This window comes from Arvicola amphibius, chromosome 7, assembly GCF_903992535.2.
Source record: "Arvicola amphibius chromosome 7, mArvAmp1.2, whole genome shotgun sequence".
NCBI classification, from domain to species: domain Eukaryota; kingdom Metazoa; phylum Chordata; class Mammalia; order Rodentia; family Cricetidae; genus Arvicola; species Arvicola amphibius.
In genome coordinates this window covers 98,266,045-98,409,453 of record NC_052053.1, presented here as the reverse complement: position 1 = coordinate 98,409,453, position 143,409 = coordinate 98,266,045, and the positions used below count along the sequence as shown (strand labels likewise).

The following is a 143,409-nucleotide window of genomic DNA, read 5'->3' as shown; positions in this document are numbered from 1 at the left end:
CATGTGATCAAAGAACAATACAAATACTCAGTAAAGACAGATCTAGTTGGAAACAAACTCCAAACGCATTACAGTGTGTTTAAAATATGCATAGACTTTGAAAAAAAGCAACATGATACATACAGTCATAGATTTTTAAAATTTAAAAATAATAAAGTCCAAAGGTCAGAGAGTTGGAACTTACCTCTATTCCTTCAAAGTTACTGTGTTTCTACCTCAAACAAAGGTCCCACCTTGATTTGGATCAGAGAGTTCTGGTCTCTCAAGGTTATTGTCAACAGGTGTGGCTAATAGCCAGACCTTGTATTTCTGGAATAGAGAAGTAGATTTTGTTTCTACCTCAAACGGAAGTCTAAGGATCCAACTAAGGTCCCAGTTCCCTTAAAGAGATAACTTTGAATTACATCCAGGGAGTGGTTTGCCTACAAAATGTTTTGGTCTAGGGTGTGAACATGACTTGTTTTGTTCTAGCAACAGAATGTTTAACTATGGATGTAGCCCGCGACCTTAAGTTGGTATGTTAATGAAGTTTTTTGTCTTACTCTTCTACCTTTTGGGGCCAGGGATATTTTAAGCAATTGGAAATTAAATGGGGGGCGATTTTCAGTATTCACTGGAATTCTAACCCAATACTCTTCTATGTTTTTCTGTCTTATTATTTTCATGTCTTTGTACTCTTTACCACATTTCTAAATCCCAAAGTCCCTACCCTGGCAAGAGGTTTTTTTTTTTTGTCAAGGCTGGTCCATGGCATAATAGAGTGCAATTCAAACTATAGCGTTTTGACTGAGCAATCTGAGAGTTAGCGTTCTGTCATTGTGAGAAAATTCCTTATATAATAGTCCATAAGGGAGAAAAGACTACTTAGCTCTGGGCATGCTAACTCATACCTATAATCCCAGTACATTGGAAACTGAGGCAGGATGATTGCTGTGAGTCTGGGGCCAGTGTGGGTTACAGAGTGAGTTCCTTGCAAGACTGGGCTAGAGTGAGATACTATCTCAAAACTGAAACCAACCATCACCATCTGCTGCAAATTTTGTGGTTTCGTTTTTCTTTCTTTTCTTCATCCTCTTCCTTCTCCTCCTCCTCTTCCTTTTTTAAGAAAAGGTTTCTCTGTGTAGCCCTGACTATCCTGGAACTCTCTCTGTAGACTATGCTGGCCTCAAACTCACAGAGATCTGCCTGCCTCTGCCTCCAAAGCACAGGTATTAGATTTCATTTTTCTTTAGAGTTGAATATTCCATTTTACACATGCACCAGGTTTTCATTATTCTTTCATCTACTGATGGGCATCTGGGCCCCTGCCCTAGTAAATAGAGCAGCAATAAACAAGCTATCTCAACAAAAGGATATAGTTTCTCTAGGTTTGTGTAGGAGAGGAATAGCTAGGTCATATGGTAGTTCTATTTTACATTGAGGAACCTCCAGACCGGTTTCCATAATGGCTGCATTTATTTGCACTCTCACTGATGATGAATAAGGATTTCTCTTTCTCCACATCCTTAACACTAGTCAGACTGATTTCAATTCATACTTCCCTGACGACTAAGGATTTTAAATATTTTTAAAAATAGATTGATTATTCATCAGGCTGGAGATATATAGTTCATTAGAAGGTACTTTCCTAGTATACACAAGGCCCTGGGTTCAATTCCCAGCACTGTAAAAATATTTAAAAATCACTCGTCAACTTGTGAGGGTTTTGTTTGTTTTAATTTATTTTTGTTTTTTTTTTGGCAGAGGGGTTTCTCTATGTAGCTCTGGCTGTCCTGGAACTCACTGTATAGACCAGACTGGCCTTGTACTCAGAGATTTGCCTGGCTCTACCTCATAAATGCTGAGACTGAAAGCTTGTACTGTAATGGTCTGTCCTGTCTCTTTAAGAGATAAGCCACACCCACTCCCTCCCCCATCTGCTGAGGCAGGCAGATCTTCCTTCCTGCTTGCAGCCTGAATCTCTTCCTTTTCTATCTCCCTCTTGAAGAGGCAGCTCTGTCTCTCCCTTCTCTCCCTCTGTCCCTCCCTCTCTCTCTCCCTCCCTCTCTCTCTCTCTCCCCCCTCCCCTTCTTCTTTTCTCCTCCATAACCCACTGAATAAATATCCGACCTCACTCTGCATGGTATGCCCATGTCTCTGTCTCTCACCTGCCACTGCATGTCTCCCTACCCAGGACCAGCTGCCTTGGGAGACCTGCAGTGTGGTCTCATGGCATGCCCATCTGTCTGTTTCTTCTCATGGCCTGCTGTAACCACTCATGGCTGCTCTTAGGACCTGCTCTCTGCCACCACGTGGCCTGCTGGCACCGCTAGGGGACCTGCAGTGTTGCCGCTGCAGCCACTCGGAGAGCTGCAGCATTTTTAATTAATCCATTACATTGGTGCTATGAAACTCGGGAGGTTCTCCCTCCCCAAACCCCTCTCCTGGGTCATGATCCGGAACCGGGTATTTTTCCACAATAGCCATGTGTTCCATATGCCTGAGTGTGATTTCTACAGCATGATTTCTACGAATGCCACTGGCTTCAGTTGGTGAGTTTCCCCCATTCTGGTCAGCTTAACCATTTCTCCGAATTCGAGGAACTGACTAGTGAGCTCTGGCAATCTTCTCGTGTTCCTAGAAACAGGGGGACAGCCCTCAACCATGGATGGTTGAGCCCTTCACTGACGTTCATCTCTGGATTGCTTCCCTTACCTAAAATCATTACCAGACTGACCCAGGGTTAGTCCTCCCGTGTATTTGACTGGGGGCCCAGGGTCCCTCATTTTTCCTTTCTCTTTTTTCTTTCTCTTTTCTTTTTCCCCCTGCCGTGAAAGGACACTCAGAGTGGCCTCTGGGCTTTCTGGTTTTCAAATCGCTCCAACTGAATACAGTCAGGCTGTAGCACCCGACCTGGGGGCGGAGGATGCTCTCCCATGAGTCCTGTGATGTTCGTGCTTATTCACACCCTGCCTATGGTGGAGAGACATCTCACTGTGGGCCTTATGGTGTCGCCTTTTCATGAGCTTTCATGGTTTCAGCTATGGGTAGCAAGCCATCCTTGTCCATGCCCCCTGGGATGGATGCCTTTTAGAGGCCCTAAAACCCCAGGCCTTAATGCCGTACATCTTCAGCTCCTACCACTCTGCCAATGCTCTGCCAGCTTCACTTTTTTTTAAAAAAATATTTATTTATTTGTTATGCATACAATAGTCTGTCTACATGTATGCCTGCAGGCCAGAAGAGGGCACCAGACCTCATTACAGATGCTTGTGAGCCACCATGTGGTTGCTGGGAATTGAACTCAAGACCTTTGGAAGAGCAGGCAATGCTCTTAACCTCTGAGCCATCTCTCCAGCCCTGCCAGCTCCACTTTCTATGGCAGCTTTCTGACTACTGTCAGAGCACAGGCAAATGGAAGGAGTTTCCTCAAACTGTCCCTGCCACTGCTACTGCTGCCAACAAGAATGGTTGGATCCATGAGGCAGCTGTTTTCAATTCCAGCCTCTTGCTTCCTACAGCGGCTTGTGGCCTGGCAGCTCAGTGACAGGGTGGATCACCCCTCTATGTCTCTTTTATTATTAACCTTAAATTCCCTGCAGCTCAAAATTGTGGCTTTTCCATATATCATGTGACTGCTGCCATTTTGACTGAGCTCAGGTGACCCTACCATCATCTTAACTGAGGTCGAGTGACTTCACTGCCATCTTAACTGAGTGACTTTTCCATACAACATGTGACCACTGCCATTTTGACTTAGGTCAGGTGACCTTACCGCCATCTTAACTGAGGTCAGGTGACTTCACCACCATCTTAACTAATAGCCAGGTCAGGTGACCAAGTCCTGCCATCTTTACTGAAGTATACCCTGCCTGGTCCACTGGTTTACTTAGGTTTTTGTCTCTACATTCCTCTTGCTGACTCTATTGCATGTGTGTTTTGTGCCGTGGCATGCCTTTAGTAGGGCCCACCAAGACATCCACTTCACCCAATTTCTGTTCACTTTGTGTGTATGTTCATACATGTAACTTAAATGCACCTATTTACTGTTTCATGTTATAATTGTCTGTTCATTGCATCTCATTTCAGACTACAAAAACAATAAGTCTCTTGTTTTAAACTGGTATGTACTTTTAAGTCTCTTACAAAAATACTTTATATTTAATCCAACCCTCATTTAAAATATATTAAGATGTTCTCTACTATTGTCAGTTCTGCTGTTAACTTTCTATAGCAAGCAGTTTTTTCTTCTTTCTGTCTTTTTACAAATGTAAATCTTACCTGTTAAGTTGAGAGCCAGTACAGTCAAGCTCAGACCCAGCTCTCCAGGCAGATTCTATACTGTAGTTTTACCTGCCCTCAACTGTTCAGAGATCTGGGGAATATGGCATTTAAATATTTAATTATTAAAAAACTTTTCATAACAAAAAGAGACAGGTTGGCTCCTAGCAGCAGCACTCTATTTCCTCCAAAGAAGACAGAAGACAAATGGGCACAGAACAACATCCATCGGCAATTTGCTTCAACTGCCAAGCACTGACCACTGGGCAAAACTCCTTTCATATAAACTGAAGATCTCCAGACGTGGACAGAATCACTGGACTCTACAGACTAGCTGCTCAGGTCAAAGTAGGCTTGTCTTCCTATAGATGTTTTAGCCCACAGGATCTTCTGGAGCCTGGCAGACCCTGCACTAAATAACAAAAGGCAAATACAATCTTCAGTGACCATGGAGGACCTTGAAGAGTAGCCCTAGGTGCCAACCAAATAAGTTCTCTGTTGTTTTTAAATCCGTAACTCAAGTAAAAATTTATCCTTCTCAAAGATCTCTGATGCAGTTTGACATCTGAGAGGTTTTTGTCAGTTTAAAAGAACAACCTCGCCAAACAAATTTCAGTAAGATACAAATACAAGACCTGCAAGTTATAAAGGTATGAGGACAAATACAAGTTATCAAATTTCTCATGCTGCCTTCCATAGTCTCAAAAATACTTTTTATTGTACAAAAATGTCACAGTCATTCTGACATAATTATGCTGTTGTTTATACAATGCATATGTCTAAAACTTCTGTTTTCACAAACCCAAAGAATTCTTGTGAGTTTCAGTGAGCCAAATTGAAGGATCCTCCTTAAACAGTTCAGATACACCCCTCTCAATTCCCTGGTCCTATGTGTACTATTAAGTAAGGTACCTCAACCCCAGGAAGACTGGCGTGCTATGAAAGTGCTGGCTGGGTTTGATATTACAAATACTGAAGAAAAAGAAAAAGAACAAAACACTAATCCCAAAGATGAAAAACACCAAAATTCTATCTGGTGGCTTCAGAGATTGTGTGTTTGGGGTAAACCTTCCGGAGGTACGGAACAGTGAAGTTGCATTTAGAAAATTCAAGCTGGACCTGGAGAGATGGTTCAGCAATTAAGGGCACTGGCTGCTCTACCAAAAGTTCAATTCCCCGCACCCACATAGTGGCTCACAACTGTTGGATGCCCTCTTTTGGTGCGCAGATATAAATGCAGAAAAAAAAAACACCCATATACATAAACAACTCTTTTTTTTGTTTGTTTGTTTTTCTCAAGACAAGGTTTCTCTGTGTAACCCTGGCCATCCTGGAACTCTCTCTTGTAGACTGGCCTGGAACTCGGAGATTCACCTGCCTCTGCCTCATGAATGCTGGGACTAAAGATGTGTGCCATTACTGCCTAGCCAAATAAAACTCTTTTTTTGAAATAGAAAAAGAAAATTAGAGCTAATTCCTGAGCATGTTCAGGACACAAACCATCTGATTGGCTTCCGTGGCATGACTCTTAAATGTGCTGCCTAGGTAAAATGTATTCCATGATCAGAAATTAGCAGCCCAAAAATTGACTCTCTTGTGGATGTCAAGACAATTGACGTTTTTTACTTCATCTGTTCTGTGTTGGTTTTTACTTAAAACAAACAACACCGTATACTTGAGACCCCCTCCAGCAACAGCAGATCTGCCAGATACGGAAGATGATGGAAATCATAACCCCAGGGGTGCAAACGACTTCAGAGAAGTAGCTAATAAACTGCCTGCGGACAGCACTGGGGAAGACAGAGAGGTTTGCCAGATGTGCCCTCACTGTTTTTACTAGACAAGTAATCACGAAAGATGCCCAGGTTTGAATGGAGTAAACTCCAGGTAGTTCAGGAAAAGCTGCTAGTGATGGGATGGTGCCAGAGCTTCAGGTATTTCTAATGTTTATTTATTTTCATCTTACGTGTTTGAGTGTTCTGTCTGCAAGCACATATGCGCATGCATGCTGTACCAGCAGGGGGCAGAAGAGAGTGTTGGAATCCCAGAAGCTGGAGTTAGGAGACCTGAGAGGCAGCGTGGGTGCTGGGCAGTGAATCTGGACCATCTGCAGAACAGCCAGTGCTCTCAACCACTGAGTTAGCTCTTCAGTCCCAGGTGCTAAAGTTAAATGAGCTGTAACATTAGTCCAAGAATCTGTTTAAAATTCAGATTTTGATATTTATTATTTTTAAAAGATTTAAGTTATATATATGTGTGTGTGGGTATGTGCACATGAGTGTGGGTGCTGGAGGAGCAACCACTGAGTCATCTCTCCAGCCCTAAAATACAGATTTTTAGAGTGATAAATAAAAAGTCCTACTTGTGGTTAGAAAATAAATAAATTCTACCAAAAGTGAATATTTAAATTGTACCTATTAAAGAGAAAAGAAATTTTAAAGGGTAAAATCATGACTCTCATGTACACATGGAATGAATATGGCTCAACAATTTTTATTTAACTCACTAATGAATGAGAGAACCTGGAGATAATGTTACAATGAGTTCAAAGGAACATGCATAGGCCAGACAAATATATAAACCATTCAGCAATGCTGAAATAAAATTTCCTCGTCTTCCCTTTCCCTTTCCCGTCCCCTCCCCTATCCATCCCCCACTTCACTTTGGCACCATGGGGATTCCAGCTAGGGCATCATCTGAGGGAAGCAAGGATTCTACTGGGCCACTACAATCCCAGATAGGAAGTCAGTTTCCTTTGTTGGTACAAAACTTAGTCTATTGCACAGTGGGGAGAGGGGTGTCATTGGAAACTCACCAAATGGAACTTATTTGACTGTCTGAAAATAACTATTTGTATTTATCTCAGTTTTCCAGTAATTCGTAAGGCTTCAGAATTTTTCAACAGCACAAAGAAAAGTATAGTTCCCATAGAAGCCGATAAATGGGAGGAGGGGAAGCGGAGTTTTCTACTTTTAAGTACTCCTTTGGCTGCAGCTTCCCCTAGACAATGACTCTGGGCTGAAGAAGTGGCTCAGGGGGTAAAGAGTACTTGATGTGAAAACACGAAGACTTGAATTCAAATATCCATCACTGGCCTACACTGGGTGTGGCTTCGCCTGTGACTCCAACACTGTGGGAGTCTGAGACAAGAAAATCACCCGGGTGGAGCTTGCTGGCCAGAAAAGAGTGTTGGAACTAGAGTTTCATGTTTATGAACTCCCATGTGGGTGCTAAAAATTGAGCCAGGATCCTCTGTAAGAGTAACAAATGCTTATAACTACTGAATCATCGCTCCAGTCCCCTACCTTGAAGCTTTATGTGTTTAATGCACTTCGCGGGGCATGATTGGGATAGGGTCTTGCTTATGTCATACTGGCTGGTCTGGAACTTGATATATAAACCAGAGTAGCTCTTTTAAAATTCCTGCTTCAGCCTCCCCAGGGCTGGGATTATGGGTATGTACCACACTTGTCCTTTAAGGAGCATTAACAAGGGCTGGAGAGATGGCTTAGTGGTTAAGAGCATTGTCTGCTCTTCCAAAGGTCCTCAGTTCAATTTCCTGGCAACCACATGGTGGCTCACAATCATCTGTAATGAGGTCTGGTGCCCTCTTCTGGTCTGCAGACATACACACAGACAGAATATTGTATACATAATGAATAAATACATACATACATACATACATACATACATAAACACATAAATAAATAAATAAATGTTTTTTTAAAAAAGGAGCATTAACAACACTTGTTTCAGAAAGAAATATATTGTGTGTGGTTTTCCCTCTTCTCCCTTCCTTCTTCCCTCCCTCCTCTTCCTTATCCTCCCTCTCTCTGTGTGTGTGTGTGTGTGTGTGTGTGTGTGTGTGCGCGCGCGCGTGCGCGCGCGCTCGCGCACGTGCTTTAGACAGGGTCTCTCGTATATGCCTGAGGATGGCTGAACTCCTGGTCTTCCAGCCTCCATCTCCCAAGAGCGTTTATAACAGGCAGCTGACCTGTAACCTGACACCCAGCTTCAATCAAGCACCTTCATCTGAGTCCCTTGCTGTGTGTTTCTTCTGTGACTTACCTGTCACCTGTCTACTCTTCACCCTCTAGCTCCAGCAGATCTAGAAATGGCCTTGTGTTGTTTTTTTTGTTTGTTTTTTGTTTTTGCAAAGCTGGATTCAGAATTCTGTATTTAAATTCCTCCAAAGAATCCGCTGGGACAAAATTAGTACAGAATGACTGAGACTTTACTGAACTTTGTCTCTGGCAGACCAAACACCTTAAACTTTTCTCTTTTCCTTAATATCTCTCTTCTATAGATTGACTCTCCTCCCAAGAAGTTTAGATTTGCTGATTCTTCTCTGAGTCTGTCTTCCTTCCTTTCTTACCTCTCTTTCTCCCTCCTTCCCTTTTTTCAAAAAATATTTTCCTTTTATTACATTATGCATATGGTTGTTTGTCTTTATGTAAGTCTGTGTACCATATACAGTATGTCTGGTGCTCAAGGAGGTCAGAGAGGCCATGGGATCCTCTGGAACTGGAGTTACAGACAGTTGTGAGCTGTCATGTGGGTACTAGGAATTGAACCAGGTCCTTTGGAAGAACAGTCAGCGTTCTTAATGGCTGAGCCATCTTTCTAGCCCCACTACTTACCTTTTTAAAACAAAGTCTGTCATGTAGGCCAAACTGGTCTCAAATTCACTATTAGTACAGCAAATGGCCTTGAACTTCTGATCTTCAGGTGTCGTCTTTGTAGGGTAAAAGGGCCAGTTAAAGACATATCATCATCACACACACCCCCAAAACCAGAGCCAGTGAAAGAAACCCACCCTGTCTCTGAGACTCAAGTCAGTGAAAGAAATACTTTAGGCCTGAACCCAGAACGAAAGAAACGCACCCTGACCCTGAAACCAGTGCCAAAGAAACACACTTTGGCCCTAAAATCAGAGCCAGTGAAAGAAATATGCCTTGGCCCTGAAATTAAAGTCAAAAGGCTAAAAAGGGCCAATGAAAGAAACATTTTGGTCTGGAAACCAGAGCCAAATCTGCCCTGACCAGCTAAGCAAAAAACCAAGCAACCCCTGAGCTTTTTAGAAAAGCTACCAGTCCCTGAGCGCAAGATCTAAACTATCTGAGCTCAAGGAACTGAAATCTGACCAATTCCCACCCTAAAAATCTTCTCCCTGGAAAAACTCCACCCCTAAGAGCCCTTATAAGCCCCGCACTTGTTCAGTTTGTTGCTGCCTTTTCCACCCTGCCAGAGGCAGACACTTTCCTGGATTCTTCTCTCCCAATAAAACTCTTGAATAAAGTTTGGTGAGACCTTCCTTCCCTGGAATGGAGCAGGAGCTACAGAGGAGAGAAGTAATGACTTTTGCCAGAGCAGAGCAGGCACCATTTCACTGGCAGAGTTGTTACACTCCAGGACCCAAGAAGAACTTCGCTGGGGAAACCCGCCCCTGCTGGAGTAGAGCTGTTACATTAAGGAAACTGTTCCCTGGAGCAGGGCTCTAAGCTGCTATGCTTACAGTGACCTGTGGTATTCCTTGGCTCCCAACTGCCAACTGCATTGCTTACACCTACTCCTCCCAAGTGCTGGGATTATAGACAGGTGTCACATCACCTTACGCAGAGCCTTGGATAGTCTAGTCTCTTTCCTTATTCACACATCTTCAGCTCCAACCCTGAGTGATTCCCTCAAGAACAAGAGGGTTGATTTAGCCCATGGTTGTTCAGTGAGTTGTGCCTTTGTGTGGTGGGTGAGAGTATCACCATCAGTCTAAGAACTTTGTGAAGTCTAAGATTATTATAGACATTTTCCCCAAATTCCCCTCTTCAAAAGAAGATATTCTTTCTCACTTCTAACATTTTGTGTGTGCGTGTGCATGTTTCCAATTAGCTCCACAGCTTATTTAGTGGACAGAAAACATTAAAGTTTATAGAAGCAACTCTTCCTCCTTTCTTGAGATATGGTCTCCTATAAAACTCAGGCTGGCCTCAAATTCACCACCGTTGCCTGGGTTTCATCCCCACCACTGCATAAACAGGGTGCAGTGGCACATGCCTGCCTGGACTAGCACTTGGGACGTGGAAGCTGAAGGATCAAGAATTCAAGGTTACATATTGAGAATTGGAGACCAGAGTATGGTACACAACCCCCCCCCCCAAAAAAAAACCCCCATCAATCCTAAATGAATGGCTTCATATACAGACAATATTGTGGTTGTTCTAAACAAGGATATAAGGGACAGGAGAGATGGCTTAGCAGTTATGAGCACTGGCTGCTCTTCTAGATGACCCAGGTTAGGTTACCAGCCCCCATACAGTGGCTTATAACCTTCTATAACTCCAGTTCCGGGGGGAGGGAGGAATAGATCCAACGCCCTCTTCTGGCCTCTTCAGGTACACATGTGGTGGACAGGTATACATGGAGGCAAACCACATTAAAGAAAAAAAAATGGTATAAATTATTAATGGCCATAATATATAATTTTAATGAAGAGCATATTCTTTAAACAGCTTTCTTATTTCCCAGCCCGAATATAAGAAAATTAATGTAGTAGAAAAACAGTACCCAAGGTAAAAGAGAAAAATTACGTCTTATATTGAATTTGTGAAAATTCAGTAGGCTTCTTCCTTCAAAACCAAAAGACAAAAGCGCCATCTCAGAAAGCACCACTTTTCTAAAGAAATTAAATCTTTGCAACTGTAACCTGTCCTCTAACAGAGAACCTGGGGCGGAAACGGCGGCCCTACAGGCTTCCGTACAAAATGGCGCGGCCCATAGGCACACGCCATGGTGGGGGATTACATCCTCCTGGCCGGCCACTCGGCCGGAAGTGGCTACGGCATTTATGCATCCGGGTGGGTGCGGCCAGGCCGCCTCGGGGGTTCCAGGCTGTCAGCGTGAGGTGCCGCAGGTGTTCGGGCGAGGCTGGAGGCCGCAGGTAAGCGAGACTCGGGTTGGCCAAGTCTCCTCTGGGACCGTGTGCCCGGAGAGGGGTTTCCAGTGTGGCGCGAGAGTCTCGTGATGCTGGAGGCAGCACTTTGCGCGTGGGCGACTGTTGGGCTCCGCAGGTCCCCGGCCGTTGTTGGTCCTGCCCCTCTCCCCGCCCTGAGGCGCGGCCTCCTGCTCCTTCACTCGGTGTGGGCGGTTGAGCCCTCGGGTTCGGGGAGGACTCACCCCGCCATTGGTCCCTAAGCCTTCCCGGGCCGCCCCTTTCCATCCGCCCGGCTTCTCGTCAGGAGCTTCCACCCTCCCTTCGAGGCTTCCTGACCCAGTCAGTTAAAAAGCAGCCCCCACCGCCGTTCCTCCCGGCTTCGGGGACGCTCCCCACCCGGGCACCTACCGGCGCACACTGCAGCCGGGCCGTTAGCCGGCATTCCGCGGGGTAAAGCAAACTAGAACTTTAAACCTTATTTATTCAAAATTGACATCTGTTCATTAAAATTCAGACAGCCCAAGCTTTTATAAGCTTTTGCTATATGATTGGACGCAAATTCCCTTATATAACTCCTCCTTGGAAACACAAAAACTGTTCTTGTTTTTATTAACTTTTTGGAGTGGGCGGTGGGTGGTGGTGACAGGGTCTCGCTGTGTAGCCCTGGCTAGCCTGGAACTCATATCTGTTGGCCTCTGCCTTCCATGTGCTAGGATTAAAAGCTTGTTCTACCACGCCTGTCAAGATTTATTTTTGTTTATATGTATCCGTGTGAGTGCATTCTGTCTTAAGCGTTGATCTTCTGGAGCTGAAGTTTCAGACGGTTTGAGCTGCCTGAAGGGAGTGCTAGGAGCCAAATTTAGGTTCTCTGGAGAAGCAACTAGTGCTATTTTCTTATTTAATTAAAAATAGATTTTCTTTTCCTCACATAATATATCCTGATTATGGTTTCAACTCCCTCTACCCCTCCCAATTTCTCCCCACCTCCATTACCATCCCGATCCACTCCTTTGCTGTCGCTCATTGAAAAACAAACAGGCTTCTAAGGGATAATAATAAAATATAACAAGATAAAATAAGATAAAAACGAAACCATCAAAACGAAGTTGGACAAGACAAACAGAAGAAAAAGACCAAGAGAAGACACAAGAGTCAGCGACCTACTTATTTGCATACTCAGGAAACCCATAAAAACACTGGGTGTGTGTGCGTGTGCGTGCGTGTGTGTGTGTGTGTGTGTATTGTATGCACATGCCTACAAAACCAGAAGAGGGTATTGGATCCTCTGGAGTTGGATTTATGGGGGTAAACCACCTGATATGGATGCTGGAAGTCATCATCATCTCAGATCATCTGAAAGAACAAGTGCACTTAACCACAGAGCATCTCTCTATCCCTAAGACGGCAGTAGCAGAGCACACAAACTGGATGCCTTAAAATAATGGAAATCAGTTCTGCAGTTCAGGAGATGAGAGGTCCATAATTAAGGATGAAGGAGGATTATACTGTCTCCACGGTGGGGAGCTGGGGATGAGAATCCCTCGTTGCTTTTTAGCTACTAGTGCTGAAGATCCTTGACTTTGATTTGCGTGACTTAGTGTCCACCTCCATCTTCTGGCCTCTTTCCCATGTGTCTCTCACATTTGCGTCTCCCTCTGTCTTTTTTTTCCTTTTTCCTGTAGGATACCAGTCACACTGGATTAAGGCCCACTGTACATCAGTATGACCTCATTTTATCTTTTTGAGACAGGGTTTCTTCAGCTTTGGCTGTCCTGGAGCTCACAGAAATCTATCTGCTTTTGCCTCCCAAGTGCTGGGATTAAAGGCATGCACCACACCTGCTGTGACTTCATCTTGATAATGTTGGAAGGCCCCATTTCCTAACAAGGGTATAGGCATAGGTTCTGAGGGTAGAACTTCAACATACTTTTTTGGTAGACACAGCTCAACTCAACCTGTAGTAAGATGTTTTATGTGTCTGTCAGTTAAGAGGCTTTTGACTTATTTCCACTTTGGGCTTGTTACAGACAGTGCTGGTCTGCACTTTCTATGGATGTGTTCACTTCCCTTCTGTGTGGTTGTAGTGGAAATGTGAGGCCTGTGGTGTCTTTATGCTTAACTGTCGAGGACCTGCCAGGCTGTTTTCCAAAGCAGCCGCACCATTTGGCATTCCCACTGACAGTGTGAGAGTTTCTCATTTCTCCACAATATTGCCAGTTTTTATTATCTGCCTTTTTGAGAGCCATTAGGCCATTGTGGTTTTGATTTGCATTTTTCCTGATGGCTAATGATATTGAGGAGCTTTTCATGTGCTATTTGGCCATTGCTCAATTGTCTTTCATATCTCTATTCATAGTCTTAATCATGTTTTTAATTAGTTAATTTGTCTTTTTATTATTGAGTTGTAAGAGTTTATATTCTAAATGCATGCCTTTAGCAGATATGTGGCTTGCATATATTTTCTCCAGTTCTTAGGGTCTTTTGGGGATGTCTTGGTAGCCAATTTATTTTCAAAAAAGGTTTTAAAAAGTTAGGTTTACATTGAATTCATGTTTTTAGAAAACAGCTACTGTTGTTTGGATGTGGCCTCTTCCAAAGGTTCATGTGGTGAAGGAGTAGACCCCAGTGTAGCACTATTGGGGTGTGCCTTGTGGAAGATGGGGTTTTAAAGGAGTCCTTAGGTCATTTGGGATATGGAAAAGTAATCTGGGGACCCCGGCTCTATTATGTAGTTGGTATTTTTACTTTTTGCTCTTAACACTTTTGGGGAGACCATACCCAGATCCCAAATAAATACACAGAGGCTTATTCTTTCTTATGAATGCCCAGCCTTAGCTTGGTTTATTTCTAGCTAGATTTTCTTAACTTAAATTATCCCATCTAGCCAGGCGTTGGTGGTGCATGCCTTTAATTTTCGCACTCAGGAGGCAGAGGTAGGCGGATCTCTTAGGCAGATCTCTGTGAACTGAAGGCCAGCCTGGTCTACAAGAGCTAGTTCCAGGACAGCTAGGGCTGTTACACAAAGAAACCCTGTCTCAAAATAAAAACCAAACCAAACAAACAAACAACAAAACAAAACAAAAATCCCATCTATCTTTTGCATCTGGGCTTTTATCTTTCTTTATTCTATATACCTTTCTTTACTTCTTACTGTGTGGCTTGCTGTGTAGCTGGGTGGCTGGCCCCTGATGTCTTCCTCTCCATTTTCTCACTTCTCACCGATCCTCTCTTCCTAGATTTCTCCTTTTATTTATTCTCTCTGCTTGCCAGCCCTGCCTATCCTTTCTCGTGCCTAGATATTGGCCGTTCAGCTCTTTATTAGACCAGCCAGGTATTTTAGGCAGGCTAAGTAACACAGCTTCACAGAGTTAAACAAATGCAGCATAAAAGAAGACAACACATCTTTGCATCATTAAACAAATGTTTCACAACATAAACAAATGTAACACATCTTAAAATAATATTCCACAACACCCTTAGCAACTATGTGTGTGTGTGTGTGTGTGTATGTATTGAGACAGGATCTCTCTCTATAAATCAAGCTGGTCTGGAATTTGGTAGGTAACTCAGGGTAGCTTCAAACTTGCTGTTCTGTCTTAGTCTTAATAGTTCTGGGATAACAGGTGTGTGCTGTCATGCCCAGCTCCTATTTTTACTGTCCTTCGTTCGAGTTTTGTTTTGATTCCAGCCACTGGTCTTCCCCAGAAGTTCTACATGTTTTCTGTGTTAGAAGCACATGGACTCTGTATATCGCTTCCATGGCGATGCTACATTAACAGAGTTCCCCAGTTCTGAACTAGTCTTAATTTAGGTCCTTGGCTCTGGATTTTCTTTTTAATGAGAATGTTATGAACTTGGGCCCTGCAAGTTTGTCTTAAGTACAAACTTGAGTATCTGTCCTCTCCTTAGGGACTTCTCTCCCCCCACTCTTTCTTTTTTTGTTTTCCAAGACGGTTTCACTGTAGCTTTGGAGCCTGTCCTGGAACTAGCTCTTGTAGACCAGGCTGACCTCGAACTCACAGAGATCCACCTGCCTCTGCCTCCCAAGTGCTGAGATTAAAGGCGTGCGCCACCACCACCTGGCTTTTTAATAACCTCAGCCTGGCATGGGCCAGAGTGTGAACACTTTTAGGTCTGGTCATAGTCAGGGGCACCCCACCTCGTGTCCCATTGTGTCCATGGCTGATGACTTTGACTGTCCTTCCTCAGTAGGTAAGACAGCCTGGTTCTGGGCCTGGTATGCCTTCTGGTCACTGACTGAATTTTACTCCCTTTCTAGTGAGTTTTGTGTGTTTCTGATGCCTGGTGATGGGCTTTGTGTGTTTCTACTAATACCTGGTGATCCATCCCTTCTTGCTGTCTGTGAATTAAATTTTCTTAAATGTTTACAGTTAAACACTGGGCAACCATCTACTGAGTACCCATCTTAAAAGTTTTTATTATTATTATTATTATTATTATTACTTTTTTCTGCCAGTAGTGGGGATTGAACCTAGGACCTTGCAGATTTGAGGCAAGTGTTATACTACTGATCTGTAGCCCAGTTCTTTTGTATTTTAAATGTCTGTTTGCTTACTTACTTTTTTAATCAAATATTTTTTAGATTTATTTGTATAAATCCGAGCTGTGTGATGTTTCCTTGTTCTTATTTTCTATCCCCTGTAGCCATTGCTTTATCAGGGATGGGGCAACACTTTAACAGTACAGCTTGAGAGGAAATCATTTTAATAATAGTCCACGGGTAAAAACGCGCACTAGTGTAACATGAGGTCCTGCTTGTTGGGGTTTCTGTCCTGCCCAGTTCCCACAGTCGGTAAGCCCCCAAAGAAAATCACACAGAGATCTCCATAAGATTATAAACTGATTGGCCCATTAGCTCAGGCTTCTTATTAGCTCTTGCAGCTTATATTAACCCATTATTCTTATCTATGTTAGCCACATGTCTCAGTACCTTTTTCAGATGGGTAAGTCACATCCTGCTTCTTCGGTGATCTGGGCAGGACTGAGGAGGAATGGCCTTCCTCCTTCCCAGCATTCTCCTGTTCTCATTTCCCCACCTTTACTTCCTTGTCTGGTTGTCCCACCTATACTTCCTGCCTGGCCAATCAGGGTTTATTTAAAACATGATTGACAGAATACAGACAATTATCCCGCACCACACTAGATTGGGTATTTCCATGAGATAATCACACTACATTACAGGCAGTGAGGACCTCCCCACACCCATGCACACCATGCCAGATACCAGAGAGATGACAAGCAGCAAACATGTAAAGGCACAGCAGTAGCAAGAGACCTTCTGGAGCTGAAACCTTTGGGGCCTTGTCTATCTGAGATTCACCCATCAGTGCAGTGCATTCTGGTGGACAGATCTCCTTAAGTCACTTGCCTCCTGCTGCTCCTCTGACATCCCACAGGCATGCCTGGTGAAAGCCTGTGATAAAGCAGCGGAGAGGACTGTTTTGTGTCTTGCCTTGTTTGTTTGTATTAAGTTTCCTGCTGTGTGGACATGTCAGTTTGAAAGCTTTTTATGGATATCTTGAGTATCTAAGGGCCATCTGATTCTTTTTCTTTTATAATCCCCTTTTCTTTTGTACTTTACCCTCTAGTAACTAAATCAATTCCTTATGGAGAACTACTGAGGCTTCTGGAGCAAACAGAAACAGAAATGGGTTTACTTGAGCCCTGGCTCCTCCACTCCATCCGCTACCCACACTTCTCAAAGGATAAAACAGTTTTCCTGCCAACCAACTTAGGTTGAGCCTTTAAAAATTATGTAAAACTTATTTAATTATTTTTTGTATATATACATGTGGGTTTGTACACATATGTACAGGTGCAGGTACCTAGAATCAGATCCTCCTGGAGATGGAGTTACAGGAATCTGAGAGCCTCCTAGCATGGGTACTGGGAACTGAACTCAAGTCTTCTGCAGGAAGAGCAGTAGGCACTCTTAACCATTGAGCCATTTCTCCAGCCTCATTTTTTTCTATATGATGCTTCATTCTTAGAGCAAGTATTCTACCTTTTGTTGGTTTGGTTTTTGAGACACTGTTTCTCTGAGTAGCCTTGGCTATTCTGGAACTCACTTTGTAGACTAGGCTGGCCTTGAATTCAGAGATCTGCCTGCCTCTGCCTCCCAAGTGCTGGGATTAAAGGTGTGTGCCCTGCCACTGCCTAGCTGGTGTTCTACCATTTTTAAAATGATCTAATTTCAGTTTTTATGTTCATGTGTGTGTGAGTGCCTATGAAGACCAGAAGAAGGTGTCCGATTCCTGAGAGCTATTACAGGTGGTTATGAGTCACCAGTATGGGTGCTGGGAATTAAACTCTGGTCTCCTACCAGAGTAATACTCTTAACCACTGAGCTATTTCTCCAGTCTTGTGCTCTCCCAATTTTTAGAGACAGTGCCTAATCCTTTTTTCTCTGCCTCCCAAATGCTTGGATTATAGGTGTATGCCACCATAGGTTTTTTCCTTCTTCAGTACTGGAGACTAAACCTAGGATTTTGAATATGTTGGGCAAACCATCTACCACTGAGCTATAACCCAGTCCATAGTTTTTTAAATTAAATTTATTCAATGCATGCGTGTGTGTGTGTGTGTGTCAGAGACAGAGAGGGGAGACTTTTGGAAGTCAGTTCCCCTTTCACTATGTAGGTCTGAGGAATTGAACTTAGGTCATTAGTTTTGCCAACAAGTGCCTTTATCCAGTGAGCAGTCTTGCCAGCCTTTACTCTTGATTCCATTTTGTATTATTAAGAGAGTCTTAAGCAATTGGCAGAGTGCAGGTGAATTTGTGGAAGCAAGGGTGGAAATAGAAATGGGATAAACAAGTATAAAGATGAACCAGCTCTGATGGTACACACCCATAATTTCAGCGCTTAGAGGAGGATCTGGATTTCAAGATCACCCCTAGTTATATAAGTTTAAGTAAGTCTGGGCTACATGAGACCCTATCTCAAAAAATAAAACTATAAAAATGGAAAAATCACAATACTAACTGGTCTGTATCAAAATTTATATCAGTTTTTTCAGTTTGTGGGTACAGAGATTTAAACTTTAGGAGAAAACTTGTTTGTACTTAAGTTTGTATTTTATATGTAAGCATATTTTTGACATTTGTTTTGCAGGTTGTGGGATTAGTGAAAGGTTGAAGATGTCTAGACAGAATTTAATGGCTTTGACAGTGACCGCCCTTCTGGGTGTGGCCATGGGAGGATTTGTGCTGTGGAAAGGCATCCAGCGCAGATGGAGAAAGACAAGCAGAGTGGAGCAGCAGCAGCAGCAACCACAGCAACAACAGCAGCAGCAACAGCAAGCGCCTGGTAGGAGGGAGTGGCCCCCTCCAGAAGCTGCCCAGCTACCCTTTGGTGCCCTGAGAGTGCCCAGAACTTCATGGGAAGAGAGGATACTCCAGGCAGAGGTGGTGACAGTATCTCAGGAGGCAGAGTGGAATCAAATCCAGCCCTTCCTTCGAAGAGAGTTGGCAGATTTTCCGGTACTTGGAATCGACTGTGAGTGGGTAAGTTAAAAGGCAGTGACTGAAAAAGAATCTCATTAGCTTTCCCAGTCAGGACATGAGTGGTCAGAATAGAATAAGCTGAGAGGAGAAGCACTTTGTTCTTGACTTCTTGTAAGTATACTTAGCAGATGATGCTGATGCTCTCAAGATAGGGTGATCTTAAAATTGTTATTCTGGAGTCAGGTGGGCCTGCATGAGTTTCACTTTTACTGATTATTCTCCAAACTGGACAAGATAATTAGCATTTCCAAATCTGTTTGTTTTTTTGTAATAGGAATGTATGGGCACCTACTTCCAGTGACTTCTAAGTAATCAAGTAGATAATCCCTATAAAGGCTTCAGTGCAGTTTAATATACAAGTGCTCATCCAGTACCAGCTGCTAGGTAGGTGTGCTTGTGCACACCTGTAACCTCAGCACCCTGGGAGACCAAGGGAAGGGGGCCACAGCAAGTTCGAGGCTATCCTGGGCTGTATTGTGAATTTGAGGTCATCCTGGGTTATAAATTAAGACCCTGTCTTCAAACATACAAACAAACAAACAAACAAACAAAACCTGCCATCTCAACTACCTACCTATTTTAGTTTTTGTTTTCAGTTTGTTTTTTGAGGCAGGTTCTAGGCTGACTTTGAACTTGATATATGTAACTGAGAATAACCTTGAGCTTTTGCTTCTCCTACCGTTACCTCCTAAGAACTAGAATCAAAGATGTACACTACCCCACTGGCTTGTTAATACTTTTAAGAAAAGATTATTTATGTGTGTGTGTGTGCTACTATGTCCTCTGTGTGCCGTGCTGGGTTGGACCAGGACTTTACATACTAGATGATTGTTCTGCCAACTGAGCTCTAGCCCTAGCTCCTCAGACATTTCTTTGAGATTGTTTTTCTTGAGTTTGTGTTTTTGTTGTTTGCATATGCATATGTGTATGTGTGTGAATGCATATGTGCCATGGAATACATGTGAAGGTTAGAGTAAAACTTTGGGGATATGGAAGGCTTGGCCCTGGCCTAAAAGACTTAGAATCTTGGCAGGAAGAGAGGGCATACAAACCAAGCTCATATACATAGAAAATGACATGGAAAATATCAAAGGTATTTATCAAACACAATGTTACAAGTACTGGGAGGAGGAATATTTCATACTTGAGGCCAAGATTATAAAGAGAAAATAGTCAATATAACAAAAGAATTGCACTAAGAATTTCCAGGTGATTCTCCCATCTCTGCCTCTCACCTCTCTATGGGAGTGCTGGGATTGCAGATGTGTAGCGCTGCATTAGCTTTTTACATGGGTTCCAGAGATTAAACTCAGGTTGTTAAGATTGCATGTGTAATTGGACTTTCTCGTTGAATTTCTTTGGACTGCCAGCCCCCAAATAATGACATGTGTAGTAGGAGCTCGGGGCCCCTTTGTTCCGTCTTGCCTGGCTAGCCTAACCCCCGAAATAATCACACAGAAATTGTATTAATTAAATTACTGCCTGGCCCATTATCTCTGGCCTTTTATTGGCTAACTCTCACATCTTGATTTAACCCATTTCTAATAATCTGTGTAGTACCATGAGGTCGTGGCTTACTTGGAAAGATTTTAACCAGCCTCAGTCTTGGGCAGGAGCTTCATGGCATCTGCCACACTGCCCTTCTTCCCAGCATCCAGTTCAGGCTACTCCACCTATATAAGTTCTGCCCTATCAAAAGGCCAAGGCAGTTTCTTTATTCAACCAATGAAAGCAACACAAATACAGGAGGACCTCCTACACCAGACATGGAGACTTATTATGAAAGCTTGGCCTTTACCTTAGACTTGTTCCCAATTAGCTCTTATAATTTAAATTAACCTGTTTCTATTAATGTATGCTCTGCTACCTGGTTCTTTATCTCTCCTCAATTCTATATGTCCAACTCCCTCTGTGTCTTGCTGGCATCTCTTGTGTACCTAGATTCTAATCCTGAGTTCTTCTGTCTACCCAGAAATCCCGCCTGTTCTCTCCTGCCTGGCTATTGGCCATTCAGATCTTTTATTAAACCAGTCAGAAGGTGCCTTGCCTTCATTGTGTACAAAAAGATTATCTCACATTTCCCTCTTTTTTTCTTAATAAAAAAGAAGGGTATTAACCCTAACGCAGTAAAGCTATATACAGTAGAACAATTATCAGGTAAGAATTACATTCACAATGTCCAGTCCATTTGTATTTGGCAAATTTGAAGAAACTATTGTCTATCCTATCTTGGTGAGTCCAAAGTTTTATACCTAAACCACTTTCTATCATAGCTTGTATCACCAACCTAAAAAAAATCATTTTAGACCTTAAAACATTTTCTTAGATAAACAACTTAATCTATTATATCTCGCAACCTTATATATTTTATACCTCTTTTGTAAGTTTCTTTTCTGAATTTGGTAACAAAAAAAGTATAACTATCTAGTCTTTGATTACATCAGAGACCTGAGAAAGATAAAATATTACCTGAGCAAACAGGAAATGCAGAGCAGACAACTTCCAAAACTATAGAAATGACAGGGAAAGCTGGCTATCTGGATTGTCACCCAAGGTTTTTCTGCAACACTGGGACATCCATCTTTGACTTATAGGCCTAGAATATCTGACAGACTTTTTGTGAAGCAGGAATTTTGAAGAACTGTCCTATCTTGTCTTGGCAAAATTTGGTCTTTTGTGTCCTGCTTGTCCAATTTGCAGAGCATATTGTCAGCAGTCAAGGAAAGCAAGGACAGTTCCCCAATGGCTGGCTTCATATGGAGGTTCTTTGATGCCCATCATCTTCTCTAAAGTAGATTGGTGCTGCCAGGAGCAGACATATCTCACTGTCATAAAATGCCTTATGCTATTAAAACATCTTAAATGCCTTATTCAGTAGATCTCTAAAGTGTTTGAAGACCGCCTTCCTATCTAAAATATATCTCTATTTGACCTTGAAAACATACCTAACATGACTACAAGTATGGTTGTTATAGATAACTACTAACCTGTATTTATTAATTATTCTAAATAGTTTATAGTAATAGCTTTCAAAGACTAGAACTTTACATTACAATTTTAAATTAACTATATAGGTTCACAATATTTTATAGCATGTTATAACAAAAATAACTTTAAATTTGTATCAATATACATAAATGCCTTAAACAAGCATAGAGACATAAGGTATAACAAAAACAACCTTAAATTTGTATCAATATAAGAAAATCCATACCAATGCAAAATATTTGAGATTAATAGTTGGTTTTTAGTTTAAAAGTAGATTCAATAATCTACCCTTTTATTCTGTCATTCCTATATCCCCCTATTTTCTTTTTGAAAAGAGATCCCTGAATCTAACCTCCTCTCCTTAGTTTTTTCCATGAATATGACCAGTAAAAACTTGCAACCAACCCCCCTAAATGATGACAAGCATATATAACCCACTGAATGACCAAAATCCATCCACCCCAAGTCTTGGGAATGTGGGCATCATGTTCCTTTTGTTGTTGTTGTTTGTTGCTCGGTCCTAAAGGCTCACTCAGGGAGAGGGTGAGAAGACATGGTGTCAAAAGCATAGACACTGGGAGTCAGGTAAAAGGCAAACAGCAGACTCCTTTATTCAGCAGTGGGGAGAGCCTTTTATACCTTTCTCTCAGCATCCAGGCTGCATTCTGATCCATCGACATCGTGTGGTCACCCTTCATTGGCTAGGCACGATCAGAACCTCTGACAGCACCTGTTGCTAGGCTGAAAGTTTCTTTTCCTAAAAAGCGAGAAGGAATTTATTGGGTGTTTTGTCTGTTTTGTAGATTGCTTTTGGAATCCTTTCTAAACCCTTGAAAACAGGAACAAGTGTTGTCTGTATGTATTTTTAGAGACAACATTTTCTCAGACTTACCTTTGGGGGGGTCATACCCCTAAAAGATTAAACATTGTTCTAAGTATATAGATAATATGCATAGTTATTTTCTTCTCTTAAGATATAGCAGTCCTTCCTTATGTTCAGTATGTGTGCTTTGTTTCTTTCTTTGATAAAACTCTGTTTGTGACTTTGTCCCACCAGGATCTTTATGCTGGCAGAGCTGTGCTCCACATTATTTTATGTTTTTGAAAAAGGTTCTCAATATATAGCTTTGGGTGGTTTAGCTCAATATGCAGATCAGGCTGGCCTCAAACCCCATATCCCATGCTGGGATTAAAAGCAAGCACCCCTTGCCTGGCCTCTACTTCCTTTTGAAACTTGTCTTTTAAGACAGTGCTGATAAGGCAAACAAGGGCATGTGCAACAGAGCACTCAGGTGTGGTGCCGTTTAGTACTCTGCCCTTAGCCTCTTTTCTTAGCCTTTGGAGCCCAGCATGTTTCCTCTGACTGACAGTGTGGGCCCCAGAGCTCCTGAGTAAGCTGTCACTATTTATGGACTGATCAGATTTCAGGGCCTGGAGTTGGCCCTGTGATGCTTATTCAGACTGCTGAATAAGGCCTCATTTCTGTTAGAACAGGTTCTCCTTGCATTTAACCTCAAATCCATTCTGCCGCTTCCTTTGGGAAGCTAAGGACGTATTTCTTAGTTTGTTTTTTAGTCAGCCTCCTTTGTCGTGCTGCTGTGCAAGGATGTGAACTGTGCTGTTTTGTTCTTTCCCAGGTGAATTTGGAAGGCAAAGCCAGTCCTTTGTCACTCCTACAGATGGCTTCCCCGAGTGGCTTCTGTGCATTGGTTCGTTTGCCCAGGCTGATCTGTGGAGGCAAAACACTACCAAGAACGCTCTTGGACATCCTGGCAGATGGCACCATCCTGAAAGTAGGAGTGGGATGCTCAGAAGATGCCAACAAGCTTCTACAGGATTATGGCCTCATTGTAAGGGGGTGTCTGGACCTCCGCTACCTAGCCATGAAGCAGGGGTATGGTTTGTATGCATGTCAGGATGCCTGTAGTAGTGGGGCAAAAATTGTACATGCTGTAGTTACTGGAGACCGATACTTTGAAAATGCCTATTGAACTCGTGAGGAGACGTACCAATCTCTGAGAAAAGTTCGGTTGGCTAAAATTTCTTTTTTGATAAACCTCTAATCACTTGTGAAGAAGTGGTTATGAACCAGTAGCCCACTGGCTAAATTGGAGCTATAGGGTTTATTTTTTTCCCATGTGAAATCTGTTTTATATCCAGAAGACTAAGCATAAGAGTCTGTATTTGTGGCTTTTCTTCAGAAATGACCTGACCTCAGAGTTCTGAGTTGTAGGGGGCTTTCCCTTTTTGATTTATGTACTCAGTTTAACTTCCCAAGTCTTCACCACTCCTGTGGTAAACCTGACTTGTGGTCAGCACTTGCATTTGCAAACCAGCCTTAGGCCCACATAATGGTCAGTCATGCCTTTGACTTGGAGAGAGAGGCTTCTTTTCTTAGCCTTTTCTTCTGTGGAAACTGTTTCATTCCATCTTTTGGGGGTCACACTTAATTCCTCAGGTACATGCACAGTCCTCATCCATTATTTACTTACTTAAATTTTATTTCTTTATTTATATTTTTATATGTATGAGTATTTTTCCTGCCTATATGTTTGTGTCTATGGAGGCCCGAAGAAGGCATCAGATCGCCTGGAAGTGGAGTTACAGAGGGGTGTGAGCCACTATGCGGGAGCTGGGAACTGAACCTGGGTCCTCTGCAAGAGCATCAAATGCTCTTAACTGTTGAACCATCTCTCCAGAAACCACAGCCCTCATTTATACTCTCTGTGCCCTTGGAGACACTTAAAATGAATGTATGTAAATTGAAAGTGCATTGAATTCTCTGAGACTGAGGCAGGAGAGTATGAGTTTGAGGCCAGCATGGGTTAGATCATGAGCTCCTGTCTCAAAAACACCCCAAAAGAGAATTAGGCCAAAGGTGAATATTATCATGAAATGATAATATACAAGTTGTGGTTAGAAATAAGAATGTGTGTTTGGATGCACGTGCATGTGTGGAGGTTGGAGGTCACTGTAGAGTATTTTCTTCAATTGTTTTTCATCATGTTTTGTTGTTGAGACAAGGTCTCACCATGTAGCCATGACTAGGTAGAACTCAGAGTCCTACATGCCTATCTTTTGCCTCCTGAGTGCTGAGATTAAAGGTGTGTACCACCACTGCCCAGCCTTCACTTTATTTTTTGAGACGGAGTCTCTTCCTCAGTCTGGAGATGACAGATTTGACTAGAGGGACTGGCCAACAAGCCTCTCTCTCTGCCTCCTGGCACCAGGATTACAGCTGCATTCTGCCACACCCACCCTTACATGGAGTCTGGGAGGTCAAAGTCAGGTCCTTATGTTATATGGTAAGCATTTTACTTATTGAGTATTTTCTTCAGAACAAGAATGAAACTTTTTAAAAATATTTATTTATTATGTATACAATATTCTGTCTGTGTGTATGTCTGCAGGCCAGAAGAGGGCACCAGACCCCATTACAGATGGTTGTGAGCCACCATGTGGTTGCCGGGAATTGAACTCAGGACCTTTCTTTGGAAGAGCAGGCAATGCTCTTAACCACTGAGCCATCTCTCCAGCCCAAAAGCTGTTTATTTTACTCAAGTGTGCCTGGCCTTTTTGTGTTTTCAGTCTCGGGCAATGAGATGTAACTGTTGACTGACTGCTTGTTTGGTAAGGGATGGCTTCCTGTTCTTTCTCATCACAGTGGTGAGAGAACTATACTGTTACACTGGCAGGGGCCTTTGCCTGCCAGCCTGCTGCTCTGTGACTTCCACTCTGGACCATTGTCACATGCTGTCTGTTTTCATGTACTGATTTTCCTTGTTACCATTTTGTTATCAGGGATTGAATCCAGGGCCTTGTGCATGCTAGGCAAGTGCTCCTTCACGTTGTTGTTGTTTTTAGTGCTGATGGGGCTTGATCCCAGGGCTCCATGCATGCTAGGAAAGTGCTGTATAAACTAACCTGAAACTATATCTCTTGCCAACTTTTTACTTTTTTTAAAAAAAGGTGTGTCCATTAGGACTTTTTTTTTTTTTTGACAGGTTCTCAACTATGTGCCCTTACTATTGTATAGTATAGAACTTATTGTATAGACCAGCCTGGCCTCAAACTCACAGAGATCCTCTTGTCTCTGCTTTCCATATGTTGGATTAAAAATATGTATTTAAAAAAAAAAGACATGGTCTCATGGTCTGGGAAGATGACTTAGTGGGTAAAAGAGCCACATAAAGTCCGTGAGGTAGTGCATATCTAAATCCCAAGGCCCCTGTATAATGTGAGAGGTGGAGACAGAATCCCAGGAAGCTCCTGCATCAACTAGCCTGGCAGATGCAGTTGTGAACAGCAGAGAGACCCTGTCTCAAGCAAGGTAGAAGATAAGGACAGGTATTCAAGGTTACCTCTGACCTCCAAATGCATGCTATGGCACATGTACACCTGCGTTTACATGAATGTGCACAAACATGTACATACATATACATGCCCAAAGATTTAAACTTTTAAATGAAGTAATAAATAAGGTCTCAGGCAGTCCTGCTGGTCAGGACCTCCATGGAGCTGAAGATGGTCTTGAACCCCTGATCTTTTGCCTCCACTTCTCAAGTCCTAGAATTACAAACATGTCCACTGTCCACCACACTTGCTCTCTTGGTGTTTTCTGTGTATGTGAATTTCATTCTATTTACTTAAAATTGTATTTATTTGTGTGTGGGTTGGGGGGGGGGGAGTCTCCCCCTTCCAAGGTACACATGTGGAGGTTAGAAGACAGCTTACCCGAGTCCATTATTTCCTTATACCTTGTGGATTGGTGATTAAACTCAATTTGTCAGGTTTGGTGGGAGGTGCCTTTACCCCTGCGCCGTCTTACTGCCCCACTGTGTTTTCCTAATTCTACATGTATTTCTTGGTTAGTCTCTGATTTTAGAAGATCAACAATGGAATCCTTTTTGTTAGCCCACACCAATTTTTACAAATGATTTATTTGTTTGTGTTCAAGTGTTTCCCTTGCATGCATATAATACTCCACATGCGTGCAGTTCCTGAGGAAGCCAGAGAAGGTATTAAATTCCCTGGAACTGAAGTTACAGATGGTTGTGAGTTGCTACATAGGTGCTGGGAACCAAATCTGGGTTTTGCAAGACCAGCAAGTGCTCTTAACCTCTGAGCCATTTCTCCAGCCCCCTGTAGCAGTCTTAATCTGAAAGTTTAGAAGAGCAGAAACAATTATTGGTTTTTATACCCTTACCTCCTAGATGACAATAGCTTTGTCATTTTTATTCATATATAAAAAGTAAGGCATGAGTACCACTGAAGGACTCTTAGTCTGTTTACAATTCTTGCCACAAATAGGGCTGCAGTGAGTATCCATCCACTTAAGAATCTTTGTCCTTTGGCTAAACTACCAGAAAAGGAAATGCTAGATCAGAGAATTTTTGTATTTGAGATTTTGATAGTTATTTCTTATTAAACTGTTTTCATAATGATCATAAAGATGTTCAGTTCACAAATTTTATGTGAGCCTAATTGATTTTTATGCTTCATTGATACTAGATGTACTTGTTTTTTTTAAAAAAAAAACATTGTAAATCTGATAGCAAATCACCACTTTCTTTGATTTCTTTTGTTTATTTGTCCTCTGTTTATTGACCATTTAAAAAATTTTTCTATTCATGCCATTTGCTCATTTTGATATATGCTTTTATTTATTTCTTGTAGAAACAATATACTCTGTAATGGGCTTAGCCTGAAATCACTTGCTGAGACTATTTTGAACTTTCCACTTGACAAGTCCCTTCTACTTCGTTGCAGCAACTGGGATGCTGAGAATCTTACTGAAGACCAGGTACTTTTTATTGGAGTAGTTGATTCTAACCTTCAATGTGAGCATTGGGTAGAGAGGCCTTAAAGTAGACTTACTGTCAGATGATCCTCAAGGTAGTAACATTCATGCTGCTTAAATAAAACACTCAAGAGTCCTATTGTATTTTAGTTTTGAGTGTGCTGGGCACTTCAGAAAATACATTTTTTTCCCTAAAAATACAAATGCATAAATTCTAAAGTGCTATACCTCTCACCATAAGAAACAGTAAACAGTTCTCTGCCTTTCTCACCCCATTTCTTCTTTTGCTTTTCCTTCTTAGAGGGAACCACTTTAATTTTTTTTGGTAGTTACCATTATACTTCTAGATTACATGCATGTGTCATTCTTTCTTCTTTTTTTTTTGGTTTTTTCGAGACAGGGTTTCCCTGTAGTTTCTAGAGCCCGTCCTGGAACTAGCTCTTGTAGACCAGGCTGGCCTCAAACTCAGAGATCCTGCCTCCCGAGTGCTGGGATTAAAGGCGTGCGCCACCACCGCCCGGCTTGTGTCATTCTTTCTTATTTGTGCATAGTATGTTTTGACTTTGTTTTAGTTAAGGTTTCATTGTTGTGAAGAGACACAATGACCATGACAACTCTTATAAAGGAAAACATTTAGTCAGGGTGACTCACTTACAGTTTCAGAGGTTCAGTCCATTATTATCATGATGGGGAGCATGGCAGCATGCAGGCAGACACAGTGCTGGAGTAGTAGCTGAGAGTCCTACTTCTTGCATGTAGCAGGAAGTTGACTGAGACATTGGGCAGTACCCCGAACATAGGAAACCTCAAAATCCACCCCTACTGTGACACACTTCCTCCAACAAAGCCATACCTCCTAATAGTGCCTCTCTCTATAAGATTATGGGGGCCAGTTTACATTCAAATTACCACAGACAACTTCTTTTTTCCTCTTCTTTTCCTCTCTCTCTCTCTCTCTCTCTCTCTCTCTCTCTCTCTCTCTCTCTCTCTCTCTCTCTCTCTCTCTCTCTCTCTCTTTTTGAGACAGGGTTTCTCTGTAGCTTTGGAGCCTGTCCTGGAACTAGCTCTTGTAGACCAGATTGGTCTTGAACTCACAGAGACCTGCCTGCTTCTGCCTCCTGAGTGCTGGAATTAAAGGCTTGTGCCACCACCGCCCCGGCTTTTTCTTGAATTTTCAAAACAGGGTTTCTCTGCATAGCTTTGGCTATCCTGGAACTCACTCTGTAGACCAGCCTGGCCTTGAACTCTCAGAGATCCACCTGCCTCTGCCTCCTGAGTGCTGGGATTAAAGACGTACACCACCACTGCCTGACCATGTTTTGACTTCTTATACAGAAGTTATTACTTAGGGCTCTTTCAGTTCCTGGGTTCCAAACAATAATTTATTCCATACCCAGTATCCCCAATATAGATAGATAGTCTTTTCACCAGGGACAATACTTTGTTTTCCCAAGATATAATATTTGTATTTTTGTTTGTTTAGTGTTCTTTACACTATTGAATTAACCCCAGCCTGTTTAGCAGAATTGTGGCTCTCTTGGCTGTCCCAGATTGAGTAACTATAAACACTTGTCCTGTTTTTTGTGGTTCTGTCCCTACATCCATCTGTTGTGCCCTCTGTTGTGGCCCTTTGCTGTCCTCCTACAATCCTCTGCTGCCCTGTTGTGGTCAGGAATGTTGGCTCTTCAGACACACTGCCCACCACAGGCTAAGCTTGTGGCTTCTCTACTTCACTTCTATAGTAGATTTTGCGGTGTTTAAATTCCATGTCTTTTCCTTTTCTTACCCTGCATGTCTGAAAGAGTAAGTGATTTCCCTCTCTTAGCCAGTGGTTTAGCTATTAGCAATTTAGGGCAGAAGCCATTTTCTTCAGACTCCTTGTGTTCTCGCTTCTAACATTCGAATGTTTGACTACTCTTTCTGAAAGCTCTTCTTTGTCATGTCTTGTTTGAAATCCTTGATGACTCACTCATGGTAGGAGTTAGTGGACCCTTTCTGTCTGCATTTTCCTGTCTTCCAGTTCAGGAAAGAATACTCAGATTATTTTCTTTGAATATTTCCTACTTTCCTTTTTTGTTTTTAGAACTTTTTTTTTTTTGATGATGATGATGATTGGATCCCCCAAATTGATCCTCTTGAGACAGAGTCTTGTGCTGTCTTGTCTGTCTCCATCTTGGGGTAGGTGTGCTAGATTCATGCTACTGCATCTGGTTCTGAGGTTGGAGCTCAGGTAGCCAGGCTGGCACAGCTAACACTTTTACCTATAGCCTACCTCTTCAGCCCTGAGTATACACTGTTAAAATAGCTTTTTGTTTCTATTTAATGGATGCAATATCTTTGTATTGGGGCAAATGTATTGGGTTTTTCTTTGGATCACCAGCTCCCAGATAATGACACGGAGACTTCTTATTAATTATGAAAGCTTGGCCTTAGTTTAGTTTTATTCTAAGTAGATTCATTTATATTAATTAACCCATTTACATTAATCTACATTTTGCCATGTGGCTTGTTACCTCTCCTTAGTACCGTATGTCCAGCTTTTTCTGAGTCTGGCTGATGAATCTCTTCCGCCTCTAATTTTTTTCCCCAGAAGTCCCACTTCTCCTGCCTAGCTATTGGCTGTTCAGTTTTTTATTAAACCAATCAGAAGGTGCCTTAGGAAGGTGAGGTAAGACAGAGACATATCTTCACACAAAGGCTATCCTGACATATCTTTACATAGAGTAGTGAGGATTTCTTCCATTTCCTGCATCACCTCCTTTTCCTCAGAATTCTTTCTCATAAATGCTTGTTGGTCCAGATGTGTAGAGCCTTGGTTGTCCATGCATATTAAAGAGTAAGTCATAAGAGTAAGGATGTAGATTCATGCCATGCTCTGGGCCTGGGCTTAGCTTCCAGTACCACCCAAAACCAAACAAAAAGACATAAAAGCTGATTTAAAAAAAGGAAAGCTATGTGTGGTGGTGTGCTCCTTTGATCCTAGCAGAGGCAGGCTGGTTTCTGAGTTCAAGACCAGCCTTGTCTACAGAATGAGCTCTGGGACAGCAAGGGCTGTCTCAAAACAAAACAAAAAATCTGATGAGATAGATCCATCAGCTGATGAGTGAATAAATGTGGTATAGGTGCCAGTAGCATACTATTCAACAGATTAAAGGATGAATGCTATAAACTTGTGATCCGCTTGCTTTGGTCTCCCAAGTGCTGGCATTTCAGACATGTGCCAACTTCCCAGCTTTAACATGGATAAATATTGACAGTATCATGTCACGTTGAAGCTGGGCGTTGTGGCTCATAACTGGAACTGTTGGAAATTTTTCTTTCCTGTCTGCTTCTTGTCTCCAGGTCAAGAAGATTGAGCTACATAGACAATTAGGGATGAACAAAAGATAGGGGATTTATTTAATGAAAGCGAAAGAAACCCTTGGTAGTGATGTAGTGGGGTGTAAAAAGGGAATTGCTGTTCTGAACTGAAAGCAAAGAAGGTAATTTCAGTTGGCTTGTAAATTGGGAGGAAAAGTGGGGACCAGTTAGGGCAAACTTTCTGAGTATGAAGACCTAACTTGCAGTGTTCAGGGAACAAGTCTGGTTTTGGAGGTCTGTCAGGGAATGATCTTGACCCTTGGATTGTTTTGAGTTGTGCACCCATGACATGGTAGCCGAGAAGCTTTCTCATCTGGAGGTTCCTTGTCTATGTCTGACTCATTTAGGGGTTTGTCTGTCTCCTGTCTCTATCAAGATGCTGAGGCAGGAGGCTCACTGCAATTTGAGGCCAAGCTGGTCTACAAAGAGACCTGTCTCAGGAAACAGAGAGGAATGAATGTAAATGAATATGAGACTGAATTATGCTAAGTGAGAAAAGCAAGCCACAGAAATTATAAAGTATGTGTCTCCATTTCCATGAAACATCCAAAATAGGTTGCTTCAGTGGGGAATAAAGTTTCTTTGTATACTGAAATTGATTCTTGTTTGTAATTGCTTAGCTCTGTCAGGATGCTAAAATAATTGAACTAGATACCTGAGTAAATTCTGTGGCTCATGGCTTAGAACTCATTAAAACTATCATGAAAAAATTGTTTATTGGTTGTGGTGTCAACATGTGTGATTCTACTATAATTTTTTTCTGGTACAGAGAATTGAATCCAGGGCCTTCTGTGTACTAGGCAAGCAGTCTACTAAGCTATAGCCTCAGCTCTATTTATGCTGGTTGATTAGATACTGAATCAGGAATCCTAATTTGTAAAAGACTAATATCATTAGGACCATTGGAGACAGTAGAGCTAAATACCACTAATATTATTGTGTTATTCTTAGTATTAGGATTATGCAGGAGAATTCCCTGGTCTTAGGCAATATACATGCTCACATATTTAGAGGTGATATATCTTTTTTTAAAAATTACATTTGTATTTATTGTGTGTGTTCCTGGATAGCACAGTGTGCTTGTGGAGGTCAGAGGACAACTTGAGCGAGTCAGTTCTCTTCTTCCGTGTGGGTCCTTGGGTTTGAATTTGGGTGGTTAGGCTGGGCAGAAGCACTTGTACCCACTGATCCCCTCTCAGTGGCCCAGGATGAAGTATCTTCATAAGTATAACTTTAACAGGCATCTAGCAAAAAAAGTGTGTTATTTATATTGTAAAGAATAAAAGCCAGCTGTGGTAGTGCATACCTTTAATTCTAGAACTCAGGAGACAGAGGTAAATTGGTCTTTGTGAGTTTGAGGCCACACTGGTTTACATAGCAAGTTACAAGGCAGCCAGGGCTACATAATGAGACCCTGCCTCAAAATAAATAAAAATGAGCATTAAAGCACTTACTAACAGTTATGAATAGCAATTCTCATATTCTCTTGGCCTTCCTATGGCTTGAAAACTTTGAAAATTAAAAGTTAGTGGGAAAAGTTAATTATTACCATAGATGAGGCCAAATTTATGATTCTCTTTGCTATGGAAACTTTTTTAAAGTTATTGTTAATAATTCTTCTTTTTTGAGAGTTAATAATTCTTAGCTGGGGGCTGGAGAGATGGCTCAGAGGTTAAGAGCACTGACTGTTCCTCCAGAGGTCCTGAGTTCAATTCCCAGCAACCACATGGTGGCTCACAGCCATCTATAATGAGATCTGGTGCCCTCTTCTGGCATGCAAGCATACATGGAAGGAATGTTGTATATAATAAATAAATCTTTAAAAAAAAAATAATAATAATTCTTAGCTGGGGCCGGCAAGATGGCTCAGTGGATAACAGTACTTGCTAGGCCTGAAAACCTTAGTTCAACCCCTGGGATCCATTGAATAGAAGGAGAGAATTGACTCCAGCAAGTTGTCCTCTGACCTCTACACACATACACACACACATACACATACACACACACACTGTGGCACATGTTGTACATACATATAAACAAATGTAGCAAAATATTTAACAATGCTGTTTTTTCTAACTGTAAGCATAATGGTTAAGATTTCAGAGAATGGGGACTGGAGAGACAGCTCAGCAGTTAAGAGCACTGCTGCTCTTCCAGAGGACCCGGGTTCTATTCCCAGCTCCAAACGTAGTGACTCACAACCACCTGTAACTCTATTCTAGGCTGCAGTAACTCCACAGACACCAGTCACACATACACACATTCGGGCAAAATACTCATAAGATAAAATAAAATAAAAATAAGTAAATAAAGCTGGATAGCTTTAATCCCAGCACTTGGGAGGCAGAAGCAGGTGGATCTTTGTGAGTCAGAGGCCAATCTGGTCTAGAGAACAAGTTCCAAGATAGCCAAGACTACACAGAGAAATCCTGTCTCAAAAATAAATAAGTAAATAAATAAAAAAAATCAATAAATTGCATATCAACTTATTTTTACAACAGGGCCAAGAAACTACCTCTTCCTGCCTCAAAATAATAAGTTTAAATAATAGTTTAAATCATGAGGACTGGAGAGATACTCTGGCTGATATTCCAGACAGGGTCTTACTGTGTAGTTCTAGCTGACCTGGAAATGTGTGTAGACCAGGCTAGTCCCAAACTGACAGAGATCTGCTTGTCTCTGCTGGGATTAAAGGTATGTGTCACCAAACTTGCCTTTTTTTTCTTTTAGTGGTGGCACGTGAAAAATGGTTTTATTAAGATCAATTTCTGTATAGTAAAATTCACCTGTTTAAAATGCCAGACATGATAACACATATCTCGAATATTCTTTTTGGGAACTCAAGTCAGGAGTGTCTCTAACTTCAGGCCATTCCAACCTATATAGCTAGATTCTGTCTCTGAAAGGACAAATTTGGGCATACCACTAATCCTAGACAGGTTTAGGAGATCCAGGAATTTGTCCATCTCTGTTTTTCCAATTCTGGGATTACAGGCAAATGTCACCATACCAAGCTTTTACGTGATTTCTGGGAATCATACTCATATCTTCATGTAAAGGCAAGCACTTTACCTATTGAACTATCTATTCAACTGCCATAGTAGACTTTTAGTTTTGCTTGGTTCTGTATTAGAGATAGAGCCTCACATTGTAGCTCACACAGCCTTAACCTTGAGATAGTCCTCCTGACTCAGTTTCCCCAAGTCCTGGGATTAAAGGCAAAATACCTGAGAGAAAATGGGGGTTGAATCGAGGGGTTTATACTAAGCAAGTGCTACCCTGATTGGTGTTTCCAAGGCACTTGTGACTGACTGTGAGGGTACTCTCTCCACTTGTCTTCCGCATCCTGCTGACCTCTGACTTTTCTCTTTAGGTAACTTATGCTGCCAGGGATGCACAGATTTCAGTGGCTCTCTTTCTCCATCTTCTTGGATACCCTTTCTCTAGAAATCCCTATGAGGAGGAAGACAGTGATCATATCAGCTGGCGGAAAGTCTTGGAAAAATGCAGGGCTATGGTAGACATCCCATTCCGAAGCAAGGGACTTGGACGACTGTGTGAAGAGATTAATGCGGAAGCACTGGAATCTCAACAGAAGCCAAGAAATAGGAAGGCTAAGCCTGATGGAATGGTATCAGGCAACAACCAAGGGAGAGACCCCAGGAAACACAAAAGAAAGCCCCTGGGGGTGGGCTATTCTGCCAGGTAAGGTATATGTTCCCTGCTGATGAAGAGCTTTACCCTGAGTCTGACAGCAGAGGCTCTCCAGGGTTACTGGACCTTCCCCTGATTTTAGTGACATTTGGACAATACTTCTCTTCATTTATGTATTTTTTCTTTCCCCTTCTTTCACTTTTCTTTTACTTTGTCAATTGGAATAGAAGTGAAGAAACTTTACCTCAGCTTTGTCACTGGCCTTGGTGCAACCTTAGGCCTGCAACTTTTCCTATAAAAGAGGTGTAGAGCTATAGAGATGGCTGCCAGGCATAGGCACTTGCTGCCGACCCTAATGGCCTGAGTTCAGTCTTTAGGACCCACATGTGGAAGGAGAGAACTGACTCCTACAGTTGTCCTCTAATCTCCTATGCACAATGTGTGCACCTCTCCCCAATATAAATAATGATAATGAAATAGTTGAAGGGGATATAATTTTTATCTGTTGTTTAAGAATGCTATGAACATGAATAGTATAAAGTCCTCATCCTTACCAGGAGGAATGCTTCAGGTTTCTTGTCATTTAGCGTGTTTCCAGCCCCTGCCAACTGTATTGTGTAGCTAGTGAGAATCTCCTGTGTGACTGACCCTCTTGAGGAGGATGAGTTGTGAGTGATTTTGAGCGGAAGTGCATCCCTAGAGCATGACACCTTTAGGAATTAGAAGATTAAATTGAAGGAAGCATTGCATGTGAGCCAGAAATCAACCCACATGGCCCTCATTACTTTATCTTGAACTTTTACAGTTTTAATTTACTATTTAATTCAGTGATTTGGCAGTTTATTGGTGCTCTGTTCCTGTTTTCATTCACAGCAGAGCTCTGTGAACAACTCCCAAATCACTTCCTAGTGTTTCAGTCCATAAGTATAAAAACCAGAGGCATTGAGAGTTCCTTTGTAGCTCTGCTCCTTAGCCATTGCCTATTGAGGATTGACTGTGGCTTCCTGCCTGTTTGTTTTCCTGTATGTGGTGTATATTATTATGGTGTTGAGAATAGTTTGAGTCACCCAGAAGTGAGTGTGGGAAGGTCTTGGGTAACTTGACCAACAGCTTTCAGTGTGAGATTTCTTTTCCCTGCAGAAAATCCCCTCTCTATGATAACTGCTTTCTCCAAGCCCCTGATGGACAGCCCCTTTGCACCTGTGACCGGAGAAAAGCTCAGTGGTACCTGGACAAAGGGATTGGAGGTATGAGACTCATCTGCCATATTTATTTATAACTAGGGTCTTGATGTGAGTGGGGTGCGGAAGAGAGTGAATGGAGGTGTGTGGGACTAGGGAGTCACAACCCGGATTCTCCACTAGCACATGACAATAACAGTTCAAGACAGCCCAGCACTGATGTGTTTTCTTTTTCCTAAGAGCTGGTGAGTAAAGAACCTTTTGTGGTCAGGCTACAGTTTGAACCTGCAGGAAGACCTGAATCCCCAGCGGATTATTACTTGTTGATTAAAGAGAACCTGTGTGTTGTATGTGGCAAGACAGATACCTACATCCGGTGAGTATAGTGTTAAACTAAGTAACCCGTGGAAATTGCCTGGGGAATCACATGCTAAGCCCTAAGATGCCTTAGTTAAGCTTTCCCACATGGCAGTATCTTAGAGTTTCTTTTGCTGTGAAGAGACACCATGACCATGGCAACTCTTATAAAGAAAAACATTTAATTGGGGTGGCTTACATTTTCAGAGGTTTAGTACATTATTTTCATTGTTGCTATTTGGTGGTGCTCAGGCAGGCATGGTGCTGGAGAAGTAGCCTAACCTCCTAAATCTTGCCTTGTAGACACCAGGAAGTGAACTGTCTCACTGGGTGTAGCCTGAGCATGGGATAACTCAAAGCCCACCTGCACAGTGACATACTTCCTCCAACAGGGCCACACCTTCTCATAGGGACAGTACCTATTTGTAGTATCCCTTTGGGGGCCATTTTCTTTCAAACCACCACACAGAGAGACTTAGCTCTACAAATGTCCCAGCATTCCTAACAGCTTCAGCATTCTGCCTGGCCATTTCTAATGACCTCTATCCCTTTAAGGGAGACCTTGAAGTTTCCCTGTATCCCTGCCTGAAGCTCTTAAGTTTCTGAGCCTTAGTTTTGTTTATAGAGTTTCCCAAGACTGTTCTTTCACATGAGCACGAAGCTGACCTCTGGGCTCAAGGACCTATGCTTGGGCTTTCTCCGTGGCCCCTGTACAGTAATTCTCTTCTTTTTCTTCCCTCCCAACTTCCCTCCTTCCTTGCTCCCCCATTCTCTCTCTTCTTCTCACCATTCCTGGTATGTTTTGTTGTTCTTTTCTTTTTTTCACCTTAATTTATTTCAGTCATCACTTTTTCCTCGTTTTGAAACAAAATATTTCACTCTCTTTTTCTTTCTCCCCCCCTCCCCGCCCTCTTTCTCTCTCTCAAGACAGGACTTCTCTGTGTAGCCCTGGCTGTCCCAGAATTCCTTCTGTAGATAAGGCTGGCCTTGAACTCAAAGATCCACCTGCCTCTGCCTCCTGAGTGCCACCACCACCTGACTGAGACAGAATATTTATATATATAGCCTTGAATGTGGTTATCCTCCTGACTTAGCCTTCCACGTGCTGGAATTAAAGGCATGAGCCATCATGCTATCCTTTAGTAATTCACTTTCCTCATTCCTTTCTCTGCAAAGTGGGACAACTGTTGCCACTGAGAGTTTTTCCTGAGAACTTTATTCTACTTAGAAAATGAGGGCAGGGCTGGAGACATGGCTCAGTGGTTAAGAGCACTGCCTGCTCTTCCAAAGGTCCTGAGTTCAATTCCCGGCAACCACATGGTGGCTCACAACCATGTGTAAATGAGGTCTGCTGCCCTCTTCTGGCCTGCAGGCATATACACAGACAGAATATTGTATACATAATTAATAAATAAATAAATAAATAAAATAAGTTTAAAAAAAAAAAAAAGAAAATGAGGGCAGACCTTGGTGAGCCAGGAAGTATGTCAGAGTGAGGGAGTCTTCAGATAAAGGAAGTTGGTTTGCCCAGCCCACCAGACTTTTTGAGAGTTATTGTAAGTTATCAAAAGTTATGATATTTCATTTCTCTTAGACTCTCCTTTCTAAGACCACAGTGGTTGTTACTAGCCTCTGCCATTGAAGCCTGACAGCAGGGAGAGAGGACTCTGAAAGCAGAGATAGATAAGGCAAACAGGTGGGCCTGAGAGTGACATAGGTAGTACTGCCTTCCCCGTCATATGTAGGCCCAGGTTAGGCTCTGAGTGGCTCACCCGCTGGCTCCTTATGTGCTCTGTAGCAAAAGCTAATGAGCACTGCTCTGGGGTGGGCCTGTTCCAGGAAGAATATCATCCCACATGAGTACCGCAAGCATTTCCCCATCGAGATGAAGGACCACAACTCCCATGATGTGCTGTTACTCTGCACCTCCTGCCATGCCATCTCCAACTACTATGACAACCATCTGAAGCAACAGCTGGCCAAGGAGTTCCAGGCTCCCATTGGCTCAGAGGATGGCTTACGCCTGCTGGAAGATATAGAGCTTAGGCAGGTCCGTTCTGGAGCCAGAGCCCTGCTTAATGCCGAGAGCCTGCCGGCGCATCGGAAAGAAGAGCTGCTGCACACACTCAGGGAGTTTTATAACACAGATATTGTTACAGAGGAGATGCTTCAACAGGCTGCCAGCCTGGAGACCAGGTACAGCTTACTGTTCACCTTATTGTTCTGTTCAGAGAAAGGATAAGGGATGACCCAGTGACAGCAGCCTTCATGAAAGTGCTTGTCACAGTTCCAGTGTTAGCCACATGCTTAGTCATCTAGTATCCATTCGTTCAAGACACCATGGGGTAGAATCAAACAGTCTGAGAATTTCCTTTTCATAAGAGATGCTGATACAGCTTAGAAGGTTAAGGTGCTTGCTGCCATCCCTGACAGCGTTACTCAGATCCTAGGACTTGTATGTGGATTGAGGAAACCAATTCCCAAAAGTTGTCCTCTGACCTCCACACGTTTCATGGTGCACATGGGTGCACACACATACATTTAAATAAGATGTGACTTTTTTTTTGAGAGAGATTGCCAATTGTGAGGTATCTGTTGTTGACTCTATAAGGTCAAGTGTAGTTGGGTCTCACACATTCTTCTGTAGAGGCAAATCTAAAGTCAGCACAGAAGAAGAAAGTAATAGTCAGTGAATACCCTGAGATCTCTGAATTGCCATGAAGTAGAGTATATGTGATTTTGTGATTTTGTGTCTCTCACTTCATACCTAGATCGGGAGATTCTCAAATAGTGCATTCATTCATATTTCTTGTCTTACTACATGTAGTGTCTGGACCCACTAGGTGGAATTTTGAGCAAACTGCTGTCCTGTTTAATCTTTTTTTCTTCCTTTTTTTCTCTTTTCCTCTCCTTCCCTATGAATACATAGTTGAATTAGCACAACATAACTTAGTGTCTCTAAATAAGAAGCTTTTAATCCCAAGGCATAAACGTGTACATGGCGTCAACAATAAGCATTGTGGGTTACTATGCAGTTATCATTTTCTACAGGATTAGAGCTCTATAAAACTGATGAGGCTGATTGCCTACAGTATTTTGTTTTCAATAATAAAAAAATGTAAAAACTTTATATTAGCAAATATTTATTTATTTATTCAAAAAGTGTTTATTTTACTTATACTACTGATCTCCCACAGCTCAGAGATACTGCAAAGATTTCCTGAACAAATATTAGGGATACACTGAAGCCTGCTGCACTACACTCAGAAACTACATCAGTTGCCTTTTATTCCTAATACATACTTAATGACTTCTTACTTATACCATATATAACACATACATACACACACACACACACACACACACACATTTGATTTTGGTTTTTCAAAACAGGGTTTCTCTGTGTAACAGTCCTGGTTGTCCTGGAGATCTGACTACCTCTGCCTCCCAAGTGCTGGAATTAAAGGTGTATGTCCCCGCTGCCCGGTTTTATTTTTTTATTGTTCAGAGGTTTTGTTTTGTTTTTTTGTTCCCCCGTCCCCCTCAGAACAGGGTTTCTTTGGGTAGCTCTGGCTGTCCTGGTGTCCTGGAACTCACTCTGGCCTTAAACTCAAAGAGATATTCCTGCCTTTGCCTCCCAAGTCCTGGGATTCAAGACGTGCACCACCATGCCTTTTCTTGGAAGACTCTTATTAGACTTTTCTAATAAGCAGGTCATTGAGTCAGATGATGGATTGAGACTGAGAACAGGCTGTTTGAAGACAGATTGAAAATGTATGGGGCTGGGCATGGTAGTACTCAGAGGCAGAGGCAGGGGGATCTGTGTGAGTTCAAGACCAGCCTGGTTTACATATTGAGCTCCAGGGCATCCAGGACTACCCAGAGACACACCGTCTCAAACAACAAACAAACAAGTAAACAAGAAAAATAGAAAAAAGAAGTGGGAAGCTGATGAGGCAAATAATAAAACACCTGCAAACATTGGGAGAGTCCAAAGTTGCTAAACTGGTGGGGGCTTGGATGAAGGACTGGAAATACAGATATTGATAGGAAAGAGGGTTTGGAGCAAGGTGCTTTTCTGAGAAAGGTGTTTTTACCCCCTTGACGGAGATAGAGGGAAGCTCTGTTCACATATTTTCAGCAGTTTTTCTGATTTCCTGTCTAGCTGGGAACTAGGCAGGGGGTTCATCTTGTGCAGCACACCGTTGGCACAGCTGAGCAGCCAGAGGAACACCTCCCTGTGACTGGACACTCGTGCCAGTGTGGTCTGTGTTTTTGACGAGGAAGGAAGCACTAAAGAAGTAGACCACCTTGAATTTCACATCCAGGTTTGGAAGTGTTCTGAGAAGCCAGGTTATGTAGACTGATTTAACACCTTACTTTAATACTGAGTATGGCTTAGAATAAATAATTAATGCCTTACAGAGAAGTTAGCTATTCCCTGAGTAGCCTTGGTCCAACAAATACAAGATCAATATTCCTCACCCATCACCAGCCGGGTTTCCCTATAGGGTTGCTTGTGTGAGGCCTTCCTGTCAGTATAATTCAAAACCCAAAATGCCTTCAGTGTGTGCCTTATATGCTAAGTATTAAGAGGTGAGAAAAAAGATATTTAAAAACATTAAAATAATATGTCCTTTGGGGTCCGTCTTTCTCTTATCTGCCAGTGCGACTGCCCAGTGCTTGTTTAGCTCAGACCCTCTGCAACTTCATGTTTTGACAGGATATACAATGAAAGCTATATTCCTCATGGACTGAAGGTGGTACAGCGTCACACTGAGGGTGGGCTGCGCTCCCTCATGCAGCTGGAGAGCCGCTGGCGTCAGCACTTCCTGGACTCCATGCAGCCTAAGCACCTGCCCCAGCAGTGGTCAGTGGACCATAACCATCAGAAGTTGCTCCGAAAGTATGGGGATGACGTTCCCATCAAGCTGTCGTGATTGCTGCTTCCTTCAGGTCAGGACAGACAGAGCTGGAGCCAAGGTCAAAATTACCTCCTCCTGCTTAATGTTATTGGTGGAAGCCCAGGTGGCTGGCTCAGAATGCTAAGCTACACTAACCCCAGGTACTTCTGATGGAGCAAGGCTGTAGTTTTAAGGGGAGTCTATGGTTTGGAATTTAATTGAGGAGTCTATTCTTTCTCCTCCTTTCTCTCCTGTTTTTTGTGTGCAAGGGAAGCTTGGCCTTTATTTTCACTCTCCACTCTGCTTTTCCTGTTAAGAGGGAAAATGAAGACTGCTCTCTGGAGTAAATTGTTAGGCCCTGGGAAGATGCTTGTGACTCTCTCGCCTCTCCACTGCATTGCATCTTATGGGGCAGGGAGTTGAAGAATGACCCAGAGTCAGGTTCATATTCCCAGTTCAACCTCATGATTTTGATCTTTCCTGCTCTCTATATTCAGTTGTTTGGGGTCCATCTCAACTGTATCACTTGGGTTTATTTTACATGCTTGAAAATGTTTCTGCTTGTGTATACAGGACCAAAGCCCAGCTTGCTTCTTCCCTATCACAGGGGAAGTCCTTTTCTGAAAATGGGTTTTTAGCTGGGTGGGGCAGACAAGTGTACACCTTTCTTAGACACAGCGTTCAGCCTCCCTCTCCTCCTCAGGATGTCTGCTTGTTGCGCATCTCCTGACTTGCTTCTGAGTCAGTGCCCACTCCCTTCAGTGTTCACGTTCCATTGCATTTGCAGTACTGACCGATCCTTAGCACTCAGTTCACTCCCAGAGCCATTTGACCAGGTTACAGTGTGAGGACTTCACCTCCCCTGGAGCCTGGCACACTGAGATAACTGATAACATTAGGAATTTAAAAGGGGTAATGTTTCATCTTTCAAAATGTTACAGACTACTACTTTGAGTATGAAATCAATTTATTAGCAATTAGTATTTTTTCTAAACTATTAGGGAAACTTTCTTATTTTATAAGATCTTAACAAGCTTGAACAGAATTTTATGGCCAGAATCCAACAAGAGTTCTATTTTGGAATTGTACCCAAGTTGATTATAACTGATCTGTCATTGATAAATAAAACAACTTCAAAGCACAAGGCTCAGTGATTGTAAATGTGAGACTTTTCTTCCTGACGTTATAAAATAGTAAGTTCGTGGGGGAGTTTCTGTTTATTCTGCAGAGTCCCTGCCTCATGGCAGTAGTGTAACCTTACACATGGATACCACACGCACTGCAGTCCACAAATGTGTGCGTGCTTCACTCTTGTCCCTTGAAGGGGCGTGGTCGGTCGGCAATTGAAATTAACCAAACTAGCTTTATTATAAAATACTCAGCTTTAATAAAAGGAGGAAAAGGGAAAAATTTACAAAGCCAGAGTTCCAGGAAGAGCAGGAAACAAAGAGTGTGGGCCACACACCTGCAAGATTTTATAAGTAAGTATTAGCCTAAGGGGGACACGCCTTACAAACAAGGTGATTGGCTGGGCTTCCCCTTCAGTCCCTCTGCCCTACCTTCCCACTTTTCCTCACACAGGCATTTCTGGAATCAAGACTAGACATTCTTACAAACAAATCGTACCAACTCCTTTGGGGAATCTATGTGATAATTTAGCAGATTATCACAAAGCCTGACTGAGGGAACTCAGAACAGCCTGATTTTAGTCACGGTAGTTGCCAGACTTCCCACAAGATGGCGCTAGTGCCTAGTATTGTTGTTATTAGCATTCTTGAGAAATAAGCAACTTTTATACGTGGTCACTGAATATAACTTGTGACCTGTGTTTTCACATATTTGTAGCAACTTTTGAGTCACTTCCATAGCTTTGTAAGAGCTGGCTCTCCAGCGGGGCCCAGCAAGGTCCAGTGCAAGAGCGCTAGCAGCATACAGAGCAGAGAGCCAATCTGTGCCTCCTGCTCAGGTCCTTCACCCATTCCAGAACAGTGTTGCCTTTAGCTTGGAATCTATATTCTGAGGCTGCCGTGAAAGTGTGAGCCTTTTCCTAGGAGTGAAAGTTGCCCTCTGTTATGTTTTGTTTTGTTTTGTTTTGTTTGAGACAGTATTTCTCTGTTGAGCCCTGGCTGTCCTAGAACTCACAGAGATCCACCTGCCTCTGCCTCCTGAGTGCTGGGAGCCACCATCACCCAGCTAAAGTTGTCATCTTAAATGAGAAATTTCAGGGTAAATCAATTTTTCTGATATAAAGTACACGAAGCCAGGAGTGGTAGCTCTTTTCTGTAGTCTCTGTAAGCAGGAGGAAGAAGCAGGAGGATGTTGAATTTAAGGCCAGCCTTGACTACATGATGAGTACATGCTTATTAGAGGAGAACCTAAAGAAAGAGTAACAGTCATGCATCTTTCTTCTGTCTAGAGCAGAGCTTAGCTTTGATGATACGGTTAAGAATTTTCATCCGGCCAGGTGGTGGTGACACATACCGTTGATCCCAGCACTGGGAGGCAGAGGCAGGAAGATCTCTGTAAGTTGCAAGGCTAGCCTGATCTACAGAGTGAGTTCCAGGATAGCCAGGGCTACACAGAGAAACCCTGTCTCAAAAAACCAACCCCCCAAACAACACCACAATAAAGTATATCTATAATATTTAAACAAAATTGGTGTGTGTGTGTGTGTGTTTGTATGCATCACAAGTAATTTACTCTATCTTTGAAATTAAATTTCTACACAACTGTGCTGGCTAACGCCTGTAATCCCAGCCATTTGGAAGTGAAGGAAGGAATAGCAGAAGCTTAGGCTTATCCTCAGCTACATAGTGAGTTTAAGGCCAGCTTGAGGTACATGAGCCCTTGTCTCAGAACAAAACAACAGAGAACCAAAAAAAATCACTGTTGACATGTTTCTGGCAGCTCTCCTTCCTTCAGCCTTACAGCCCCAGTCATGTGAGATGAACTTTCATACTCTGTCCTTGGTCACTTTTTTAGTACAGAACCCTAGAAACTGGATTGGGAGTGTCACTGTGGCAGTGAGCACTAATTAGCGTCAGCTTAGGAGTAGAGTGCACATTAAAGGAATTCAGGTGTCCTGAACATTGAGCTTCTGTAAGTCGTAATGGTCCCTCATGCCCTGGCCATTGGGACCTCTTCTCCGCTTCTTCTTTCTTTTGATTTTATTTTACTTTTGGGGAGGGGTGGGGGAGTTGGAGACAGGGTTTCTCTGTGTATCAGCCCTAGCTATCTGGGACTTGCCCTGTAGACTAGACTGGCCTTGAACTTACAGAGATCCTCCTGCCTCTGCCTCCTGAGTGCGTGTGCCACTACTGCCTGATTATTTCTCTGTTTCCTTTTGTCTACCATTCTTCATTACCATGTTCCCTTTCTACCTCTGTAGTCAATGTGTTTTGGAAATAGTTTATTTAAATTTCTTTAAATGTACATTTTTTTCAATTAAAAAATTTTATTTTAAAATAATGTTACGGACAGGTTCTTTTTGAAAATAGATCCATGTGTAATAACTTGTCATTTTAAAGTAAAAGAAGCACACACACTCAGGGGTTTGCTGCCACTTAAGAATGCAGCCGTAAGTTACTTATTCTTACCCGTGTCACGGCTAGATCAGATGACAAGTGTTTTGTTGAAATAAAGCCATCTTAATCCCCCATTCTCAGCTCTTAGAAACCCAGCGGGCAGAGAGCGCTTTGCTTTAGCTTCTTATTTGGCCTCTTTAATGGTTGAATTCTTGATTGACCTTGTCTCTGGATTTTTATTCATTCACTTACCCTTTATTTTTTCATCATTAGGTCTCATTTTTAGCTATCATTAAAATGCATTTTACATTTTTGGGTATGGGGGGTTGTATGTGTATGGGTTCATGTGTGCCAGGGTGGATGCATAGAGGTCAAAGAACAACTTCAGAAATAGGTTCTCCGCGTCCACTATGTGACTTCCTGGGATCAAACTCAGGTCAACAGGCTTGTCGGTAAGTGCCTTTATCACTGAGCCTTCTCATGCTTTGTGAAGGGACCCCCCCCCCCAAGAATGGGAGTGGAGAAGTGGAACTGGGGAGACATTTTCTCCTTAAAGATTTGTTAGTTTGCTAATTATTATAATACTAATTGTGATACTTTACTCTTTGTGATGTATTTGAAATGAATCCTCCTCCCCCACCCCTGGTCTTTTGTTTTTCAAAATATATACAGTGGTCATTTTCAGACCTTTAAAAGTCAGAATCAGTTTCCTTTTTTTTTTTTTTTTTTTTTTTGGAGAAATGGGCAAAAAGAGGATAGAAAGAGGGTGATTCTTGATATGACTAACACAAACTTTTATTTTGGAATCTAGCTTACTCTTCTGGAATTTGCCAAGTTCTGCTATGCTTGACTTTGTATCCATTCCAATCCTGGAACACAGTGATGGTGCATGCTGGCATACAACCAGTGACCCGCAGAGTCCTACAAGGAGATGCAGTAGCTCCTTGCTCTGAGGTCAGGGTGTCATTTGAGATGGTGGGAGATGCGCTCATCATATTTCCTTGTTCCCTTTGTCTGTGGCCATCTCTGATTGGTGGCCCCTCAACGCTATGGGCAACCAAACCAAATGGATCATTGTTTTGGAGATAATTAATATCTGATTTCCTGTATAACTTAGTCTATGCTTCCTTGGCTGTGGCTTTGCTAGTGTATATGTTGCCTTTAAGGCCACTCTGTATTTTGATGGGTGGAAGTTAATCTCATGTCCTCCAGACCAACCTAGAACATCTGCTTTCCTTTCTCTCTCCTTGTTATTAATCCTGGAATTCCTCTCTCTTTCTGAGAGGGTAGCTTGCTGCCTTTCTCTAAATACCACCCTTGCTTTGGGCCCACAGTGAGGCAGAATATCATGGCAGAGAGGGCATGGTGAGAAGACCTGCCTTCCTCATGGTGTCTGGGGACCAGAGATAGATGGCACCACAAGTGGTACACAGACATACATGTAGATAAAACCCTGGTACACATAAACATTTTGAAAGTTTAAAACAAAAAAACAGCACAATAAAACTACAATAATAAAAAATGTGAACATAGTAAAAGGGGCTGAAATATAGGTTAATGTGCCAAGTGAGCATCCTCTAAATCCAGGTATTCTGCAGTCTACCCCACCACTTTGGGGTAGGGCAGGGTTTCACTGACTGGCACTGACTGGCCTGGAACTCCCTATGCAGATTAGATTGGCCTTAGACTCAGAAATCTGCCTCCTGAGTGTTGGGGTTAAAGGTGTGTGCCACTATACCTAGCTAGACTGGGCACTTTTAAAGGAAGACATTAAATCAATAAGTAAAAATAGTCTCTGATTTTGTTGTTATGACTGTTGAGAACTCATGAGGCATCCACAGTGTTAACATGTTGTTCATCCATGAGCCCTAGATGTGAGTAGCTCACGGGGGCCTGGGAATGGTCTCTGGTTGTGGGTTTTCTATAACCCTGGCTTGCCAGTGACCTTGTCCTACTCACCTTTGCTTGTACTTTGACATCAGTTAGACAGACGTGTAGACCAGTGATGTTTGCATTATTAGCTGTGTAAAGATTCCTCTGTGAATGCCATTCCTTCTGACCTGGCAGAAAGCACATTTCCTAATCCATCCCTGTGCTCGTTTCAGTTCCAAAGAATATGTTGGCTTTTCTTTGTGCAACACAGATTTGTACCAATATGCACACTTTGAAACTCTTTTCACAATCTCCTAAAAAGACACAAGCCTTGAGTTTCTACCAAAGTGGAGTCATTTTGTTGTTCCAGAAAAAAAGTTACCAACTGGCCAAAAAGAAGGCTCAAGTGCATTTTTCTGCCCTCTTCTATAGAGGGTCTCTTCTTATTGCATCTAAAATGCTAACATATTCTGTTATATTCCATAGAGCCACTGAAAGCCTTCATCTGGCTGTGTCTCTCAAATCAAGATAGCAATGTTTGGCCCTGGAGGTCTGTAAACCCGAGTTGTAGAGCATATGGCTTCCTCCAGGCTCTTGGATAAAATGAGCAGGACCAAAGTTGGCCCAGAAAAGAAACAGACGATGACTTGGGGTGAGCTATTCTTTGTAAAATGTTACACAAGTGCAGAGCACTTGGCTGCCACCCCCGTCTCCAGCCATCAGCAGAGTTTGACCTTGGCCAAGATTTTGCCTCAGCCCCACGGCATTTCAGCACAGAGTTGCGTTTCAGCTGTGGAATGCTTAACCAAAAGCACATGCTGTGGTGGCGGGTTCCCAGGAGCAAGTTTGCAAGAGCCCGAAGAGCATTGTTTCCTCAAAACAGCAGCTTTCCCAGAACCACCCGGCACACCTCAAATTAATGATGTTCGGGCTCATCTGTTCACAGACCTGGGGTTTGATAGTGCCGTTTTGAGGTGCAATGTAGTTCTTCTGTAGCAGAAACATATACATGAAGACTACAGCGTGATGAATTTGGTCAGGAGTATGTGCCCATATAACTGTCAAGAGCTGGGATTAAACCTGCTATGGCCTATGTCTGTAGCCCAGCATTTGGAAGGCTGAGGCAGGAGGATCCATGCGAATCAGGACCATCCTAGTCTACAAAGCAAGTTCAAGCCAGCCAAGTGCCACTATCAAGACCCTCTGTTAAAAGAATCTAAATAATGAGTGGCAGCATAGCTCAGGGACAGAGAACTTGCCTAGCATGCTGGGAAACCTAGGTTCAATCCCTATTTTGGCTTTTAAAAGGGGGCAGGAAGGCTGGAGTTTTAGCTGCCTTTATGTTATACACTTCTACGGATGGGAAGGCTATGTATGAACTAGGCTGAGCAAACCAAAGAAGTAAAACTGGGTCAGAACTGCTGAAAATCTGGTATTCAGAATCTAAGAATTTCTCCACATTTAGGGAATACACAAAGCTTCATGAAGTTTGATTTTAAAAAATAGGTGTTATTTGCACATAGAATTCTTTTTTTTTTTTTTGTAATGTGTACGGGTGTTTAGCCTGCACTTATGTTGTGTGCCATGTGTATGCCTGGCGTCTGCAGAGGGTAGAAGAGCTTCAGAACCCTTGGACTGACTGGGACTTAAAAAAGGTTGTGAGCCACCATATGGGGGTATTGGGAATCAAACCCAGGTCCTCTGGAAGAACAGTCAATGCTCTTAACCACTGAACCATCTCTCCAGCCCCTCTTTGTTCTGTATGTTTGGAAATTTCCACTAAAGATTCAGAATTCTTTAGCAGTATCTCCTGAAGTATCTCCTTGCATTTTTGCTAAGCGGTGCTTAGCTGCCACCTAAAAGCAAGGTACAGGTGAATCTCTAGACATAATCCTCCTCCCAGCCTTTAAAATCGGACATTCTGTGTGAGTTCGAGGCCAGCCTGGTCTACAAGAGCTAGTTCCAGGACAGGCTCTAAAGCTGCAGAGAAACCCTGTCTCGAAAAACAAAAAAACAAACAAAAAAATCGGACATTCTGACTTGAAATTTACAAACACAAGCTGGGATAACTATTCACTTTCCCAAGCCATCCTTCTCTTTGAACGTAGGGTTGACCTAAAACTTATTTTGAAAAGCTAATTTCTCTGACAAGAACTTTGATTTGTACAGCAAGGTTTAAGCACATAAACCTCACATAGTCGTATTGAGTAGTGTTCCCACTCATGGCCCGAGAGCCAGGCCAGGGGAGGACGCTCTCTTTTCCCACCCACCCACCCACCCACCCCACCCCCAGGAGGGAAAGAAGCAAGCATGGCTTTCCGTGGCCACATCCTGGCTTTCCCTTGCACTTTCAGATGGCTAGGGGTCAGCTCTCCAAGTTGACACTTCCAAAGACTCACACAGTCCAGGGAAGGGAGTGGCACCTCTGGTGTCTTCCCACTCAGGACCTGTTTGGCTTCCTGAGCCATGTTATCCTTGCTGTTTCCAGCTCTCCTCTGTGTAACCACCCGAATCCCTCCATCCTCTCAAACATCCCTCTAGGACAACTCCCCTGAGCGTACCCTTACAACGTCCCTCACATCTGGGCAGCGTCTGCCTTCTGACAAGCTTGGAGAAAGTTTTTGAGGCTTTGAGACCATGCTCAATATGCTAACAGTAAAGTGGCCTGGTGGCTTAGGGGGTGGCAGTGGGATGAAAGAAGGGGTCACTGGAGATAGGGTGGGCGCTTCCCACTCAGCCTGTGATGCGTGCTGGACTGGTTCCCTCTGCCTTTGGCTGCAGTCTTTTCTGGGCAGGGAGATGGAATGAGGCGAAAGGCCTGGTCTGTTTTAAATAGATTCTGCTTGCTGTAGCCAATAAGCACAGCAGCTTGGAAGGTGAGTGACCCTTCCCAAGAGATTTATGTTGCGCCAATGCTCTTGCCTCCAGCGCCACTCCAAAGCCTTCTGCTCTCCTCTTTGACCTGACTCCACTGATGCTGGCCAGCCTCTCTGGTTGGTTTCTCCCCAGGCTTGTCTGGCTTTAGTGTTTGTTACACTTTTATTGGCTTTTGCTCTCCGCTTTGTCTTCCCCTGGAGCTGTTTTTCCTGTGTTCTCTTTTTCCATCACTGTGGTCTGTGTCTGTCCTGCCACATACTCCTCTCCATCTGCCGCCGCTTGTCTGATTGTCACGGCCTTCTGTCCTCTTGCCCCCATTCCCACAGCCTCCTGGGGGAGAGCCTCGGCCCTTTGGGGCTTGTGTGCAGTTGGGGAGGCAGAAGAAGCCCGGGACCAGTGAGGGGAGGTTTTTGTCAGCTCTCCATCACTACCAGGATACTGCAGATTGAATATAAGCTAGGCCGTGTCTTGAAGGCCGCTTACAAGACATAGAAATAGCTAAAGGTGTTCCCTAGATTCCTAATCAGAAGTAATTCATGGAGGGAAGCCGACATTTTTAACTATAGTGGGTGATTGGTGCTAGGGATATAGTTAGGGCAGAATTACTCACCTTGAGCAGTCTCAGCCGTGGGCCAGTGACAACTCCAGACTGGGAAACAGACCTCAGTAATGGTAGCTGTTTCTTGGCCATGTGCCAGTGCAATATGGGGAATTAAAGAAACCAGAGTAGGGCAAAGAAAGATAAGGGACAGAAAAGTGATGGCCAGTGCCCGTCCAAGGCTATAGTCAGAGAAAGAGACAGAAGGAGGAGGCTGGGTGAGGGCTCAAGGTCATTAAAACTGATGGAGAGCTGGCCCAAGAAGAAACAGGCACAGGACTTGGCCTGAGATGCAGCAGGTTGGCTCTGTGAGGTGGAGGCAAGCAGTATGGAGTGAGACCAGGAAAAATAGGACCATTTGTGATGCTTCCTCCCCATTCGTCCCTAGCTCTATTATATCTTTTTCTTTTATATTCTGTCTTCATGTTGCATCCATCAGAAAACAAACCAAAAAAGGACAGTCTGCCTTTGAGAGGGAACAGTGGGTTGATGTGCTCCTTCTTTGCTGACGCTGGTTGGTCCAGCTGCTTGCTGGAGCTCTAGAAAGGCAGCCCCTTGCTGGAGCGCCTCAGCAGAGCCCCTGTGCAAAGTGCCTGCACCCAAGTGGCCAGTAGCAGTGTGTATCCATTGAACTCCTCCAGGCCAGCCCAGCTGGAGAGTGGAGGACGGGATGGCCCAGCAGTAACGGGGCTGGGCTCCTGTTCTCCAGGAACTGAGCTGTGCAAAGGCCTACAGTGGAGGAAAGGGAAAGAAGAAACTTAGTCTCATTTTAAAAATTGTTTTGGTTGCTGGGCAGAGGTAGCCCACACCTTTAATCCCAGCACTCAGGAGGCAGAAGCAAGCAGGTGAATCTCTGTGAATTTAAGGCCAACCTGGTCTACAGAGTGAGTTCTAGGACAGCCAAAGCTACACAGAGAAACCCTGTCTCAAACAAACAAACAAAAATTGTTTTAGGTAGAAAGATAATGGCAAAAAGCAAAACAAAAGGCACAAAAGGAAGTGCAGTGAAAGACTTGCCCCGTCCGTTCCCAGGTTCCCTCCCCAGAGCCACCCTTGAGCATCTCAGTTTCTTGAGTGAGTTGTTTACAGTGTCTCCGGTATAATATGAAAGATTTCAGGTTCTTTTTTTCTTATTTTTGCCCTCTTTTCATGTATGTGTGTGTGTGGCATATATGCATGTTCACATATGTGTAGGCATACGTATGTGCAGGTTCACATGCATATCTGTGCACACGCATGTGGAGGTCCAAGGTGGATACTGGGAATCTTCTTCAGTTGTTCTTTTTTTTTTTTTTTAAAGATTTATTTATTTATTATGTATACAACATTCTGCCTCGATGTATGCCCGCATGCCAGAGGAGGGCGCCAGATCTCAGTACAGATGGTTGTGAGCCACCATGTGGTTGCTGGGAATTGAACTCAGGACCTCTGGAAGAGCAGTCAGCGCTCTTAACCTCTGAGCCATCTCTCCAGCCCGTCTTCAGCTGTTCTTTGAGGCAGGATTGTTCCAACCCAGACCTCATCTACTAACTTTGCTAGTCAGCTTGCTCCAGGGATTCCATCCCCTTCTTCCAAAGCAGGAATTTTGGAAAAGCTGCCATACCCCATCTGGCATGTATGTGGGATCAGAACTCTGAAATCTGCTCCTCTTGATTACATGGCAAGCACTTTAACCACTGAGCCATCTTCCCGCCCCAGCCAGGTTCCAGATTCTTGATCAAGTAGATGTTATACATCATTTAGATATATGTGTATATTTAAGATGTTGGGGGAGGCTGGATAATGGTGGTGCATGCCTTTTGATCCCAGCACTCGGGAGGGAGAGGCAGGTGGATCTCTATGAGTTTGAGGTCAGCCTCGTGTATAAGAGCTAGTTCCAGGACAGACAGGGCTGTTACACACACACACACACACACACACACACACACACACACACACACACATGGCTGTCTACACAGGCACTTGGAGGGGACTGAGTCAGCAGTCACAGTCTGGGGAGAGTTAGATCTGTGTCCTGTTGGACTCCAGGCTGAGATCTGGGGCCAAGCAGAGGCTTGTGGGAGTGGGAAGCAGAGCAGGTATTTTCTTGTTGTGGAAGAAGTGCCAATCTGGACTAAGAGGACAGCCATGAATGGGCACAGGCAGAGATGCCAAGGGAGAGGAGAGGGCATGAGGAGAGGTACCTGACAATGCCACCGCTGAGCTCCATGCCGAGCCCAGCCAGAAGCCCCAGCTGTTTACCACCATGGAACTGAGGAAACTCCTGTGATTTAAATGCTGATAAAATGGCAAGATGCCTTCTAAAAGTCTTTGTGCTATGGCATCAGCTCCCGATGCTGAGAGCAATTTCACTGTCCAAGCCAGACTGATGAGCCTTTTGATGGCCTTGGAAGTGGCTTCAGTGGGAGAGGACATGTCCAGCTGTAAACACCGGCTGCAAAACCCTCAATTTCCGTGAATGGTGAATTGCTAGGCAGTGTGTGCCTGTGTTACACACCTCCTGCAATAGCGTATTTTCCTTTTCAATTATTGTGCACAGTAAGGGGATAGAAATTATACTTCAGAATACCCTGGTGATCTTGGCTGGACTGAGCGCTCAAAAATATATACCAACCACAGATTCCACTTCCCAGCTTCACAAAGAAAGGGGAGGCCTTGATTGTAGATGCCATTGGGCTAAAGGAATGCAGGACCTGGAGAGTACACCTCTTTATCTTGCATTCTCTTTGGTCTCAGGCCAGATCTTTTTGACCCTGAGCCAAAGTTTGCAAGCCCTAGGGTTAGAAGCCCATTCTCCTGTTCCAGGTGATGAGAGCCCTGATAAAGAAATGCATTCCTAAGAACCTGCATCCAGGGCCATCAATCAGGACATCTGGCAGACTTGGGGGGAAAAATGACAGTCCTTCTTCATTCAGGGATCCAGAAGCCCTAACTTGTGATGTGCTCGGCCTCCCCTCATGCCTGGGTGCTGGGTGTGTAATAGTCACTCAGTGCTGAGTTTGCCTCCTGGGCTTCTGCTCATTCACCTCTACCCTACTGACTGCTGGTTCTTCCTGAGGTCTAGATAGCACCCAGAGAGCTCAAGTTCAACCGAACATACCTCTCAGACTTCCCCTCAGGGACTCATTTCAGTTCATGATTCCTCAGCCAAAGTACTTCTCTACCAGGCAGGAAATATATGTTGTTCTGAAATCCGTTCTCTTACCCCCAACCCATCACCAAAGCCTTTGAGTCTACTCTTCTCCTGTGCCCTTGCCAGTCACTGCCCTCATGCAGACTGGACTCATTGCTGGGAAGGTCGCAGTGTTGCTGAGATCCTCCACCAGTAGTCGGCAGCTGCTCACGAAACTCCGTGTCTGAGCATCTCACTCCGTTATAAAATTTTGGCTTTTCTCGAGGCCAGCCTGGTCTACAAGAGCTAGTTCCAGGACAGGCTCTAGAAACTACAGGGAAACCCTGTCTCGAAAAACCAAAAAAAAAAAAAAAAAAAATTGGCTTTTCTGAACAAGTACAGATTTATTAGGGCACAGAAGATTGTCCCATGCTCAGCGCATGGCCACCACTGTCCTTTCACCCAAATCCACCATTCCTGTGCTCCCACACACGGTGAGTCTGCTGTCTCAGAATGTAACGGTGCCCCTCTGAATTTTAGATCCTTGTTATCTTGTATTTTTTTTTTCTGCTGTTAATTCTAGGACCCCTCAAAGGCTAGAACCAAATTTTACTCACTTTTGTATTCTTCAGTACCTAGAAGAATCCGGCATGGTTGAGCACCCAAGAGAGAAAGGGAGAGTCCAGAAACACCACCCCAACCGGCAAATGAACACTGATGCACTATCTCAGAAGGCTGCTTGACATTTTTATGAGACAGAACATGGTGGCATGTGAATGGCCAGACCGCCCCTATTTATTTGTTTGTTTGTTTGTTTGTTCGCTCATTTGCTTACTATGCCCAGATATTTAGAACACGTTGAGACGTTCAGCACCGTACCAGAAACTCACAGTATACTAGGAAAGCTCCTGGCCTGGCATCCAGGCGGGCCATGTGGTCTCCTTTGAGAACCTTGGCCACTCAGCCCTGTAGGGGCAATGGAGAAAGTGGTCGAGTTAGGGAGGTTGGGGGCCTTGAGAAGGTCTTTGTCTACAGGACCAGTTCTGACCCCTGGCTCCATTAGTGCTTTTCTTTTAAAAACGCATTGTTTGCTGTTAATAAAGAGCATTTGACACTTTTCTAATTAGCTCGATGCCTCTGCAGCAGTCTTAGTCCCAATGCAACAGCTGGCTCATTTCACAATCAATACATTGTTCCATCAGCTGCCCACCAGAATGGAGGGCATTCCTTCTCTAACTGATTAGGCCCTGTCTCAGGGTGACATTGCAATGATGAAACCCATGGTCAAAGCAACATGGGGAGGAAAGGTTTATTTTGCGTACACTTCCTTATCACAGCTCATCATCTACGGCAGTCAGGACAGGAGCTCAAACGGGCAGGAACCTGGAGACAGGAGCTGATGCAGAGACAATGGAGGGGTGCTGCTTACTGGCTTGCTCCTCGTGGCTTGCTCAGTCTGCTATCTTATAAAACCCAGGACCACCAGTCCAGGGATCACAATGGGCTGGGTCCACCCAGGTCAATCACTAATTAAGAAAGTACCCTACAGGCTTGCCTACAGTTGGATCTTACCGAGGCATTTTCTCAGTTGGGAGTTCCCTCCTTTCAGATGACTAGCCTGTGTCAAGTTTACATAAAATTAGCCAGCACGACTGACCCCATGTCAACTTGTCACACAATACTTTTTAAGACATAACCTTTTTTTCTTCTCCGTTCATCCCCAAGACCTCAGATTGATAAGTCCCACAAGTGTAAAACATTACAAACTTAAAAGTTCTGCTCTAGCACTTCAAACATTCGGTCTCTGTAAAAGTCCAAAGTCTCTTTTAAAACCCAAAATCTCTTTTTAAAGTTCAGTTTCTCAATTGTGGGCTCCTATAAAATAAAAATAAGTTAAATACTTTCTCACTTCAAGAGGGAAGAACCAGGGCACAGTCACAGTCTGAACAAAGCAGAACCTCACTCCAACAGTGTAAATAGCTCAGCGTCCAACGTCTGGGATCCACTCGCAATCTTCTGGGCTCTTCCGAGGGCTTTGGGTCACTTCTCCAGCTCTGCCTTCTGCAGCACATGTAGCTTGTCTTCTAGGCTCAGGTGGCTCAACTCCACGGCTGCTGCTGTTCTTGGCGGTCGTCCCATGGGGCTGGCATCTCCAAAATGCTGGGATCTTCCGCTGCAGCTGCGCTTCATGTTCATCAGTAGCTTCTCCTGGGCTCTCTTGATGGTGCAAAGCCTCAACTCCTCCCTACAACCCCTTCATGCCTTCAAAACCAGTGCCACTGGGGGAGGGGGTGACTACCAAATTTGCAGCAGGAAGTGCAACCTTGTAGCCTCTGGACCACAGTTTCTGCATGCTGACCCTGTGGAAACACTTTTCTTTTTCTGGGGGTGGGGGTGGGGTGGCTCAAGACAGGGCTTCTCAGTAGCTGTGGAGCCAGTCCTGGAACGCTCTTTGTAGACTAGACTAGCCTTGAACTCAGAGAGATCCACCTGCCTCTGCCTCAAGAGTGCTGGGATTAAAGGTGTGTACCACCACTGCCCAGCTCAAAAGTTTTTGTTTAGTGGTTCTGGTCTCTTGTTAATCACAGCCGATTCTTCTCCTGTTGACCAGAACCATAGATTCTTCACACAAATAGTCTGATATGAGTCTTTGCCTCCTTCTGATACTCACAAGCCAGGCCTCCGTCATCTGCTTTGCTCTCAACGTTATTTTCTAAGATCATACAGATAACTGAGCTCTCAGCACTCAGTGAATTTTCTAGCCCAAAGTTTCAGAGTTCTTCCACAACCTTCCCAAAACAACATGGTCGGGTCTGTCACAGCAATACCCCACCAGCCCGGTACCAATTTTCAGAACCCTAAAAGTTCTCTTATCCCCTCCTCTTAGGACAGCAGGGTTTAACCTCTAACTCATGATTAGAGGTCAGGTCCAGCTGCTCCAAGAGAAGCAGCTAGGGGACTCACTACCTGCCCCTTGCCCCTACAAGTTACCCCCTTTGGACTCTGGTTCTGTACTCATCTCTCAAGTGTTTGTCTTAGGGAGGTACATGCATTAGAGAGCCATGCCTTTTTTTGCTCCATTTTTTTCCCATTGACAAATGTTTGAAGAGCATGTTTTGTGTGTCATTCCCATAAGCACTGGACAAGTGGTGATAAACACATGTAAGAATCTATGAGGCAAGGTGGCTCAGTGAGTAAAGGCAGTTGTTGCTGAACCTAACAGTCTGAGCTCCAATCTTAGAACTCACACGATGAGTCTTTCATGTGTGCCCACCCCCTGCCAAATTAATAAATGTGAAAAATAAAAGAATAAACAAAAAGAATCCATGAGGGGCCAAGGGGAAAACTCAGATGGTAAAAGTACTTGCTGAACAAGCTCAGGAACCTGGAATTCATGTCAAAAAGTGGGACACGTAATCCCAGCACTTCTACAGAGAGATGGGAGGCAGAGACATCTGGCCTGGAGTATGCAGCTCAGCAGCAAAACCTTGAGACCCTGCTTCAAACAAGGTAGGAGAGGACGGACTCTCAAAGAGTTGTCCTCTGATCTCCACATGTGCACCATGGCACACTCACACTCAAGTATGCAGGCAAGTGTGTGTGTGCACATGCCACAGGTACAGGTACACACGCATTGTGGAATATTACTTTAACTAGGCAAAGGTGTGTTACATTTGTTTATGCTGTGGATTATTACTTTAACCATGTAAAGGCGTGTTACATTTGTTTATGCGGCATTTGATTTAATTATGTAGAGATGTGTGGTTGTTTCACCTTGTCTGCCTAAGGCCTTTGACTGGTCTAATAAAAAGCTGAATGGCTAGTAGTCAGGCAGAGGAGGGATAGGTGGGACTAGCGGGCAGAGAGAACAAATAGGAGGAGAAGAGGAGAGAAGAGAGAATGAGGGAGAAAGAGAAGGAGAACAGACAGACAGACACAGAGGAAGCAGTGAAAGTAGGACAAACAGAAAGAAAGGTAAAAAGTTCTGAGGCAAAGCATGGAGGAAGAGAGATGGGTTAAACTAAGTTATAAGAGCTGGTGGGAGAAGCATAAGGCTGGACAGTCATAACTAATAAGCTTCCGTGTCATGATTTGGGAGCTGGTTGTGGGCCAAAAGAAACCCTGCTCTACACACACACACACACACACACACACACACACAGGCTGATTGACCCTGTTCTCATGAAGTTTACACTCCAGTGGTGGAAACTAATAAAAGCCATTGCTTCAGGACAAACAGGAGGTAGAGGACTGGTAAGACAGGAAGAGCCTTTTAAAGAGCCAGGTTCCCCCATCTGCAGTGGTCTCCATAAGTTCAGAATTCACCTTTTCCTTAGAGACAATTTGTAACTGGAGTTTTCTCTCCCACCCACCAGTTCCCAAATAACCACTCTAAGGCATAATATTAATTATAAGCTGCTTAGCCTATTAGCTTAGGCTTATTATTAGCTAGCTCTTACAACTTAAATTAACCCATTTCTATTATTCTATATCTTGCCACAAGGCTCGTGGCTTGTTATCTTACATCTTGCTTCCCCTGTGGCTGCTGGCACCTCCCTACTCTGCCTTCTTTCTCCCTTTATCTTTGCTTGTATTTCTCACCTGGCTCTATTCTACCTGGCTATTGGCCAAATCGACTTTTTCCCCCCAGCTTCTTTATTGAACAATGATAATAAGACATATTCACAGCAAACCAAAGGGCATCTGACATCAACAATTGGTATGCTGAGCATGGCTAGCCGGTAGTGGGTAGCAAGTGTTCCAGTGGGTGGTTGCTGACCTTTGCAGGCATGGGTCTCCTCACTATTGGGGGGGGGGATGATACAGCCTTCCCAAGGGATAGGATTCCGAGACTCGGTGTCAGCACTGTGTGTTACGCACTTACATCTGGTCTGTTTGTGCTTCCAGCCTTCCTCCCTGCTCAGAGCAGACAGGTACGGGAGAAGAGAAGGTTTAAAACAGGGTTTCTCCCTAGGAATTCATTAGAACCCCTCTGGGCTTCTAATGTTATGGCAGTGGGGAGGAGGCTTCTGAGGGCCTGGGTCTCAACAACAATGGTCACAGGGAGGCTAGGGTCCTGCTCTATGCTTCTCCCTTCTGTTGTCTCCAGTTAGCAGAAGCTCTCGGGAGAAGCAGCTATTCAGCTGCGGGCAGGGCACTCTGTCCTCACTATAATGTCAGGTGTGGCTGTGAAGCTGTTCTGGGGTCTGTCTTTGGCAGCGGTGGTAAGCCCCTTTTGCATGTGCTTTGGGCTGGCTTTGGGGGGGGGCTTTTCAGGCCCCACTCCCTGGAGGTAGCCACAGCATGCCCACAGGGATGGACCCCAGGAGCCCCGAGGTGAACCTGCCTATCTCATGTGTTATTTCATCCCAACAATGCGCAAGCACTCAGTGCCCTCACTGTACAGTTGAGAAAACTGAGGTTGACAATTGACCCAAGCCACCTCCTCATAGGTAACAGTCAACTCTGAATTTACCTGGCCTGCTCCAGTGGCAAGGGTCTATGCTGATCTGAACCCCCTCTGTTGCCCACTCTTCCCGGTCCCCACCCAGATACTCGAGGAGAGTGCTGGGGGGGGGGGCTCTGTGAACCCAGAGCTGGTGACATGTTGCTTAGCTCCCTCTGAGTAGTACCTGTAGAAGAGGCGCACTGTGTCTGAGAGGAATGCCAAATGGCAGAAGATGCTTAAGGTACTATAGAACCTGGGAAAGGATCTGCAGAAGTGGCAGAAGATCCCCTCTCTTCCTACCCCTCCTTCTACCCAGGAGGAAACAGGCCGGGGTGGGTGCGGTCCGGGCACAGACAGCCCCTGCAGGCCTCCCAAGGGCTGGCTCCTCATCTGCCCCTGTGATGATTAGCTCAGCTCAGGTGTGGGAGCCTCTGCAGCAGATACCGAGTCCTGGCCCAGTACACCACCTGAAAACCTCAAACCACCTCGGGGCGGCAGGATTACTCTTGGGGTTTTCAGAGTTCAGGGACTGTTAGGAGCATGCAGGTCTCTCAGGGTGACTTCAACTCTATGCTTCTGCTAGACTGAGGATCTGCTCCTAACACCAGCATGGAACTCCCAGGGAGGGCTCAGCTTTGTTCTGAGCCATTTGGGATTTGAACCTGGAAGATTAGAAGCTGTATCTGAGACGGCAGCTCCTAGTCCCCTGCCTGTCCAGGGCAACCGTGGCTGAAGGGGACACGAGACAACCTTTATGTCAAGTGAGATCATCCATGCTCAGGGAAGTGCCCACTGAGGCTGCTCAAAAGGCAGTGCTCCTCTGTGGTGGCACTGGAGGTGGAGAGGCTTCTCTTAGAGATGGAGTTGGTAATAACAGTTTCGTCCCACGAGTTCTGAGATTGAGACTAGTAGAAACTCTGCCTGATACCAGCTCCTCTTCCTAGGGTGTTCATTTGTTTTGTTTCTGAGAGAGTTTTCTCTATGTAGCCTTGAGTATCCTGAAACACACTCTGTCCACCAGGTTGGTCTTGAACTCACAAGAGATCCACCTGCCTCTGCCTTCTGAGTGCTGGGGTTAAAGGCGTGCGCCATCACTGCTGGCACTCCTCCTTCTCATTGAGTGTCCCCCTGGTGCCATCAGAACCTCACTAATCTGATGTCAGTTTGACCTGGCCCAGCTCCAACTCCTACACATAAGAGTGAGTTTGGAGCCTGTCGCCAGGAGCTGCACTCTGCCCAAAATCAAAAATGACAGAGATGCAGATGAATCCTGGCCCCACACAGTATGATTAAACACTGCCTGCAAGCATCTTGGGAGAGCAAGGCTGGCCAGTTGCTTCAGGGCCCATGGCATCTTCATCACCTTGCCTCTCTTGTTTGTGCCTGCCACACTGGTCAAGCCTGACTCCCTGCTTCTCTCCCTGTGAGATTCTCTGTCACACCATCTTTACTTAGAGTCACACTGCTTATTGGGCCATTTGGAGACCTCCCCTTGAGACAAGGTCCCATAGATTCAAAGTCACTATGTAGCTAAGGCTGATCTCAAACTCTTGATTCTCCCCCCCATCTCACCTGGGTTACAGGCAGGTTCCGTGCCTGGCCCTGTTTTTGGACATTTCTCTAAGGCAAAGTATCACCATTCTATAATGATCCTGGGCTTTCCTAAATAAAACACTGGGATCTTCTTCCCTTCAGTAGAAATACATCAAGCTTCTATTAGGGTTCAGTGCCAAGTGCCGGAAATACAGAGAAACACCATCTCATTTCACTGTATGTCTCCGGGTGATGCTGATGTGGGAGGCAGGACATGCTGTGATCTCACTGTTTGCCTCATTCCCCAGATGACCTCATTTGCAAGCCTGACCCGTCTTGAGTTTTCCAAAGAACCAACATATCCAACACCATCCGAAAAGCACACCCTGTCCACTCTGCTCTTGGCATTCAAGACCTTCCAGAATCCAGACTTGTCAGCTTGGCCAGTCTCAACTCACACCAGGTCGTTGCCGGTATCCAGAACTCTCTCCTTTCCACAGAAGTACTGTCCTCAGGACCGTGGCTGTCCCGCCCTCTCCTAAACCCTCTCTGCCGGTTCACCCACCGTCTCTGAGAAGCCTTCCTAAAGACCACTTTGCAACACTATACTTCCTGGAATCATTTCTATAGTTCATTACCGAAGACAGCTTTGCAATAAATTGTTTCTTCTTCTGCAGTATGTCCTTTGGTATCTCACAGCTATTCATTGAGTGTCTTCCTATGCCTGACAGGCCCTAGCCCGCCCTGTCTTCTGCCTGGAGCCTGAATTATTCACACCTGCTTCTCACTTCTTATCAACCCCAGGGCCTCTGCAGAATCAGAATCTAGATGAAGTCTGTCACCACTTTATTTTGCACTTTGTCCGCAAAGTGTCAGAAGGCTTGTAAACTGGGCTCTGCCCTTTGGCGTGGCCTACATAGCCCTTTCATTCTAATGGTCTGGTGATGATGCCTCAGGATTGGTCAGGGAACAGTGAAGCCGGGGTGGAAGGGAGCTACGAGAAAGCTAGGAGCCCCAGGCTAGTGAAAGATGTCCTGTGATTACATCCCTTTACTTGCTTTGGTTGTGTGTGAGCGCAGCTTCACCTGGTTCTCCACGAGTGTCAAGTGCATCAGCTTCCACGCTTCCCCACAACCGGACCACCGAGGCAACTTGGAATGCTAGGTTGCCGAGGATTCCGGTGCAGAGTCAAGACTGCCTCCCCGCCAGCCTTGCCCTCTTCGAAGGACTAGTTGAACACCCTTGAACCCCACGCCAGAGCGCAGTTCACAGCGCCGCCCGGATTTGCCGCTACACCACTCGGGCCAGGGCCAGGGGTCGCGCATCATCGTCGGTGACTCAGGGCTGTTCAGCGGTGGGGTGAGGGTGGGTGGATAGACAGACCAGGACCGCGCGGGGGCAATGGACCGTAGAGGGGTAGCGGAGCGTTGCGAGCCGAGACCGACTCTGGCCCGTCGCCATTCCGCCCGGGCGTCTGTCTGGCCGAGGCCCCGAGTGCGGGAGGAAGGCTCGTGCTACTTCCCAGCGGGCGCGCTCTTCAGCCGGTGCGCAGTGGCCCGGGCAGCCCGCGGCGTCTGGAGCGCCGATCCCGCTAGGCGCGCGAATGAATGGGCGCCCGGGGCCGCGCGCGCTCGGGGCTGAAGGGCATTAGGACCGTGAGGATCGCTCCGCGCTCCAGTCTCTTCCTATCACCCCCCCCCCCACCACCACCACCACAACCTCTCTCCTTTTTCTGCTCTGCAGGACTGAGCAGCCCGGAGCGAGCGATAACAGTTGAGGCAGTGAGCGCCTCCGCCCCGGCCCTGAGAGCACGCCGGCCCCGGGCCCCACGCGGGGCGCCCGTCCGCCCACCATGAGGAAGATCCGAGCCAATGCCCTCGCAATCCTGACCGTAGCCTGGATCCTGGGCACTTTCTACTACTTATGGCAGGACAACCGAGCCCATGCAGCATCCTCGGGCGGCCGCGGCGCGCAGAGGGCCGGCGGGAGATCGGAGCAGCTCCGCGAGGACCGCAGCATCCCGCTCATTGTGAGTACGCTCTGCGCACCCGGTGAGCGGCGGCTCGCATTCTGCCCCCGCGCTGTTAGCCCAGGGAGCGGGGCCCGGCCGGGGGCTGCGTGCCCCAAGAGCGGTTCAGGCTTTGTATATGTTCGAGAATTCCTGCCCGTTGTTATGGCAACCTGTGCCGGCCCGGAGGGGCCAGGGTGCTTGGATGCAAGGAGGGTGACAGCGTGTGGGGGCAGGGAGAAAGTGCTGCAAGTTTGGTGGGCCCGGCGTGCGCGCGCGATTGGGAACGTGGCGGCTCTCGCGGCCCCGCGCTGCCGGGGCTGGGGACTGGGGGGCTGTGGGCTCCTTGCCATCCCCAGAGGGCGGCTGGCCCTGGAGTGCAGCGAGCGGGTGGTGGGAGCAGAGCGCAGCAAGAGCGCGTAGGTGGCGGTGCGCACCCTGTCTCCAGCCTCTGGGGTAAAGGACGCCGGGTGGCGGCGTGGGTATGGAAGGGTCGCTGAGCGCAGCCCCTGGCTTAACGCCTCCTTATCCAAGATCAACTTGGACCCGTTTGTTCGATATTGACCACTCTCTTCCCCAGAGATGTTTTCTGGCTCCCCGGGGACCGGGAGAAGGCTTGTCCTGTATGCGCTCCCCCATCACTAGGGTCTGCAGAAGAAGGGGGCAGTGTCTGCGCCTGGGCTCAGCAATTCCCTCTCATTAGATCACCCTCCTGACGTCTGAGCTAGCCGTGGAAACAAAAGCGGTGTAGCACTCCAGGAGCCCGGGCAGAACTGGGGCCGGGAGTGGGGGGAGGACTTAGCTGCCCAGTAGACCCCCGGTGGGGGCTTGCGGAGCCTGCAGGGGGCGTTTCTGTCTACTCTTTGACCTGGTCGGCTGGTGATGGTTTCGTGTTACCAGGCCCAGCACCTGTTGAGGAAAGAGACTGGGATTCGTCGCGAGACCGCTGGGAAGGGAGTGTTCTTCCTATGGGAGCAGGTGACCTCTAGGGAAACTCTGCTGGACAGGGGCAGCTTGGTGCGACCGGTACCAGAAGGAAGAGCAAAGAACTGTGAGGGAGTAGGAGAGTGGGGGAGGGTGCGATTCTGACCGGTAAAATCTGAACCTGGAAGAGGAGACGGGAGCTTCTCCCGAAGGTGCAAGGTCAGGAGTACTGACACCTGTACCCAGTAGAATACAAGGTATTTTCAGCGAAGTCCAAGAATATGAGGGTGGTTCTGCAGATACCCTTCCACGGTCCCATCCTGCTCCAGATTCTCTCACATCACCATACTGAAAAAGAAGTAAGCTAGGTGGTGGTGGCGCACGCCTTTAATCCCAGAGCTTGGGAGACAGAGGCAAGCCAGTCTCTGTGAGTTTGAGGCCAGCCTGGTCTACAGAGTGAGTTTCAGGACAGCCAGGGCTACACAGAGAAAACCTGTCTTGAAAAACCAAACAAAAACAGACCAATAAAGAAGTAAAATCTTACAGATAGAATTGCTTTCTGGGCTTGGTGGGAGGAGACCTTAGGCCCTAAGGTTTGTGTTTTAATCTAGATTCCAAATTGTTGTGCATCTCTGCAAATAATGCTTAGACTGTCCACTTGTCCCGAACCTAGGACATGGCGTCCAAAACCCTTGCCAATGTTTAGACAGAGTGGAGGAAAAACCTATACATGTTAGGGCCCTGAGATTTATGTGGACTGACTGCTTGGAACAGGAACAACAAAAACATTGGTGGCTCTAAACTCCAGTGAGTTCCCACACTGAGTCTCAGATGCCCTATTCTTAGTTCTGATGACTTCAGCCCTGGTCTCAGTGAACACAGCCTAAGGCCAGCACCAAAGGGGTGAGGCAGCTGGTCGGGTTCCCTGCCCCTTTTTCTGATGACCTGTCAGGAGGTAGCTGTCATCTGGAAGAGGAGGAGGGGAAGGGGTAGGAGACAGGGGAAGAGAACATTGATCTCAGAGAACCTTCTATACCCCCTGATGCAGAAGTCTGGACCCTGACTTTGGCTGGGACACCTGTCTCCTGTGCTTCTCGGATGAGACGCCCAGATTGGGATGTGTGTTTAGTGGGGGCACTATTGGTGGGATCCAGCACATATTTTGAGGGATGTAGTTTACAAGTTGAGGGGGGGGCGCTTGTGAACACTTCCTGCCCCTCATTCCTGCAGGCGACTTGTTGCTGGTAAAGGGTATAGACCGAAGCTCAGTGTAAAGTGGGAGGGTGGGATGGGGGAGGGGATTGGGGAGATACCTGGGAACTGGGAAGTGAAGGTACAGGACAGAAAGGCAAGAATGGAAGTCCTAGGGAGCTGGGTGGCAGAGCCTTCTCTTGCTACTTGGGAACACAGCCAGAACATTCGCTATTCTTAGGCTTTAGCTAGGGATGCCTCTTCTGCCAGCATTGGGCCTGATGCATTGTGCATTGTATTCCTGTCTTGAGTAACTCGCTTCCACCTGATTCTCCGCTGAATATAAGCCATGCATGCAGGGACCATGCGGGATGCTTTTTGCATTTCCAGATTGATACACACAGCAAGACTTAATAAGTACCTCTTTGATAAAGGAGTGCAACAAGATTTTTGCTCACTAGGAGCAGTGAACAAACAGCTCCAGCTTCAGTCCCCTGATTACTTATCCACAGCTCCAGCCTGACTGAGGTCGAAAGGCAAGGCGAGGCAGGCTCCAGGGCCTTCAGGAGGTGGACTTTTTGTTTAACTTAAAAGAGGGCAGGTACTACTAAAGATTCAGTGGCTCTCTAAAAGTTTTGATCAGCTATTCACTGTCAGTCATTTCCAAACATCTCTTTGTTGAGTTGGGCCATAATTTCAGATTCTTAGAGAATGAGGTGGCCAGCCCTGTTGTCAGAGGCTGAGCAAAGTCAGACAGACATCATTACCACTCCCCTGGGAACCAGAGAGCTAAAGCCAGAAAGGGAGGGTCTGTGTAAGAGTCTGGTGCTAAAGGCAGCTCTGCCTTCACCCTGTTGTCTGGCCTGTTCAAAGCCAGCCAAGTTACTTCTGGACCTTGGAGAGCTTGTTTTGCGTTGTGGGCTGTTAGCATGGCAACCCTATAGCCAAATTTCTCAGAGAGGCCCTGAGTCTCCACATTCTGTCTTGCTCTCAGCCCGTGTGTCACAAATTCAGATGTGAAGACTTGGTTGTGGAAGCTAGGATTGAAGGGAGAAGCTGACTCCACCCTTCTGGCAGCTTTACCATGTGACAAGGTTTGTTACTTTTCCTTGCCTGTGCTGGGCAAGGGGATGTATTTGGAAGCATCCCTTTGAGTCTATACTGATCTACACTGGCAGAAGAGGCCAGCTGATACAGGAGGCCAAGCAGCCAGGGTTGGAGTCTGTGGTTGTTTGGTTCTGGATTTGGGTTTTCCATATACCAGTTCTCTAACAGGCATGAGTGAGAGGCCAAGGTCTTATATGGAATTTCATTTTACATTGTTTAAAAACAAAACAAAACTATTTAACACATGAAAAGTTTAAGCATGAATTTTCTGAACCAGAACTTCTTTTCTTCCTTTCTTTCGTCTTCCTTGTTGTTCATTTGTCGTTTTTTAAGACACAATAGCCCAGGCTGGCCTTGAACTCAAAACCTTCCTGCCTCAGTCCCCTGAGTATTAAGATTACAGCTAAGTATCTCCCACACATTGGCCTCAACAGGAGTTTCTTATCCTGAAGTTAAGATGGTGCTCAGTAGCGATGGACAAAATACATCTCCGGACCTTTGCTAGCCTTTGTTCAATCTGGATTAAATAATTGGTTGGGTTTGTTAGTGCCTTAATAAACAGAAAGTGGATTTCTAGAAGTAGGAAAGTCTCTTTGGAGGTTCTCCAGGGTGCTGTGAGATAGTCCAGTCAGTCATGAGCTGTCGAGAGGTTCTTTTCTTTAGGTCTTTCAGGAAACTCCATCGCTAGTAGAAGAGGACACTGATGGTGGCTTTTCTGGTGCTGTTCTCTGAGAACTAAGGTTGAATAATGGATTTGCATTTTATTTATAATGTGTACATTTTGGAACTGTGGGAATATGATTTGTCCAAATGATGGAAAATGATTTTGTATTCAATTTGTCTAGATGCTATATATGAGAAAGAAAAACTACTAATACCCACAATTCCCTTTGCCAGCATGTCCAGATGTAAAGTGTCCATGGGTTCTATTCCTGGGATGTGGGGGTAGCTCAGAGGCAGCCAAGGCTGGAGAGAGCCCTCACAGGGATGCCAGAGGCCCAAGGGTATAGGATGTGTCTTAGGATGCTGCTTACCCCCCCCATCAATCCCATTATTTCTGTGCCGCAACCGTAGCCCCCACCAGCCAGTGATCCCCCACTAGATGCTGGGAGGCCTAAGGGACTTGACTTCCTTCTGTGGTGGTTGTATTTGTCAGCTTGGCATGCAGAGGAAGCTCTGAGATGGGAAAAAATACCATTTAAGGTGGACAATGGAGGGAGCATTGGGTGGCAAGACGACCTAAGCTGCCCAGGGTACTGTCAAGTTGTAATGGAAGAAATCACCTTAAGGTCAGAGGGGAGCCTGCAGCCAAGCAGTTCATTACAGTTAGAAGATTGGAGATTTATGCCCTGCCTGCTTCTTTGGGGAACCCAGAGCAGCAGACAAGTCACAGGAGGACAGACAGACCAAGACCCAAGCCTTCCAGAAATGAACAGGGGCAACAAGCTTTCATGTGAGGTCAATTAATGACCCGGGGGCACCAAATTTGATTCACTTAGACGTCAGGCTTGCACTGGACAGTCTCATACTGTGGCTCTGAGAACTGATTCAGGCTTCTCAGTCCAGCCTGTGTGAACTGCCTGCTTGGGTGACATTGATGATAGCAGCATGCATTTGATACTCTGACACTGGACAAGTCTTTCCAAGCTTTAGCTCAGAGCTCCCTCCCACAGCTGCCCCGCCCTGTGAACTAGGTACCAACATTATGTGCAGTCAGCACAGGGTTAAACTGAGGCTTCCCCACGGTCTGTTGAGTGAGCGCACTAGATCTGGGTGTTTAAGACTCTAGATCTGCTGTGTTGGCTTTTCCCTGGCAAGCTCCTGGTTGGCTTCCCCACCTTCTAGCCCTTCAGGTCTACATCTGTGCACTCGGCTTCACAAGTCAGAATACCGGAGGGAAAGTGTGTCTGTACTGAGCATGTACAGGCTTCCCCCTTGTCATCCGTACAGGGTACTCTAGAAGGACTGCTCACATTTGCACTGTCATCTCTGTGTAAGAATCCAGACATGAAACGTGACCTACCAGTTAGGAGCATCTTTCAGAGGAACCAGGTTTGATTGCTTGTAACTCCAGATCCTTTGACCAATTCTGCCCACCGTGGGCACTGCACCCAAATTGCACAAACTCACACTCAGAAGCATAATTAACAATAAAATATTAAAAAAGAAGCTAGACATATTATAAAGTATTCAGAAGGTTATGCAGACACGGCTGTTTGATCTTATTTTTGAGACAGGTTCTTATTTTGTAGCCTCAGCTGTCCTGGAACTCACAGAAATCCTCTTGTCTCAGCCTCGCTGGGGGGCTGGGGTTGCAGGCACAGTGTACTTTGCTACTTTATATAAGAGATTTGAGCATCACTGGGTTTTGGCTCTTTGATAGGCTGGCAGGAAGACAGACCCAGGATGGAAACAGAGGCCGGCTATTGAAAAGGCGGATGTGCGGGTTGGTGTGTGTATGTGTGCACACGCCCACAAGCATGCGGGTTGTGGATGGGTGCCCACAGTGGCCACTGTGAGGTCCAGTTCTGCTGCTGAGTTGATTGTCTCCTTGCCTCCTGGAGGTGGGTCTAGAACCAACTTCCTTTGGGGAGTGGGGTCCAGAAGGGGCCAGTGGGTACAGTTGCAGGGAGAGAGATTTCTTTGCAACAGAAGGTAAGGCTTTCCTGCAGAACCAGCCTACATAGTTCAAGGCCCACCAGGGTGTCTCTCCACAGGCCCAAGTCAGCAGATAAATGCTTCCAATAGCAGCAGGTAGGGGAGGAAAAAAAGACTCACTGTCGCAAAATAGGGTCCAATTATTGCACAGCAGGAGACCGGGCACCCTGAGAAGCAGGGCTGACCTCACTTGCTGGGGCTGGGAGGAGGAGGGTGAATAAAGGAACCTCCAGCTGCTGTGTGCTCCGCCCCTCTATTTCTTCAGAGCAGCCCAGCAGGGAGGGAGGGGGGGAAGCCAGCAGGGTCCTCTGCTCAGCTGAATAGCCAGGGGGTGGGGCTTCAGCAAATGTCCTGCTCCAGATGCTCCTTTGGTACTTTGGTGTTTTTTTGCGTGGCAGTTTCATGCATCCCACATCTGCTTCCTGATTCGACTTAGGTACCATCGGCAAATTACCTGTCCTTTCAACCAGGGTCTTGCTTGGCCTTTACTTTCTAGGACAATGTGTCCTGGCATACACCCCCGAGCCCACCCCAGCCCCCACAACCCCCCCACCCCACCCCCCACCCATAACTGCTGGTTTATGGAGGAGGCAGCAGCTCAGGACTGCCTGTGTCCTTATTTTCCAGGCTTCAGCCACACCCATGAGTAGTCTGGCCTGAGATTCAGGACCACCCAAAGGACCTTACTGAACATCTAAACCAGGAATGATTGGGAGATTAGGGTTTCTTTGGGTAAGGGGGATAAACCGAAGGACTTTGTTTGTTGTGTTTTGTTTTGCTTTGTTTTTCTATATTACACGAAAAGCTCCTTTGAACAACATGTGGCTGGCCTGGAAGTAAGTCGGTTCCAGGGAAAGCCTCCTCCTGCTGTTTCATGGAGTGCAGCATGGCTCCCTGACAGTCAAAAACAACATTGTCACAGCTCACAGAGGGGTGACAAACTCTTAGTGTGCCCAGAGTGTGAGACTGGCCATCCTAGACTCTCCCTGGTTCCTTGATGGCCCAACAGGGGGACTGGCCCAGGAGAAACTGAGGCTGGTGCTTGAGAAGGTGGCGCATGGGGCGGGATGCAGAGAGGCTATGAATGGATGCTCACGGAACTGCTGTAAAGCTCAGCCCTGCAGCCGAGGGGCTTGTATCCTCAGGTGAGTCACTTCCACTCTCTAGCTCAGCCGTCCCTTCCAGCTCAGACTGCAAAACTCTTCTGGGCTCAAGGCCTCCTCTTCCTGAAGGAGAAAATAAGGCCAGAGGGCCAGACATACAAAAGCCAGTCCTCTGAATTGCTGGGAACTTTGACATCTCCATAAGGAATGTACTCGTCTACTGACTGGTGGAGCCATGTGGCTGCTTCTGCTGAAGGTGTCTGAGTGCATCTGGGATGTGCAAGGGTGTGCTTGGAGACGTGTCCCCAGGTAGACATAGACCTTTCAACAATTCTCAACCAGAAGGAAGCTACAAGGACCTGTATCCAGAACATCGCTAGAAGAAGACAGAAGTGTGATTGCCCTTAGGTCACAGCCTGGGGAAAAAAAAACATCGTTTAAGTAGTTCGGCAGGTTGGTCATCTCTTGGCCACCTTTAGCTTTTCCTTGCTTACAGATACAGGAGATCAGCGGACGGATGATAATGGAATCCCTGGGAGCTGCAGACATACTGAAAACAGATGACAGCAAAGAGCCAGCCCGAAATAGGAGTGACTGCTGCCACTGGTAAAATGCCGACTGTGTCCCTTAGTCACTGTCTTGACAGTTGTCTACTGCGTGTGTCCTATGTGCCAGGACTGTTATGAGCATTAAAGAAACAGCAATAGTCCTGCTCTCCAGGAGCTTGGGTCCTTGCAGACAATAAGCATATGGACAAGACATAGGTAGCCACAGATATGTGGCAATAAAATGAAGCCATGTAGGAGGGCAGAAAAATGGGTGAAGGGGGCCAAGGAAGGGTGGCTCTGGTAAGCTGGGAATTGAGCAGAGGTTTGAATCGAAAGAGACAGAGCCATGCGGACATCTAGGGAGAGAGTATGTGTTCCAAACGGCTGACCGACCGCAAGCCCCATCCCTGGAGGCTGTAATGCTTGGTGTCCTTGGCTAGGGCAGCCTGAGCCAGGAGGAAACAGCCAGAGGTGGAGGCCAGATCATTAGGCTTCAAGGGCCGTGGTGGTAAAGACAGGCTCAGAGACGCATCCCCGAATCGCCAAGAAGTGATAAATTATATTTGGTGTGCCAGCTTGGCAAGTCAGGGAGCTGTGTCATTCATTTCAGAATCATTTTCCAGCAAGATGATCAAATCTATTTGCAAGTGTTGTTTCTTAATGTTCTATGGCTTGGAACACTTTGTCCTTAGAGTGTGGGATTAGTGAAATACGCGCAGTGTGTGGGTGTGCGGCATATGTTTCAAGTGTGTTATACATGTGCTTGTGTGTGATGTGACCTGTGTCCTGTGGTATCATGTGTTATGTCGTGTGTGTGTGTGTGTGTGTGTGTGTGTGATGTGGGACTCAGGAGGGGGAAGGAAGGGCACTGGTGTCTGTAGATGGCACAGGAGAAAGGGGCCCTTGTTGAAGTCCTGGAGTGGGACAGGACCGGAGGCCTGGCTCTAGAGAGTGCTTTGTGTGGGCGGCAGAGTGCCTTAGTGGGGTATTTGATGAAGCCCTCCTTTGTTTCCTCGGTGGTTTCTCCTCAGGTACAAATGAGACGCTAGAGTTGGTTTTCTAGCAATTCAGGCAGGACCCTCTGAGGGCTGAAGCTGTCCCCAGATGAAGAGGTGCCACTTGTTCAGGAGCCACCACGGCCAGCAGGACAGGGAACCCCACTCAGCTGTTTTCAGTGAGGTTCAAGTGGCTTCCCCGGTGCTCACATGATGGATGATGGGCTTCGTGCATTCCTGACTGGCTGCAAGGCTTGATTTTTGAGGTTGAGGTCAGACAGGTCAGTTGCAGACCAGTAACAGGCAACCATGACCTTCCAGACACTGCTTCCAGAGTTCAGTTTTATGTCTACCTTGTCACAGCAGTTCTGGATCCCTGCTTCGAGATGCAGGCAGAGAGAGCTGCTGATGCTGATGTCTCGGGGCAATTAATTTACTGCAAGATGTTTTGAAGCTCTGGCCTGTAGGTGCCCTTGCTGGAGGGGACCTGTGTGACTCTCCATCATTGCTGAGTCAGTCAGCTTGGGGATGGGAATGGAGAGCTGGTGTTTGTGAGTTGACAGGTTTTTGTTGTTGTTGTTACTTGGTGTGGAGCCATCGTTTTTTTTCCTTTCCTGCGGAGCTGCTTTCTGAGATTGGGTTATGGAGGCAGGGCTTTGGGGCAGTATCCCAGGGGTTGGGCGGGGCTTTGGGGCAGTATCCCAGGGGTTGAGGTGGAGCACACTCTAAGGCTCATGGAGAAGGAACATGCGATCAATTAGTGATGTCTGTTGTGGTTTTGGTGGCTTGGAGGAGCACAGTGGTTAGGACAAAGCACAGCACCTAAATCATTCACCAACCCAAGACCATAGATAAAGAAGCAACCAAAAGACAGGGCAAAGGCAGTCCTGGAAAGTACTGTGGAATAGTGAGCTACAAGGGATTTCTGGGGAGAATACAGATGGCAACTTGGTACCACACCATGAGAATGTGAAAATTGTCAGGGCTTTCCCAAAGAACAGTAGAAATCTCAAGATGATAGCTCATTCCTGGGTATACCTCAAGATTGCAAAGCTTCCCCTGTTTTGTTTAACAGAATACAGGATCTCTTAAAAATCCCAGATAAGTAGAGTCCCTGTACCACACCTGGACAGGCGACCTGGGCTGGAGTTCAGAGTGAGGTTGGGGGCCTGTTTGAGGAGTCAGTATAGAGCCGGAAGGATCTGGAAGTCAACACTGCTCAGGTAGGTGGGTCAAGCAATGGCCTAGACAGAGGTGGGACAACAGGATGCAGAGCAATAGGCCCGGACAAGAATCCTAGGGGGGGCCAACCCCAAGGTTCTGAGAATGTTTACAAGGTCAGGAGCAAGGCTGACACCTCTGCCTTCCCCAGATCCACATCCCCATGTTTGCAGTCCTTGACATCATCACTGGGCTCCTGTATCTCTCAGAGAAACTGAATCTTTTGTTTTATTTGATTTTTATTGATTTAAACTTTAAAACAGACACTGATTTCAGTTGTTGGAAAACTTTTGGGAATGTTTAAAAGAATATCTATATGTGGGATCTGTATTTTTAACTGTAATTTTTTTTTTATGAATTCTCAAGACAGGCTATTTCTAGTGAAATCTTGGTATCCAAATTGAAACATATTATAAAAATATATATTGGATTTCAAAGACAGCATCACCAAAAGAAATTCAAATAACTTCACTAATTTTTTTTTTGTGTTGAAATGATACTATTTGAAGCTTTGAGGCATCTCAGTGCCAAATTCTTGGGACTGCGCCCAAGGCCTTATGCATGCCAAGCACATGCTGTATCATGAGCCGAGTCCCCAGCCTCCTGTCTACTATTGAAATTAATTTTACCTGTTCCCTTTTACACCGCTTTTAAAAATTTACTAGAGAAGTTTGAATTCTACATGTGGCTTATGTCCTGTTTCCCATTGGAAAATTCCGGGGCCTGCATAAGTGCCTGACACTCTCTGGTGCTGGGAAGTTGTCTAAGGAAAGAGGTCCATCGAGGGAGGAGTGGGGCCAGTGTATCGCGTACCTTGACTGCTGGATGCAAATGAGTTTAGGAGGAGGGGTGGGAGCAATGGCGGCAGGAAGGCTTTTGCTCTCTAGTCTGTTGCTTTTGGTGTTTCGTCTTTGTCCTGTTAGAGCCAGGACAACAGATAGGCCTCAGCTGTAATTTTGGCCCAGACCCTGTGGAAGTGGTGGCTGGAGCATGACGCTGAGCACTCTGAAGCCCAGTCCAAGCGGGATGGAAAAGGGATCGACTGGCTATGTCTGAAAGGAACTTGGAAAGAGGCGGTTGAACATGGGCCTTGCATGAACTAGTCCAGTGTTCTGTGAGGTGGCCTTTGCTGAGTGACTCAGCTCTCCTTTACAGACTGGATAGGCTTTAATATCCAATAGATACAACTGACCAACATATCTATTTTATTTATCATTATTTTTGTCTATGTGTGATCGCCGCAGTATACGTGATGGCAAAAGGACAACTTTTGGGAGTTAGTTCTCTCCTCCCACCATGGGTTCTGTTACTTGAACTCAGTCATCAGAGCACGGCCAGAAGGCCTTGGTGAGCAGGAACCTGTATGGTGTAGGAAGTAAGGGGTGATCCACCCCACCCCTCCCATTCCTTTCTTCCCTCGTATTTCCTTGAAAGCAGGTTGCTGTGGATGTAAGAACATTTGGGGCTTTCTTAGGGCTCTGATGAAGATGCAGCCTAGCAGGGTGGCTCTGAGCACTCCTGTACAAGCTGTTAGAGGTCATAAGTTCTTGTAATTTGCTAACTTGTCTATTCATTGTCTGTTGTTACCATTCAAATCTCACCCAGACTCAAAGGCTTCAGACAATTATTGCCTGTTAGTGTGTCCCTCGCTTGGTTTGTGTGTTGGTGCCTGAATGCTGGTTTGGGAACAGATGAAGAAGGACATAGACAGAGCACTTTTGACTGCCAGTTTGCACCTGCTACACTCCTTTCAGCCCTCACAGCCTGCGGGTCACTGTCCCCATGTCTCAGATAAGGAGCCTGAGTCAGAGATGGCAGGTTATCTGGCAGCAGAGTCCAGATTCAGCCAGACTCCTCTGCTTCAAGCCTGTGGAGACACCTACATGGCATAATGGGTGCCCTGTGATGTCACAACTCACAGGGGAAAGCGAACCCTGTCTGTTGAAGTCAGGGTCGGTACAGGAAGGGATTCATGGCACAAATGAAGGACTAGGGTGAAGAAGAGGTGATCTTAGCAGGTGCCCAGGCTAGGGGGGCAGTAGAAGGACTGAGTAGGTTGGCAGGACTTATGGACTCTAAGGTCGTGGGATGTCAAGGGCCCCTGCTGCTGGTTCAGGCTCTCCAAATATCTGACAGTGGCAGAGAAATTCTCTGTGTTCCTTAAAGCCAGGGAGTGCCACACAAAGGGAGCAGGCCTCTACCTGGGATGGGATACTGGGCAGAGAGAGGGAAAACAAAGGAACCAGCTCAATGCAGCATTGGATGAGCTTTACATGGTGTTTAATGGTGGAACGTGACAGAAGTCCCAGCTTGTGAGGTAGAAGCAGGAGGATCAGAAGTTCAAGGTCATCCTCAGCTCTGTAGTGAGTTCAAGGTCAGCCTGGGCTCTGGGAGACACTGTCTCAATCAATCAATCAATCAATCAATCAATCAATCCATCTCCCCACATGATGTTAAGCTTTCTTATCTCTTTATTTTGGATCGCCTGGCCTTCCCCCTCAGGAACTGGTCACTGAAGAATGACTTGCTGAATAACTAAACAACTTTCCCAGGATCCTATAGTTGGTATGGGCAGATCAAGACTTGCACCCAGAAACCAACCTCAGGACCAAAGTCCCTTTACCTCCAACTGTACAAGCTGTATGAGAGGGCCAGGTTTCCCCCAGGACCTTGTGAAGTCTCCTCACTCTCTCTTCCCTTTGGTCAGAGGTCGAGAATGTAGCAGAACCTCCTCCCATTCATTGCAAGCTTGCCAGTGATAGTTGTGACCACTGAAAGGGGCAGGTAGGGCCTTTTTACTTTCCTGTAATCCCCCCAACACACACCATCATATACCATCACACACACAATAACACACAAATACACACACACACACCATCATACACCATCACACACACACAGACCGTCATACACATCACACACCCACACACCGTCATACACCATCACACACACACACCCTGTCATACACCATCATACATCATTTCACACACACACACTGTCATACACCATCACACACACACACACACACACACCCCATCATACAACACATTATCATCTCCCCGTACCATCATACACCATCACACACACACACATACATACATACATACATACTTATAATGATAGTTTATAAAGAAAAGAGTGTAAGCTGGGCCGTGGTAGGGCACTCAGGACTCAGGAGGAAAATCCAGCACTCAGGAGGCAGAGCAGGAGGATCTCTGTTAATTCAAGGCCAGCCTAGTCTACATAGTGAGTTCTAGAATAGATAAAACTTCACAGAGAAACTCTGTCTCAAAAAAAAAAAAAAAAAAAAACCAGTCAAACAAAACAAAAAAAGAAAGGAAAAAAAAAGAAAAAAAGTTAAGAGTATGAACAGGCAGGGCTGGCCAGAATCTCACCACAGTTTGCCCCTTTCCAACCCAGAGTACAGAGTACCTGTACCCAGGGCTCTACAGAATGCCAGGCATCTGGCTGACCCAGACCTAACTCCTGTCAAAATCCAAGAGTCGAGAAATAATTGAGCCTCTAGGACATAAGTGTCACTCACAGCTCTTGACTTCCCTAAGTCCCCATCTCTCTCCAGGTCTTGTAGAAAGGATCTGTGATTGTCCCTGTGCCGCCTTTGTTCTCACGGGGCCCCTTTTGTTCAGTTGCATTGGCATTGCGGCCTTTCGGCTGCAGGAATCGCAGAGGTGAAGTTCCTGTGGACTTCTGGTGGGCAGATGCCAGCCTGGTGCCTGGCTGGGTGTGAAGATGGGTGGCTCGCGGGCTTCAGTGCAGGAACAAGTGTTGCTCCTCCAACTGCTGGGTAAGCAGCCTTTTGTCAAGTGGGGCAGGGTGCTCCCTAGTAGAGCAGCTAGAAATCTAGAGCGGCCATGACAGCTGCTCAAGGAGGCTGGGCTCCTCCTCACTTCTCGTGAGCCTGGAATTATTATTATAACCCCAAGAATACAGAAGAAACAGGGGAGCAGGAATTTCCAACCTCTCGTTTTGTTGGCAGGAAAACTGGACCGGAGAGGTTAAGTGACTCGCCCAAGGGCAAGTAGCAATCTGCCAGGCAGCAGGCCAACACCGAGCTTGCCTTCCCTGCCGCCATATGTCTTTCTCTTAGGTCACATTGAGCTTGTGTTCCAATCTGAGGTGAAACTACAGCTTGAAAATGACGAAGTTGCTTCTGGGTAAGAGATGCTAGCCAGAGACCAGTCCTGTGTGAAGTTCTCCATATTGTCAGGCCTGGGCATCTAGTGACATTCGGAGGACTCAGAGAAAGCCCCACACCGCACCAGTCGTGCTAAATTCTCCCTGAAGTCTTCCGAAGCCTTCCTAGAAACCTGGCTCTAGGAAGTTAAAATGTTTTCTAGGATCAGTGAGCGGCCTGGTCAGGGGTGCACTGACCTTGGAGACCTGCCCACTGCTACCCTACAGAACCCAACAGATGGGGACAGCGGCCCAGATGGGTGCCTGGTGACCAGGCTGACAGGGCAGGAACTTCTGGAAGGAGTAGCCATTGTGTGAAGGAACACTGCTCCCTTGAGAGAGGAGTTCTGAATCCAGGCTCCAGGCTTCAAGCTCCCACCCTCTCCACTACACTGCTGTTGGAAGGCATTGCTGGCTGGTCAGAGGTTGTTGTCTGTTGTGGCCTGGTAGCTTTTTCCAAAAGCTTGGCAACACAGAGACTCCCTCCCCCCCCCCTTCCCAGGGAATTTTCCTGCATACTCGCAGCCTCCTAACCCTGTTCCTCACTTCTGCCCCCTTCAACCCTGTGGGCCAGTGCAGCCAACGATCCCCGGGAAGAAACAGAGCCGCCTACTGCTGCTTCTAATATTCACAGGACATTTGCTCTGTATTAGGATAAACCAGAATCATTTGGAGCAGACTTGGCCCCTGCTACAGAGAAACCTCTGATGCAATTGGTGGTAGGTGAACTTTAGTGGGGACACTGCCCACCCTCATATCTGTGGCTAGGCTGTGCCCCCATGAGAAACATGGCCTTCCTGCCAGGAACCCCAGCAGTGTGTTCCCCAGGGCTGGCTGGTGGTGTGGCCCTTTCATTCCTTTCTCATGGAGTGAACACCTAGCCGTGCCTGGGAGCGGGGCCCAGACATTGCTAGTTCCCATCTGCAATTCCTCTGAGATAAATAGATTCAAGAACCCTCCGCCCTTACATCCCCATGGACCATAAGGATATTTGACCAACCGGAACTCCATAGAGGGGTGAATACTTGGTCTCTCTGGCAACAGCTTTTAAAACCTCAGCGGGTTTTGGTGTGGGAATGTTGGTACTTAGAGAATGAAGGACCACAGCTCAGACCAGAACGTGCTATTCTGTGGTTGCCTTTTGGCAGGAAGAAGTGGCCAGAGGCACTGTCTTCCACAGCGGTGGTCAACTCTTGTTCTCTCTTTCCTGGTACGGTTGTCCTTAGGGCTACCTCTCAGAAAGTGCTCCCAGCATCGGGGATGGCTCTGAGGCTCTCCTACCTTCGGGTCCAGTTGCTTACAATTGTTTTTATTGACTGACTGAATGCGAACGTGTTTTTGTTGCTCTATCAGGGATCTAATGTGTAACAAACAGTTTGAAGCCAGATGTGATGGCACACATCTGTAATCCCAGCACTCACGAGACGGGGGCAGAACGACTCTGAGTCCAAGGTCATTCTCAGCTACCTAGTGAACTTGAGGCCACCCCTGGCTACATGAGATCCTGTCTTAAAGCCTGCTGCCAAGCCTGACTACCTGAGTTTGGTCCCCAAGATCCATATGGTGAAAGGAGCGAATCCCATTGGGCACCTTCATCTGCTGTTTGGAGACACCTGGAGTTTGCACTTTGACCTGCTCTTCTCCAGGTGAGCTTCTGGGAGGTAGTTATCTCCCCTGAATTCTGTACTCCCAAGAGAGGGACCCGCTGACTCCCACCATGCTGGAGGGCTCTGCAGCAAATAGGAAGGAGGGGTAGGGAAAGGCCTCTGGCTCCATCATGCCTGAATCCTAGTTGCCCTCTACTGGACCTGCTCTAAGGGGCGGGCTCTAGAACCATCGGTTGATGGACGTTGCTGAGAGGCAAATAAAAAGATTGCAGAAACTGTAAAGTCTCACTGACCCAGGATGTTTGTTGCATCCATTAAGAGTGTTTCCCTTAAAAGAAACTTCTAGGGCTAGAGAGATGGCTCAGTGGTCAAGAGTACTGGCTGTTATTCTGGAGGATCCAGGTTCAAATCCCACCATCTGTATGATGACACTCAACTGTCTGTTAACTCCCAGTCCAGAGGGTCTGGCACCCTCTTTTGGCCTCCACAGGCACTGCACACATACAGTGCATAGACCTACATCTAGGCAAAACATCCAAACACGTAAAAATAAAGTCTAAGAAAGAAAAAGAAAAGGCAACTTCAGCTACTGAATCTGGTTCAAGAAAATTTCCTCATACTGCAGCTCTGAGCTCGCAGCGAAGCCTCAGCCTGAATGGAAATGGTCTCAGAAAATCACCAGCCCTTGACATTGAGCCTGGAGACTGAAAATACAATTTCAACCCTCACTGGAAAGAGCTCAACACCCAACTGTCCACTCAGGTCCTTTGACAGGTGACAATTCAACCATGTTAGAGGAAAGTAATGTCACCTAAGAGAGCCCACAGCATCTAGGACGCATAAGCTCCCTGAAGACACCCATAGTGCCCAGGAAATAGTGACTCTGGGCCAGGGAAGGGTTGGAGCCTCTCAGGCTAGGGCTTCTAGACCTGCTGGTATGGGGTCCCCTCTTCACATCTAAGCCTTCATGAGAGATAACAGACGAGGGAGAAGGGAGATGCTTTTTGGAAGATATGTCTGTGTGGGTATCTTTTTACTAGTCTTTCAAATGTTATGCAGTGAAGCAGAATGCGACAGATGGAGGGGAACACAAATAAAGGAATCCCTTTTGGTACCCAAAGCCACGCCCAGCCTGGTCCAGCCTCTCAAAGGCCATTGGCTGGAGGAGGTTCCCTGTTAATGTAGAAGCTTTTTTGAAATAGGACCTGGCCTTGAACTCTCTAGTAGCCAAGGGTGACCTGGAACTTCTGACCCTCTGTTTCCAGAGTATAACTGTGCACCTCCAGGCTTGTTTTTGTTTGTTTGTTTGTTTTGGTACTGGGGAGTGAACCTAGGGCTTGGTGCCTGATAAGTAAATGGACTCTGCCAATGGATCCACACCCCTAGCCCAGTATAGGAACATTGGAAGTTGGCCTCCAAAGCCTGGTAAGGAGTCTCTGACCTCTCTGTGTATCTATGCTGGGTGACCCAAGAAAACTAGCTATGTAGACATCACCTAGTGAGAATGGGGCAACTCTTCTGATCTTAGCCAGACACACCCCAGGCTGCAGGACTCCCTCCTCCCTCGCCAACCACCAAGCAAGAAGCTTAGGAGGAAAGAGACTGTGTGTGATAGGCAGGACCAACCTCACCCTTGCCAGAAAGACTTCAGGTCATGTGGGACAGAGTCAGACACCCTGTCCTCTTCACCAGCTCCCCTGCCACAGACACCCTCTTTCTTCATCTGCAAAGTGATGGTATTGTGGTTATGCATGCAGGCGTGTCAAGAGCTCATGTTGAAATGTGCACATCAGGTTGCTTTATATGCCATCTGGGGCTGCAGACGCTGAAGGCGCTGTGTCTTCCTGTTGAAGGTATCCTGAGTTTCTGTATTGGGCATGACCCTATGACCTCACTGACTAGGGTGGGGCTCAGATATCCCTTCTGGGCACGCTCCTGGATTTGTCCTCAAGACAAGAGCAGCAAGTGGAAAAGGCCACCTGTAGAGAGCTTTGTCTTGGTCTCACCAAGCACTGCGTTGTAGCCATGAGTTACAGAAAGAAGGTTCACTGGGTACCCAGGCATGCTACGCATCTCCTACACAGGATCTCATTTCCTTCTCCCATGCCTCTGTGGTGTAGGACCTGGAGAACAGAGAGGTGAAATAACCCGCCCTGGCTCGCACAGCTGGTACGAGGCAAAGCTGGGACACCCCACTCAAGTCGTCTTATTTCTGAGTTAGTGCTCTTAGCTGTGATGCTCAGGATCTCTTTTCTCAATGGAGCTTGTGCTGAGTCGGGATCAAAGCAGGTCCCCTGCATTCAGGCGCCGACCTGCTAGGCTCTGTGTCTCCTGGAAGAAGAAACCAAGGCCAGTGAAGGCAGGTCAGGGGCTGGGAGTGCCATCCCAGAGACCCCCTCGAGGGGAACCCTGATGGCCTCTAGATTCATTCTCATTCCTGGAGACACCAAGCAGGCTTCCTCCATGCCCTTAGCTATGGCCCAAGGCAGGTGTTTCTTTCTGCCCAACCCTGAGCCTCCTTCCCAAGCCTACCACATGTGGCTTCTCTGTTCTCTGGGGTGATGGGGAATCCTGAGTCCTACACCTGGCTTCTCCTAAGCTTCTGAATGTCTCATCTTCCTCTTGGCTAAGGGAGATAGACAGCTCCTCCTGGCTTGCAGGCTGCCCTGAGGGGAGGCTGGTAGATGCCTCCTGGGAACAACGTGGTCTCCTGTGGTCCCTCCCGGTCATGACAAGAGGGCCTGTCAGGCAATCCATCTCTCTCTATGAAGTGCTCTGTTTCCTCAGTGAGAGAGGGAGAATGAGCTAGAAGATAAAACTGCCCATTTTATAAACCTATGCTGAGTCTGCTCATGTCACCACAGGTCCCCCTCAAGACACCGGGACTGAGTTGTTTGTTCTGGATTTGTTTGTTTGCTTTCCATTTCTACAAATGAGGAAGCTGAGTCTTATCCGGAGGCAGGTGTGTTTTAACTGATAAAGTCAAACAACCAGAGGCGCCCGGACTCCAAGTTCTCAGCCCCTGCCTTCCTGCCTGCCAGAGACGCAGGTCCACTAGGAATTGTGTTGGCTTCGCTGTACAATCCCATCCTTCAACGTCTGGCCCACAGAAGAAAGGGATTCATTACAGCTGCTCGGTGGAACCGAGCACTTTTCTTTCATACTATTTCTGAAGTAGGCTTGTCCTTTTCCTCCCCCGAACACTTCAAATACAATCAGACAAGCTGAAGTCATCTGATTCCATTAATAGTGGCTTTCTCCCGGTGCCGCACCTGGGGAGCCACTGAGAGCGTCTGCAAGAATCCATTCACTTCCCAACGACTGGTATTAGGTAATGTCAGGTGTCATTGGGAGCTAATGCTGCACTGTGCTGAAGCACTTAGCTCCCCAAATCGGGTGGCCACTAGCCCCCACACTGGCTAGCTGGGTGACTTGTGTGACCCAGGGGCAAGTCTTCTAACCAGAGACTTGTGAGGCTTAACTGCTCTAGCATATGCAAAGTACCTGGATACGCATTAATTATCATCAGGATACTCTAGGACGGGGCCATCGAGAGGAATTAGCCCAGCTACACAGAAGATATGGCACTTTAACCCGTTGAGTCCAAGACCATGGTTTGTGTTCTTAACCATTATCATCTCTTTGAAACCCCAGTTACTTTACAATGAAAAAACAGAACAAAACAAACAAACAAACAAAAAACCCCAGCCCCCTAGCTCATGCCTGTAATGTCAGCACACCAAAGACTGAAGCAGGAGGATTGTCATGAGTTCAACCCCATTGTGGCCCTCTCTCTCTCTCTCTCTCTCTCTCTCTCTCTCTCTCTCTCTCTCTCTCTCTCTCTCACACACACACACACACACACACACACACAAAATGAAACAAAACCCCACCAGAGGCTGGGGACATGCCCTCATGGTGAAGGCACTCCCACCAGCACAGGGACTAGACCAGAGAGACTTTGCCTCCGGAATAAGGTGGAGAATGATCAAGGAGACACCTGACATCAACCTGGGACACATACATGCATCTATCTCCACACGTGTGCATCCTTACATGGTCGCCCTCTCACCATACACACAGGAAAGCAGAACGACTGTTTCAGGGAGGTATAATTTACATCATGAAGCTCCCAGCCACTCCATACCTACCATCCAGTGACCTTGCTTTTTTATTTTTAAATTCCCCATATTCGTATATTTATTGGGGTACAGGCTCTTGTGGAAGTCACTTCTCTTGTGGATTCTGGGGATTGAATATCAGGTTTGCATGAGAAGGGTCTTCCCCCTGCTGAGCCACCTGGCCAGCCTTTGTGGTTTTTGAGACATTTATCTTCCTTGTATCGCATGCTAAAGTCAAATTTGTAATTCTCCTGCCTCAGTTTCCCAACTGGGATCACCATGTTAGCCCATGCTTTGGGGTGAGAGATGGCTCCCACCATGCTTTGGCCCAATTTAGTGACTTTCACTAAGTTTGCAGATACCCAACCATCACTGTTATTGGGCGTAAGAACCCCTCCTCCCCACCCACTGTCACTTCCCAGCCCGGCCAGCCCTAGGCAGCCACTCATGCACTGTCTCTAGATGGCTTGCGGAGGGCTTCCTATTAATGGGAACTGTGTTGTGGGCTTTACTGATTGAGTTCTTCCAGTTCTCATGAGGTCGGACAGTTCATCCGTTCTGTAGTTTTATGCTATTAGTTCATCCCTTTGTTGTTTGAAGCAGGGTGTCATGCCTCCCAGAATGGCCTTAAACTGACCCTGTAGCTGAGGCTGGCCTTGAAATCTTGACCCCATTTCTGCACTTAAAAAAATATATTTATTTATGACTATAGGTGTTTTGCTTGCATGTATGTCCGTGTACTGTGTATGCGCTCGGTGCCCATTGAGGCCAGAGGAAGACGCTGGATCTCCTGGAGCTATATTATGGATGTGAGCCATCGTGTGGGTGCTGGGAATTGAGCATGGGCCCTCTGAAAGAGCAGCCATTGCTCTTAACTGCTGAGCCATCTCTCCAACCCACTTTCAAACAAACAACACCGTTGTCTTAATACTCAGTATGTAGCTCAAGCTGCCCGCCCTCATACTCTCTATCCTCCTGCCTCAGCATCATCCTCAGTGCTGTGATACTCCTTCCTATTGATGAGTTCCAGTGCATGAATACACCGAATACTGTTCATCTTTCCTTTGTGGATTTGTGTAGTGCATGTTTAGGTCTAGTGCGTGTGTGCGCGCATGTGTGTGTGTGCATGTGTGTTCATGTGTGTGTGCATGCATGTGTGCATGTGTGTGTGCATGTGTGTGGAGGCCTGAAGTTGATACCAGGTATCTTTCTTAATCACTGTCCACACTGCATGGAGAGGCAGGGCCTTTTGCTGAACCAAGGGCTCACCATTTCAGCTAGAAGGCTTGCTCTGCGGGTTCTCTGTCTCTGTCTCCTGCATGTTGTGAGTACACACCATCCTCTGGGCCCACCAGAACTTTCCATGGTTTCTGGAGATCTGAACTCACGCTTGTGTGGCAAGCACATTGCCGACGAGCCATCTGTCACCCCAACACATTGTTTTTCATCAGCTGGTTAGCAGACAATTTGAATTGTTTCTCTCCTTTGACCTTTTTGAAGATCCCTGAAATTGTAATATGTTATGAAATATTTCAACTGTGATCAACCACCGGTACCTACCATGAGCACCATACTATTGTTCAGGAAGACCGCCATTTTTTTTCTGAATTATTTTATAGCAAACTTCAGCTGTGTCATTGAGCTCTTAACTCCTTTTTTAAGTATGCGAGTCTCTACTAATGTTGAGTAGGCAATATGCTAACAAGCATCCTAAGGCCAGAGATCACAGAAAGGTACCTGGTTTCGCTGCAGAAAGCACTACCCCCACCTACTCGTCCGTGTAGCCTTCCATAATCTCTTTACCCACATGTAAGGGAATAGGAACGTGTTGCGTGTGAGAATGTTCAGTTCAGCCTGACAAATCAGGTCACCTGGGAGACGAAGCTGGGTGTGCCTGCGGGATATTACTTGGATTATGTTAATGATGTGAGACCAGAGGACCCTAGACTGTAGGAGATGGAGAAAAGGAGCTGAACACTCATCCATGCTCTCTGCTCCTTGACCGTGGCCCAGCTGTTTTCAAGCTCCTGCTGCTGTGCCTTCCCCTCCACCACAGCCTGCACCCCGAATTGTGAGCCAGAGGACCAGAGTAAACCCTTCCTCCCTTAATCTGCCTTTGTCGGGATATTTTATTATAGCAATAGGGGGAAAAACTAAATCACCATCTTGTCTCACTTTTTGTACAAGGAAGCCTATTATTTTTACCCTATTGTTTTAGGGGGGCAGATATGTAACTCTTATGATCCCAGAGCTCTGAAGGCTGAGTATGGAGAACTAAAGGAAAGGTTAGCCCATAACCTTTCAGACCCAGCCTGAGAAAATTTTATTTTGTTAGTTTATACTCTGATTTAACATATATATACTTTTTTGGGGGGGCATATATGGGAGTGTTGCCCCGACATGACTGACACACACTCTCTCTCCCTCTCCATCTTCCTATCCCCCCCCCCATCCCAGTTTGAGAAATTGAACCCAGGACCTTGCACATGCTAGACAAGCATCCTATCTCTAAACCACATCCTGGACCCCCCCTCTGAATTTTTCTTTATTCATTTGTCTTTATGGGTACATATTTCATCATTACATGGCCATATTGTAAGTTATTCCAGCAGTCAACCAGCTGCTGATGGACGTTTGGCGTCTCCAGCCTCTCATTCGCATAAGTAATTCATTCTGTATTGCCATTCCTTCTCATCCATCACTTCTCTCGACAGAATATTCATGGCATTGGTTTCTGAAGTCAGGGCTGCTGCAGCCCAAGGTGTGTGTGTGTGTGTGTGTGTGTGTGTGTGTGTGTGTGTGTGTATGCCGCTGTAATGCTACAGCTTTCGGTGCTCTACCCTCTTTGGCAGTTGTACCAATTTCTACTCTGTATGTTGGAAAGCTTGTGTCCCTGTGGCCTCTGGGTCTCATGAGCTGTATGCCTCTCAGACTTCTATATAATAATCCTACTTGCCAGCTCCTACCTCATTTTCTTTACTTTTTTGGTGCTAGTTTGCATAAATCTATAACAAGCTGATATTGTTTGTTTGAGATAGGGTCTCACTGTTCTACCTTAGTTGGTCTCAAACTTATGAGCTCTTGTGATTCTCCTGCCTCAGCCTCCTGAGGCCAGAGACTGCAGAAGCCTGGGTCTGGTGTGGTATGACTCAGAAAGATGGTTCTTATAGCCCTTGATTTGTATTCTAATGTTTAAATAAAAGAATAGCTTCTTTGAGATTTAACCCACATACTGTATAGCTCACCCATTCAAAGTGCGCTCCTGAGTTGGCCTGGTACTCCATCCTATAATCCCTTCAAGGGGCAGAGGCAGAAGGACTCCAGTGAGTTCAAAGCCAGCCTGGGCTACAAATCAAACAGTCAGAGCTCATGGAATGGTTCAGTGGGTAAAGGTCCTTGCCACACAGGCTGAGGAGCTGAGTTCCGTCCCCACGATCCACATGGTGGGAGGAGAGATCTCACTCCTGCAACTTGTCCTGTGAGCTCTGCTCACGTGTGTACACGCAGTGGAGCACATGTAAACAAACAGACAAACAAACAAAATGCAGTAAAGTTCTCTTCAATGGTTTTTAGCAGCTCACCCACAGCCTTTAATAATGGTATTTATACATGTTTAGTCCAGAAAAGCTGCAAAGAGCCAGATGGGTTGGCATAACCCCTCCAAGTCCAGACATTGGAGGCTGAGGCAGGAGGACCAGGAGTTCAAGGCCAGCCTGGGCTACACAGTTTTACAAAGCTGTAAAAGACAGAAGACAAAGACGAAAATAAAATAATAAACAGCAGAGTGCCACCACCTGGAGCCACCCAGTGGCAATTTTGTGTGTGTGGGGGGCGTGTGCGCAGGTACAGGCAGGTGTGTACAATGTGTGTGTACACGGGGTGGGGGTGTGCCCCTCCCCCCCGTTGACATCAGGTATCTTCTCCAGTTGCTGCCTGCCCTTATGCTTTGAGAATCTGAATTTCTTGATTCAGCTCGGCTGACTGACCAGCTAATAAGCTGCAGGTGTCCTCCCATCTCCCCCACCCTAGCATTGGGGTCACATACCCACACATGACTACCCCAGAGTTTTACATGCGTGCTGGGGATCTGAACTCAGGTCTTCAACGCTTGCAGAGCAAGTGTAAGAGCAAAAAAAATTTTGTACTATATGTCCCATTACTGAGATTTGCTGTAGTTATTCTCAGCTCCTTAAATCTCTTGTTTATGGCCCCGGTCTCTGACTTTGCTACTTGGCAAAGTCATTTTCCGTGATCAGTTAATGTTAACATTAATTTTCCCACTTACTGAACACTTGCTCGCTGTGTGCCCAGCACTGGTCTTGTATCCTTTTCATAAATATGAATATAGCTTCAAACTTTGAAATCACTGGATGGGATTGGTACTGTTCTCCCCTATTTTTTAGCAGGGAGAAAAAAAAAAAAACCAAGGCTCAGAGAGGTTAAGCAACTTGCCTAATGTTAAACAGTTTGCAAGTGGAGGAAACAGGGCTTGAATTCGTACCGTGGTACTTCCCAACTCCTAGTCACAAGCATCCTTTCTTTAGGAAATGGTCAATGGGCACAGGGGTCATGACTCTCAAGATCCGCCTGCAGGCACACTGCCCCTGGGTCGGGGGGGGGGGTGTTCTGTGCTGGCAGGATTCTCTCCTCACTGTGTGACCTTTCCTCCTCACGGAAGAGCCATCTGAGAGGAGAGACCTGCATCACCAGAGGATGTAGGGACTCCCCTGGTGCCAGTCACTTGCGGCTTTCTCCACTCTGAACTGTAGAACAATTCCACAAGTGCTGAGCTGGGCTTGTGGAGAATTCCTTGCCCTTCCCTCTCCCTCCTTGTCCCAGCCTCTTATACACTTCAGGATGTCTTCCCCTGCTGTCCCTAAGCCAAATTGCCAGCAGGAGGTTCATGGCTGTTACCTAGAACAGCAGGCTGGCTGCTTGGTTGCTGTGGCAACAGCTATTGTAAGTCAGTGGTCCTTGTGGCAGAAGACAATTTAATAAACCAAATCCTGGGAGCCAGTGTGAAGATGCTGTAGAGGCTTTATCGGGCACCTTGCTTGGCGAAGCACTGCAGCAGGCCTGCATGACGGCAGAGCCAGCATGTGTGTGGGAGGAAGGTGTCTGTGACACCTGGGGATAGGACTTTAGTCCAGCACACGTGACCCAGTTACAGGCGATCCAGATCCTAGGTTCTGGAAGAGCCAGAGAGCCAGAGACTTGCAGGGATGTGGCTGGTGGCTGAGGCCTTGCCCTTCTGTTTTTCCCTGGGATGAACTAGCTTGTGTCTATGAGAGCAGCCTTTCCAGTGGGAACAAATGGGAAATTTGGGCAAAGCACAAAAGATGTCAGTGGAATTGAGCTGAGAGTGTAGAGCAGCTATCCTCTTGGGGTCTCAGGAACTGGTGAGCCCTGGGGAAGCAGAGCCCTGTTTTTCTGACAAGGCGCTGTGGATAGAAGAGCAAAACTCTTGGGAGAGAATTCTGTGTAGCGAGTGCTGGTGGCACACACTGGTAACTCGAGCACCAGGGAGGTAGTGGCAAGAAGAGCATAATAAGTTCAATGCCACCCAAGACTACATAACAAAATTCTGTTTCAAAAACAAAAATAATTCAGACCAGACATGTAGTACACACTGTTATTCAGAGCCCTTGGGAGGCAGAGGCAGGCAGACCTCAGAGAATTTGAACCCAGTCTGGTTTATGTAGCAAGCCAGGGCCTCATAGTAAGATTCTGACTCAAAATAACAAACAAACAAACAAACAAACAAAACAGCAACAGCAAAAACTGAAGAAAAAGAAGAGGAAGGTAGTGAGAAAGGTGAGGTAGTGAGGAGAAGGAGAAGAAGGAGGAGGAGGAGGAAGAGGAGGAGGAGGAGGAGGAAGAAGAAGAAGAGGAGGAGGAAGAGGAGGAGGAGGAGGCAGTCTGTTTGCTAGGCCGTTTCCTTTCATCCTTTCTGGAATCCATTCTAGTCAGAAATTTGTTTTTGTGTGTTTGTTTTTGTTTGTAGGTCTTGAGGCAGGATGCCGAGTATCCCAGTCTGGCTTTAAACTCCTTGTGTAGCCTAGGACGACCTTGAACTCATAATCTCCCCTCCTCTAGCACACCAGGTTTTTCCTGAGGCTGGCGAGCAAACCAAAGGCTTCGCGCCTGCCAGGCAAGCTCTGTACCAACTGAGTGAGCCCCCAGCCCTCCAGTCAGTATGGGACTGAGTGGGCTTGGTGACCATTACGTCATGAAGTCTTCTTGATCCCCTCAACGGGGAGGGACTGCCGGTCATTCACTGACTGTGTTTTTCAGGTGCAGAGGTCAAGGGTCACCTTGCTCCATGTGAGGAACTGAGACTCAGGTCCACTGTTGCCCCGCCAGGGCCCTAGCCTCACCTCTGCTCTATGCGACCTCAGAAAGATTCTGCTGGGGCTGATGAGATGGCTCAGTGGGTGGAGGCGCTTGCTGTGCCAGCCCGAGGACCTATTTAGATTCCCAGGACCAGTACTGGAAAGTGACAACCAACTCCCAAAAGTTATCCTCTGCCCTCCAACCATGCAGGTGTATATAATATCAATAATAAATGTTTATTTTATTTAACATTTTCTGCATCTATTTAATTACATGTGTGTATATGCATCCATGTGACACAGCACAGTACCCATGTAGGGGTCTAGGAGCTGGTTCTCTCCTGCCACAGTGTGGGCCCTGGGTATCAAATATAGGCTATTAGACTTGGTAGCAAGCGCCTAAAATTTTTATTTAAAATATTAAATTAAAATCCTCTGAGAATTGGACATGGTAATGCATGCCTGTAATCTTAGTGCTAGAGGAGACGGAGGCAGGAGAATGAGGGGTTCACAGCTATGCTCAGCTGCATGTGAGTTCTGTGCTAGTCTGGGCTACATAAACCCCTGACTCAGAAGCAAACAAACAAAAACAACCACAGAACGAGAATGGCCAAATCTCTGTCTGGGCTGGGGCGGTGGCTCTGGGGATGAGTGTGGTCGTGCAAGCATGAGGATCTGAGTTCAGATCCCCAGCACCGCGTCTAACCGGGTATGGCAATGGCATGTCTCTGAGAGCAGACAAATTTTGGGGTGGGGTGGAGCTTGTGGTCCATCCAGTCTGGCCTTGCTGGAACCCTGGGTTCCTCCAGGTTCAGTGACAAATCCTGTCTTAATGAAGTGGAGGAGAGCCGAGGAAGGCGCCCGACATCAGTGTCCCCACACATGTCTCTGTGCTCCCCTTGCAAACCTGCCGGAGGCCTGCCTTCAAAGGCCCACAGCAGGGCCATACCTGCTTCTGCTTAACGCATAGCACTGTGCAAACCGTTGGAGATGGGATGATGTATTACGCGTGCTCACTTGTCCGTCTGCATGCCCCGATCAATGACCTCCTATTCTTGAGCGTTGGCACTGGACTGATAAACACAACCCCAAATCCTTCACCAAACAGACACAGGGCAAGACCAGGACAGGCAAATGCATAACTTGTTCCTTTCCGCTATGTGGCCCCAGCAGTTACCCACCCTCTTCTTCAGACATGTGTCCAGCCCTGTGACTTACCCTCCCCTGGACCGACCACTAAGTCCCCTTTCACGTGGGGCTGTCGGGCTCTAGGTTGTAGGTGGTGTCTGGAGGAGAGAGACCTCTCTCCTTTTAGGACCACAGGCGTCCATGCCTGTTAGGCCTGCTCCGAGATGGTACCGTAAGTAGTCCAGAGGCAAAATGAAGCTGCAGATTCCAGAAAAACAGATGTCCCATCTCTAGCCTCTAAGCATCTACACTGTGCAGACTGTGCAGAGTTTAGGGAGAGGTTTCATGCATCGCTGCCTGCTACCCCTCCTCTAGTCATTTAATGGAAGAAGTTCATTAGAAAGAGAGCTCATCTTGGGTGGAGGAGATGGTTCAGCGGGTGAAAGCACTTGTTGCCTGGCCTGACTACCTGAGTTAGCTCCTGGGGACTGGCACGGTAGATGAAGGGAACTGATTCCTTCGCATTGACCTTCCCGTGACCTGTACATTTGCATCATCGTGGCACGTGCACCCACACAAATAAATAAATGCAATAAAAATCTTTAAGTAAAAAAAAAAATCATTAGCTAGGATGAAACCTGTGTGTCTTCCTGGACACAGAACCGTTTAGTGGGTATTAATATATTTGCATTGTTGGGACTCGAATTCAGGGCCTTGAGCATCTTAGACAAGTATTCCACCACTGAGCTATATTCTCCACTCCTTCACACCATGAGAGGGCCTCGTTTAAGTTTCCCAGGTTGGCCTTGAACTCACTTTGTGGCTTAGGCAGATGTTGACCTTGTGATCCCCCAGCCTAAGTCTGCTGCATAGCTGGGAGTGCAGGCCCAGCAAGAGCTTTTCTATCTACAATATGTGCACGAGTGTACATACATATGTGTGCATCTGGGCCATCTCCACAAGCACACCTGTGCACATGATATATGCCCTGATGCACATCTATACCAGAGCCTGTGCCTGTGGAACACCTAGGCACACACGTACCATCCGCTCACACTGCTTCACACACAAGGTCATGTCTGTTCTGGCACATACATACAGACCCAAAAGTAGAGTCAGGACAGGGTGAAGCCATGACTGTGGGTGAGGAATCACTCCAGGGAGCCCACTTGACATCCTCACCCTAGAGGAAAGTGCATTTGCATTTGCCTACTGAGGGGCACCCGCACAGAGAACCAGCCGGAGTTATCTGAGGAATCCACACAGTATCAGTCTGGGGTACATACTGAACATCTGGCTACTACTGCCAAGCTGCACCCCCCTCCTGGCCCTCACCGGATATCCTCCCCAAGTCCCCAAAGTCTCTTTTGGCTTGTCAGCTGGCAAAGGACTTAGGACCATTGGCCATAAACAACGCTGGTACCCAGTACAGCTGATTGAGAAGTTGTCAGCGTGGGCTGCTAGCCAGCTTGCAATTGAAGCCATACTCCTGGGCCTCTCTCCATTGCCCTCCCCATTTCTTGAGCCACCCAAAGGCCCGGGTCAGGGGAAGAAGAGGCTCCAGTTCTGGAGTCCCCTCCTGGTCTGGCGCCTGTCTGTGGAGCCCACCCAGCAGTGCTTTTGGAGGGCCAGGTGTGCACTGCTTCCCCCAAGGGGGGGGTCTCTGTATTATTATTGTTGTTATTATTTTGTTTTCGACAGGGTTTCTGTAGCTTTGGAGCTTGTCCTGGAACTAGCTCTTGTAGCCCAGGCTGGCCTCGAACTCACAGAGATCTGTCTGCCTCTGCCTTCCAGTGCTGGGATTAAAGGCGTGCGCCACTACCGCCTGACCTCTGTATGACTTTCAAAGTGCCCGCTGGAAGCCAGGGCTACGGGAGTTGACTTGGATTCTATTCTGGCTTGGCCACTCTTTTCAAAGTTCCTATTTACCCAGTTTGGCCCTCAGGGCACTAAGCCTCCCATGTGCAAGGGTCAAAGGTGTGCTCCACCACACCAGGTGAGAGAACTGACTTCTAGGGTTGTCCTCTGACCTCCACATACATCCTTCTCCCACCCACATAAATAAATAAATAAATAAATAAATAAGTAAATAAATACCATCAGGAGCATCCACAAACAAAGAAAACAAGTTGTTTTGCTCAGAGCAGCTTCAAGCAAGTTGTTTACAGGAAATTCAGGGTCTGGGGGTCCACAGCCCCCAACAGTTTACCAACTGAGCCTTTTCCCAGGCTCCAAATACTAATTTTTAATATGACTTTTTCATATATGTGTGTAACATTTTAGTCTTTAAAATGGCAAAATGTTAAGATTTAACAAAAGAGTGGTGGCAACTCAATATTTCTCATTCGGTATAAAGTTCTGTGTGCTTGAAATACTTCTTGCTTTTAAAAGCATAAATGTGAGGCTGGAGAGACCGCTCAGTAGTTAGGAGCCCTTGCTGCTCTCTCAGAAGACCCAGATTCTTTTCCCAGCATCCACCTGGCTCCTTGCAGCTGTCTGTTAGTCCAGTCCCAGGGAATCCAATGCCCTCTTCTGACCTCCAAAGGCTGCAGACTTGCATATGGTACACAGACATACGTGCAGATGAATTCCCATACCCATTAAATAAATAAGTCCAGTTTGGAAAGGTAGATGGCTTGTCTTTGTACCCATACCATACCTGTATTGTTTTACAGCATCCTAGAATCAAAGTTGCTGGATCAGAGGTCGTGAACATCTAAAAGCCTTTGGATACCTTTCAAAGCTGACTTCCATCAGAGAGTGTGCTGTCAGAACTGCTTCTGAGAGCCTGATTCACAGAGCCGGGTAAATACACAAGAATCCATTACTAGTAGATGGCAGTAACTTGCCATTCTGTTCCGGCAAGGCCCCAAGATGTGAGACTTCAAGGCTGCAAAGTTTGATCTACAGGGTCAAAGAAAGCCAAGAGTGGGGCCCAGAGAACCCCAAAGGGAGGGTCTGGTCAGCACAACAGCACCCGAATGCTTGGGGTTAGGGGTCAGAGGTCAGAGAGATAAGAAATGGAGATAAGAGAGATGTGGCCCAGGACCAGCTGAAGAAGCTATCTCTTCTATGTGTCACACAGCAATGAGCTGTGAACCAGGCAAGCGTTCTTTGTGGTAAGCAGCCTCGGTCATCACAGTCTCTCCAAGGGTGGCAGAAGCTGTAGAGACCAAGTGCAAGAGAGTCTTGTTTTGTTTGTAGATAATATATTTACTTTTTTGGTATGTGCAGACGTTTTGCCTGCTTGTGTTTGCATGTGCCGTGTGTGTGCCTGGGGCTCTTGGAAGTCTGAGGAGGGTGTTAGATCCCCTGACGCTGCAATTATGCATGGCTGTGAGTCAGCCGCATTGATAGTAGGAGCTTCACACAGGTCCTCTGCAAGAGCAGCCAGTGCTTTGAACTACTGAGCCATCTCTCCAGCCCCGAAGGGTTTTTCTTCCCTGACTTAAAAAATAAAAATTACACAGATAACATAAAAGGACATGAAATCACCCATAATTTTTCCGTCCTAACCAGTCACAGTTTTTATCTTTCATTAGGCTTTCCTGGTCAAGGTCTATAATTTTTATGTAACGGCAGCCGTAGGAGCTTATGCAGCCCATGCCCTGTGCTACCCCTTACTGTGGAGGTGGTTTCCTGTGCTGCCATAGAGTTTTCAGAGCTAATATCACTCATAATGTTTTTCCTTGACAGAGGTAATAATTATTCATTAGGACAAATGAGAACATCCAGATAAGCAAACAGAATCATAGCACACATATTAATTTGTAGCTTGTTTTCTCTCCCTATTTAACTGTGCATGGTGAACATCCTGCCATGGTAAAATTTTCATTTCTACATTATTTATTGATGAGATTTACAGTGCCCGGGATTGCACCCAGGGCCTTGCGCATGTTAAGCACGCGCTTGGCGGTTGAGTTGCATCCCCAGTCCTCTCTGCGATTTGTAATAACCGCAGTGCCTTCTATTCAGAGGGAACCCCGTAGCTTTTTTTCCAGACTCTGTGACGATTGAACTTCATAATGAAGAGACAGGGACCCAGGAAATTGAAGGAACTTCCAGAACATCACCTGCCAAAGGACGGAAGACATAAGCCCTTTCATTTTCAGTTATCAAGTTTTCCACTTTCGAGTTTTTTTTTATTTGTGTGTGTATGTTCATTACTTTTCTATTACTCTGATAAAGCGCCATGAAAAAGTCCGCTTATGGAAGGAAGGGTTTATTTGGGCTTAAAATGGCAGAGGGATAAAAGTCCATCACGGCAGGAAATGGTGGCAGCAGCTGCCAGATACTGAGACTGGAAATGAGAGCTTACATTTCAGACTCCAAGCAGGAAACAGAGAGAGCAAGTGGAAATGTCATGGATCTTTGGAAAGCTCAGAGTCTACCTGCAGTGACACACGTCCTCCAGCAAGGCCATCCCTCCTTAGCCCCCACCAAATGGCTTCACCAACTAGGGACCAAGTGTCCAAATGCTCGAGATTGTGGGAGCCAACTCCTGCCCTGCGTGTGTGTGTGTGTGTGTGTGTGTGTGTGTGTGTGTGTCTGTGTGTGTGTGTGTGTGATAGGTAAGTATGCACACCCAGGCCTAAGGAGGACATAGGTATCGTGCACTGTCACTCAACCTTATTCCTTTGACACAGGGTCTCTCACTGAAGCTAGTCACTGTAGCTAATAAGGGCCTGAGTCCCCTTACCCTGGTTGTACTGGGGTTGCGAGCACCTGCGTGGCCATACCTGATTGGTTGGTTGGTATTTTACATGGGTGCAGGAAATTTGATGTCAGTTTTTCCGTGCTTGAGCAATAAGACTTCTTACTGAGCCATGGCCCTAGTCTTGTGTTTTCTCCTAAACGAATTTTACTGTAGTTACGAAACAAAGAAGTAAACATGTGGGTGGGGCCTGAAAGATGGCTCAGGCCGCAAGAGTGGGCGTGGCTGTTTTTGCAGAGGCCCTGAGCTGGGTTCCCAGCCCCTGGGTTAAGCAGCTGAGAACTGCCTGTCACTCCGGCTCTAGGGAGATCTGTTGCACTCGGTGTACACAGACAGCACACATACATATAATTAAAAAATAAAGTTTTAAAGGATAATGTGGAATCTACCCTCTCAGGAGAATTTGAAGTGCACAGCGCCTCATCACTGACTGTGGGCTCAGAGTGGGGGGCAGTTCCTTGTAGCTTGCTTATCTTGCCTCACTCGAACTGTGTCTGTCTGTGTGTTAATTCCCCACTTCTCCATACACAGTCCTGGAGCCATGCTTTGACATCTCATTGCTAAAAAATCGACTCTATGTGAGATGTCTCGTGTAAGTGGAAGGACGTGGCATTTTGCGTGGTGTGTATGCGATTGGCTTATTTCGCGGAGCAATGCCCTCAAGGTCCATCCTGAATGATGCTCAGTTGTGCGTTTCCTATTTCCATCCATTCGTCTGTGGGTGCTCACCACCACCTCTTGGCTGCTGCACACCCTGCTGGAATGAACCTCAGGTGCCGCTCTCACTGAAGATCTGATGTCTTTCTCTGCTAAGCTCCCTTCTCGACAGCAGATACCGTGGGTGGTTGCCAGGTAATCTGTGTAGCTGGCAGGACACAACTTACTTTTCCCTGCTGTTGTTACCTAGGTTGTTTTCTGGTTTTCATTTCTGTAAATACGGCTTTTGTACCTAATTTTTTTTTCAGTGATTTGAATTGTGATTTTAAAAAATAGGAATTATAAGCCAGGTATGGTAGGTTGTTATATCTGTAATCCTAGTACTTTAGAGGTGAAGACTGGAGGATCTCAAGTTTAAGGCCAGCTTCCAATAACACAGCAAGAACCTGTCATAAAACTATGGAATATAGGAACCCTTGGAGCGGGGAGTGGCCTCAGAGTCCTTGCCACGCTCTGCTCGCTTGTGGGAAACCCCGAGTTTAATCCCTGGCGTTAAAATCAAAAACGTCCCAGAAACCATCCAGCTAAGAGGACACGTTTATGCCTACCACTCCCCCTTTCCAAGGTTTAAGCTAAATCTTCTGGGTATCTAGGACATGCGGGGTCTGGGACACTGCTGTGACAGGAGAAGGTAGTTGACAGACTGAAATGGCACACACCGAAGGACTTAGCACTAGAAACGCACCGCAGGCTTTCCAAAGGGTGTCAGGTTAGTATCTGTTCCTGGTGGCTTTAAAACAGAGCGGCAGCTGAAGGTGGTAGGTGGAGAAGGAAAGCACTTCTCACCGTCCTCGACCGTGCCGTTCTCCACAGGGGACCTTCTGACCGCGATAACACACGTTTCTGTCCCCCCTGAACCCCTGCCTAGCTCCTGCACCTGGCAGGGGCCACCTAGAGTGGGTCTCGTGTGCCCAGAGATTATTCATTTTCTTATTTTCTGTGCAAAGCTCAAGACCCTCTGAGGGACAGTCTTGGAGACAATCAGAGCTGCTGGAGACTTCCCAGGCCACTGGGGCACAGTGAGCACATTCCATGTATAACATGTCTGGGTGCCTGTCTGGACAATGTCAGGCACTAAAGTAGGTCACATGCAGAGAAAGTCTGGGTGCCTCAGTGACCTTCCCCATAGACCAGGCCTGGTGTTCTGTGTACTCCTGAACTGCAATAAAAATGCACAAAATGATAACGAGTGGCAGCTATGGTGGATCGCTTAATGGTCTAGGTGGCAGAACCTTCCAGACTTGTTTGCTCAGTGCCTTCCTGTGGACTCCAGGCTGAGATTACACACACACACACACACACACACACACACACACACACCAGGCAGTATCGTTACCACTTTCTGCAGCTGTGGAAACTGCTAGCCAGCCTGCAGAATGGTTTGTGGGCCAGCCTGAGGGTCTTGACTGACACCCCTTTTCAGCTCTCCTTGGTTTGTGCACAACCTCTGGTTGGGTTACTAAGTTAAGCATTCAATAGCAGAAGTATTGCAAAAGGTGATTTAAAAAAAAAAAAACATTTAGTATGGACAAAAAAGTGGCACCAATCACCCATTTGTCTAAGCTCCAATCTCATCAGGCCAGGCGACCAGGGTCTTCAGTACAGGCAAGGCCCATGACAGTAGACTGGGATTCCTTCTCAATTCCACTTGCTCTGATGATGATGATATTGTTACTATTTATTAACAAACCTCAGCTGACCATATTTACAGGTCACAGAGAGATGCTGTTGTTACCAGTGGTAGGAGTCTGGGCTGGGTGTTTCTTGGCCTCTTATTCAAGGAGTTCAAATAAAGGCTCACACACACTGCAAGAGTAGCCAGGCAACTTTACTTAAGCTAAATGATAGCACAGGTCAGAAAATAAGCCTGTAGGGGTGCTGGCAGACCTGAGAGAAGATATTTAAGAAGCACATTATTGTTTGGGGCTTCCTGTTATGAGATCTGAGAAGAGAGTAGGACTTTGGCTGCTAAGGGGGCTAGCCTGGGCGGCTCCATTGTGATTAAGAAACTTGGATTATAAAAGCATTTGCTCACTGTGCCTGTCCCTTCCATCATGCTTCCTGTTTTAATCATATGCACACCCAGCTATTCATAGGCATGAGATGGTAAATAGGGGACTCATTCAGAGGACAGTTTGCCTGATTGCCCAAGAACCCCAAACCAGACTAGGCCATTGGGACCATTGTTCATGGTTCCCTAATGTTGTTTGAATAGAAACAGGGCGATATCAAAGGCTTGCTAAGGGGAATAACTCACTTTTATTATTTAGAGTAAGCATATGAACAGTCTAGTGCAGGTGGGGGTCCTGGATTGCCAACACAATGCTGGCTTTGTCGTTTGGAGTGGGGTATGTGCCTAGTCCAAGTCAAGTGGAGTCCCAGGTGGCTCAACTATTCCCCACACCTTCCTGTCTCACTATGATTGTGCTTGCTTGCTTGCTTGCTTTTTCAAGATAGGATTTCTCTGTGTAGCACTGACTGTCCTGGTACTAGCTCTGTAGACCAGACTAGCCTCAAACTCACAGAGATCCACCTGCCTCTGCCTCCCAAGTGCTGGGATTAAAGGCATGCATCACCACTGCCCAGCCTGACTATGATTTTTTTTAATACCATGGCCAAATCAAGCTATTAATCCACCTATCATCCCCATTATTTGATGGGAACACTGGGGATTAATCCTCTCAGTGACATTGAGACACACAGTTCTCAGCTCTTAGCTGTATCTATCTTCCTATAGGGCAGCTCAAAAAAGAAAGAAAAAAAAGATCAGACTTCTTTCTTTCCCATGAAGCTTTGCACCTTTTGAGTACCATCTCCTTGTTACCCACCTCCAGTAGATTTCCCCACTCTATCCAGGTTGTTACAAGTGACGGAATTTCCTCCTTCATAAAGACTGGATGACATTCCATTGCACACGTGTGTCATGGTTTCCCCATCCATGGCTGGACACAGGTTGATTCGACAGCTCTGCCAGTGTGGATAGACATGACCACAGTGAACGTGGCATGCAGACACGTCACGCCAGCCTTTGTCTCAGTTTCAGTTAGGCTGCAGAAGTCAGCGACCAACAAGTCCACCTGCAACCCCACCCCCACCCCCACTGAGGTTCAGTCACCGTGAGTTGCTCCCCCGCCCCGCCTTCCTCTTCTGATCTAGGACATCTGAGCAGCTTCTCTGACAAGCACCCTTGTCCATAGGTGTAACAGCTGAGGAGGCATGGCTCATATCTCATCAGTTTATTCAAGACTCCCAGAATAGAGCTATTGATAGTGATGCTGACTAGTTCAGTTTTTATCTTAGGTAGAGGAGAGTTACCTCAAGGGGGGCGGTGAGATGCGATCCGTGGGTAAAGGTACCTGCTCTTGGCCTGATGGCCTGAGTTGGGTCTCTAGGAGCAGTGTGCTGAGGGGATATCTGACTCCTGAGAAGTTGCCTCTGTCCTCTACCCCTGCATATAGCATGCATGGGCTCAAACATAAATTAGAAAAAGCAGGGCTAAGGGTTTTGTTTTGAGAGGGGCTGTGCAGCCAAAGCTGGGTTTAAATTCTCTAGCCTCTTGCCTCTTTAAGTACTAGGATTAAGGCATGTTCTACCAGGCTCAGCCTAAGATGCATTAAAAAATATTGTGTAAGAATAAATTTTTGAATCATATGTAGCATTAAGAAAAGGAGAAGGACTGGGTGGTGGTGGTGTCACCTTTAATCCTAGCATTTGGGAGGCAGAGTCAGGTGGAACTCTCTGAGTTTGAGGCCAGCCTGGTCTACAGAGTTCCAGCACAGCCAGGGCTACACAGAGAAACCCTGTCTCAAAAACAAAACAACAACAAAAAAGGAAGAAAGAGAAAGAAAGCAAAAGAGAAGGGGCCAGGCAGTGGTAATGTACACCTTTAATCCCAGCACTTCGGAGGCAGAAGCAGGCAGATCTCTTGAGTTCAAGACCAGCTTCATCTATAGAGTGAGTTCCAGGACACCAGAACTACACAGAGAAACCCTGTCTCAAAAAATCAAAAGAAGAAGCTGGGCAGTGATGGTGCATGCCTTTAATCTCAGCACTCTGGGAGGCAGAGGCAGGCAGATCTCTGTGAGTTCCAGGCCAGCAGCCTGGTCTACAAGATCTAGTTTTAGGACAGGCTCCAAAGCTACAGTGAAACCCTGTCTTGAAAAACCAAATAAATAAATAAATAAAATAAAAAGAAGAAAAAGAGGAGGAGGAGGAGGAGAAGAAGAAGAAATGCTTATGTATGTACATGAAACCATCGTATAAAGGAACAGGAGGAGAAGAAATGCTTATGTGTGTACATGAAATCATCATATAAAGGACCAGGAGAAGAAATGCTTATGTGTGTACATGAAACCATCGTATAAAGGAACAGGAGAAGAAATGCTTGTGTGTGTACATGAAACCGTCGTACAAAACAGGCGCAGCTCTTCAGTTTGTCCTCTCAGTCCTGTGCTGTCTGCAGAGGTCGTGAACCTGGCAGCCTGCCCTGCGCTTTCCAGGCAGACCTGTGCCTTTGCAAACACATATGCTTCTGAACTGTTTCTCTGAAATGAATCATGCCAGCATGCCGTAGGCTCCCACGCCAAGCCTCCTAGGGTTCATTAGCATTCTTAACATTTTCTGTTACAACCAACTCTATGATTGCTAACCTAGTACTTTGCATATCCTAGTCAGTTTAATTGCAGACTTAAAAGCCTGGAGGTGTTAGGTGACCAGATCCCCTAAAGCAAAGCAAATGCTAATTTAGGGGCTGCCTCTGAGAGCACAGGTGTTACCCGGGACTGTCTCCTGGGAAAGCAGGTGTGTTTTTACCTAAAAATGGAAGTTCTGTTAAGTCAAAATTTTAAAATGCTAAGGTTGCCAAACAGCTTTTTAATCGCAGCCATACCAATTAATAACCCGACAACGCAGGAGCACTCCTGCTTCTCCAGGCTGTCAAAATCCCGAGTGTTGATAATTATCCTTCAGCTTCCTCAGATGAGTTAGCAAGAAATTATATCTGGTCTTACTTTGCACTTCTTTAATAATCAATGAGTTTGAACTTCTTTCCATTTATAATTAGCTATTTAAGTTCATTTTTCTGACTTTCATATCCTTTACATCTGTTTCTTTTGAATTACGTGTTTTGTTTTACTTTTGAGACAGTGTCTCATGTAGCCCAGGCTGGCTTCAAACTTTCTATGTAGCTGTGGATGATCTTAAACTCTGATCTTCCTGCCTCTACCTCCCATCTTTTGTATTTTTGGTCCTTTCTCATTGACCCATAAGAGGTCTTTTTATATTTAAGAAATTAGTCTTGGACTGAGAGAAACAATTAATAAATGGGACCTCCAGAAACTGAAAAGCTTCTGTAAAGCAAAGGACACGGTCAGTAAGACAAAATGGCAGCCTACAGAATGGGAAAAGATCTGCATCAACCCCACATCGGATAGAGGGCAGATCTCCAAAATATACAAAGAACTCAAGAAATTGGTCATCAAAAGAACAAATAATCCAATAAAAAATGGGGTACAGACCTAAACAGAGAACTCTCAACAGAGGAATCTAAAATGGCTGAAACACACTTAAGGAAATGCTCAACATCCTTAGTCAGAGAAATGCAAATCAAAACAACTCTGAGATTCCATCTTACACCTGTCAGAATGGCCAAGATCAAAAACACTGATGACAACTTATGCTGGGGAAAAGGGAACACTCCTGCATTGCTGGTGGGAATGCAAGCTGGTACAACTCCCTTGGATGTCAGTGTGGTGATTTCTCAGAAAATTAGGAAACAACCTACCTCAAGACCCAGCAGGACCACTATATATTCAAAGGATGCTCAGTCATACCACAAGGACATGTACTCAACTATGTTCATAGCAGCATAGTTTATCATAGTCAGAACCTGGAAACAACCTAAATGCCCCTTGACCGAAAACTGTTTAAAGAAGATATGGTACATTTACACAATGGAGTACTACACAGCAGAAAAAAATGATGACATCTTGACATTTGCAGGCAAATGGATGGATCTAGAAAACATCATATTGAGTGAGGTAATCCAGACCCAGAAAGACAAATATCATATGTACTCACTCATAAGTGGCTTTTAGACATAAAGCCAAGACAAACCAGACTACAATTTGTTGGGACCAATTGAGTCCTGGCCTTCAGCTGCTCTTCCCTGTCTAGAGCCTTCTAATTTAAGTTACTAAAAGCTGTGTCTTACCTAGAGGATCAGAGGATGGGATTTTCACCTGTTGGCCATTGACTGCAGGGTATTTAAGCCTCCATGGTGCTATTAAAGAAGGACTTTTGGTACCAGTGATTGGAGGTCCGTGTGTTGGTCTGTCTCTGCATGTGTTTCCTCAACCTCCAGCCCCTTGCCCGAAGCTCGTGAACTGGGGTCTAGCGCAGAGAGCACAGATGGGGTCCGTGGGGCGCGGCAACAATTCACAATCCCAGAGAACCTAGACAACAGTGAGGACCCTAAGAGATACATACACGAATCTAATCTACATGGGAAGTAGAAAACAAGATCTCCTGAGTAAATTGGGAGCATGGGGACCATGGGAGAGGGTAAAAGGGGAGGGGAGAGGAAAGGAGGGGAACAGAGAAAACAATAAAAACAATTTTAAAAAATTAGTCTTGGACTAAGAGCTGGCTCAGAGGCTAAGAGCAGGAACTGCTCCTGCAGGGGCCTCAGTTGGGTTCCCATCCTTCACATCCAGAAGCTGCCTGTGACCCCAGATCCAGGTTGATCTTTGTTCCCCTGTTCCCTTCCCCCACTCCTCCCCACGTAATTAAGAATATACTTTTAGAAAAGAAACTCTTTCCTTTGATCATTTGGCTAATATTTTCTTTTCACAGTGTGGTTTGTATTTGACTTTGAGACATTTTTGTTTTATTGAAAATGCTAAGTCTTTCATGCAGTATCTTCTCCCCCCCCCCCCCTTTTTTCTTTTTCTTTCTTTACAGCATTTGGTCTTTATGGCAAGATTGGAGAGGAAGAAAAAAATGTGAAGTTTTTTCCTTTATATTTTGTATTTCTTTTTCAATTATAAATTTGTGAGCCTCCTGGCAGTCTTTTAAGAAGTGAGCTCAGCTTTATCGATTTCTGCAGTGTCTAAGTCAGTTTTCCGACACTGACAACTGATTAGCCAACCGTCAAGAGGGGTGTGAAGGTGCGGCTCACTGTCTACTCCTGTCAACTCTCGGAGTGTCTTCTCTTCCTTATTTTCTGGTGTGTGTGGGGATAAGTGGAGGGAAAATTTATTTTTTTTAAATTTTTAAATATATTTTTAAATTTATTCTTTGGAATTTTCATACGTGGATAAAGTGTGTCTTAATCAAGTCCATCCCTAGCTCTCCGCTCCAACTTTTGCTAAGCTCCTCCCAGCACAGTTCTGGCATCTATTTTTGATCTGCCCATGTCTTCAGCTTGGCTCATACCAGGAATCCTGCTGTGTAAAGCCCATAGTCTCATAACATCTTTAATCTTTGACACGTTTATTTGCTCATCTTCATTTTTTTTTTCAAATTTCCCAATTTCTCCCCGCTCTCAACACAGCTGCCACATGCTCCCGGTGGCATTGAATTTGTTTCCGATATCAAGAAGGATTTCTGTCTTTTCATTCCTGCGTCTTCAAGAGTAAACTGTGTCTGCCCCTTCAGGTCAGAGTAAACACAGGCTAGTTATCCATAAAGGACACTGTCTAGCTGCATAGCTGCAGTGACGCCTATGCGTCCATCTGTACCTTGTGTGTGCATCTGTGACATCCAGTGACCAGGACATTTAAATGTTTTATTTTTTTGTTGACTAAAACCACACTGTGATGTGTCCCAGAAGAAATAAAAAAAGGTTCTTCTGTCTGCAAAGAACAAATATTCATTTCTTTCCTGTTTCCAGATTTTACTTCTCATTGTTCTTAGATGAAATGCTGGGCTGCAGGCCAGACAGGATTGTGATGTGCCAATCCCTGGTGCTCCCGGGGGGATAGGTCTAGCAGCCATAGAAGAACGCCACAGGCCAGGCGGCATAGAAACAGCAGAAATTCACTTCCTGGTGTTTTGAAGGCAGGTGTAAAGATCAAAGGCTAGTCTCACCAGTGCTACCCTTGTTTGCCCGGAAGAAGGCACATTGTAGCCACATGCTTCCCACGGGGGATGCTCTGTCCTCCCATGGTGGAGGTGGAAGCGCAAAAGGAGGTGAATTCCCTCTGAAGTCTCTATTACCAGAGCCTTAGTCCACTCTCAAGGGCTTAATCTCCTCCTTGTAGGCTGTACTTCTTAACCCCAGCTCAATGGCAATGCAGGTTCAACCTTCAAGCCATGGCAGACCCACACGAGGAGACTAATTGTCCCAAGTTCTCCTCTTCTACTTTCTTTCCTTTCTTTTCTCTTCTCTTCTCTCCTCTCCTCTCCACTTCTCTCCTCTCCCCTCTCCTCCTCCCCCTCCCTCCCCTTCCCTCTCCCCTCCCCGTCCCCTATCCCCCTTCCTTCCTTCTTTCTTTCTTTCTTTCTTTTCTTCTTGTCTTCTTCTTCTTTCTTAGCGTTCTTTCTTTCTTCCTTCCTTTTTTCCAGACAGGTTTTTTTTTCTATAAACCCGGGCTTGACCTGGAACTCATTATGTAAGAGCAGGCTGACCTGGAGAGCTCAGAGAGCCACCAGCCTCTACCTCCAAGCACTGGGATTAAAGGCTGTGCCACCAGGACGTGGCCCAGTCTCTTTTTTTTTTTCCTGAGATAAGTTTTCTCAGAAACTTTGGAGCCTGTCCTGGAACTAGCTTTTGTAGACCAGACTGGTCTCAAACTCACAGAGCCCTGCCTGCCTCTGCTTCCCAAGTGCTGGGATTAAAGTGCACCACTACCGCCTGGCTTCTTCTTTTATTAATGCTACATCTGATTCAAAAAGTATATATACATATATGTAGATATCCTAATATCTCAATAGTCAGGGACCACATAAGTTTATATCTTGACCCACAATGCCAGTAAGGCACCAATCACTAGTCTGATGTCTATTTTATCTTGTCTCCTTTCTTTCTCATTGCATTTGTATGCACATGTGCTGTGAGTTCATATGTGTATGTGTGTCCTGTGTAGGCACGTGTATGTGTCCATAGAGACCTGAAGTTGATGCTTGATGTCTCTCTTGATCACTTTCCTTTTTATTTAGTGAGGTGAGGCCTCTTGCTGAACCTGAGCTTATGGATTCTGGCTTGCCTAACTAATCAGTCTGCTCTGTGGTCTCCTGTCTCTGATCCAAGTGCTTGGATTACAGGTAGCACTGGTTCTGGAGATTTGAACTCGAGTCCTCATGCTTTCATGGCAAGTACTTTATCCACTGAGCCATCTCCCGAACCCTGAGCTGTCTTTGTTCTGAAGAATGTTATAAACAGAGACAATTGGCTGCTGATTGGGACTATTGCTAAGTTCTAGTTGGTTGAATTTGATCCTGTCTCAGCTAAGATTGGTCTTCAGTGGGACAGGAGATTGCCACCAGTATTGCAAGGCTCACACTGTTATGTGTTCTGTGATCCATTATAGCTTTTCTTTTTTAAATTAATATCTGACTGGCCCAAGTTCAATGGCTTCAGACTGAGAAGTACCTAGAGAGCAAGGACATTTTATAGACCTTGACACTTGGCTCTTGTGATTAAAACTTATAAACGGATGTTTATCTGTCCTGTCCCATCCTTTAGCTGCTTCCAAATAATTACTCAGAGGCTTATATTAATTATTAATGCTCAACCAATAGCTCAGGCTTATTACTAGCTAACTCTTACATTTAAATTAACCCATATTTCTATCTATGTATTGCCACATAGCTCAAGGCTTGTTATTTCATTTTCTGCACATCTTACTTATTCAGTGACTAGCAAGCATCTCTCTTGACTCTGCCCCTCCTCATCTGAGTTTTGAGTTTGATTGTTTTGCCTAGTCTTATCCTGCCTGACTTGGTCAAACAGCTTTTATTATTAGCCAATGAGAAGGATACATAATCACAGTATACAGAAAGATCATTCCACAGCCAAAACTAAAGAGGGGCTGGGTTATTTCTTAAGTTAGCCTGCAGCCAAGGATTATCAGAATTCTGAGGGTGTCTCTGGCTGGAAAGAGTCAGGAGGGCCCAAAATGGTCCAGAAAATTCCAGCTATGTGCTATTTTGGTTTAAATAACACAGACTCCTGCATTTTTCCTTATGTTTCTTTTTTTTTTCTCATGTTCTTTTGAACCACTAAGCAAAGAAGTGCTTCCAAGCCCACGTGCAAGCCAGAGTGACAGCACGGACATGTCCCTGTGTGAGCCCCAGTCTGAAGCCCTGATCCAAGGAGGAAGGCAGCCAGGGGCCTGCCTCAAGAGCTGAGAGCCCCAGCATTGGAAGGGGGTTTCCCAGGCTCGTCTAGGTTCAGGAATAGTCCAGAGGCACAGTGAAGCTTCATACTGGGCTCTGAGGATGGATGTTCATCACTCCAGCCCCATTCCTGTCATTGAATGGATGTGTTGTGACCTGGCCATGCGGCTGTACCTCTGGTGGGCCTTGCTTTCCTCCTCTGTAAAGTACGGGTGAGAGGAGAACATATCTTTCAGACACATTGGAAATGGAAATAAACACCTAATAGAGCTTCAGTTTCGCGGCATGTCCCCAGTGTATCTCACTCGCTGTCGAGGAGGTCCTATAGGCCTCATCCCTTGGGCTGCAGCGCTGTGGCTAAGAGGATAAGGCACCATGAATCTCAGCCGGAACCACCCTTAGAATCTCGCTATTCCCAGGTAGCATTAGAGCTGCCCATAGGAGGCACATGAAGAGCTGGGGAGCCTGTTGGACCTGATCAGGAACTGTCTAGTGTCATGGCCTGACGCCACGTTCCAGCTTTGCACAGAGAACCCCATTTGACTCAGGTGACTGAAGGAATGTATAGTGGGCCCCCCCCCCCCACCTGGCTTTCTCAGTGAAATCACCAGAACCATTAGAATGCATTAAGCAATAGCCACAGATACCATAAAGCTACAAGGCCAGCAGCACCCTGGAAGAGCAATAGGAAATGCAGGGCTAAGAAATGTCATCAGAGGAGCCTTGGTAGATAAGTGATCTGAATCTCCTCTCAGCAGGGAGGTGGAAGTGTCTAAAGTGATGTCTCCATATAACTAGACTCAAGCTTAGTGCCTGTTGACTCTGCAGGTGGTGAAGTTCTAGAACAATCCAAATAGAGGCCAAGAACTAGTAATCTCAAAGTGAGGCTTTGCTGAGAAGTGGGTAAGGGTGGCTGTAAGGAGATTGCCCCTACGGCCTCCACAGAGACACAATCCCGGGATTCCATTTAGCTTGTGCCGACAGTCCCTCATCGTTAGCTATCCATGGAAAGCCACAGCTAAGGTTCTGTGGAGCACATGAGAACAATGTGGATGGCTTCCAGGGTCCTGTTGCTTGTGTCCCAGTGGTCTTCAGTACAGCCTTGGCATCGGGCTTGTTTTAATCTTCCTGGATGCTTCTGGGGTGAAGCTGAGGTTTCTGAACCACTGGTAAAAATAGCAGGTGAGGGTAGTTAATTACAGCAGTAATGATTATTGCAATGTACATGCCGAGTCCTGTGCTAAATGCATTATATATTCATTCTTTTAATCCCCCAGATTCCCATTTTCCAGATTGAAGTGTGCCTCTCCCATGAGGCGCGTAAATCTCCAAGATCAGGCAGCAGCAGGCTGCTAGCGTGCCGTTGCCAGGGTCCTCAGGTCCTAGGACCTAGGTCAGGTTGGCCGCCAGTGTATTCATAGCTGTAATTCCGAGGCAACCGCAGGAATAGAAGATGGGGACCAATCTGGGCCAGGCCGCCACAAGCATGTCATCTGATTGGGATGAGAACAGTGGCAGCTGTCAGGGAAACCCGGGGGACCCCCGTCTCAGGTCCTGAGCAACAGAGTTGTTGAATGATGTGCTTAACAATTCTGGTAATGAATGGCAGTCTTTCTTCTTGGGTCAGAGCATCAGATGGGATTTGCCCTCTCGGGGTCACAGAGAGCAGGAATCGCATTTTGTTCGCCAGGTGTTTTGGTTTAGAGCAGACTCAGGAGGAAAAAGAAAGAAGTCGGGAGCCATCATTGAAACAGGGCCACAGCCTGTTAATATGTAGTTTCATTGAAATTTACTGAAAGGGAAACCCAGCAGGTGCCTGTTTCACTGGTAGTAAAAAGGAATGGGACAGCAATTGTTTAAAGGGGGTTTGAAGTTGGTTTACATTTAAGACGGAGAGGTCTGTGTATGTTTGAAGGGAAAGTTTCCCCGGCTCTGGTTGAGAGCTGAACCGTTCTTGATGAAAATGACACAGAAAATAGTTCCTTCTTGCTTTAAGCCTCCCGTTTGCTGTTGCTTTCCTAATTTTAGCAGCAGGGAGCAATAAGCAAATCTTGATGGAAAGAGACTGAAGCAAGTGAAGCAAGCTTAATCAAAGTGATGGATAGAGGGGAAAGCTCTCCAAGATGAGGGTCCCCCCCTTTGCTCTCCAGCACAGCTACTATTTCAACTTAAGCAGTTTCGTGCAATTGACCTTATTGAGCGAGGAAGTGCTGGGTTTAGCATTCCATAAAAGGACAAAGACCAAAGAAAGGGGTGGTTGCTTACACTTTGGCCAAGAACCCTCTGCCAGGGGCTGGAGGGCAATGAGAAACTTGTCAGCCCATCACTCAGCCTTCATTCCTCACCATAGCAACACAAAAGGGCTTCTCGTGTGGTCCATATGGAAGCTTCATCTTGGAAGCTGAAGACTGTCTTGCCTGCTAGGGAATGCTGGGATTGTTCTGTCCAGCCTTGACTGTAGTCACATGGCCCAGATACTGAACCAGCCTGGTATCTCGGGATGGACAGCTGCACACTGTCATCGATAGCAGTGGCTTATTGCTGGGTTTTGGATTTTCCGTTATATTTTTTTTCCTTTTAGAGGTGGTTTTTCTGTTCATCGAATGGGACTGAAGGGCTGCTATCAATGAACTCTTGGTTACTAGACCAGGACAGCCAATTCAGACTAACTAGGGGAAGGCTAGAAGGGAGAAAGAATGAATAGGCTAGAGAGCTCATCGTGTAGATCTCAAGGAAGGCTCTGTTTGGTCTAGATGGAGTCAAACAACCAGTCTTGAACCAATGATATACTCATGTGCCTAGGAGTGAAGTCACTAGATGGCCTAACCCAAAGGCCTGTGCTTCTTCCTGTGTGAACCTGAAGTGTCAGGACAGGGGACGTGGGTCACGGCCCCTGACCAAGAAAATGGGGAAGAAAACCATAAAGCCATCAGAGCTACCCTGTTACCTGCTTGCCCAAAGTGTAATATTGTCCAAATGTGGGGTGAAGTGCCAGAGAGATGGGTTCAATATCATTTCTCATTCGTTTGTTCTTTAGCCATTGTCTTAAAGTGCCCATCACCCAGGCACCACTGTGGACTTTAGGTTCCAGCATTAATCAAAGCGGGCAATCCGAGACTGAGACCAACTGAGACATCCAAGACAGAGGTCTAAATCAGACTACAGAGCAGGTGGTGGCACCAGGATGACCCTGGATTTGTAGTTTGGCAGACAGAGATGGAAGTGCCCTGTCTCTGCTACAGGGGAACACAGGGAAGTGTGCGGAGAATGAAGAAAGCAGGGACTTACAAAGAGGCCACAGAACACGACAGGGCTCGAATGTCCTCAAGATCAAAGGTAAAAGCAGTAGGAGTCAGAGAGCCCCAAGGAAATGAGTTCCGGTCTGGGCTGCTGAACAGGAGTAGTTAGACAGAAGAGTTGCATGGCTGGGGGTGGTATCTGCATGGCAGCTGGGGGTGGTCTGAGGGGAGGAAAGTGAAGCCGTAGGAGATCATGATGCTGCCGTGAGCCACATCCTGCCGTCCTCAGTGTCCCTTATTCGCTTCGTTCAGGGACTGCTGGGGCAAGCAGAGACCTCTGAGGAGGACCGGGTCTGTGTTCTGTGGCTTCCTTCTTTGCAAACTGTCCTCTCGGGATGCGGATCTATCCTAAACCCTGGTCCATACATAGGAAGCTGAGTGGGGGCTGCTCAAGCAGCTCTGGGTTGGGTGAGAAGACGTTTCTCTCCAGGCGGGTGAGGTGGCACCTTTAATCTCAGCACGCAGGAGGCAGAGGTGGATCTCTGTGCGTTTGAGGCCAGCCTGGTCTACAGAGGCTAGTTCCAGGACAGGCTGCAAAACTACAGAGAAATCCTGTCTTGAACACCCCTCTGCCCCCCTCACAAAAAAGAAAGAAAGAAAGAAAGAAAGAAGAAGAAAGAAAGAAAGAAAGAAAGAAAGAAAGAAAGAAAGAAAGAAAGAGAAAAGAAGACTTTTCTGAGGAACCACTGAGACTGACTTGGTTTTGATGGCCTGGGATAGTTCTCTCTAGAGGGCTTTAAACCTCACTAGACATTCTCCCAGAACATTCTGTGAGGCCTGAAGGAGGCTTTGGGTGCGCCGTGGGAAGGCAGCTGACAAGGAGCAATCTCAGAAGTATCCTTCCCACTTCCAGCACATGGCCGTGCTCTGGGGAACAAGTGAGTGAGTGAGTGAGTGAGTGAGTGTGTAGGTTCGAACATTCGTAAGCTTAGCCCAGGGTCCCGAAGCCTTGCACACTTAGGAGGGTGCAGGTAGGCACCTGGCTCCCAGTCAGTGTTGAATGAGCAGTGAACAAGCCCAGGGTCAGGCTCAGAGGTTTCCTAAGCTCACAGAGTGGCCAAAAGTTCTCAATAAATAGCAGGTTATTTCCCCGGCCAACCTTCAGGATAATGAGGTGATATACACTCCCTCTGGGAGTTTGCAAAACTCTTCCCTCTGCGGTTTTTCTTTAATTTTAGCTCCTCAGCCTTGAGCTAGCGGCTTCTTTCCATTCCCCTGCGGCAGAGCTGGGGGGAAGGGAGGGGCCGGCATTAGCACCGTCATTGTCCCAGGTGGGAAGGACACAATGCTACTGCCTTTCCATACTCACTCTCAGAGCTGGGGTGGATGGGTGGATGTTTCTAGAAACTCAGGGCTCGAGCTGGAACACTCCTTTCCCTCCCTCGCCCTCCCTCTGCTTTTCCTCCTTTCTTCACTGAAATGGATTTTGAGCCCACAGGGGCACTGCCACTTCTGTTTATTTCCTGGCACGGCACTGACTCAGAATATTAGAATGTCACGGCCACAGCTGTGTCACCTCTGAGCATGCACCCTAAGCAGCTGAACCCAGATTGGGACAAGGCCTGGAGGAAACCAGATTACCCCTTGGGGCCCCTAGGCTCCCCAGCAGGCCCCTAGGATAAGAGACCACTGGGGAATATGGAAGTACCAAGGGGTGGCAGCACTTAGGAACTAGGGGGCTTCCAGATCTTTTAGAAGTCCCTTCAAGGGAGGCTGAGGGCAAAGCTGTCAAGGAGCAAAGAAACCTATATGAAAGACCTCAGCGTCACTCTGCAGAATAGTCCCCCTTGCTACAGGCCCCACTGCTCTACTGGGACCACCCTTTTAGAATAAGATGGCTCCACCCCTCACTATGGGCACGTTAGAGCTGGCCCCCTATGGCAAGGGCCTGGAGGAGCTGACTCAGCCCCTCGAGGGCCTGAGGGTGCTGCGGTCCTAGTGGCCCAGACCAACCGGTTCAGCTACCACCTAGACCCACATCCTGGGTCTTGGGTTGGCCCACCCTAGTATCTACCCCATCTGTGACCTGTTGGAGCGCGGGAAGGGGCTGGTCCTGTGGAACAATAGCAGCAGGATCTCCATGACTCGGGGCCACAGCAGGATATCCAAGGAGGATTTCAGTGAGGGTCCAGGGATGATGGTGTGCCAGAGACCAGAGTCCCTGAATCAGACCAATGACTCATTGCAATGAATATTTTGTGGGTGGGGCTGATTGGACGAAGGGATACAGCATATGACACACCTCACTCCTGAAGCCACGAGGTTGAGTGAAGAGGTGTTAGAAAGATGGAGGAGCGAGGTAGTTTTTTTTTTTTTTGTCATTGTTTGCTTGTTTGTATTTTAATTAATTTGAGGGGTATTACTGCAGGGGTGAGGAGTGGATATGGAGGGACTGGAAGGTGAGCGGGGTTGTGCTGCATGGTGTAAAATCCCCAAAGAATCAATAAAGAATTGTGTTAAAAAAAAATGGTAAAGCATGGTGTGCGTTCAAGTCTTTTTTTGGATCTGTGAGTGGACAATTCTCGCTCTCTTTCCTGCTCCCTCCATCAGCCCAGGGCCGTTGGTTGGGCAGAAGATTTAGAGTTGGGATGTAGTCACAGTTGGTAGTGTCTTAGCTCTGCAGTTTGGCTCAAATAATGAGATGTCAGAATGCATGTATCCATCCATTCATCTCGGATGTGTCTTCCCCTGTGTCCAGGGACTGGTACCCAGGGTAGGGTGTGGTGAGGGAGTATGAAGCTGGTTCATCAGTTATCCCTCTCTGCCTAGCACTCAGCACCTGTGGGCCCAGGGCATCAGACATGGGGCCGCTGAAGCAGCCAGCAGAAGTCCCAGAGACGCTCCAGCACTGTGTTAATACATTTGGTCCTGCTGGCTTGGGGCATTAGCGTGTGATGGCATGCTCCATGTGAATGGGAACGCTGTGGAGCAGCTTGTCCAAGCTCTCTGGCTCTTTTCCACGGGCAGCCTGTATGTGCCTAACCGAGAGCCAGGCTCAAGTGCTTTCTCAAGAGACAGTCCATCAGCAAAGTACCCTCTACAGTTTCCAGTCTCCTCGGGAGACCTCACCACAGGCAGCTGATTCACTCTGGGAAATACCCTCTCCATATCCAGCAGAGAGCATTGGCTTCAGAGCTAGGGCCGGTTTGCGTTGCTAAGGAGATAGTTCAGCTCTTAGCATGCCCGCTGCACGAAGCTTGAAGACCTTAAATCAGATCCCCAGAAGTTAGAAGAAGAAGCAGCTGGGTGTGGTGGTATGTGCCTGTAACCCCAGTGCAGGAGGCGGGGACAAGCTGAAGCTCACTGGCCAACCATAGAGCCAAATCCGTGAGTTTCAGATCAGTGTCTCAAACTACCCAGCGTCATCTTGTGGCTTCCACACTCATGTGCACATGCACAGCAGCCAGTGCTCACACCCCCTCCAAAACCAAGAATGGCTATTTTGAATCCAGATTTATAATTTACTAGTTCTCTAAAGGGGGGGTAAGAGATGAGGGGGGCCCAGCTGGCACACTCCTGGCATGTCCTGACTTCCCCCATTTACTACCGGTGGAACCCTCCTGCCTGGGTCCTCTCTGATGCTGACCTTTGTCGCAGGTGACAGGAACACCCTCCAAAGGTTTTGATGAGAAGGCATACCTGTCAGCCAAGCAGCTGAAGCCGGGAGAGGACCCGTACAGACAACATGCCTTCAACCAGCTGGAGAGTGACAAGCTGAGCCCAGACCGGCCCATCCGGGACACTCGCCATTACAGGTATGGCCTCCGTTGTTTTTTCCTTATATTTATTTTATTCATATGTCTCTCTGCGTGTGAGCATGCACACATGCAAATCACATGTATTTTACAAATATGGAAGACATCCTCATTCTCCACCTAGTGACTTAGACATTTAATAGACCTCACCCTCAGCACTCTCCTGCCCTCTGGGTGTCAACGGGAAGGTCAAGGGAACCCCTAGCTGAAGCCAGAAGGGCCCCTTGGTCCCTTAGTCAGGCATCCCAGCAAGGGTAGCCTGCCAGGGAACTTCAAGAGAGTCCGAGGAGGTGAGTTGCATAGCTGAAGCGGGGTCTCCAGCTCTGCCCCCTTTAATGGTGAGAGGCTGTTAGCTGCCCCCATCTCTTTCTTGCCTTTCCCCACTATTGGGGAGCAGTGGAACCCCCAGATCCTGAATTTCTTGTAAACAACTTGTTTTCCTCTGCTCTGAGACAGCCTGCAGCTTCTCTGAGCACGAGACCCTCAGGAGTTCCTGATGGCAGGAGAGTAGCTTCTGGTGGGTTTGGCTGGGGGCGTAGCTATCAGTTAAGGATCTCTATATAAGCGGCTCTGGTACACAATAGGGGGCATTCCTGGCATTAAGGATGACCCATGTCTCTGTTTGTTCTCCTCTGTCTGTGAGTCTTTGTGTATTTCAAATTCCAGCCCCTTGCCCAGTTTCACAACTGTACGGTAGCGCATAGAGCGCAGACAGGCGTGGGTGCTCTACACCCCACCCCAGCAGCCCCTGAAAATATAGTCTGGTCTTGTGCCTTATTCTTCTGTGGGAGGTGGGCAAGGTTCTAGACCAGGGTCCATGAGGTTTCTCCCCCCAGTCACCTGCTCAGTGTGCCTGGACCCCGGCTAGGCAGCAGCCCTCTTGCTGGGTTCAGTCCATATATCCCATCCAGATTGTGTGTTGCAGCCTCTTCTCCACTTCCTGCCATCGCCTTCAGAAACATTCTGTTCCTTCCTCAGAAGCCCTGTCCCTTGTGCCTGGCCTCATTTACCCTCCAGTTAGTATGGAATGTTCCTGTGTCTTCCTTCCTTCTTTTCCTTTTCTTAGTGTGTATGGGGGTGGGGGTGGAGCATGACAAGGTTTTACACTGTAGCACAGGCTGGCCTGGGGAATCACTTTATGTACCCCAGGCTAGCCCTGAACTCGCAACTCTCTGCCTGCCTTAGCTCTCAAGTGCTGAGCAAACATTTACTCCTTTCCTGTGTCAGTCCTTTGTCAGTTAGCCTGGGGGCAACTTCCCCTCACTCCACTGCAGGCAACCATAGGCTCATGTGCTGCTCTTTAAGGCCTCTGGTGGACAGCCCTACTCATGGCTAATAGTCCTCAGCTCTTTTGGGAATCTATGTCTTGACCGCCATCTCTGCCCACCTTCCCCACTTCACCCCACCTTGACCTTGTCAGTCACGGTTCACTGAGAAGCTGTAAGGCGGAATGGTGCCGGAGCTATTCACATCAGGGCAGTGGTGGGTTGCTGAGGTACCTTGTGCTGCTGCTGGGCCCTATCGGATGAGGTGATTCAGGATGTCTGCACGGACATGTATGCTTGTGCGGAGGGAGCGGATGAGGAGCTAGCCTGGTCAAGCCAGTGTGCTGGTGCACACCCTGCCTTCCCAGGCTCCAGTTTCTGCTGGACTCCATGCTTCAGGCTAGATCCTGGTCCTGGCCTCTGTCTAGGATGCTGTTGTCAAGGGAAACAAAGAGTAGGAAACTGCACAAGACTGACTTGTTAGGACCATGAGAAAACCTTCACAACGTAGACATGGGCAGCCTCTTGGGAAACTCCTGGCTCCTGGGAATGGGGCAGTCCTACCCACCATCTAAATCCCAGGAGAATGTGAGTGTGTGGGAGGTTCATGTCTGCCCTCCAGACAAGTGTAGGAGGTTTGCCTCCTGCAAGGAGATAAAGATGCTGTTATCCAGTGTCTCTCCTTAGACATGACGGCTGGGGACAAGGACCGAGAACTGGAACCCATGTCTGTGCTCCAAGGCTAGGCACCAAGAGGAGGCTGCTTTCCAGCTAGTCAAGCTTGGGCCAGCTCCCAGATCCTTGCCCCGTCGGGAGCAGACTGGCTTCTGGGGGTGGGAGGGGGGCAGAGAACGCCCCTCCCCCACAACCCTTTCAAGGAGAGATATTTTAAAGCTCTTTAGGATTGTTCCCTGAGGTCTCACTCCAGTGAGGCTCCCTGCCTGCCTGACCCGGCCTCTCTGCAGGGCAGGATCTGGGCCTGGGAATTCGGGCTGTGAGCAACTGTCAGTGGAGTGAGCGCCTAATGAAAAAAATAGTCATTGCTGGGGCTGTCTGGAGCGATTGTAATAAAGAACATCGCTTAGGAAAACCAGTGGAGGCGGCTGCCTTCCAGCGGTTTGGAGCCCGGAATGAATACATTTACAGACACGATAGGGAGGAAGGGCGACAGGAATGGAGGTTTTTAATTCCCCTGGCTGAGGAACGGGAGTCAGGGGTCCAAAGATAGGGTACTGTAGGTGGGAGATCCCAGGGCTTCTGAGGAGGGAGCGGAGTAGCAGGGACTGCCCTTGGTGTCTTCTGGGAAGCCGCTTATCCTGCAGGTTTGCCCCTGCCTGATGGCTCTTGCAGGGCTGTTAGTGCTACAGAGATCCAGAGAGTGGAGAGGGGGAGGGAAGTCCCTCTACTCCCACCCTGCAGGCAGAGTGGGAAGAATTCCTGGCCATATACCAGAGCTGGGAGACAGGAAGAAGAAAAACGTCAGGGTGTGAGAAGGCAGAAGGAAGATGGTTTTTTTCCCCCACCACCTTTTCCTCCTACCCTACCCCATCAGAGGCATGCTACTTGGCTCCTGTATTCTAGAACCTACACCCTAACCTGATCCCTCCCCAAAGGCAGTGCAGTGCATGTGTGTTCTGGTACTTTAGGTCTTTGGTGAAGAACCGCCCCTCCCCCCCCAGACTTGGGACACTCCCTCAGTCTGCTGCTTCCTTCCTGGACCCCCCCAGGCCAGGCAGCATGTAGGTGCTGGGTCCACGTGGGATGGAGCATCATGTCGTGGGAGGCAGGCTGTCTCCTCCACCTTATAAAGTTGTCCCAGGGCACAGCCAAGTGGATATAGAAAAGTGCTGAGCTGCCTAAGCATGCTCCCCGTCCCCGCTTGCCTCTGACTCCCTGTCCTCTTCCCAGTTGCTCATCCTTGTCCTATGCCTTGGACCTGCCAGCCACCAGTGTCATCATCACCTTCCACAATGAGGCTCGCTCCACACTCCTGCGCACAGTGAAGAGGTAAGACCCTCCGTGGCTCTGCCCCATGAGGTCTCAGGTGGCTCGTGAAGTTTCTGACTAGACAAGACCTTGTTGCTAGGGATGGTGTGCAGACAGCGGGGAAACCAGTGAGCATTGGGAGGGTAGGTCTTGTCCTTCTGAGAAGCTGGGCCTGGTGAATGTTCTGGGAGACCCCAGATGTCAACAACAGGCAAACCCAAGGTCAAACAAGGGTAGACATTTCAGCAGTCTCTTGAGTGGAGGGAGGCAGGGATGGCCATGAGGACTTAGAAAGGTGAGTATCAGCACAGCAGGTACGGGTTACAGAATCAGAGAGATATGCCCCTTCTGCCCTCAGTCTAAGCTTGAGCTTGTAAGCAAGTTTAACCTGCACCATTCCCACTTCCCCAATACACTTAGATGAAAATGGGACTTGGAAAGGAGTGCCCAGTGCCATTTCTTGGAGAGATGAGGCTTGGGCATCCTTTCCCAGAGAAAGACAGACATCTTCCCCACTGCGGGGGGGGGGGGCAGCAGGAGCCCCCGTGGTGGGAGAGGCTCTTACAGGGATGTGTAAGAGAGACTGACTCCACTGTTCTGTTCCCACCGCTGCTCCAGTGTTCTCAACCGAACTCCTGCCAACTTGATCCAGGAAATCATTTTAGTGGATGACTTCAGTTCAGATCGTAAGTGTTCATCTTCCTTTGGTGTACCGCTCCACGCCCCATCCTCTCTGTCCCCCGAAATGCTGAGATGAGCTCTCTGCAGCCATCCCGGTCCTCTCACACTGACCTCTGTCAGGAAGGGACTCTTTGGTCTTTTCTAAGACGCTTCCCATCCTGGCACCCAACAAAGGGCAAGAGTGGCATTGTTTAAATGCACACTCATGCTGGGCAGTGGTGGCATACACCTTTAATTCTAGCACTAGGAAGGCAGAGGCAGAAGGATCTCTGTGAGGTCAAGGCCAGCTTGGTCTACAAGGACTAGTTCCAGGACAGCTAGGACTGTTACACAGAGAAACCCCATCTCAAAAAAACAAAACAAACAAACAAAAGATACACCTATGATAGGACATTAAAAAATAAAACAAACAAACAAAAAAACCCTGACCCAATGGGGCTGAGGGATGTCTTAGTAGATAAAGTGCTTGCTGTTTAAGCCTAAGTACCTGAGTTTGGAGATGCAACGCCCATGTAAAAAGCCAAGCACCAGAATGTACCTCTGTCACCTAGTGCTCAGGAGAATGAGATGGGTGGGTGATAGGTGCCTCACTGGCCGGGCAGTCTACAAAACTGTGAGTTCCAAGTTCAGTGAGAAAGTAAAGAGGTCAAGGACACAGAGGAAGACATCTGAGAACTCCACCCCTACACACATGGGCAAGTGACTTTCACAGACACACACACACAGAGAGACACAGACATAGACACACACACACACACGGAGACACACAGAGACACAGATACACAGAGAGACACAGACACAGATAGACACACACATATGTACACAGACACATAAACACACAGACACATGCAGAGACACAGACATAGACATACACACATACACATACCGGGACACAGAGACAGCAGACATACACACACACAGAGATACACAGACACATAGTCACACAGACACACACAGAGACACAAACATATACACACACCAAGACACAGAGACAACAGACACACACATACACACAGACACACACACACACAGAGACATAGATACACACACAGACACAGATAGACACATACATGCACACAGACACATAGATACACAGAGAGACATAGATATGCACACACACCTAGGACAATATCCACAGCATCCTTCAGAATTACAACTTCCATAGGAAGAAGAGTTCCTTAAATATGGCAGGTGCTCTCTGGTACCTGCTGGGCTAGAATTGGGTTCATAGACACTCACCTGCTCCTCACCTGGTCAAGGAGTGGGGACAGGGCTATCCTTCAGCCATGACAGCCGGTATGATCTGATGCCCGCATCTAAATGCGCTTGCCTTACTCCCCTTTGCCCTCAGCTGAAGACTGTTTGCTTCTGACCAGGATCCCCAAGGTCAAGTGCCTTCGCAATGACAGGCGGGAAGGTGAGTGCTGGATATGGGTTCCTACCCTGGAACTGTGTCCTGGTGATCTCCCCACTCCCGATGGGCACTGTGCTATCCTAAATCCTGCCTGGCTGCCTTGGTTGTCTCTTCTGAAAAATGGGGCAGTGCTGGCACTCTCCTGCCTTACAAGTCTGCTGTCAGGATGAACAAGAGCCTTGTGGTAGAAGGTCCTGCGAAAGCCAAAGGGAAGAGAAAAGGCATGACCGATCAAAGGGTGTTTTGGAGCATCCGTGATGGCACAGTATAGCATCCGGCCATCTAGGGGACACAAGAGAAGTCCCAAGCACAGTTGCTGTCCTCAGAGTGTGTAGTGTATGCCCAGGGGATCAGAATGAGCCTCGCCACAGGCCGTTTATGCTTCTGTAAAGAGTGTGAAGGAGGAGAGGGAGCAGGTTGAGCAGGAGGGATGTCTGTGGAGGAGTAGCAGGCACCGCATAAGACAGATGATGGCGAGCAAGGAGGGAGGACATGGCAGGCCGAGCACTCTGCAGTCAGAGGCAGGAGCTGACAGCTACACATTGATGCTAGCAGCGCCTCTTCCCTGGAGGGCTGTGGCAGGCGTTGACTTTGCTGATGCTCTCAAACATAGTCATGACAGCCATTGTCCCTGTTCTGCCTGCAGAGAGCTGAGATACCATAATTGCCAAAGATGGTGAATAGAGGAGCCAGGATTCTAGCCTGTGACATACTCCAAGGCTGGTCTTTTAGTCCCCCTCTAGGTGTTCGTCCTTCCTGTGAGAACTCACACCTAGTCAACAGGGGCTGTAGACAGTGGGTTGAGATGAAAGAGAACCTTGAAAAGCCAGAACACCCTTAGAATTGATAAGGCAGATAGCCACAGAGGTTTTGAGTGAGAGAAATATGTGACAGATATTATAGAAGAAAGGCCGTTTCAGCCTAGGAGCCATAAGGACATTGGTGAATGGAACCTTTAAACTGTCTCTCCAGCCACTGTACAACAGGGACTATCAGGCTTGGGGACATGTTGTCCTGGGGTTTTGCCAACAGTGAATGAAAATTTCTGGGCAGATGCTTCTCCCATACCTTTAAGTAAAAGGCGGGACGTAGGCCCTTTGGGGGGATGGGTCCTTAGTTATAGGCAGAGTGAAGAGCAAAGGTGTGACCAGGGGAGTCTGTCTAGAAAGTGACCTATATCCAGAGGTTTCAGCATGAGGCCCTTCCCTTCCCACAGTTCACAGGACGTGGGTGGTTGCTCTGGCCTGAGCAGAACCAGCTGGGCCTCTGCTATCCTGGCAGACAGACCCTCCCCAACCCAGCCCTCAGCAGAAGGGCCAAGGCAAAGTAGGTTAGCAAGCAGCTAGTGAAGCCATCAGGAATCGGAGATGGGAGAGAAAAACCTGATGCCCTTGGTCTCTCTGGTCCCAGGCACTCCCCTTGTTCAGCTGTGTGGAGTAACAGGCTGGGCTGTGGTAGTTTTTCATATTATAGGTGAGGAACTGAGGCTTAGGGGTGGGTATATAGCTCAGTGGAAGAGTGTTTGTCTAGTGTGTACAAGACCCCATGTTTGCTCCCCAGGACTGAAGAAAGAAAAGAGAGAAAGAAGGGGCAAAGGAGGAAGGAACGAGGGAGGAAAGGAGGGAGGGAACTCAGTGAGGCTCAGAGAGATTAAACAACATACTCAAAGAGAGTGAGGGCTGGCATACAAACTCAAGCCCTGCTCAGTCAGGATTCTCTCCCTGTCACATCTGGCTGTGCAGCTGGAGGGAACCACAAAGGTTTTGTCATCTGGTCTGTCAGCACCAAGCTACAGTCCCACTCGCTTAGCCTGACTGCCCATCTGTATCTAGAGCATCATGGGCACTTGGGGAATGTCACTGGGGGACCAGGAAGGGAAGGGAGAGAGGGAGGACAGCAAATGGAGGCACAAAGAAGTGGCCAGCTGTGATAGCTCAGAACCTCAGCCCCTGAAGCAGTGAGGGCCCTGGGACTTTGGGGGACACTGGTAGGCTGTTGGCTCAACCCCTTTCCTTTCCTTTTGCAGGGCTGATCCGCTCCCGGGTTCGCGGGGCAGATGTAGCAGGAGCCACGGTTCTCACCTTTCTAGATAGTCACTGTGAGGTGAACGTGGAGTGGCTGCAGCCCATGCTGCAGCGGGTGATGGAGGTGAGCCTCGTCTGTGGGAGCTGGGCCCTTCCGGAGATGCCTTTGGTGCTCCCAGCCCTCACTATCTGAGGAGCTAGGCTGGCACTGTAGGAGGCCTCAGGGTTTGCTTTCTCTGAGAGACCCCACCCCACCCAGCTGCTTCACCCGAAACCGGGGATAATTGTCACATTTGTTCCCGCTGCGGGTGTGAGAATCACACTGCATGGAAGTTTGGCGAGCCAAGAAGCTCACTCTGTGAGGGGTGCCACTCATCTCCCTAGAAAGACCTGGTCCTGGGCTGGGGGAGTTTGTGGTCAGGCTGGGAAGCCAGACAGAAGCAGGACAGACTGGAGTTCAAGAAGGAAGAGGGAGCAGGAGGCTTCCGCTGTGTGCCTGCTGTTCATCAGGAGGGGATGGCAGAAAAGAAGGAGACAGTCACAGCTCAACCCGAAGGAGGGGGATAGCCCCAGCTGGGTGTGGTGGTGTAATCCCCAAACTAAGCTCAGGCAGGAGGATCATGAGTCCAGACCAACTTGGGCTACATAGTGAGAGGAAGAAGGGAAGAAGGAGAAGCAAGAAGAGGAAAAAGTTTTTGGCCTCCGCATTCTCGTTCTGGAATGCTCGTGCATGTACATAAATAAACAGGGAGGCGGGAAGGCAGGTAGATAAAAATATATGTAAAGATAATTTTTAAATTTATTTATTTTTTATTTTATGAGCATTGATTGGTGTTTTGCCTGCATGTATGTCTGTGTGAGGGGTCAGATCCTCTAGAATTAGAGTTATAGACACTTGTGAGCTGTCCTGTGGGTGCTGGGAATTGAAACCCTGCTCCTCTGGAAGAGCAGCCAGTACTCTTAACCACGAAACCATCTCTCTAGCCCCTCTAAGAGACTTCTTTAAAGAGTGGTTTTGTTATTGTTGTCTTACTAGATAGCCTATGCTGTCCTTGAACACCATCCTCTGCCTCAGCCTTCTGAGTGCTGGATTAAATGAGTGTGTATCATCCCATCTGGTTCGGATAAGAGGGAATTAGAGTCAAAAGCAGGGAGGCTCTAATCTGTGCCCCTCGATGGAGTGCTAACAGGGCCTACCAAGTGGGATTAGGTGTTCCCTGGGGTGTACAATATGATATTTACCCCCCACTCAAAAAATCATGGAGGTTTGTATTATACACTGATGTTTTGAAAGTGGATTTGTGGGGAGTTGGAGAGATGGCTCAGTGGTTAAGAGCACTGGTTGTTCTTCCAGAGGACCTGAGTTCAATTCCCAGCACCCACATGGCAGCTCACAACTGTCTGTAATTCCAGTTTCAGGGACCCAACACCCATGGCAAAACACCAATGCACATAAAAAATTAATTAAAAAAAATGTCTGGATATTTTTAAAAAATGAAATTGGATTTGTGTCCTGGGAGGTGACTGGCTTTAAAGTGGAACCATAAAGTCCCTGGCCCTATGCTGTCGATGCCCATTTTTGGAGACTCAACTCCAGAAGGCAGAGAAGTGAATAACAGTGAACAGAAGAGCCCGAACTGCAGCCGAAGAGGTCGTCCGTGCAGCGACTGAGCTGTTGTTCCCTCTAGACCATAATGGGGAGAGGAAGGCATCCTTCAAGCAGTCAGGGAAGGCATCACAGAGCAGGTGACGTCCCAGAAGGGCTCAAAATGACCCAAGAGGAAGAGGCTGGGAGAGCAGTGCCGTGCCAGCAACGTGGTGTGTGTGGTGATCTAGTCCACCCTCCGGAATCTTCCAGGAGCCTGGGGAGGCTGTGACACCCCGTGTTCCAGAGGTCCCTCTTCAGAGCATACAGCCAGGCCTCTTTGTGCAGAGGTCCCTGACCTCACACCTTCTCTTCCTCCTCTTCCAGGACCACACCCGTGTGGTGAGCCCCATCATTGACGTCATCAGCCTGGACAATTTCGCCTACTTAGCAGCATCTGCAGATCTTCGAGGAGGTGGGTCCTGCTCCTCGGAGAGGGCATCCAGGCTTGGAAGGAGGCAGGCGAAAGCCGTGGTTCGAGTGCTCTCCCCCCGAGTCTCACACTGCCAATCCTTCCCCACGGAGGGAAATGAGGAGGGACAAGGAGAGGCCTGGGTTGGAAGTGCTTCACACAGTCAGAGGTGGGGCTAGCCAGTCATTCATCATTCCCTCCCCTCCCAAGGGCTGCTGGCACAGAGAGCTTGGCCAGAGGCCCAGGGGAGTCTTGCCGGAGCAGACGTTGTCTGGACAGGAAGAGCAAGAGCCTGTGGCCTTGCCTGAATTCGTAGCACACGTCTCCCAGGCGGTCACAGCAGCTGCTCACCACACTTGCCAGTGAGCTATGAAGCAGCTGGTCAGATTGGCCATGGGCTGTTAAGTATATAAAGCCCTCAGCAGTGGTTAGGACTTTAGTGTGCACAGATGCAAATGATCTCTCTGGTGTTCTGTTTGGATTGCATGCATGGCCTTAAGTCCATTTCATTCAAATTAACCTCATGTTGTTTTTTTTTTCTCCATGTAACTCCTGGACTGGAGTTTTTTAAAATATTAATTCATTAATTTATATTTTTATGCGTGTGCATGTGTACCCATGTGCATGCAATGTCCACAGAGGCCAGAGGAGGGCATCCGATCCTCTGAAACTGGAGTTACCAGTGGTTGGGAACCACCGTGTGCATGCTGGGAATGGAGCCTGGGTCCTCTGAAGAGCCTCAAATGCTCCTAACTGCTGAGCCATCTCTCTAGCCCAGTGGTTCTCAACCTGTGGGTCACAACCCCTCTGGGATGGCATGTCAGATCTTTACATTACAATTTGTAACCGTAGCAAAATTACAGTTATAGAGAAGCAACGTAGATCATTTTATGGTTGGGGTCACCACAGTATTCAAGTATCATAGTCTTAGGAAGGTTGAGAAACTGTACTTTAGCCCCTGCGGGATGCTTTTCTGTGGTGCATATGGCTTGGCTTGGTGATTATCCAATGATTATTATCCCTTTGGACAGCTATGAACTCTGGCACTGGGCTGTCCAATCCAGATGACAGTAGCCACATGTGGCTCTTTAAATTAATTAAAATTAAATAAGATTTACACTTAAATTCTTTAGATGTCCTGGCTACGTATCAAGTGTTTAACCCACATGAAGCTTTGGCAGCCACACAAGATTTCGGTGACCCCACTGAACCATATAGATATAAACCATGTCTGTCGTTACAGAAAGTTCTGTTGGATGCCCCTGCTCTAGGGTGTCTGTTACTGGAGCTAGCAGGCAAGAGGGATGGTTCTTCTTTAGGGCATGGTTACCCACTAAGTGGATGCAGCCAGGCGTTAGACCTTGGAGTTGGGTAAGGGTTTAAGGGAAGCCAGTAGTTTCCCCTCTGAGAAGTCACCTTGGGGCCTTTGTACTTTGCTTTGGTTACTTTTCAATTGCTGTGACAATAGCTCATGACCAAAGCCATGTATAAAAGAAAGCATTTAATTTGAGACCCATGGTTAGAGAGGATGAGTCCATAACCATCATGGTGGGAAGCAGGGCAGCAGGCAGGTATGTCGGTAGAGCAGTAGCTGAGAGCTAACAACTGATCTACAAACAAGAGGCAGACGGAGCTAACTGGGCCTGGCGTGGACTTTTAAAACCTCAAAGCCTACCCCTAGTGAAACACTTCCTCCAGCAAGGCCACACCTCCTAATCTTTACCAAACAGTTCCAACTAGGAACCAAGCAGTCAGAGATATAGAAGCCCGCTGACTTCATTCTTGTTCAAACTACCACCCAGTTGCTGCTGCCCCCGTCTGGAATTCCCTTTCCCTAGATGTCTGTATGGATTGTCACCTTCATTCATTCTCTAGTCAAAAAACCAACCTATGGGCGAGCCGCGCCGACTGACCTTAATATGATATGGACATCTCATCAGACTTCATTTTTAGCACTGTGGATCTCTGTGCACACATCATACACTTTGTGGTATTTGTGTGGACAGTAGGTCAGCAGTATGTGAGGTAGGTACAGGTCTTCATGTGAGTGACGGAACAGTAGCTTATACCACCCTGCTCTGACCAAAAGAGACAGAGGGTGGAGGGTAAGGTTCAGAGCCCTCAACAGGCTCTTCCCTGAACCCACCCTCACCCTGCTTTGCCCGTAGGATTCGACTGGAGTCTGCATTTCAAGTGGGAACAAATCCCACTGGAGCAGAAGATGACCCGGACAGACCCCACCAAGCCCATCAGGTCAGGCTGCTTGACCTCTGAAGAGCCCCCCTCCTTCCTGCATCAGGAGCCTGGGAGGCTCTTGGGAGGGTGTATCATCCCCAGGGCTCCCAAGGGTGCCTAGTCTAGGTGCTGACTCTGTCGGGGCCATCAGACCCAAACTGTAGGGACAGAGAGGAAGGAGATCATGGGAATAGTTGTAAGGGCTCTGAGAGCTGGCCAGGCCTCCTGTCCCAGGAACTTTGCAGGTAGGAAGTTGGGTCCAGAAGAAAGGTTCTTGGTTTCATGATGGCGCTTCATTCTCTGTCCCTCCCCCCACCCCCATCCAGGACACCGGTTATAGCTGGAGGAATCTTCGTGATTGACAAGTCCTGGTTTAATCACTTGGGAAAATATGACGCCCAGATGGACATCTGGGGAGGAGAGAATTTCGGTGAGTCAATAAATAATTACTGTTAAAAAACACAAGAGCAATACTAATAGTTCAGACGAGCACAGTCTGCATTGGAGGCCCTGGTCTTGAAGATGTGACACTTGTCATTTAACCATCATAAGGACCCCCTCTGAGGTAATTGTCCCCATTTTACTGATTAAAAAACAGGCACAGATCCACTCAAATAGACAAAGAAATTGAGGTTCAGGGGAGCATGTGGCCAGATGGCTAGGCATGTATGTAGGAACATGTGCCTGGCTGGATACAGCTTACCTGTGTGACTGTTTCTCTACGGAAGGGATAGCGAATATGCAGCAAGGCATGCTGGTCACACGTAAGCAGGGCAGGCCTAGGTACAGGCCTTGGCTTGGCTTCTTCAGTCTGTTTGATTCTGGGCAAATTAAACCTCGTTGGGACCCAGTTTCCTTCAGAGCTTGTTCTGAATGTAATGACTGAAGCTGTGGCCGTGATTACTGTGTGCGAGACTGTCAACCCTGAGGAAGGGAATTCCTGGGCTGCCTGGAACAGCAGGAGGGAGATGGAACAGAACAAGAGAGGGAGTGGTTTGTCCCGCTGCCTCAGAGTGCCATGGTGAGGTCTGGGGCCCAGACTCCAGAACAGGTGATCTGGCTCACTGGGAGAAGCAGTCAACTTTGGGAGCCCCAGTTTATTCACTTGGGAAAAATAAAACCCTGCTTCCCAGGGTGCTAGTGAAACAGGCACAAGATTGGGTTTGTTAGGTTAGGCCCCAGAAGGGTGCACATGCAGGCCCCTGCTGTGTGGGTGTTCACCGAGGACTCACACAATGTGGGCCAGACACCAAGCCTGGCCAGCATAGTCCTGGGTGGCACTGTGGTCACAGGAAGCCGTAGCCAGCCACTTGCAGATGTGAGAGTTGAGGAAGGAAGCACCCGTGACAGGCAGTGTGGGTGGTGGTGTGGGGGTGGAGGGGTTTCTTGCGTGTGTGTGTGTGTGTGTGTGTGTGTGTGTGTGTGTGTGCGTGTGTGTGTGTGTGTGTGTGATCCCTCACCAATCTTTATCTGCTGCTGCCTCCTGCTGGCTGAACCTGGACATCCAGGGCAGGAAGTACTTAGGCTTGTTCAGTCTAAACAGGAGCCTCCTAAACAGAGAACCCAGGCTGGGCAGAGAGCTACCCGAGGGTCCTCAGGAGCAAGGGTAGTTCTGTGGCCCTGCTCTGGAAGCTCCTCTCATAGTCTCCTTTCTCACCTGACCAGGTTTCTGGAGTGGTGGGTGGGGCTGGTGCTCTATCACCCCAGTGACACTAGGTCACAAGTAATCGTGCTGCCACATGTCACGGGTGTCCACAGCAGAGCTGTGGGTTGGGAGGTACTCGCAAGGCCTGTGTGAGATGTTAGGAAGCGGGCCTTGTCCTCTCTTGCTTCACCAGGGAAACAGGTGCAGAGGGGCTGAGGAACTAAGTGGAAATAGGCTCAGGATTTTCTCCTCTCAGATTATCCTCAATGTGGACAGGCAGCTCTCAACAGGAATAACTTCTGTGACCCGGGGCACAGTGACCCTTGTATCCTCACACATTTCATGTGTTTGGAGTCCTAGTGACCTGCTTTGTAACCCGTCTCTGCCTGAAGGCAGCTTTGGCAAGACAGTATTGCTGTGAAGCCATGGCAGGCCTGACAGACTGGAAAAGACCCAGCCTTCCCGCAGGCAGACATTTCTCCCTCCCTTCCTTTCTCTGTTTCTTCAGACTGGGAACTGACAGAGAAACCTGTGAATGATCAAACAGCTCACTTCAAACTCTGCCTAAGGCAAGGGCTCCCCGCCTGGGGAACTTGAAAGGCAGAGCTGAGGCAAGGTTCTGGCCAGGGTTCTGTTCCTCAGAAGAAATTCAAAGAAGTGTCTAGGCTGGCTGCGGCCCTCAGAGGGTCAGCCGCCGGGCCAGTTTTGAGTCCCAAGACTTCTATCTCTGATGGCTTTGGATTTTTAATTTTTTTTTCTCTTAGAAGGCACCCAAACTGAGTCATGCTCCTGTGTCCTAGAGGCAGGAGCTCAGAGGCCACCTGCAATGGAGCTGGCAGATCCAAAAACCGTGGAAGTTATCCTAGGGTTTCTTCCTCTGCTCAAACTTTGCAGGGATTCCCATGTCCTTCACAAGACACCCAGAGGCCTCCTGCTGGCCCCTAGGCTCTTCCTGGAAACCCAAGCACGAACTCCACCTTCACCTCCCTCTTCTCAGGCCCTGCCTCGCTCAACTGGCCTTTGTTACCCTGAATTCACAGGCCATGTCTGTTCCTCTGGGCTTTGGGCTTCTGTAAAATTCTTCCCCTGAGAGTTGCACTGCTTATTTCAGATCTCCCCTCTAGTGTCCCCTCTAGTGTTGAAAATTTCTCAAATCAGGGCCCGGAGAGATGACTCAATGGTTAGGAGCACTGACTGCTCTTCCAGAGGACCCAGGTTCGATTCCCAGCATAGATGGCAGCTCACAACTGTCTGTAACCCCCGTTCCAGGGGATCTAGCACTATCTTCTGGTTTCTCCGAGCATCAGGCATGCATCTGGTACACAGACATACATGCAAGCAAAACACCCACACACCTACAAAATAAAATAAGGAAAGGAAAATTCTTGAGCAATCGTAATTAAAAATGTTGAGTGCCCACCCCAACTCCACTGTCCCTCTCAGCCCCACCTGGCTCCCTTGCCCTTGTCACTCTCCCATGTGCTACCTGTTTGTCACACGCTCTTGTTTACATGTCATTTTTGTTTCCTGCTTTCAGGAGCTTTGCTCCCCACATATGCACATGCGTAAGCATGTGAGTGTGTGCACACATACACATAAGAGATTCTAGAACAGTACATGACACATGGAAGATGCTCAGTTAACATTTGCCGAAGGAACTAAAGAACTTCACTTGAGTGCTACGGAGTGTTCAAAGTGCTTGCCATGCATCTTTGAGGACCAGAGTTCAAATCCCCAAAGCCTACATAAATACCGAGTGGGTATAGTGGCCCGCATGCAATTTCTTTCAGTCCTTGAAAGGTGGAGGTGGAATCCCTGGAGCAAGCTGGGTAGCCCTGGTATCAGTGAGAAGCCCTGCCTTAGTGAGTAAGTTAGAGAGCATGGAGGAAGACTGCTGAGCTCAACCACTGGCCCTATGCACACGTGTCTACATGCGTGTCCCACACGTGCCCACACACAGACACCTATACCACTGTGCCCACACAGGTGCAAACGTATGCATGCCACACACACATACAAGCCAGAGAGAAAAAGAAAACAATGTGTGGCTTGCTTGACAGAGTGTGGCCTTTATATTGCAATGTTGCAGTTTAGTGATCCAGTGACCTTGGAGAGGCTTTAAAAAAAAAGAAAAAAACAGAGCTGGGTTCAGGGATGTGTACTTCTGTCTCAGCACTGGGGAGGGTGAGGCAGGAGGGCCTCTTGAGTCCAGGAGTTCAAGACCAGCTTGAGCAACATAAACCCCATCTCAAATAAAACAAGGAAAAGTGGTACACACAGTAACCCAAGTATTTGCATTGAAGCAGGAGAATTGCTGAGAGTTTAAAGCCAGTCTGGACTACAGGCTGCATGGAGAGTACCGGATTAGCCAGGGATATATAGAAGACCTTATCGCACAAAAGGAAGAAAGGAAGGATGCAGGAAGGGAAAGGAGAAAGGATGAGGAGAATGAAGAAAAGATAGATAATAGTCTGGACTTCTGGATTACTGTGAGAATCTGACATTTACATCATGAGACACACTAAGTGCTCAGTAAATGGATGATAGTTACTGATGCTTGTCATTGCCATTGTAGATATAATAATCTGTAACAAGTACAGACAATATGGTTGAGTGAGACAAGGTGTCCTCGCTAACATAAACAAAGTAAGTCCATCTATCCCCAGTTCTAAACCTCAGCCCCTGAGGCCAGCTGCAAATTTCTGGTTGGGGAAGGGGATGGGTGCATGGCAGTTTATGGGCAGACCTAAGGAAATCCATTACCATAGCCAGCACAGGTCCATGGGAGGGGCCCAAGCATCTGTGCCATCTCACTGTGCCAGTGAGAGCCCCAGGCCTGTCCAGGGACCACAACATAACTCCCCATTAAACTTTATTGTAAAGGACTTGCACACAGAACATACACATCAAGATTAGCAGACCCAACATCTGTACCTCTCCATGAAACTTCTGTGACGTTAGACCCAACATCTGTAACCTTTCCATGAACTTCTGTGATGTTAGGGCCCAACATCTGTACCTCTCCATGAACTTCTGGGAACGTTAACCCCAACATCTGTACCTCTCAACTGAGCTTTCTATGACGTTAAAACAGCCATTCTGAAGTTGTAGAGCTTCACACTGGATCTAAAAACTTTCATTCTCTTTGGTTTTATGAGACGAGGTTTCTCTGTGTAGCCCTGGCTGACCTGGAGCTCACTCTATAGACCAGGCTGGCCTCGAACGCACAGAGATCCACCTGCCTCTGCCTCCTGAGTGCTGGGGATTAATGGCATGCAATTACCATGCCTGGGATCAATGTCTCGTTCTCTCTCTCTTTTTAAGTATTTTATTTTATTTAGTGTGTGGGGGTGGTAAGGGAAGTGCCAACAGTCTAGAAGAGGACATCAGATCTTCTGGAAGTTACAGGCAGCTATGATCCACCTGATGTGGGTGCTGGGAACTGAGCTCAGGTCCTCTGAAGAGCAGTGACCACTGAGCAATCTCTCTAGCCTCTCTCTTTTTTTTTTTTTTTGAAAGTTGTGGATTTTCTGTGCAAGGAAAGAGATATTTTAGCACCACAGAATATCCACCTGGAGAATTAATATAAAGAAAGTAGGGAGCCAGAAGTGAGACTAAAAGACTCAGTCAGGAAGGGTGAAAAAAAAGATTGGTAAGTAGATAACAGAAGTGAAAGTCCCTCTGGGAAGCAGAATGGCCCCCTTCCTGCATCTCTTTGACAACCAGTGGGGACCTTAGCCACTTCAGACTTACAACTCTACCACTACCTTAGAAGGATTGCAGCTCAGGAAGGTCAGGAATAGCTTGGTGCAGACTCCCTGAGCCTAGAGGCGGGCCTGGGCCAGCCTGGTACATCTAGAGCAGCCTGAAGTTCCGTTTGTGGCCCTCAAAGGTGCTCAGATCTGGTCAGCCAGCAAGCAAGGTCTTCCTAACTCATGTCTGGCTGGAGCTGTAGTCATGGGCTAGAAACAATGCTGCCATTCAGAGCATTTCTCCTCTATGCTACTTCAAAGCTTTCTCCACTGCTCTCCTGGGGTTCAGGCACAGGGTGGTGTGTGTCTGTCTGTCTGGTCTGTCTGTCTGTCTGTGTCATGTTTATGCACCTGCATGTATGCTACATGACTTGAACGTGTAAAGGAGTGCAACCGCCCCATTTTATCTTGCAATAAGAGCTCACAATCTCAGCATATACATTCAAGGAGATGCCAGAGAAAGAAACCCATCCCTTCTCTCCTTCCACCATCACCTGAGGGGTCCTTCTGACACTGTCATCTCCTGCAGAACTCTCCTTCAGGTATGGATGTGCGTGGCAGCTTGGAGATTGTACCCTGCAAGCCGCGTGGGCAATGTCTTCAGAAAGCGGCACCCCTACAACTTTCCCGAGGCAATGCCTCACGTATATCAGGTAGGTCCAAATGGGAAACACCCTGGAGGAAATATGGGGTCCCCTCACTGTAGACACCCCCCCCAACTAGTTATTCATGTTCTATGTGCCTTTGGAATGTCCACCTGTCCAAACTAAGCAGGCCTTAGTTTCTCCACTTGCTGCCCCAGCCTTGACATTTTGGATATTTCTGAGGGTAGAGGATGAAATTGGATCATGGCCCCTTGATCTTTCTTGTCTTGATTCCCTTTGTCAGAGAGTCTTGGACAAATGGTCAAGTGACCCATATATGTGGTCCCCACTGAAACTCCATTGTTGGTCATGGTTTCCAGTGGCCCCCACAATAACTTCACCCGGGATCTGGACCATGTTCCCAGCCACAGAGTAACACTTGGTCTCACAAGAGAGTGAACAGTATCCTGGAAGACCATCCCATGACCCATGTCATGATGTAGGAGTTAGGAGGAGGAGGAACTGTTCTGAGTATACATCCTCCTCGTAAGGAACGTGTTTTCTACCCTCGGCCTCCCCCATCTAGCATGCTGGTTTGCACGGGAGCGATGATTTCCACATCTGATTAATTAATAATCTAAAGTTTTGTTCGACTTCTCTCACCCCCCCTTTTGTGGGGGCATTTTGAGACAGGGTTTCTTTGTGTAGCCTTGGCTGTCCTGGAGCTCACTCTATAGACCAGGCTAACTTCAAACTCACAAAGATCCTCCTGCCTCTGCCTCCTGAGTATTGGGATTAAATACATGTGTTACCACCGCCTGGCATCCACCCCATTTATTTATAAATGGCATCTCATACCAATTTATATTTTGTATGAGGTGTTTTTGCCCAAATGTAGGTGTGGGTAGCACATTCATTCCTAGTGCTTGAAGACCAGAAGAAGATGCCAGATCCCCTGAAAATAGAGTTACAGATAGTTATGAGCCATCAGTGTGGTACTGGGAACTGAACCCTCTATAAGAGCAACAAGCTACCCGCCTATAGCCCCTTACATTCTATTTTTTTTAGTCAAATTCATATAGATTTACTGCAAACACTCAGGCGGGACCAACACCAACTTCTATATGCAGATGATATTTCTGTATCATATTTTTGATAACTATAGTATTCAAGAAGAAAGTGAAAGTCATCGCCACTCCTTATCTTTCCTATTTGCCCACTCATCTCTTCAAAAGCAACTCCTGGTAAACTTAGCATTAAAGCCTTTAAATAGAACTGTGTGCTCTTAGGAGGTTGCTGCTCTGTGGTGTCAGAATGTTAGATACATTCTCGTGTGCAGCTTGTACACGCCCTCTATAGGTTTGTGTTAGCAGGTTGATGCCGTGCTCTCTTCCAGCGGCCTGGCTCTCAGGCACTATACCACGGCCGTTCTTCCTCCTCGGTATTAGTAGCCATGGCATTTTTTCAGGGCTATGTCACTTTCCATTGTATAGAAATATTTTTCCTACTGAAGAGCATTTATTTGCTGTCCAGCTGTTTTGTTAGGCAACCATTCTTGTGTGTGTCCCTTTTGCCCACGTAATAGTCTTTCAATAGGACAGATTGCTTTGAGCAGCAAGCCTGTCGCGGGTCTTGACAGATCACCCTCCAGACACGCGGGGTGATTTGCTTCACCCCAGCCGCTGCTGTTGGCCTGTACTTCCGGGATTCTCATTGTTCTACTGCAGGGAGCATATCTTCTTTTTCTTATGTGTATGTTTTAAAAGAAAGAAAGAAAAAGAAAGAAAGAAAGAAAGAAAGAAAGAAAGAAAGAAAGAAAGAAAGAAAACTATCTTTTTTCATTATACGTACCAATCCAAGTTCCCACTCCTCCCATCCCCTCCATATACCCCCCCCCACTCCCCATCTACTCCTCAGAGAAGGTAAGAAGGCACATTGTTTTGGTGGAGGTTCAAGGCCCTCCCTACTATATCTAGGCTGAGCAAGGTATCCATCCAAAGAGAATAGGTTCCCAAAAAGCCAGTACAAGCAGTAGGGATAAATCCTGGTGCCACTGTCAGTGGCTCCACAGTCTGCCCCAGCCATGCAACTGTCAGCCACATTCAGAGGGACTAGTTTGGTCCTATGCTTGTTCCTTCCCATTCGGCTGGTGTTGGTGAGCTCTTATGCGTATCTTGTTAATCGATAAGCAGTCATGCCTGATAGTACTGGCCTGTGGTCACAGCTACCCTCAAGTTTCAAGGCCTTGCCAAGTGCAGTACAGATTGATTTCAAGACCAGCCTAGGTAGCTAATTGAGATCATATCTCAACGAAAGTAAAAGAGGCCTACGGTTACAGCTAGGGGGTGGAGTGCCTGCCTAGCCGACAAGAGGCTGTGGGTTTGGCCCCCAACACCACATTTAGAAACTAAGAACCTCCCTCCACTCCTCCCAGCTCTGGTAACTTGGTTCTCCTTTCCCTGCTTGTAGGAACACAAAACGTACTGCAGAGGTCTGGATGGATGAATACAAGCAGTATTACTATGAGGCCCGGCCCTCCGCCGTAGGGAAGGCCTTTTGGCAGGTGGGTCCCTCCACATCCCGTTTGCCTCCCTCCACTCATGTTCTTAGAGCCCCAGAAAATATAAGTAGGTGCACACTGAACAGCCTACACTGGACTGTCCTCCCTAGGAACCAGTTTCTGCTCCTCTGGGTTCTCTGGGCTCTGGGAGGGATGGGTGCGGGCCAACGGACAAAACTGGTCCCAAGACCCTAGGCCTCAAACTTCATAGAGGACAGATGAGAAGTTTCCTTCCATGAAGGTTAAAGCATAGCCCCATCCAGAGCTGCCTCCAGGAAGAGCAGAAGCTGAGGTAGCTTATGACCTGGTTGTCTGCCGTTCCAAGGACAGTGCAGGTTTGCCCTCCCACCCATCCAAACCTGAGATCTGTCCAGCTTACTTTCCTGCCGTGCCTGTCAATGACCATTGTCCTAGTTAAAAGCATTTCAAAACTAACTGCAGGTGGACTTAGGAAATCAAGTTAGTGGAATCATCAATCAGCAATTGTTAAAAAACAGGGGGTGAAAGACACCATGAATGAGTTTAGGGCTGAACAACTAGGAAAATCAGACGTGATTGCAATCTACAGTTAGTATTGTTTTATGAAGCTCCTTTCATTGTGTACGGGTGTACACCCACCCGTGTGTCCTCAGCCTGTGTATCTGTGGGATGTAAGATGTGCTGACCTCCTTGTTAATGCTGTCATCAGAACAGAAAGCTTGGAAGCATGGCTCATGAGCAACTGCAAACGAATCGCCCCCTCCTCTATTTCTATCTAGCTTGCTTCTTTCTTCCTCACTGCCTTCCTTCCTTTTTGGTTTTTTGAGACAGGGTTTCTCTGTGTAGCTTCGGAGCCTGTCCTGGAACTGGCTCTGAAAACCAGGCTAGCCCCGAACTCACCTGTCTCTGCCTCCCAAGTGCTGGGATTAAAGGCGTGCGCCACCACTGCCCATGTATCTTCTTTCCTTAAAAAGAAAAGAGCAAGCCAAGCCCTACTTCTTTTAGCATTTTAGTGAGGATCTACCCTGGGCTAAGCACTCTGCAATCCCCTTTTGGGTCCTCACAAAAGTCCAAGGTTAGCAGTGGAGTCCCTGTTTACTCGCAGGAGGGTGGCTCCCTGGAATCCTCAGTGGCCTTTTGTGGTTGGTGTAACCTAAAGAAGGCAAAGGAGATTGAAGTGCTTTTGTCCCAATGGCACATCAGAAGGTCGTGACCTGCCAACTCCTGAAAGATGTTCACATTAGACCCTGTCTCCTAAACTAGGAGTTGATGAAATCCTCTGCCCTCTGCAAAAAAGAAAAACAAAAAGAGGACAGTTTGTACTTGCTAACAGGAGCCTCTAGGAGTAAGAGGCAGAGGGCTGTGTGGCCCCTGTGAACTCAGGTGGGAATTAAAAGAGGGCATGGGATACAGGAGAACTGAATGTTCATAGCCTGAGATATATGGGAAGTGGGGACTAGTCTCCTCTGGGGGTCCCGTGGGGCCTTCCTCCCCCACATCTCGGGCCCTTCCCCGCCTTTGTCTTTCCCTTCAGCGTAGGCCACACGGATCGAGCAGAGGAAGAAGATGGACTGCAAGTCCTTCCGCTGGTATCTGGAGAATGTCTACCCCGAGCTCACGTGAGTGCAGCCCCCTTCCAGGGGCTGGGGCCCAGTGACCCGCGATTGCCCTGAGTCTGCATCTTTCCGTTGCCAGTGTTCATCTTCCCTCGAAGGCTTCTGAGGGAACAGAGGAGGCATTGCCACGAGCTATCAGTCAGGCGTGATAGGGTTGCATTTTTACCAGCCTGGCTCCCGGACTAGAAATGGATATTGTTCTCCCTAAGAAACAACACTGCATTATGCAGCCGAGGGCCAGGCTGCTTTCGTCACCTCTGAACCCCAGTCTCTCTCTTGCTGAAGCTCATCCCAAGGAGATAAAGTTCGTCAGAGCACAAGAGCTGTTTGACCACAGACCCCTGCAAGCCAGTCTGCTGGGGGAAAATGAGATGCAGCTAACACTTAAGGGCCGGCCCAGTGGATCACTGATCCATCCATTTAAACAAATATTTATGCATCCATTTGTATGTAATCACAGAGACTGAAGACAACACAGGGAAGCTTTTGTTTGTAGCAAGGAGGGAAGCAAAATGCAAATGAGGATTGTGGCTGTGTGGGCTCTGAGGGAGCTGAGGGAGCTAGGACAGGGGCCAGACTGTAACAGGGCATGAGTCACCCAGGTCCCTTCTTCCCGACTCTAAATTCTTTTTGGTGTCTTGGTCACACGGTTCATTTCCTCTCCCTCTTTAGATTTTGACACATTCGTACCCTCCTTGGGGACACTTTGTCTGAACACTAAATTGAGTGGCACATCCCTCCCTGGCTCTCCTTCGGGGCCTACATCAGCATGTCACACACACACTCCTACCTCGTTAAAGTTGATGCCACCTCAGTTTGGCTGTGGAGTTCCTCTAGTATACTGCCTATCACAAAACAGACACTGGGTAATCGGCTTTTCAAAGGAACTCTGTAGAACAAAATAAATTCAGTGGGGCGAGACTGGGAAGTGTCTGAGTTAGCCCCCTCCTTCTAGAACAGTTCCCTGGGGGGCTGTTCATCCTCTGTTGCTCCCTTTCTCTCATAATGTTGTCTTGGCTTTCTGGGGCACTGCCCCTCACTGCCGACAAGTTCTGCAAGGAGGGGAAGGGACCTTCTGTTCTCCGAGGGCAACAGTTACTTGCCTGGAAAGTTCCCTCTGTTAGGTGCAGCCAAGTCCTGGAAAAATAGCTAGATGGTGAACCCAGATGATACAAACTCAAAGTGCCAGATACAGTCTGCCTGGAAAGCTTACTAAGCCCAAACCGATTGCCCGAAATTTCTAAGAATTCCAGACAACAATCCAAGCTACACCAGCCTCTTTGGAAACAAGCTGGCAGGCCCTCAGTCACTTTGCCCCTGGCTGAAGAAGTGGGGAACACTGACTCTTGAGAATGCAGCAAGGGATCATCCCTGAGTGCGGGGGCGCATGCTCATTCGTGTTGGACTTCTGAGACACAGAGGAAGAGAGAGTAGAGGTGTTCACCCACTGTCGAGGTTCCTACATTTGGATGGCCAGCAGGGAGCTGAGGAGACTGTGGGGAGGAATATTGGGGAGATGGAAATGGTCCTTCCCCTCCACACCCCAGACCCCCACCCCAGAGGAAAGAAGTCGCTCTAATACCCCACAACCTGGATCCATCCCAGGACAGAGCAACATTTTAAGTGTACATGTTAAATAGAGACTATTCCCCCCAGTGTTGGTTCCGTGGTCCCTCTCCTGTCTAGCTGACTTCAGCTCCAGGTCAAAGGCTGAGGGGTCAACGGGTTGATGCTGGCAATGCCCCTCCATACCGAGGATCCTTAGATTGCTGTGTGTCTCGGTGATCACCAGAGTCTGAGAAGGGACAAACCGAGCTTCCACATTGCCAGGCCTGCCTCAGTCCCACCACAGCTCTGCTTTGTGTCCAGGTCTGGCTTCAGCCAGCCTCAGTGGCTGCTAATTCACTGCTTTTATTAGGACGTTCTGGAACAGCAGTGCTACTGAATCACGCCTTTAGAAGGGTGCTAGTCACGTAGCGGCCATTGTAGACCGCATTACAATAACTCTAGCAGATGGCGGGAAGCGTCCTAACCAAAATAGCATGCGTGTGACAACTTCCCTAGGAGGCAGAAGCAAGGCGACCTTGAGAAGAGGCCGCTACTTGCCTATTTCTTACGAAGGCATTGTAAGATCTAATGGCGGCCTTGCTTAGAGAGAGTCCACTGAGGAGGCACAGGGCACCACCCCATAAACAGGACAGACTGACTTGCTGTGGCAGGCAGGGTGCGGAAGATGAGGACCACTGCCATCTTGGCCAGCTAGAACTCTGGTTCTGAGGGGAGTCCAGGGAGCATGAGGTGGAGTGGAGGGAGCTTCTCCAAGGCCTCCCCAAGAATAAAACATTTTCTGAGGTTCATAGGCTCTTGAGACAGTCTGGGAAGGACCTGCTTTGGCTGAGATACTGCAAGGGTTTCCACATCAAGGAGTGGCAGCCATGTCCCCTCCCAGGTCCAGGCTCTCTCTGGACAGAGGTACTAAGGAGCAGTGAAGCATCAGGCCTGGGGTCAGATTCTAAGCACTCCTGGTTCCCTGATGCTTTGTAATGGAATGCATAATTCACGGGCCTTCCACAGCAGGTTGGCTGGAGATGGCAGCCTCCCTAGGTTTGCTAGCCAGAGTTATCAGTGTGTGTACGTGTGTACATGCATTCCCTAGGCACCATGAGATGTCTTAATAATGTGATAGCTTGAAGCCTGCCTCAGCAGCAGAGTGGAACAAGCATTTCCATGCTTTCTTTCGCAGCTCGTTTGGAATGGGTGCAAGGTTTCTATCCTATGGATGTAGCTAGCCCATCCCAGCTGTTGGATAACCAGAACATCCAGCAATTCAGCATCATACAAAGATATTTGGACAACCGAGCTTACTCCCGTGGCTGCTGCTGCTGCTGCTGCTGCTGCTGCTGCTGCTTCTTCTTCTTCTTCTTCTTCTTCTTCTTCTTCTTCTTCTTCTTCTTCTTCTTCTTCTTCTTCTTCTTCTTCTTCTTCTTCTTCTTCTTCTTCTCCTCCTCCTCCTCCTCCTCCTCCTCCTCCTCTTCCTCTTCTTCTTCCTCCTCCTCCTCCTCTTCCTTCCTCCTCCTCCTGCTCCTCCTCTTCCTCCTCCTTCCCTCCTCTTCTCCTCCTCCCCTCTTCCTCCTCCTCTTTCCTCCTCCTCTTCCTCTCCTTCCCTCCTCTTCCTCCTCCTCCTCCTCCTCCTCTTCCTCCTCTTCCTCCTCCTCTTCTTCCTCCTTCTCCTCCTCCTCCTCTTCCTCTTCCTCCTCCTCCTCCTCCTTCTCCTTCTTTCTTTTTTTTGAGACAGGGTTTTTCTGTAGCTTTGATGCCTGTCCTGGAACTAGCTCTTGTAGACCAGGCTGGCCTCAAACTCACAGAGATCCACCTGCCTCTGCCTCCCCAGTGCTGAGATTAAAGGCATGCACCCACCCGCCTGACTCTTCTTTTTTTTTTTAAAGAGCAGGGTTCTTCTTTTTTAATAATTTATTTTTATTTCATGTGGCATTGGTATTTTGCCTGTATGTATGTCTGTGTGAGGATGCCAGATCCCTGGGTACTGGAGTCACAGACAATTGTGAACTGCCATGTGGGTGCTGGGAATTGAACTCAGAGCTCCTCTGGAAGAGCAGCCAGTGCTCTAATGCCTGCTGAGCCATCTCTCTACCCAACATCCCCCCCCCCCACCCACACAATGGGATAAATTTCTTTTTTTTTGTTTTGTTTTTGTTTTTGTTTTCGAGACAGGGTTTCCCTTGTAGTTTCTAGAGCCTGTCCTGGAGCTAGCTCTTGTAGACCAGGCTGGGCCTCGAACACTCAGAGATCCGCATGCCTCTGCCTCCCCGAGTGCTGGGATTTAAAGGCGTGCGCCACCACCGCCCGGCCTGGGATAAATTTCTTAAACTGTATTCTTAGGTCAAAGACATACACATTTAAGGACTTTGATGCTCAATTCCACACTTGTCCTCCCAAACTTGAAAACTAATTTATGCCCTCAGCTGGTGGAGTAGGACACGATCACAGCCTCACAGGCGTCACCAACATGAGGCATTATTTAAAACACACATACACATACTCACACCCAAATATGTGAGACACAAATAGTGATTCCTCTCTAACACGCATCATTTAATTATAGTGAGACTGAAATAGGTGCATGTTTAGGCATTTTCAGTTAGCTTGCTCCAAAATCATTCTTTCCCTGTTATTTTGAGGTTGGATGTTGATGTCACCTTTAGATTCCCAGGTATCAGCTATGAGTCAGGCCCTGAGTGTCCTCTCGGGATCCCCTGTGTCTCAGACATGGCTTCTAAGGGAGTCCCTGGGACTCCCATAAGGACCTATTACAGCTGAAGTTGCTCCTTCTTTTTCCAATCTTGCTCACCGTCCAACCATCCCCACCCCCATCCTCCCACCACTCTCTCCCCCCTCAACCAGTCCTGACAGTCACAGAGACCTCCGTGTCTGTGTGCTGCCCTCTGGAGGGAAAGAGTGGTAAGCTAGTGTGAGCCGAGAAGAGCCTGACCCTGCCTTTCTCCTCAGGATCCCAGCAAAGGAAGTCCTCCCTGGTGTCATTAAGCAAGGAGTCAACTGCTTAGAATCCCAGGGCCAGAACACAGCTGGTGACCTCCATGCTGGGATATGGGGATCTGCAGAGGGTCTGCCAAGAGCCCCCACCAGCCCAGGTGAGCTGCCTAGGGCTCTTGAGTAGGGCTAAGTGCAGGCAGGAGCCAAGAACCCTGGCCAGAGTAGAGTTAGGGTGTCTCTCTGCTCATGCTGTTCTGTGTGCACCACACTCTGCTCCTGCCGCATGCCCATCCCTTCCAGCCCTGGGTCCTTACTTCCTCTTCTAAAGGAAGAAATGCTGCCTGGTTCTATGCTGGAGTGCAGCTTGGATGCGTATGATGGGCTGTGGGTCTCTGGAATTTTGTGGTGTAGAAAATGCATGAGCGCCCACACCCACATCAGCCTAGAACAGGTTGTGGGGACCCCATGTGGGCCTGGCCGGGTCCTGTGTCCCTTCATTCCTCCCTATCTCCAGCATTCCTCAGAGCCTCCTTGACTGCCCTCTGGCTAGTTCCAGCTGAGTGAGCTTCCTCATCTTCATATTGATTATGAACATTTTCAAACAAGAAGCAAAGATTGAAACTGTATAATGAATACTCTCCTTTAATTTCTACAGCTATTCATAAAAAGCTTGATAAAGTCCCCCAGTCTCTTTGCCTAACCACTTGTCTACCCATATCTGTCCATCCAGAGCTGTCCTTTGTCTTGCGGCATGGCTGTTCAGCGACCACCTCATCAGAGCAAAGGGAACTGCCTGGCTGCTACCTCCACCTTAATGTCTTCCCCTGGGTTTCCCAGTAATACTGCAAGAGTGTAACCCTAAAGAAAGCAAGCAGGTAAGCCTCCACCGCCAGGCACAAATGGCCAAGAGCCCCAAGAGACACTGAGCAGGGAGTCCCCACTTGAGGGGTGTACTCTCGGATAAACCCTCTAGAAGGAAGATACGAGGAGCACCCCCGCCCACCGCATCTCTCAGGCCACTGTATCATTTCATTCATGAGCAGACGCCGAAGCTAAGCGTTTGTTTAAGATCAGTCCTGCCAGGTCTGAAGGGCTAGGAGCAATTTGTCTTGTTAATGCTGCTTGCCCAGCCCTTGACAGACAACCACAATGCTCAAATAAAGCTAGCTCTGACTCCCGGAGTGGGCTGGATGTTTGACACTCACGGTCATCGTGTGTTCTCATCTAGCCACTTGGTAAGGCATTCTCAGCTAGCCCTACTGGGCAGTGAGTGAGCCCAGGCTCCCTAGACACAGGTTAGCAGCTCCCACAGCTGGGAAAGGGGGGACCCAGCTAGGATTTAAACCCAGGTCAGTGTGATCCTGAGCCCCCCAGAGGGGAGCCAGAACTTGCCCACCCGCTGGTAACCAGCCTAGATCTCAAACTGAGCCTGCAGGCTTTCCTCCGATGCCTCTTCTGTTTGCCTGGGTCAATTCTTTCTTTAGGGATGGTGGAAATTTGCTATTCTATTTTTGGAAAAGCAGCCAGGTTTCTCTCCTTCTAGCCTTTATGGATGAGAGTCAGGGTGGGAGAGGCAAGGGGAGGAAGCGCTCTATAGCCTGCTTGCCGGACTGGCCAGCCACTTTAGCTAGCTTTTCAGCCTACAAGATGCAGCCCAGCTTCTGCCCTCTCCTGCGGTGGGGCTGGGTGCAGTCTGCCCATCAGCTGGAGCCTCATCCCATCTATGAGGGGAAAGCCTTGTGCCAACGAACGCCTTTTTCTGCATTAAGGTCAGAGCTTCTTGGTGTCTTCCCAGGCAGCCCCACTCAAGTGCTTCTCTATAAAGCGCTTTGTGGGCTTTAGAGACGCTTGCGCTGATCCTGACACCTGAGTTTGATCCCAGGACCCATATGTACACAAACTTGCAGACACTGTGTTCTGAAAGCCCCACCAGCCCCTCCTTCCCCAGCACTCTGGGTGTCCTGCCTCTCACCACCACGGAGGACCAAGGAACAGCTCTCCCCCTGTCAGTACATTCTGGATTCTGGGCTTTCCTTCCAGGTCCCAAACTGACTGTGATTCCAACCAAGGCCGGTGGGCTTCACGTGTCTTGAGGCTCCTGAGAGTCAGACAAGATGCAGTGGAGTCAGAGTTCCAGTTCAGCCGTTCCCTAGGTTCCTCACTCATACAGTAAATGGGCTTCTGCACTGCCGAGGAATCTGCAAATGGGGGGCCCGGAGAGTGCCGGAATCCGCGAGTGGCTGGGGAGAATTGGTGGGGAAGGCTGGGTGGAAGAGTAAGAATCCTACCCATGAATAATTCACTTTGCTCATCACTTCACCATGCCAGGAATGTACGATTCATGTACACAAAGGGAAGAAGGAAGAGCACAGTCTGGCTCTCATGGAACCTGGTAAAAGAGATGAAAGGAAAAACCACCATATTATGAGACCTAGGTACCAAGGTGGCACTAAGCCTGAGAGCCCCACAGGCCAGGGGAGCCCCCTCCCTCCCAGAAGAAAAGAGACCATAGTGTTCCCAGCTTGACATTGTTGGAGGTTTGGCCAGTGGGGTTAAATGTGAGAGGCTGGTCAGGGCAGTCAAGTATCCGAGGAAGCTGGAAATCAGGTGTACATGCAAAAGCTAATGTAAATAACACCATCCCATCTCCGAGATAAGATGATGCGGCTCATCTCTGTCCCCTAGCTGCCCAGTGAGCACACAGACTGTCTCACTGTGGGCTCCAGCCTCATGGTCCTGAGCCCTGCCGCCTCCTAGGAAGATAAGGTGGAGATAAAGAAAGGGCTCTGGCTGCACGGAAGGAAAGAAGGCAAGAAGCAAAACGTCTGTTGCCATGCAGTCCTCCTCCAAACCTTGAAGCCTGGGCCTCTCATCCTTTCTCCATACCCCGGATAACACCCATCCCTCTCAGCTTCATCTTCTGAAATGTCCTATGGGAACAACTTCCTCCCCTCACCTTGTCAAACTTGGGAGAAGGAATGCAAGGATCCCCTTTGTGACTCTACCATAGGAGGACCCAAGTCTCCTGGCCTACCCATTGCCCGCGCTGTGACTGCAAAGGCGGTGGCTGCATCCCACTTGAGGTGTAGGTGCTAGGACTCACGATTATAGGCCAGGCCAGGCATGTAGGCTTGCAAGGAAGACTTAAAGCCTTTTCTCCCATTGGAGAAGAGGTTCGCCTGGACCAGGGCTCATTCACTAGGCGCCTGCAGGGAACTGGTAGGAAAACTGCTAGGGTAGAAAAGTCAAGACCAGGTTGGGACTCTGGAGAGCCAGAGAGATATCAGGGAGAGCCCCAGCTCAGCTAACTGATAGAAACGGAGCCCTGGGGCCTTGTCTCCAAAGAGAAATGGGAAATCCAGATTGGGCGGGGGAGGGGTGATTTGGTGATTTTTCTGAGACAGCTTTTGGAAGCCTGTCTTGGAACTAGCTCTTGTAGACCAGGCTGGCCTCGAACTCACAGAGATCCTGCCTGTCTCTCGCCTTTTGCGTGTTGGGATTAAAGGCCTGCGCCACCACTGCCCGGCTAGAAATGTAGATTTTTATGTGATGGCTAAATAGGATTTTAAATAACACCATGCAAGCTAAATAAAACACAACTCTGGGTGGACACAGCCCATGGTCAGTGTTGCTTTCCTTTGATCTATGCAGTAACTTTGTGCCATACTACAGAAGTGAGTGCCCCAGAGAGGGACACTGTCTGCTTCAGATGGGGGGTGGTAAGGGCTGGGGAGACGACACAGCACAGTGACTAACGTGCTCGCTGTATAATCACGAGGACTCAGTCTGGATCCCCCGCACCCACATAGGAGGCCAGGTTCAGCCTGTAATCTCAGCACTGGGGAGGAGGACCTAGGGCGATTCCAGGAGCTTGCTGATCAGCCAGTCTAGCTGAACCGATGAGCTTCACACTCAGTGAGAGACCCTGTACCAAAAAAATCAGATAGAGTGATGGAGAGAGACAACTGCCGTCAAACCTCTGGCCTCTGTGAATGCACACGCTCACAAACCTGTGCGGGAAGTAGACCTATGCATACAGTCACACACACACACACACACACACACACACACATACATACAATAAGTAAATAAATAAACTAATCAGGGTGTGTCCCAGGTCTATGCAGCACTATGTATGTGCACATGAGATGAATGTTGGGCTTGGGAGCATGCAGCCTTGTGTATGCTGGGTAAGCTCGTATGTTGCCTGCTTGTAATCCTTTTCTTCTTCCTTTCCCCTCCTCCTTTCCACCCAGAAATGGAGAAGGAAAGGCTCTTTCATCCAGCACTCTGTCAGCGGCCTCTGCCTGGAGACAAAACCTGCCCCAGCTGGTGACCAGCAAGTGTCAAGGCAGACGCCCAGGCCCAGCAATGGCAACTGCTGTCACACACATGATGGTAGCCTCAGCCTCCTGTACCGTCTGCATGAGACTTGGGGACCGGAAGGGGTTAGGGTGGGGGCGTGTCAAGCGGGCGTTTCCCATCTCCTCACGTTTCTACTGGATCATCAGTACCCACCCCCTACCACACATTTCTCCAAAGCTAGTTTCAGGGAGGGTGTGGGGCATGCTCCATGCCCTCTGTGCCACCCCAGTCTTACCCTGGGAGAGGAGATGGTTAGTGTGCAGCTGTCCTGGGCAGAGACTTGGTAGCTGCTCCTGGCCCTTTTTCTTCTCCCTTGGCCCTTTAGGAACCCCAGACGGTGGTATGTGGGACTTCCCCTGGTTGCCTAGCAGGGACAAGGACAGAAAGCCTACAGAGGGGCCACATTGGGTCCCAGGGCTAGCCTAGGGTTAACACAGAGGACATGTGGCAGCATGTGTGGAGGCTGAAGGCAGAGGCAGCTGGAGAACAGGAAGGGTTGAGGGGCTTCGTCAGTGGGTGGGTAAGGGAGGGATGCATCCTGGGAGATGGGATCCAGAGAACAATGTAGTGTGGAGAAGCAGCTCAAAGTGCCAGAAAAAACGAGCTCTCTTCCCAGGACATCATCCTGTCCTGGCTTTGCTAGCCCCAAGCCCAAGCCCGACATATGCCTGTGGCCCCCTCTAGGTGACCACATTCTAGCAAGAGGCTGCAGAGGGATCCGACCATAATTATTAAGCAGACTCACACTTCTGCTTAGCTATATGTCAGGCTAAGACCTCATGCTTGGGGCTTTATGACCAATTGGTACCCTGTCCACACTAACTGGCTCCTGGTTATACACCCTGGAATACC

General features: G+C 47.1%; 2 protein-coding genes across 2 annotated transcripts; both read left to right on the top strand.

The window, feature by feature from the left end:
* The first annotated feature begins 11,051 nt into the window (after nt 1–11,051).
* Exd2 (exonuclease 3'-5' domain containing 2) lies at nt 11,052–42,101 on the top strand. The gene is made up of 9 exons (XM_038336695.2): nt 11,052–11,194; nt 18,322–18,713; nt 23,339–23,595; nt 27,378–27,504; nt 34,235–34,566; nt 35,656–35,762; nt 35,937–36,072; nt 37,893–38,249; nt 40,777–42,101. Exons 2-9 carry the CDS (start codon nt 18,348–18,350, stop codon nt 40,991–40,993), a joined length of 1,899 nt encoding a protein of 632 aa, XP_038192623.1. The 5' UTR covers nt 11,052–11,194; nt 18,322–18,347; the 3' UTR covers nt 40,994–42,101.
* A 19,673-nt stretch (nt 42,102–61,774) lies between these two features.
* Galnt16 (polypeptide N-acetylgalactosaminyltransferase 16) lies at nt 61,775–142,588 on the top strand. The gene is given in 21 exon segments (XM_038337401.1): nt 61,775–61,951; nt 111,725–111,882; nt 115,056–115,154; nt 115,752–115,819; nt 117,166–117,231; nt 119,255–119,376; nt 121,225–121,312; nt 123,478–123,562; nt 123,871–123,978; nt 129,471–129,572; nt 129,574–129,594; nt 131,995–132,092; nt 133,599–133,683; nt 138,208–138,304; nt 138,307–138,350; nt 138,923–138,963; nt 138,966–139,018; nt 139,020–139,067; nt 142,449–142,517; nt 142,519–142,542; nt 142,544–142,588. Coding segments are annotated over 21 exon segments (1,698 nt in total).
* The last annotated feature ends 821 nt before the right edge of the window (nt 142,589–143,409 follow it).

What these genes read in the sequence shown, in the direction of transcription:
- Exd2 (XM_038336695.2), top strand. Translation starts at nt 18,348, where the DNA reads ATGTCTAGACAGAATTTAATGGCTTTGACAGTGACCGCCCTTCTGGGT. An exon ending in GGGGTGGGCTATTCTGCCAG is followed by an intron (nt 34,567 to 35,655) that starts GTAAGGTATATG and finishes TTTTCCCTGCAG; the next exon opens with AAAATCCCCTCTCTATGATA. An exon ending in CCTGGACAAAGGGATTGGAG is followed by an intron (nt 35,763 to 35,936) that starts GTATGAGACTCA and finishes CTTTTTCCTAAG; the next exon opens with AGCTGGTGAGTAAAGAACCT.